The 130,069-nt window shown below is 25.5% G+C and overlaps 4 protein-coding genes across 4 annotated transcripts; 2 read left to right on the top strand and 2 right to left on the bottom strand.

Moving 5' to 3' along the window:
• Nucleotides 1–13,079: 13,079 nt before the first annotated feature.
• Nucleotides 13,080–43,375, bottom strand: LOC145836229 (kelch-like protein 23). Its single transcript, XM_082944049.1, has 6 exons — nucleotides 43,370–43,375; nucleotides 43,042–43,204; nucleotides 42,634–42,894; nucleotides 42,508–42,573; nucleotides 16,131–16,380; nucleotides 13,080–13,398 (listed from the first exon to the last, which is right to left on the bottom strand). Exons 1-6 carry the CDS (start codon nucleotides 43,373–43,375, stop codon nucleotides 13,080–13,082), a joined length of 1,065 nt encoding a protein of 354 aa, XP_082800175.1.
• A 13,387-nt stretch (nucleotides 43,376–56,762) lies between these two features.
• On the top strand, nucleotides 56,763–74,191 carry LOC145836230 (kelch-like protein 38). Its single transcript, XM_082944050.1, has 3 exons — nucleotides 56,763–57,077; nucleotides 67,421–68,020; nucleotides 73,988–74,191. Exons 1-3 carry the CDS (start codon nucleotides 56,763–56,765, stop codon nucleotides 74,189–74,191), a joined length of 1,119 nt encoding a protein of 372 aa, XP_082800176.1.
• A 2,002-nt stretch (nucleotides 74,192–76,193) lies between these two features.
• On the bottom strand, nucleotides 76,194–85,886 carry LOC145836231 (kelch-like protein 25). Its single transcript, XM_082944051.1, has 4 exons — nucleotides 85,601–85,886; nucleotides 85,469–85,540; nucleotides 83,669–83,858; nucleotides 76,194–76,599 (listed from the first exon to the last, which is right to left on the bottom strand). The coding sequence occupies exons 1-4, from the start codon at nucleotides 85,884–85,886 to the stop codon at nucleotides 76,194–76,196; spliced, it is 954 nt and encodes a 317-aa protein (XP_082800177.1).
• Nucleotides 85,887–119,761: 33,875 nt separating this feature from the next.
• LOC145836233 (protein FAM200C-like) lies at nucleotides 119,762–120,301 on the top strand. The gene has a single exon (XM_082944052.1). It carries the CDS (start codon nucleotides 119,762–119,764, stop codon nucleotides 120,299–120,301), a length of 540 nt encoding a protein of 179 aa, XP_082800178.1.
• Nucleotides 120,302–130,069: the final 9,768 nt, after the last annotated feature.

A 130,069-nucleotide genomic window follows, 5' to 3' on the forward strand; every position in this document is an offset into this window, starting at 1 on the left:
AATATAAAATATGCGTAAACTACATGTAATAAAAAAGTAAAATATAAATAGCTAATAATTTAAACAGCCTTAATAAAAGCTTTATTAAAGTTTTAAAATGGAATCAAATAAAGCAGATGAAGTGTTGCAAAAATTATAATAATTTAGTTAAATTTTTATAGTTAAAAAAGTTGCCCTTACTTTTAAGTAAGTATTTTAGATGCCGTACTGATTAAATTAATTCCCCAATTGTTTTTCTAGGGAAGTTTCAATATTTATGTTTACCTTAAATTAATGAAACACATTTTAATTTTCTTAATCTGTTTCAATAAGTTTTAGATGAAGAAGTTTATCTTTACCTATAAGTTGTATAAAATTGTTCTACATTTTATCTTTGAAATTATACATTGAGTATTAATGGTTAAAAATCCAAAGAACAACTAATTAGTTATAGCTAGTTCTACAAAACAACATATGAACGTTATGCTATAAGAAAAACACACTAATTTTCATAAGATTTTAATAATAACTGTTATAAGTAAATTATTAACAAAGTATAAACATGTACTTGTTCTTATTTAATTTTTTAAATTAAAAAAACTGAAATGAAAACAAAAAGAACACAACAACAATATGCATTTAAAACTAAGTTTGTAATTTACAAAAAGTTTAAACGAAAATCAGTACCTTACAAATTTTTTCAACATTTCGTATAAGTTATTAGACAACAAAATTGTTTTTTATTGTTAAATAACAGAAAGTTTTGAAAGACACTCAGTATATCCAAAATTAAAATAACTAACACCTTCAGATTTCCATTCATTTTCCTCAACATTATAAGTGAAAATTCGTTCTACATCTACTTTTTCACCTGAACAAAATATTAAAATTTTGTCACAAATACTGACTGCAGAAACAAATTTGAAACAACTAAGTTCTAAATGCTTGATACTAGTGAACTTCATGGAGCTGCTATTAAATACCTCGCAAGTAGCATTTTCATTTCCACCAATCACAAACAGCTTGTTGCCCATACAAACTGCTCCGTGTAAATATCTTTTGTTGATCATACAGGGCAGAAAGTCCCATTTATTCTCGTAACAACCATATGCCTCTACTGAGTTTAAATCTACTTTACTTTTACCGTCGTAACCTCCAGTTAAGACAATTTTACCTTCGAATACTGTACAAGCTGCATTTTGCCTAAACTTGTTCATGCTGGCTATGAAATTCCACTTACTCCTTTTTGTATCATATTTATAACAACTTTTTATAGCTCTTTTTTCAGCAAATCCACCAAAGACATAAATGTTTTTCATAAACGAACAAGCGCTAAAGTTGCTTCTATCATCAGGTGTTTGAGTTACATTAACCCATTGGTCAGTTTTATCAAGATAAATCCTGAAGGAATCAACAAGCTTGTATTTATCTTTTAAATTAGCTTTGCCGTTAATGGGGAATCTGGAGCAAACAACCCAAACATTGGATCTTTCACAAATTGTTAAGTCACTGTATGAATGTCTATCTGAATGATATATAGTCTCAATTATATCTAAGTTACGCGGGCTTATTCTTAATATTTTTCCTTCCTTAGAGTGTTTTAACACAGCAGTGCTTCCAGAAATGATTACATCAAAGTTTTCTTGTTCACAGAATCTATTCTGGTACAAAATTCGTTTTATTTTAGATGAAAAACTAACAGCCATTTTAAACCTGTAACTTTGGTTTATTTAAATTTACAGTAACTCATGAGGCTTTTTATATTGGATTTAGTAGAATGATTCAATTAAAAAAATATTTATTTTAGGTAGGATAATACACTTTTATGTTACTAGTGATATTTGGCTCTTTTTTAGAATGTAATGTATTTAAGTGTAAATAGTTTTAACTTATATGAGATATGAAAAATTGAATCTTAATTTTAACATTCTTAAAAAAATTTTAAACTTGTTAATTTACTTGTTTTGCAATTGCTTGATTAATTTATAAAATTTGATAGTAGTTTAGTATACCAATATTAATTATACTTTGAAATAAACGAAATAAACTTATAATATAAGTTTTTAGTGTTGTCTAACATACGTTAATATGTATTACGACTTTGTACAGCCTTAGCGTTGCAAATTTTTAAGCAGTAAACAAAATTATTTTAAACGTTTCATAAATAATTTCACCTAGTTCTCATATATAAACAAATACAGAGTAGAATATTTCAACTAAACAAATTATTTTAACTAAGTGTATTTTTAATTACTAAAACATTAAAAAACAAACAGTTGTATAAAGTCTTTATTTTTTTAGCATAGTTATGTTTATTACTTGCAATATGAATAAACACAAAAATTCCTGTTATATAAGATTTTTTATACTGATTAAAACTAACTATAGCTATTATGAGTTGAAATAGATAATTTTATGTTTATAGTATTGTTTAGATGTCTGCAAATGTAATGAAGTTAAGTTAACTGTTTTGGCTAATATGAGTAGAAATGATAATTTTGAACCTTAAACTATAAACTTTAAAAGCATCTTGTTTCATTAATTAACTTAAAATCTGATTAATTTCTTCAAACACTTTCTTAAACTCTAAAATTGAATGTAACTTAAGAATATCAAGCAATTTTTCTTGTGCTTAAATTGTTATGGTTAAACATAATAGATTAATATGAATAAGCAAATTAAACAAAATACATATTATATAAAAAAAATCCCACAGATAGAAGTAAAAAATAGTTTCAGAAACAAAAATTATATGTTTGAATATTTAACCTGAACTTAAGTCTAATAAATAAGTTATGTTAAAAATATTAAGAATTAAAAAGAAACTGATGTGTAATTGGCCTCGTTTAGAAAATTTTAATAAAGTAAAATACACTAGTATATTACTAAATAAGCAACAATAAGGCAGTTATACAGCAGTCTACTGTGCTTTTTAAACTAATCGTTTATTTACGTAACTAGAACGGGTAGCTGTCTAAATTGCACGAGGGTTCAAAACTGCACGAGTGCACAAAATTGCATGAAGATACTTTTGCACGAGGGGATAAAATTGCACAAAGATACTTTTGCACGAGCAGACAACTTTTCACGGGTTAATTATATATATTTTTTTTATTAATTTAGTTTTTTTTTTCTATCACTGTTACCCCAAACCCTTATTCTCGGCCGGTAATTTTTTAATTTCTTTTTGTTGACTTTTTTTATTTTAAATTTTTTATTTTGTTTTTTTAATTTTTTTTTTTTTAACTTTTTTTTATTCTACCACTGTTACCCCTAATCCTTACCCTCGGTCAGTAGCTTTTATTTTTTAATATTTTTTTTTAATTAATTATACTAGTTATTATTTTTTTTTTACTATCACTGTTACCCCTAAGCCTTACCCTCGGTCAGTCTTTCTTCTTTTTTTCATTAAAATATTTTCATATTTTATTTTTCTGTTTATTTTTATTTTTAATTTTTCTGTATTTTTTATATTTATTCTATCTTTATTTTTTGACTCTCGTCAAAAAATGTAATTCGTGCAAATTTGACCCGTGGTGCAAAACCGTCATCGTGTAGTTTTGTTCCCTCGTGCAATTTTGTTCCCTGGTGCAATTTTGTTCCCTCGTGCAAATTAGTAACTTCGTGCAGTTTTGTCTTCGTGCAATTTAGACCCGCTCCGAACTAGAACTTGGGTCGGCAGGTTTTTGTAGGTCGCAGTCAAATTAAAAAAAAAAATAGTTGATATGTTATTTTTTTATATTTCTCTTTTCAAACCCCGCAACGTAATCACTGAACGACAGAAAAGGCGTTTAAAAAATTTGGTCCAAAGACCCGGTGTACGAAAAAACCTTTTGCTTATCGAGTCGTACATCTGCATGAATTTTTTATACGTCTTGTCCACTTTTTATAGTTATTTGTAATAAAGATCACTTTCATTTCTGCTTCTTTTCATCTTAATTTATGTGATTTTTAATCGCTCAAAAAATAATTAAATTTGATTTTACTAAAATGTGTAATTAGTTCAATGTTTTTTACTGAAATAGTCTAGTGTTAAAATTTGCACTTTTGCCTAAAAATTGTTTACCATTTATTTTCTTGTGCTTTCTACTTTGTAAATTTTTAAATAATAGCATAACTTTCGGCTAAATACAACTTAAACAAAACCAAAAACTGCGAAAGTTCCTGTTAAAAAGTTGAAACAAAATAAAATCGGTTTAAAAATTTTTTTTTATATCAATAAGATCTATAAACCTAGTTAAGTAATAATAATATATTATTAGCTTCTAATGTAAGCGTACAGTGTATTTATATTTCAAGTTTTGTGTAATAATTTTATATCGCCTAACATGTAATAAAAATAAAAAGTATTTTACTTTTACGATTTTATTTTTTATAAAACAAGTTGGTGTCTGAAAATTAAGTTACTTATATAAAGTACTGTATATATTTCTTTCCCATATATATTTAGATAAAAAAGTACATGTCTGAGTTGGGCTCGTAAAAATGTTGTGAAGTAATTACCAACATAAACTAAAGTACTAAGTAAGTTAATATTTGTATTACATTGTCTTTTTAATATATTCTGAGTTTGCACTTACTTAAATTGTATTAAATGAAAAAATACGATTACATGTGTTTTCAAATATTTTAACCTTACGAGAGTTACAATTTGTTAAAAATTTTTAAAGGCGCACTTCTAATAGCACCTTTAGTTTATTTTAATACCTCAAGAAACTAGCAACGATACAAACTAAAAAACTGTAACTTATTAATAATAGCCTACAACAACTTTGGTTCTACAACAACAAAAAATACTAATTTTTAATTGAATGAATTAGCATACAAATAAAAAATATATTATAATATTTACAGCTCCTATTTTTCAGTGTTGTCTTTGGCTTCCTCGCTATAATAATGAATAAATTAATAAATACATTACCGTTCAGTTCAAAAAATTTTGAACATCTCAACATTCGGACTTTCTTCGAAATTAGCATTATTTTAATAATAAATTTATTTAATGTATGTACATTCTTTGTATTCATATTTCAAACTTTTATCTAATTGTTCAACTTTGAAATTTTAAATTTATTAATTTTTTAAAAATTAGCTATAAAAGTTAATTTTAAATGATGTTTTTTGAGAAAATTAAAAAACAAAATTAAAATACAATAAAAAGTTGTATAAGTAGTTTAATACAATAAATTTTCTTACTTAAAACGTATGTTTAGATTAAAAAACCAATCTGTAATCTGTATTAAAAAAAGCTGGTGTAAACTATTTTTTAATTTATATAAAACAGCGTGAATAATTTTAATGTACAAGAACACACCTTAAGTTTAATTTTTCTATATTTTTGTAACTTCCTACCTACTGGTAAACAATTACATGGCTCTTATTATTTATATTGTTTGATAGTTCTGTTAAACAAACAAAAACAATTTACTTGTTGTTTATATTTTGGCTTGAGAGATTATAGGTATGGAAGTATCAAGGTAGAGTGAGTAACTAAGTTTTTTGTGTTTATTTCTGAAACAGTTATAATTGTCAGATACTAATCTGTTGTTAGATTTTAAATGAAATGAGTTAAAACTATAAAAATCATTTACTATTAACTCTGTTTAAATTTTTTGTTTTGTTTTTAGTTTTAGAGTTAATAGTCTTACAATAATTTAAAGTATAGAAAAATTTCACGGTAACCTAATGAACTAGTTAATACTATAAAGAGGTATTACAGAAATCAAAAATCTTTAGAAAGTTATATATTGGACATATATATATATATATTTCTAATGTTGTTATTAAAAGCAACTACAAAAAATATTCTATTTTTGAACAAAAACAATTGAGCTATTACACTAAAAAAATTATAACAAGCCCTTGGTACAAACATCTTACCTACTCTTTAGTTAATAAATAAGAATTTTCTAATTTTAACAAAAAAAATTAACTATAATTAGCTCAAAGTTTATCTATATAAAGCAGGGTTTTCCAAAGTGGGCCAAATGGCCCCCTTGGGGGCCATGACAGATACTTAGGGGGCTACGAGCAGCAAAGGGGTAAGAGTGGGGCCATGAGGTCATAACTTGAAATTTACACTAGATATTTTTGAAATGCAGATGAAGAGCAAAAAAAAAGTGTTAGGTGTTTTTTATGATAGTTTATGAGTTATCTTGTTGAAGGGGGCCATGGCTTTTTTAACTTCTTTAAAGGGGGCCATGTGAAAAAAAGTGAAACGTTCAAAACAATGAATTAAACTACTGCTTGATAATATACAATGCTAAGACTATAAAACGGCGTAATACATATTAATATATAATAGACAACACTAAAAAACTTATATTAAAGGTTTTTAAAATTTAATTAAAAATAGAATTAGTATTTTTAACAAAACTAGTATAAGATTTTAAAAATAAATTAAGCAATTGCAAAACATCAACAACATTACAAGTAAATTAGTCAGTTTAAAAATCTGATGAGTGTGTTCAAATTAAGATTTAATTTTTAAAACTCAAACTGCCAAACCTCTTTGCACCTAAGTATTTTATTTATAAAAAGTCAAATATCACTAGTAACTTAAAAGTATACAATTCTTACAAATAATTAATTAAAGTTTTTGATTGAATAGTTCTACAAAGTCAAATATTTCGTAACCACACAAGTCACTGTAAATTCAAATATACCAAAGTTGCAGGTTTAAAATGGCAGTTAGTTCTTCATCTAAAGCAACACGAATTTTGTACCAGAATAGATTTTGTGAACAAGAAAACTTTGATGTTATTATTTCTGGAAGCACTAATGTGTTAGAACGAGAAAGTTTAAGGTTAAACTCGCGTAACTTTGATAAAATTGAAACAATATATAATTCAAAGACACATTCGGAAAGTGACATAACGATTTGTGAAAGATCCAATGTTTGGACTGTTTGCTCAAGATTAGAAGCTAAAGGCGTATCTGAAACACGATCTTCATTCAGGATTTATATTGATAAAACTGACCAATGGGTTAATGTAGTTCAAGTACCTGACGGTAGAGGTAACTTTAGCGCTTGTTCATTTATGAAAAACATTTATGTCTTTGGTGGATTTACTAAAAAAGATGCTTTAATAAGTTGTTATAAATATGATACAAAAAGGAGTAGGTGGATATTTATAGCCAGTATGAATAAGTTTAGGCAAAATGCAGCTTGTACAGTATTCGAAGGTAAAATTGTCTTAACTGGAGGTTACGACGGTAAAAATAAAGTAGATTTAAACTCAGTAGAGGCATATGATTGTTACGAGAATAAATGGGACTTTCTGCCTTGTATGATTAACAAAAGATGTCTACATGGGGCTGTTTGTATGGGCAACAAGCTGTTTGTGATTGGTGGAGATTACAGTGGTACTTGCGAGGTATTTGATAGCAGCTCCATGAAGTTCACTAGTATAAAGCAGTTAGAGCGCGATTGTTATTGTTCTGTTTCCGCGGTCAGTGTTGGTGGTAAAATTTTGGTTTTTGGTTCTTTTGGTTTGTTAGGAGAAGAAAATATTTGCACTTATAATGTTGACAAAAATGAATGGTACTGTAAAAGTAATTGTTTTACTAAATTCGAAGATGGTTTAGTATGTCTTTCAAAACTTTCTGTTATTTAACAGTTTAAAATTTCCATTTTGCCTGATATTTTTGATAAATATACAATGAGTATTACGTTGTTTGAAAACTTTATTTCATTTAAACTTATTTTAGTTTTCAAAATAAAAAAAATCTGTTACTGTTTGGTACTGACTTTTTTTTTGTAGTTTGAATACTTAGTTATCAATTGAAATTGTGGATATTGTTGTTTTTTTACTTGAACAATAAACAAAAAATTCAAAGATGATAGCATATTGTAACATCTAATATTAAACAAAAAAAAAATTATAGTCAAATTAATAGCATTTTTTAACTGCGTTTTAGATTTTTTTCCGTTTTGATACATCTAAAAAGAATTTTTATCGTTAAGTTGTTTTTATAAAGTATAAAACACTATATATTAAAATATTTTTGAAACGTTTATGTATTACATTGTGATATATAACCTCATTTAGTTCGACAGACTCAAAAGAAAAAAAAATTATATATTTTTGACATGTTTTACCAGAGATTAAAAGTTATATTACTTTAATCTGATAAATTATTTAGTTCTATGTTTATTAATTAACTTTTAATCATAAAATGTAATACGCTTTAAATTAAAAGTTAATGGTTACTATTTACTAAGCGAAAATGGTATTATACTTGTTTAATGACTTTTCTGATTTTTTTTTAATATTTAAAACTGATATCTAAGTTATAGATATAAACTACATATCTTTTTAGCTAAAATGTAGAAATACTTAGTTTAGCTTGATATAAACAATTGTGTAGTAGTGAAGATTATCTTAAAAATTATTATTATGGTGTTGAAGTTTTAAGAGTAAAGCTTTATTTTGTATTTCACTAAAAACTTTACAGTGAATTAAAAACAAATTTCCAGTAAAAATGTAAAAACAAGTAATTTAAAATAGGTTTTAAAAAAAACTTATCAAAGCTTGCTAAATTTTGAAAAGCGTCTACTTAAATGATCAATTATAAAATCTTTCATTATTAAGTTATTTTTGTTTTAAGAAAGTGTAAAATCGTATTTTATCGTAATCTTTGCTGTTGAGTACATCCAATGTCTGTTTATTAAAAGTAGCTATACCTCAGCGCTACAAAATGGAGGCAAACAATAAAAATATAAATTATTTTTGATTAGTTTACAACTATAGTGCTTAAAATATTGTGTAAGTTTAATCAATTATAAGAAGACTTTTATTTAATCGGCTCATTAAAAAGAAGCATTGTGTAAAAGCTAGTTCGTCAAAAACACTATAAAACTTTAACACTACAACATAACTGAAGTTTTATGTGAAATTGTTTTAAATAATATTTCTTAAAAATATATTTATAGAACTAATTCTAAAAACAAGACTTTTTCTTTAAGTGTATTTAAATGTTATCACAATTTCATTCTTTATAGTCATACCAACAAAATATTTTTATTTTAGCCAATAAAAAAGAATAAGATTGAACGAAGACATTATTTAAACATATTTTATAAAATGTACTCTTAAAAATCTAAATAAAATGTAATCTTACACCATGTCAAGGTGTTTTTAAGAATGAGTTTTTAAAAAAAATCTATAATATTTATCACAAAAATTAAACCTACGACTACTTTATACTTAATCAACTAACATTTTGTTTTTAAATAAATAATTCTGGTTAATGACGTAAACGTTTTCAACATATATGTCAACTTCAAAATCTAATTTATGAACAAAATCATTTACAGAAATATACTCAAAGACAGGTTAAGCCATTTTAAAAGATTTCAAAACATTCCACAAGAAGTACTTCAGATGATCTATTTCAATCATCTATAAATACAAACAATTTTGTTTATCATTTTTAATTGTTTATCATTTGTATATCATAGAAAAATTATTTTTTCTAAACTCGATGACTTAGAGTTTCCTTTGTAGACATAAGATCAAACTTTTTGAGCATTTTGTTATCGTTAGATAAACAATACTTCAGAATAAGGTTTTTATTTTTTTAAACTTTTATTCGTAAGGCCCCTAAAAAGAAATAAAAAAATCTATGGCCCTCTCCGAAAATATTTCTTAAAAAGAATACCATTAAATACGCCTAAGACTTTTTTTTTTTTGCATTTTATCATCAACTCCAGGATATCTAGTGCAAGTTTCAAATAATGTCCTAGTGGCTTCTTCCTTTGCAGCTTATTATAAACTAATTAACATATATAAACTTATTACTAACTAAGAGTATCGAACACCCCGCGCAAAGCGCGCTTTTAAGCTAGCAAATAAAAGAAAATAAATAATATTATAATTAAAAATATTAGAATAAAAGTAGAAGTTTTTAAATTTTTTACTAATTGTCAAACATTACTAAAAAATTCTTAAAATTTAAGAAAACAGTTATTTAAACTAAGCATAAGAACATAATAAGTTTCAAACAGAGACTAAAAAAAGAAGGAAAATAACTTAATATATCTATTTATTTTATAATAAAACGAGTTGAAATACTAATAGTTTATAATAAATTTCTTTGAGTATCGCACACCGCAAGCTAAACGTGCTTTTGTGCTAGCCGATGAAGGAAAAAAATAATATTGCAAAAGTTAGTAATTTTTTAATTATCGAATACTCTCGAAAAATCTTAAAGTTTTAGGAAACTGCTGTTTAAACTAAGCATTAAAACAGGATGATGAAAATGGTGTTTCAACTTTAAACAGATCTATATTCGTTAAGATAAATTCCTACCTTAAAAAGCTCCGCTTTCATTCGATTTTACTTCGCAAGGGGAGGCACGCTTCGCGCGCTATCGGTTTGGGCTTCCATGCCTCGAAAGCTGGGCTTTCTTCGTACTGTTAAGCCTCAGAAAGCTCCGCTTTCTTTGTACTGCTGTATTTGTTTTTACTTAACCATCCCGCCCACCTCAAAAATTATATCAAATACATATTTCAAACTATTTTATAAATTCTTTGAAATTCATGTTACGTCACTAACTCTTCCAGATGTCTGTTTTAGTCGGCACAAAATCGTTCAAAAAAGTTTATAAAATATTTGTATAAAATTATGATAAATTTATTTTCGACTTAACTATTAAATTAAATATCTTTGGAACTTTACTTGAAAATTACTGTTATAATTGAATAGCGTTAATTGTTAAAAAATAAAAGTATTTTACGTTTAAGAATTAAATAAAAAGTAACACAACTGTAATAACTAATAGATAAAGCAGAGAAAATATATGTGCTACAAAAAGAAATCACTTGAAAAACAAGCCTGTGTCCATACCAATAAGTAATAAATACTTTTTCGGTTCAGATTTAATAATTTACTTTTGTATTATGTTTTTGTTTACAAACAGGACTGGCTTAAAACTTTAAAAGAGCTTTTTGTAATTAAATAAAGTTTTTGATAAAACTTTAATCCGTTTGCAAAGTTTGGCTGTTAAGAAAAATTATGTCTGAAACATTTTGAACACATAAAGCTGTATTGTGTTCAAAATTACAATAAATTTTTAAACTAGTTCAAGCATTGCAAAAGACTAAAACCATTCAACTATGCATTCAACGATCGGCTTTGCCGAGGGATAAGTCCTACTTACCAATTGACTAATATTTCTCTCTACAATTCTTAAGTTCTTATTGGTATATGGTGAATCAATTATCGGTAAATCCAACATAGAGGACACCTACCCTATGATGGCTCTGCTTGTTTCTTTTTTACAGCCCATTTCGTTTATATTGATTGTAAAATTTATTAAAAAAAATGTTTATTTTCTACTGTTTATTATGACGTAAGAGAACGAACGATTCTAGTTTAGTAGAAATGTTATTTTTAAATTTAGTGCAGCATAATAAAGCTATAAATTCCAGAATGAGTTTTAGAAACTGCACTTATCCAATTCCTTTAAAAATCAACACAAAAAGTGTTGTATATTTTTTATTTTCAACGCAGTATAAACAACTAATCTGAGTAAAAAGTAAAATGCTGCAGTAAAATTTGTTTGCTCTAAACTTTTACACTAAAACATTTGTAGGTGTATGTAAGTAATTTTGTTATATTTTTTTAGATTTTGTCTCCTATGTAAAACTAATGCGATCTTTTTAGGCAAAAGTGCAAAGTTTAACAATAGACTATTCTAGTAAAATTAGTAACAATTTTAAAACAAATTGAATTATAACAAATTGAATTAGATTAATGTCATTTGTCAAATACAAACATAATTTAAATCTAGAACCTTCTAAAAATATATAAATTATATCTATACCTAGAAATGTATCGAAATGGAATTGATATTTGAATTTAGACCAAGAATCAACGAAACTCAAAGTCACTGTAAATTTGATAATTTATTTTGTATTAAACTAATGTAACAGCCAAAAATTAAATGGATTTAAGAACTATGAGAAAAAAGCTCTAAAGCCACGTCTTGATTGAATTTAAAAAATCTAAAAGTATATAAAATATTTTTTTTTTCTTTCATTTGTCGAAATTACGATAGCTAACAAAAAAATTAAGCAAGCAAATCAAAATCAACAATTTTATCTAAAAAACTTTAGCAATAATTTCAACACTTTTGTCGTGAATAGACTATACTGGTTTTCATTGAAATCTAGTCTTATTAGAATCCAACAAGCTAAATTTCAAGTATTTAGCTTATATTTCAGTAAGAAAAAAATGTAGATTTAATAATATGCGTAATCTACATGTAATAACAAAGTAAAATTAAAACAGCAATTAAATTAAAAGACTATAAAAAAAGCTTTATTAAAGTTTTATAATGGTTCAAAATAAGGTACGTAGAGTCTTTCAAAAAACTGTTATAAGTTTTCAAAAAATTACCCTAAAATTTCAAGTAAGTAGTTTAGATAAGATATTGTAATGATTAAATTAGCTTTTTTAACTATTTTTTCACACCTGACTTTCAATACGCAAAAATATTTTACCTTTAACTAATAAAACACATTTTAATTTTGTTAATTCTTTAAAATCCATATTAGATGAAGAAGTGTTTTTATAACTACAACAAGCTTGAAAATGTTCTACATTTTATCTTTGAATTTATACATTGAATATTAATGATTAAAAGTTCAAAGAACAACTACCTAATTATAACTAGTTATATACAACAATATATGAACATTTAGCTATAAGATAAACACTTAAACGCTAATGATGTTTTAATAACAAGAGTAATAACTAAACTATTAACAAATCATAAATATGCACTTATATTTTTATTTTCTATTACAAAATAAAGAGAAAAAAAAACGAACACAACAACAGTATGCATTTAAAACTAAGTTTGTAAATTACAAAATGTTTAAACATAAATCAGTACCTAACAACATAATTATGTACATTTCATATTATTATTAGACAACAAAAGTAATTTTTATTGTTAAATAACAGATAGTTTTGAAAGACACTCATTATATCCAAAATTAAAATAACCACTTCTTTTAGATTTCCATTCATTTTTGTCAACATTATAAGTGAAAATTCTTTCTACTCCTACATTTTCACTTGAACAAAATACTAAAATCTTTGCTCCAATACAGACTGCCATACGTATGTATAATAACTTTGATCCAACTGCTTGATACTAGTGAACTTCATGGAGCTACTATCAAATACTTCGCAAGTAGCAATCTTCTCTCCACCAATGACAAACAGCTTGTTGCCCATACAAACAGCCCCATGTAGACATCTTTTGTTGATCATGCGAGGCAGAAAGTCCCATTTATTCTCGTAACAATCATATGCCTCTACTGATCTTAAATCTACTTTATTTTTACCGTCGTAACCTCCAGTTAAGACAATTTTACCTTCGAATACTGTACAAGCTGCATTTTGCCTACATTCATTTATACTTGCTATAAATATCCAATTTTTCCTTTTTGTATCATATTTATAACAACATTTGAGGGATGAGTCAGTATATCCACCAAATACATAAATGTTTTTCATAAACGAACAAGCGCTAAAGTTTTCTCTACCATCAGGTATTTGAACTACGTTAACCCATTGGTCAGTTTTATCACTATAAATCCTGAATGAAGATCGTGTTTTAGATTCGCCTTTAACTACTAATCTTGAGCAAACAGTCCAAACATTGGATCTTTCACAAATTGTTAAGTCGTTGTATGAATGTTCCTTTGAATGATATATAGTTTTAATTATTTCTAAGTTACGTGAACTTAATCTTAATATTTTTCCTTCCACAGAGTGTTTTAACACAGCAGTGCTTTCAGAAAAAATAACATCAAAGTTTTCTTGTTCACAAAATCTATTTTGGTACAATACTCGTGTTGTTTCATATGAAAATTTAACTACCATTTTAAGCCTGTAACTTTGGTATATTTAAATTTATAGTAGATTGTCTGGTTTAGTATTGGATTTTGTAGATTGATTCAATTTAAAACTTTGTTAATTTATTTTACGAAGAATTGTATACTTTTATGCTACTAGTGATATTTGACTCTTTATGAATGTAATATAGTTAAGTGTAAATAGTTTTGGCTTATATTAATTTATACACTCTCAACAAATTTTCAACTGAATAATTTGTTTTGCAATTGCTTAATTGATTTGTTAAATTTAATATTAGTTTAGTATAACAATAAGAATTCATCTTTAAACTTTATAATTGTTGTCTATTATATGTTAATATGTATTACGATGTTGTACAGCCTTAGCAATGTATATTATTAAGCAGTAAACGAAATTGTTTTGAAAGTTTAACTCTATCTTAACTTTAAATTTGATGTAAATAAGTTCACCTAGTTTTCATATATAAATGAATACAGATTATAATATTTTAAATAAACAATTTATTTTAACCAAAACACTTATTTACTTACTAAAACATTGGAAATCAAACAGCTGTATATCTGTTTAGCATAGTTATGTTTATTAAATGTAATATGAATAAGCAGAACAATTGATTTTTGTTATATTAGATTATTTAACTGATTAGAATCAATTACAGCTGTTATTAGTAGATTTAAATACTTTTATTTTAATAGTAAAATATTAGTGTCTATAAATGTAATGAATATCAGATTTCCTACTAACAATATAATCAAGATCAAATATAATAAACACCTCAAACCTTGAACAATAATTCTTAGTCACTTTGTTTTAAGTGAAACTAGAAGTGTTGAAACCTTTAAATCAGTGATATTTTTACAATGGATAAATAAAAATCATACTATTTTTTTTTAAATCTATTAGAAACATTAAAAAAAATTAAACGTTTTATCTACTTTGAAGATTGAAGTAAAACCAAAGTAGAAAACAGTTTATAAGTCTTTGAAAAACCGATCGTATCAAAATGTTTGTATTCTTGGTTAATTCAATTTATTTAATCTCAAAAAATAATTCATAAAAATATATTAAAGTTACTGATGTGTTTTTTTTTCTGTTTATAATGAAGGCAATAAATACTATCCATGCACTTTGATAATAAATAAAAGAAAATGAAGCTCAATAAAACTATTACATTGTAGACTTTATTTTAAATCCAATTGCTGAACCATGAACAAGATTATTAAGTAGTAAAAGTAAGTAAAAGTAAAAGTAGTAAAACTAAATTGCAAATAAAATTGAGACTTACATAATTAAACACTTATTTTTTTAAGAGTAATTTTTGCAATTTATTTATTTATTTATTTTGTATTTAGCCTAAAGTTATGCTAGTTTTTAAAGATTTTAAGAAAAACATTAGCAATAGTTATTAACACTTTTGTCTTGCTTAATGGTTCAAAATAAAGCACCTAGAGCGTTGCAAAAGTTATATTTATTTAGTTAATTTTTAGTGTTGTAAAAGTTACCCTTAACTTTTAAAATAAGTACTTCAGATACTTTTATGATTAAATTAGTTATTTATTTATTCAATTATTTTTTCAAACTTGGTTTCAAATACGCAAAGATATTTTAACTTAAATTAATGAAACACATTTTAATTTTTCAAGTATTTTTAATCAATTTGAGATTAAAAAATTTATATATATCTATAACTAATTTAAAAATAATCTAAATTTGATCTTTGAAATCATACATTGAATATTAATGGTTAAAATGTAAAGAAATTAATTATTTATAAATACTTATATTCAACAATATATGAACGTAAGCTATAACATAAACATACTAACTTAAATAACATTTTAATAACAACTGTCAGAGTAAATTATTAACAAAGTATAAATATGTATTTGTCCTAATTTGATTTTTCTATTAAAAACTAAAAAGAAAAAAAAAACACAATAACAATAAGCATTTAAAACTAAGTTTGTAAATTATAATAAGATTAAACGAAAATCAGTACCTAAAAACATTTTTTCAACATTTCATATAAGTTATTAAACAACAAAAGAGCTTTTTATTGTTAAATAACAGAAAGTTTTGAAAGACAATCAAAATCTCTAAAATCAAAAAAAATTATTACCTTCAGACTTCCATTCATTTTTGTTAACATTATAAGTAAAAATTCTTTTTACTCCTACTTTTTCACTTGAACAAAATACTAATATTTTGTCACCAACGCAGATTGCAGAAACGTATGTGAAACAACTGAGTTCTAACTGCTTGATACTAGTGAACTTCATGGAACTGCTATCAAATACCTCGCAAGTAGCAATCTTCTCTCCACCAATGACAAATAGCTTGTTGCCCATACAAACTGTTCCGTGTAGAAATCTTTTGTTAATCATGCAAGGCAGAAAGTCCCATTTGTTCTCGTAACAATCATATGCCTCTACTGAGCTCAAACTTAATTCATTTTGACCATCGTAACCACCAGTTAAGACAATTTTACATTTGAATACTGTACAACCTGCAAATTGCCTATATTCATTCATTTTGGCTATAAATATCCACTTACTTCTTTTTGTATCATATTTATAACAACTTATCATAGCTTCTTGTTCAGTAAATCCACCAAAGACATAAATGTTTTTCATAAATGAACAAGCGCTAAAGTTTCTTCTATCATCAGGTGTTTGAATTACGTTAACCCATTGGTCAGTTTTATCAAGATAAATCCTGAACGAATCAACAAGCTTGTATTTATCTTTTAAATTAGTTTTGCCGTTAACGGTTAATCTGGAGCATACAACCCAAACATTGGATCTTTCACAAATTGTTAAGTCATTGTATGAACGTCTCTTTGAATGGTATATAGTTTCAATTATTTCTAAGTTACGCGAGTTTAGTCTTAATATTTTTCGTTCCTCAGAGTGTTTTAACACAGCAGTGCTTCCAGAAAAAATAATATCAAAGTTTTCTTGTTCACAAAATCTATTCTGGTACAAAATTCGTGTTGTTTTAGATGAAAAACTAACTGCCATTTTAAACCTGTAACTTTGGTATATTTGAATTTGCAGTAACTTTTGTAATTTTTTGTATTGGACTTTGTAAAATGATTTAACCAAAAACTTTATTTATCTATTTTAGCTAGAATTATTAAATTTTATGTTATTAGTGTCTTTTTTTTTTCTTTATAAATTTAATTTAGTCAAGTCTAAACAGTTTTGGCTCTTATGAATTTAAACACTCTCAACATTTTATTAACTGACTAAATTACTTGTTTTGGAATTGCTTAATTGATTTATAAAATTTTATATTAGTTTTGTATACCAATATTAATTCTACTTTGAAACAAATTTAGAAAACTTTTAATATAATTTTTAAGTGATGTACATTATATGTTAATATGTATTACGATGTTGTACAGCCAAAGCATTATATATCATTAAACTTTAAACGAAATTATTAAGCTAATACATTGTTTTGAACGTTTAACTCTATCATATCTTTGACTTTGATGTAAATATGTACACCTATTTGTTATGTATAAATGAATATGTAGTAGAACTTCTTAGTTAAACAAATTATTATGACTAAGTGTATTTTTATAATATTTAACAACATACAGCTGTATACCTTTTTTAGCAAAATTATTATTATTAATTGTAATATGAATAAGCAGAACAGATGATTTCAGTTCTTATTGTATTAGTATTTTTTACTGTTTACAACTAATAACAGCTGTTGTAAGTAGAATTAAATACTTTTATATTAATAATAAAATATGACTGTCTATAAATTTAATGAACACCTGATTTACTTTCTTATAATATAATCAAATATCAGATGTAATAAAGACCTCAAACGTTGAACAATAATTCTTAGTCAGTTTGTTTTAAGTGTAACAATAAGTGTTGAAACTTTTAAATCAGTGATATTTTTTAAATGGATAAATAAAAATCACACTAAAACTTTTTAATCTAATAGAAACATTAAAAACATATTAAACGTTTTATTAACTTTGAAGATTGAAATAAAACAAAAGTAGAAAACAGTTTATAAGTCTTTGAAAAACCGATCGTATTTAAATGTTTGTATTCTTGGTAAATTCAATTTAATTAACCTCAACAACTAATTTATAAAAATATATTTAAACTACTGATTTTTTATTTATTTATAATAAAATTAATAAATAATATACATGTATTTTATTAATAAATAAGAGAAATTTAAGGTTAATAAAACTACTACATTATAAACTAAATAATAAATCTAACTGCTAAACCGTGAATAAGATTTAAAGATTAACTTTTATCTTAAGTTTTAAAACTGCAAATATCAATACTTTATTTACATGGTAAAATCAATTACAATTATATGTAGATCAGATATCCTTTCTAAGCTGTTACACTTAACCAACCTTAAGCATAAACTAAATATTGTAATAAACTAAAAGTTTGTTACTTTTGAGAAAAAAAAACAATTACTAAGTTTCACCGCAAAGTGGATTTTTAAATTTAAATCTGTAGTTAAATAATATTAGTAAAAATGAAAAATAATTAAAAATTGGTGTGAATTATTTATTTTTACAAATAAAAATCCAAGTAAATAAATTAAGAATTATATTGATGCTAAACAACCTTTTAATTTTTAATATTTAAAAACTCTTAAATTATAGTTCAGAAACAAATACAATTAAACCATTATATACAGTGGGGTATTGATATCTAATAGATTTAAAAAGACAAACCTTCACAGAGTTAAAAATTATGGAGTAGTGAATTAATATTATTAAGTACGAAGTTCCTATAATTGATTAATAATGTAATAATGTTTGAAATAAATCAACTTGCAAAACACCTATGGGATTTAAACAGTAACTAAATAAAACACTCAGTAGAATCAGTAAAATCTAACACAAACCATACTAACATGTGCACTTATGTAACCTAGAAAGATTCTTATAGCCTATAACAGAATAACTATCCAGTTTTTATCAAATAATATCAGCACAAGAAAACAACAAACATTATCTAAATATTTTATCGAATAAACCGTGGCAGTTTTTCTTTTTGTTTTTTAAATTAACACATGTTGAAAAACATTTTTTTAACATTTTTTTTTGCGTCATGTAAGTAAAAGTAATGCGTAAAAAAAAAGCAAGTTGTTTTTTATTTTATTGTTTGTAAATTTTAAAATATAAAAACTATACATAGTATTTGTATAAGGCCTAGATAGTATCTTATTTTTCATTTAATTGCAGCAATTTAATTTCAGCAACATCTAAATACTACCCATAGTTTAAATTAAATTGCATCAAATAATGGGCATAATTGATTGAAGCAATTCTACACATAAAATAGTGCCCATAAAATAGTACACATAAGTCCAAACAACTACTTCTATAAGTTTATTAAATATAAATTACTTATATACAATTATAAATCAAACAATTGGTTTATGTGTGTTCAATTTTAATTATCTTATTTTGTATATAAAATCTTAAACAAAAAAAAATATCCAAAATATTTCTAATATGGTAAGCCATTACTTCTGTTAGTATAAAAAATATAAATTACATAAATATTAAATCAAACAATTGGTTTAAGTGTATTCGAGTTTTTTTTTTCTTTATTAAATGTTACATAAAACAAATATACATTATCTTTCAATAAGTCTAGCCACTACTATTGGTTTCAGTGTAGTCAAGTTATTTTTTATTTGTTTGTTTGAAAATTTTAGAATAAAAAGACTAATCAGGTTTGCAAATCTTTTAGATATAAAAGAATTGATAAAAGCTCTTTTTTTTAAACAGGAATTTTTGAATTTTTTGTTTTTTTTTAACTTTTATTTAGCCGAAAGTCATGCTAGTTTTTAAAGATTAACAAAGTAGGATGCACAATACAATAAATAATAAACAATTTTTAGGCAAAAGTGCAAAGTTTAAGAACAAAATATTTTACTTAAAACAAATTAATTAATTTTTAAGTTGAAAATAAGACAAATCAAGCTGTTAAGCAGAAATAAAAACGACCTTTGTTACAAAACAAAAACTGGACAAGACGTTAAAAGGTGTACGACTCGATAAGCGAAAGGTTTAGCTACAGTAAATATTTTGGGGTCTGTAAAGAGGAATATAAAAAGACCATAGTACAACTGATTTTTTTTTGATATTTGCCTGGGACTAACAAACACCTGCCGACCCCTGTTCTAGTTGTGTAAATAAAAAATTAGTTTAATAATTTAATAGTACTGTGTTAGAATGCTGTTTAATTGCCTAAAAGTGAATTATTTAGTAACAAACTAGTAACAAACCTATATTAAATTATATTAAACAAGGCAAACTACTAGTCAGTGTCTTTTTATTTTTTCTTAAACTTAAGTTAAGGTTAAATTTGTTTCAAACTGTCTGTTTAAAACAAATAGTTTTAGGTAAGTAGCTCCAACTAAAGCCTTCATTTGGACGATAAACTGTAATGTGTAGAAAGTTATTATAGAAAAATTCAAAATTATAAAATTTCAAAATGTTTATAAGTATTTACATTTATAGAAAACAAATTCAATTTGTGAACATTTTTATTATTTTTAAAATATCGAAGACAAAATTCCGTAAAATTATTTAAAGAAAAAAAGCGCTGGACAGGATTAGTTTCGGCTGCCAGTACCAAACTAAAGGACTTCGTACATTTAATCTAGTCAAATATTCTGTGAAACGTCAAAAATATTTTCTTTGAAAAATAAAAATCAAAAAAAATACAGAAAAAACTTTCCACTCAATTTATTTTATTCTATAATCAAACAAACAAAAACAATTAAAAACTAATTTTTATTTTTATCAAATAAGGAGTGCTGTTTAATTCTAAAATGAAATATAGTTTTTATGACACTTCAAAAACTTCTATCTTGGCTTATTGTTTATTCTAATCGTCGGTTCTAAACTAACACGTGCAAACGTTTTAAAGATAGCATTTACAAAACATAATTAAATTAATTTTAATACAAAATATAATATAAAATACTATAACTTAGACTCAAATAATCAAAACTATGAAATATAAAAAATGTGCTGTCATTAAAAAATTATTGTCTTGACAGCATAATAATATTGGAACGCTTTAAAATGCTCTCAAAACTAATTTATAACCGTGTTAGACATCTTTTAAACTAAATGGAACTCCTATTTACTCTAAAACACTTCAAAATTTTCTCTTATATAGGAAAAACTTATATAAAGTTTGATCTTTAAAATTTTTCATAAAATTCAAATTTTTTTTAATATCTAGTCAAAACTTGAAAGCTAGATGACTGGCAATTTTGATTGATTCATAATTTAATCTTCTATTTTAAAATTGTTACTTAATACTTACTTATTTAAAAATTAGTTTTTATTATAATATTTTTTGTTTGTAAGTACTTTTCTCTCATCCTAAGAAAAACATATTTGGAAAGAACACACAGTTCTAGACTCTGGATATTTACACTAAATGTCGTAATTATTAAATTGATTTATAGCAAGTTTAATTTTCATTTGTACACTAACAATTTCACTATAAAATGTAACTTTTTTTTCAAAAAAAAAACTACTGTTTGCAGATAAAACCCGTTAAAAAAACATTTTCTTCTTCAAAAAGCAGTAGAAAGTTTTTTTTTCATATGAATAAACTTTATTAACAATAAAAAAGTTGAAACAACAACAAGTATAAATATAAACACATATTTAATATTAACACTGACATGCACTACACAGAAAACCAAGCTTGTAAGCTATATGAGTATAAGTAAAACTAAATTACTTTCTGTTTTTGAAAAATTTGCACTTTAAATTGTAATAAAACTGCTTAGCAATTGATAACTTATATTAAAACAAAAATAGTGCTGTAAAAATATTACTTTTGCAGAACTGTAAACCTTTTTGTGATTTTTATGTTACAAGAAATGTTTATATGTAGCATACTAAATTTTAAAACCGTTTTACTAGTAATATTTACTAGTAATTTTCTTTAAATACTGCCCTTAGAACTAGAAATTTAAGGACAGTATGTAAAAAAAGTTTTAAAACCAGAGTATACTTTTTTATTTACGGATTATTTATCTATTTTATACTTTAATATTGCATTATGTAATTATTTTTTACTTATTGTTTTGGTGCTAGCAAAAAAATATTTTAAAAGAATTGTCACAAATCGGCATAAGTAATCATCAGAAAATACAAGCTTAGTTTTTTTTATAAAATAACTTGGAATATCAATAATCGAATATTTGAAATAATGAAAAAGTTCTTTTAAAGTACAATTGAAATACTAATAAGGCGAAACTTTAATTTACAAACTACACAGTATTTTATAATCGTAATGTATTTTGAACTTTTAAAGTTAATTGAAAGGTTTTTTTTAAAGGTTAGATACAGCCAATGGCAAAAGCTTTTTTGGTACCTAAAGTTTCAAATGTAACAAAGCTCTTATTAAGTGTTAGAAAACTTTACAAAAAGCTTATAACTTTTATTTATATCAACCATTTATTTCCAACAACAGTGATATCGTTGTAGCACGTCAAAAAGTTGAAATATATATCAGAAAACAAAACAAAAAAGTTATAGCGATAGATATTTTAAAGTTCCTAAACAATTTTATTCTATTAAGTCCACTGCATACAAGTAAAATTAAACTTTAAACGAAACTTTTTATACTATAAATAAATCTATATCAACTCTTCAGAAAATGTACTCGTGCAAAATTGACCATTGGTGCAAAACCGTCATCGTGCAATTTTGTTCACTCGTGCTATTTGGTAACTTCGTGCAATTTTGTCTTCGTGCAATTTAGACCCGCTCCGAACTAGAACTTGGGTCGGCAGGTTTTTGTTAGTCGCTGGCTAATTTCAAAAAAAAACATTCCTCTTTTTTATATTCCTCTTTTTAAACCCCAACGTATCTACTGAACGACAGAAAAAGCGCTTAAAATAATTGGTCCAAAGACCCGGTGTACGAAAAAACCTTTCGCTTATCGAGTCGTTAACCTGTATGAATTTTTTAAACGTCTTGTCCACGTTGTTTGTAATAAGGATCACTTTCATTTCTGCTTCTTTTCATCTTAACTTATGTTATTTTCAATCGCTCAAAAATTAGTTAAATTTGATTTTACTAAAATAGTCTGTTGTTAAACTTTGTACTTTTGCCTAAAAATTGTTTACCATTTATTTTCCTGTGCTTTCTACTTAGTAAATTTTTAAATACTAGCACAACTTTCGGCTAAATACAACTTAAACAAAATCAAAAACTGCGAAAGTTCCTGTTAAAGATTGAAACAAAATAAAATTGGTTTTAAAAAATTTTTTAATATCTATTAGTTTCATAAACCTTGTTAAGTAGTAATAATACATAGTTAGCTTTTAATGTAAGCGTACACTGTTTTTATATTTCAAGTTTTTTGAAGTAATAAAATATCGACTAACATATAATAAAAACAAAAAGAATTTTACATTAACGATTAAGATTTTTAACAAATTAAAGTCTTAAAATTAAGTTACTTATATAAAGTACTGTATAGATTTCATTCCCATATATATTTAGATAAAAAAGTACATGTCTGAGTAGTGCTCATAAAAAAGGTATAAAGTAATTACCAATATACATTAAAGTACCGGGTAAGTTTATATTTATTACGTTTTCTTTTAAATCTCTTCTGAGTTTGCACTCACTCAATATCTATTAAATGAAAAATGTAAGAATGCACGTGTTTTTAAATATTTAATCTCACTAGAATTACGATTTGTCTCCTAAACTTAAATAAACAAATAGTATAATGCAATGTTTAATTCAACAAATATTATTTAAACTATGGTAGTACGTAATCAGTATTTATTTTATGATTAATATAATATAATAAAAAATCCAGTATTTTCAAGTTGCTTAAATTATTTGTTAGATTTAATTTGTAGAAACCAACGCATACAACTTTAAATTTGTTGTTGCGTATCTAAATGATGGAAAAAAATCCTGTGACCGAAATATTTATGCTTACTAATTTTTATTTGAAGTTTTTATAACTCCTACTAAAGGATTATTATTTATCAATTTAGGATTAGACTGAAAAAATTAAAGAATGGTTGATTAAAAACTATAGATGAAAGTATATTTTTACTGAAATAGCATTTTTTAAATTTTGAATTCATTCTTTACACAAGGAACCAATTAAGCTATCTAACTTCGTAGCTTTAGATCTCAAAAACTATGTTAGATTTTTGTAACGGTAAAAGAAACTGTTAAAGGTTTAAAATCTTTAAAAAAAGGACGGCATGTAAAAAAGTTTAACAAATAAGCATAAAACAGGCAGCAAAGTTTCCTAACAAACAAAAATTGAAGTTTTTGTAAATATTCTTTTTCTGCGTTAGCTGTTTTTCAGCCAAAATCAACGTCGCGAATTTTTTTTAGTTTATCAATTGGTTGGCTGCATTTGTTGATGGTATAACCAGCAGTAATGCTTATTTTCTTCAGCAATTCTTAGAAGTTCTAAATCTGAGATAGTATTAATTCTATCCAAAATTATAAAAAATTTTATTTTTACACATAAAAAACAACTAATTCGTAAATTTTACATTTTTTCTTGTTTTTTTTAATGTTTCAATAGAAACTAATCAATTTTTACTCAATATTTACAAATCTTTATGTTACAGTTAAAGTTAAAAACTCTACTGTATAAACAAAATTGTTTTTTTTATTAACCAGATTAGTAATAATGACATAAAGTATGTACTAGTAGATTATTTGGTTTTTTTCTAGAACTAATTTTATTTTTTGAGGTTTATAAAGTTTTTTTTTTTAAACTGAAAATAACTATGCAGGGTTGCAAAAATGTCAAATTTAACAGTTCTGAGAAGTAAATTTTTATTGACTTTTGACTTAAAATTTCACGATTGAGTAATTGTATGGCGACGTTTTTATACAAATCTAGCAGTAATGAAGCTGAAAGATAAAGTAAAATGTAAATTTATAAGTACAACATTAACGACAAACCACATTTAATGTAAAATCGATAAGTATTATTAAAACAAGTAACCGGGCATTACCGGCCGGTTAAACACTCTTACATATTGTATGTAGTTCGCATTGCATCATGATAACTTTTCTAAATTACGCCTGAAAAACAGCTATGATATTTAATTTACAAAAACCAGTTTATTCTAGGTCAATTAATAATCTTATTAATGGTTTAGCAATTAGATTTAATATTTAGTTTATAAGGTAAAAGTTTTATTAACTTTATTTTTTTCTTATTTATTATTAAAGTGCATGGATAGTATTAATTGCCTTCATTATAAACAGAAAAAAAACACATCAGTAACTTTAATATATTTCTATGAATTATTTTTTGAGATTAAATAAATTTAATTTACCAAGAATACAAACATTTTGATACGATCGGTTTTTCAAAGACTTATAAACTGTTTTCTACTTTGGTTTTACTTCAATCTTCAAAGTAGATAAAACGTTAGATGTTTTTTAGTGTTTCTAATAGGTTTAAAAAAATTAGTATGATTTTTATTTATCCATTGTAAAAATATCACTGATTTAAAGGTTTCAACACTTCTAGTTTCCCTTAAAACAAAGAGACTAAGAATTATTGTTTAAGGTTTGAGGCGTTTATTATATATGATCTTGATTATATTGTAAGTAGGAAATCTGATATTCATTACATTTATAGACACTAATATTTTACTATTAAAATAAAAGTATTTAATTCTACTAACAACAGCTGTAATTGATTCTAATCAGTTAGATAATCTAATATAACAAGAATCAATTTTTCTGTTTATTCATATTACATTCAATAAACATAACTATGCTAAAAAAATATATACAGCTGTTTGATTTCCAATGTTTTAGTAAGTAAATAAGTGTTTTAGTTAAAATTAATTGTTTACTTAAAATATTCTATTTTGTATTCATTTATATATGAAAACTAGGTGAACTTATTTACATCAAATTTAAAGTTTAAATAGAGTTAAACTTTCAAAACAATTTCGTTTACTTCTTAGTAATACATTATGCTAAGGCTGTACAACATCGTAATATATATTAACATAAAATAAACAACACTTATAAAGTTTAAAGAAGAATTAATATTGTTGTACTAAACTAATATTAAATTTAACAAAACAATTAAGCAATTGCAAAACAAGTTAATTATTCAGTTGAAAATTTGTTGAGAGTGTTTAAATTCATATAAGCCAAAATTATTTACACTTAACAATATTACATTCATAAAGAGTCAAATATCACTAGTAACATAAAAGTATACAATTCTTCGTAAAATAAATTAATAAAGTTTTAAATTGAATCAATCTACAAAATCCAATACTAAACCAGACAATCTACTATAAATTTAAATATACCAAAGTTACAGGCTTAAAATGGTAGTTAAATTTTCATATGAAACAACACGAGTATTGTACCAAAATCGATTCTGTGAACAAGAAAACTTTGATGTTATTTTTTCTGAAAGCACTGCTGTGTTAAAACACTCTGTGGAAGGAAAAATTTTAAGATTAAGTTCACGTAACTTAGAAATAATTAAAACTATATATCATTCAAATGAACATTCATACAATGACTTAACAATTTGTGAAAGATCCAATGTTTGGACTGTTTGCTTAAGATTAGTAGTTAAAGGCGAATCTAAAACACGATCTTCATTCAGGATTTATAGTGATAAAACTGACCAATGGGTTAATGTAGTTCAAATACCTGATGGTAGAGAAAACTTTAGCGCTTGTTCGTTTATGAAAAACATTTATGTATTTGGTGGATATACTGACTCATCCCTCAAATGTTGTTATAAATATGATACAAAAAGGAGTAAGTGGATATTTATCGCCAAAATGAATAAATTTAGGCAATTTGCAGGTTGTACAGTATTCAAAGGTAAAGTTGTCTTAACTGGTGGTTACGATGGTAAAAATGGTGTAAATTTGAGCTCAGTAGAAGCATATGATTTTTACGAGAATAAATGGGACTCTCTGCCTCGCATGATCAACAAAAGATGTCTACATGGAGCAGTTTGTATGGGCAACAAGCTGTTTGTCATTGGTGGGGCTTACAATGTTTCTTGCGAGGTTTTTGATAGCAGTTCTATGAAGTTCACTAGTATCAAGCATTTAGAGCGCAATTGTTATCAGTTTGTTTCCGCGGTCAGTTTTGGTAGTGAAATTTTAATTTTTGGTTCAGGGTTTAGAGCAGGAAAAGAAAGAATTCGCATTTATAATGTTGACAAAAATGAATGGTACTGTAAAAGTGATTGTTTTAAGCAGTTTGAAGGAGGTTTAGTATGTCTTTCAAAGCTTTTTGTTATTTAACAGTTTAAAATCTCAATGGTGCCTGATATTTTTGTTAAATGTACAATGTGTTTGTTGTTGTTTTATATTGATATACTATTTAAACTTATTTTAGTTTTCAAAATTAAAAAGAATATGTTGCTGTTTGGTACTGACTTTTTTTTTGTAGTTGAACTACTTAGTTTTCAAAGGTAACTGTGGATATTGTTGTTTTGTTTATTTTGTCTTTTCACTTCAACAATAAACAAAAAAACATAAATTTTTTAATTTTTATAATTAAAATCATTATAATTAATAAAAAGTTAAATTTTACAGATAAATGTTACTGATGAAACTAATTTGATTACTGGTGAATTCTACGTTATTAATCTTTAAAATCTAATATAAATTTCGACAAAAAAGATTTGAAGAAAAAATTGGAAATGTGTCGATTTAAAATTATAAAATAAACAGTATAGTTTTTTTTATATTTATACTAGTAGATTTTATGAAACGAGTTAAGAGTTTATATTATCTAAAAATGTGTAACGTAAGCGTACACTGTTTATAGCTTTAGATTTAATGATAGCATATTGTAACATCTAGCATAAAACATAAAGAGAAGATTAATGTAAAATAATTAAAGTCAAATTAATACCATTTTTATTAAAAAGTTTACAAAAAATTTGCATAAAATTATCACAACTTTTTTTTGAATTAACTATTTAGTTCAATATCTTTGGAAATTTATTTTTAAATTACTGTAATAACGTTAATTCTTAATAAATAAAGGTGTTATATGTTTAAGAATTGAATATAAAATAACACAACTGTAATAACTAATTGATAAAGCAGAGAAAATTTATGTGCTACAAAAAGAAATCACTTGAAAAACAAGCTTGCGTCAATACCAATTAGTAATAAATACTTTTTCGGTTCAGATTTTATAATTTACTTTTGTATTATGTTTTTGTTTCCCAACAGGACTGGCTTAAAACTTACTAAAAGAGCTTTTTGTAATTAAATAAAGTTTTTGATAAAACTTTAATCCGTTTGCAAAGTTTGACTGTTCTTTGAAATTTGCCTGCGACTAACAAAAACCCGTCGACCCCTGTTCTAGTTCGGAACGGGACTAAATTGGACGAAGACAAAATTGCACTGAGTTACTAATTTGCACGAGGGCACAAAATTGCGAAAGGGCACAAAATTGCACGATGACGGTTTTGCACCAATGGTCAATTTTGCACGAGTTACATTTTCTGACGACAGTTAAAAATACAGAAAAATTAAAAAAAAAAATAAACAAAAAAATGAAAAATAAAATATTTATGAAAAAAAAAGAAAGACTGACCGAGGGTAAGTATTAGGGGTAACATTGATAGTAAACAACAAATAACTAATAAAATTATTTATGATAAAAAAAATATTAAAAATTAAAAACTACCGACCGAGGGTAATGGTTAGGGGTAATAGTGGTAGTAAAAAAAAAATTAAAAAAAAAAAACAATAAAAAACTAAAATAAAAAATTTAAGTAAAAAAAAAAAAAAAAACTTACCGACAGAGGATAAGGATTAGGGGAAAAAGTGATAGAAAAAAATATATACATATCAAATTAATATAAAAAATTGAAAAAAACTATAACTGATTCGTGCAAAATTGTCTACTCGTGCAAAAGTATCTTCATGCAATTTTATCCCCTCGTGCAATTTTGTACCCTCGTGCAATTTAGACAGCTACCCGTTCTAGTTACGTAAATAAACAATTAGTTTAAAAAGCACAGTAGACTGCTGTATAACTGCCTAAAAGTTTCTCATTTAATAATATACTAGTGCATTTTACTTTATTATAATTCAAACAACGCAAATTACACATCAGTGTCTTTTTAATTCTTTATATTTTTAGTATAACTTTTTTACTAGACTTCGGGTTAAATTTATTTCATTAATTAAACTTTTTATTTCTAAAACAAGTTTTAATTTTTTATTTAGAATTTTTTCTTAATTAATATTTTGTTAAACCTATTTTCACGTGTTAAACCATAAGAATTTGAGCATTAGAAAAACTGTTTAATAATTAACTAACTTTGCTGTTCTTAATTTACTTTCAGTTTTAAACTTTAATAAAGTGATTGTAGAAATTAATCAGATTTAAAATTATTTAGTCAAACAATATCTTTTTTGATTGTATAGTTAAAGGTTCAAAATTAATTATTTCTACTCATATAAGCCAAAACAGTTAACTTAACTACACTGAATTTATAGAAAGCCATATATACTTCTACTTACAATAGCTATAGTTAGACCTAATAAAATAGAAAATCTAATACATCAGGAAAGGAAATCAATTGTTGTGCTTATTCATATTACAATCAATAAACATGACTATGCTACAAAAGATATACAGCTGTCTGTTTTTAAATGTTTTAGTAAGTAAAAATACACTTAGTCAAAACAATTTGTTTAAATAAGATATTTTAATTTATATATAATAATTAGGTCAACTTATTTACAATAAATTTAGAGATACTCACAGTTGAACGTTCGAAACAATGAATTAAATTAACAATTTCGTTTACTTCTTAGTCATACATTATGCCAAGGCTGTACGACATCGTAATACGTATTAACATATGATAGACAACAATTAAAAAGTTTTCTTTTTTTAAAGCAGAATTAATATTGTTACACTAAACTAATTTAAAATCTTATAAATCAATTAAGCAATTGCAAAACAAGTTATTTAGTCAGTTGAAAATTTGTTGAGAGTGTTTCAATTCATATAAGCCAAAACTATTTACACTTAACTATATTACATTTATAAAGATTCAAATATCACTAGTAGCATAAAAGTATACAACTCTTCGTAAAATAAATAAAGTTTTTAATTGAATAAATCTACATTTCAAAAGATTTCAAAAAATTTCACCAGAAGTACTCCAGATGAACTATTTCAATAACATGTTATTAATAAATACAAATAATTTTGTTTTTCATTTTTAATTGTTTATTATTTGTATATCATAGTAAAATTTATTTTTTAGACTCGATGACTTAGAGTTTCTTTTGTAGACATAAGATCAAACTTTTTGAGCATTTTTTTATCGTTAGATAAACAGTACTTCAGAACAGGGCTTCCCAAACTTTTATTCGTAAGGCTCTTAAAAAGAAATAAAAGAATCTATGGCCCTCTCCGACAATATTTTTCAAAAAGACTACCATTAATTATACCTAAGACTTGCTCTTCATCATCAACTCCAGAATAACTAGTAAAAGTTTCAAGTAATGGCCTTGTGGCTTCCTCTTTTACAGCTTTCCTAAATTTCAAAAATTTTACCTAGTAGCTAGCACAATTTGTAAAACTACCCTTAAATACGCCAGATATACTTTCTTTTCTTTATTGCTCTTTATCATCAACTTAACAGTATCTGTGTAAGTTTTTCGAATTAGTTGTGGCCTCGTGGTCCCTGATTGGCCCACTTGTAGCTTAAGACCCCTTAAATTTCTGAAATGGCATACAAGGGTACCATTGTCAATTTGATCCTTTTATCATTACTGCATTTTTTAAACACTAATACCTAAATGCAAAAATATTAGAATAAGATGTTTTATGTTATTTTGTTGAAATTCTTGAAAACTTTTAATCACCTGTCACAAGCTTTTTTTTATTATGATTCAAATATTTTTCAGATTACTTTAATTGTCTATACAGCAATTAAAATAAATAAAAGCATTTTTTACTTTAAATAAAAAACAATTGACTTGGTAGTTACGGTCGGGTAAAAACGCAAATAAAATTGAGCATTTTTTAATATATCAAACAAATTTATTAAAAAATATTATTCAAACAGTCACGGCTGGGAAAAAAAGTCAAGCAGACCTAATCATTTATGTTACGTATTTTATGTTAAAGAATTTCTCTTAATTCTGTTAAGTTTAATGAACATCAAAAGTAAAACTTTCAAAAATTGCATACTTTTTTTTTTCAAAAAATAAATCACAAATGTAAGAACTTTATATATATCGCGAATAAAAAACCTACATATAGGACTTAAAATAATATTTCCAATGTTAGAATAAAACTATAAGTCAATATTTTACAAGTTTAATTGTAAATAAAGTGTTTGTAACAAAGTTGTTGTCATAACGTGTAATGTTCTTAAAATTCTAAAAACACAACAAGAGCTTTTACTTAATTGCTAATATCATCTAAATTTTGTTAGTTTAAGGCAGGAATAAGTTATCCTAGAAAGAGCTGTTGATCTCCGCTAATTGTGTTAAGAAAAACTGCATTGGTGAGAATTAAAACAATCAGTAGATGTTCACTACTCTGTTACAAAATGAGACAATAATGCAATAAAAAAATTGTAATTTGCAAGTATTATAATAAGAGCCTTACAATAGCTTTTACCAAAATTTTGTTTTAGTTATGTTTTTAGCTGAATGGTTTAATGTGGGCCGCAAACTTTTGTTTTCAGTGTAGAGCAGGGTTTCCCAAACTCATTTTCTAAATCGCCCCCTTTTTAGAAATTTAAAAAATAATCGCCCCCCACGATTTTACAAAGTAGTTTTTCTATTGAGTACAAATTTTTGAGCCGAAAAAATTGTGTTCGAAATGTAATTTAGTCTGGTACTTCTTATGCACGCCTTTTTGGGCTGTGTTCAAAGTAGTTTATAGGGCTTGAGAAAATAAATTACATTTGTTTTCTTATAAGCCCAATAAAGTGTATTAAAATACTTAATTATAAAAAAGCCTTGTGTATTCTGTAATTAATCTTGTTTAAATATGTAATGTTTTAAAACTAATGAAACTTTTAGGATAGTATTGGACAACTTTCGTAGTCAGCAATTCATATTTACTATAAAATCTTTTCTAGTTTTAAATTGTTAAAAAATGTAATTGCGAGCTGCATAATTTAAAAAAAAATAACGTATATGAAAATTAAAAAACTCGAGCAGAATTGTAATAAAATTATTTAGTATTATTGTGATCTAGGAAATACTATTGTGAACTGGAAACCAAATTGAAAGTGTATTTCAAAATACTAAGTATCAAAAAACTAAATTTTGTTTATTTTGCACAAGTAGTTTTCAAGTTATTTAGTGGGTCGAAATTTGACTGAATCTTAACCGTACGTTACCTATCTGAAATCTTAACTTAAACTTGACATTATAATAATCTCTCATATTTGGACAATTAGAAGTTAATACTAAGTAACTTATTTAAGCCGCACAATATACTTAAATTATTTTATAAATAGGTATATTCTAAAATTACTATACCAGAGATCAAAAAACTATAAGTGAATGAACAGTTTATTTTACATATGATAAAATAAATATTAAAATATAATTTCTAATCTAGTTTGAGGAAGTTTGACCGACTGGTTGATTATCTCACATGAAAAGTAATTTCATCAACTTTTTCAGTTAATGCAGTAAAATTATTAATTTCAATGCTAAGATATAATTATAAGTAAGTTAGTTGTAAAATTAAAAACTTAATTTAAAAGTTTTTAAACTATATGTTTTGTAGTAGAATACCATTAAACAGTATTTGACTTGGAATAACCTTTAGGAAACTAAACCTTAATTTTAACAATTTTTTTTTTTTAACTTAAATTCAAAAAAAAATCAAAAGTTTTACAGTTAATTCTGTGAACAGAAAGTAATTGATTAAAAAAATCTTTTAATTAGGTTAACATTTTTTTGTAACAGTAGCATTTTTTTTGATGGCTTATTTAATACTGTTTAAATTTATTTTTTCTCTAGTTATTAGCCAATAATAATTTACCAGAAGAAAATAGTGAAAAACTAAAAGCTAGTTTAGAACTATTAAAATAAACAACACAATCTAATTGCTAATATATTAAAAATTAAGATAAAACAAAAAACAGTTGTATTAATAGTTTAAAATTCCTTAATATATAGATTTTTCAACAAAAATAAATCAAGTAAGAAAACAAAATTGAGTTTAAGAATCTTTTAAATGAAAAATTTGAAGTCATTTCAAACAGAGACCTCAAATCTATACTCTTTTAAAACCAAAAAATAAAATTATGAAATAAAAACTTTAATAGTTATCATTTTTTTTATTTATACAGACTAAACAAGTAATAAAAAAATATGTCAAATAAATTTATTTAAAACAAATACTTTAATCACTATGCTATAAAAATTTTAGTGTAATGTTTAACGACAAATATAAACTAAAAAGTTATACAGGTCAAAATAAAACTATTAACAGATTTAAAACATAAACCATTTAATAAATACAGTAGACTTCCGCTTGAGTTCACACTTTGAACAAAATCAAAAAGTGCAAACTAAAAAATTACTACCATTTTTTTTACAAAATGATAATTTTAAATATGTTATATGCAATAATGTTATGCATAAACATGAAATCAACTAAAACATAAAACAAACATTCATTAAAAAACAGATCTATATAAGCTATTAAATATTAGGTATTTTTTGTTTTATGTAATAGACTATATTTAAGTTAAATTTTAGAAAATATAAATTTGCACTTTTTTTGGGTAAAAAGTGCGAACTCAAAAGGAACTCTACCGTAATTAATATTTATAAGGCATTATGCAAACCTGTTGTAAAATAAATAACTTAAAAAAATTTTTATTATAAATAGACTACTTAAATACAATACAAACCAAGTTAAATAAGAAGTGTTTTAAAAGATCGAATAAAACAAAATAAACTTTCCAAAAATAATGTCTGCTACTGAAGTCTAACATAATGTGAAGGATGAGTTTTAAGACTGCTTGCAAGTTTTTTTAATCTGATTCTTAATCCGTAAAATAAAGTCTCCTTTACAAATATCTAGATTAGATCTTTTGCTCAAGATGTTGATAACTGAACTGAAAGCTTTCTCAACAACATAGCTAGAAGGAAAAACTATAAACAGCAATGTAAATTCCTCTCAAATGATTGGATACTTTTGCCTTAATTTTTGTTGAGTCCAAAAGCTTTTATATCGTTATTTGGAAAAATTTACTTTAAGTTCAAGGTCAATTTGTAAGTCTGAGAAGGTTTCCTGTAAGTCGTTTACTTTAAAAAGATCTGCCTCGAAGAGATCTATATTTTTATCTATATGATAGCTTTTTTGTGTCAAATCGAAATTTTACTTCTTAATATGTTAAAATTGTTAAAGATTCCAGATTTTTTAGGTTTTTTTTTTGCCTAAACTGTCAAATTCCAGGTTTTTCCAGGTTTCTAGGTAAATAAGCAACCCTGTATAGTTTTATTTCTTAGTCTAACTTAGTGACTTTTCAAAAAGCATTTGGAAATAAAAGTATACAGGGTTGCCAGTTTACCTAGAAATTTAATAATATATAACATAGATTTTTACAAACACTTTATGATCCCAAATAGCATTTTGTCAGGTTATAAAATGGTGAGAGGGATTCCGATCGTCTATGATCTATGTAAATGTTAAATAAAAAAAACATATAAACGAAAATATGTAATTTACTTAAAAGTAGGAGTTATAAGTACCTGATTTTTTTCTCTTTATTTTACATAAACAAAATAAACTTTTTTATGTTTAAGTTTTACCTCAGGGTCAAATATTTAATAGCAAGCTAAAATTAGTAAAATAGCAATATAAAAAGTAAAAATTTTATGACAGCCCAAAACTTTAAAATCGCCCCCTTTTCGCCCCCTCACTAGTTATCGCCCGACCTTTCGCCCCCTTACTAATTATCGCCCCCCGACTTACTAAAATCGCCCCCAGGGGGGCGATATCGCCCACTTTGGGAAACCCTGGTGTAGAGGCTTCACGTTACCGACCTTTAGTTTAAGGAATTTAAAAGCTTTTTTTAAACTTAAAAATAATAATTTTTAAGTATTGTATTTTATAATGTTTCTTCACTTTCTTACGAAAATTTAAAGTTAACAAATTAAATGTAAAAATCCTGCGCGGTAAAACTTACAAATAAGTAATATTATAAAAAGGTATAACAGAAATCATAAAACTTTAGACATATATGTATTAGACATTTATCTAAATTTATAATGCGTATTATTAATAACAACTATAGAAAATACTCTGTTTTTGAACAAAAACAATTGTGCTATCCCACTGAAAAAAGTCTAGACACGCCATGGTACAAACATATTAATTTCGGAAATTTTCTTAGTTCAAATTTTTCGTACTACATCTATACAAAATAACCGCTCATAGTTGATTTAAGAAACGGTTTTTGATTCTTTTAAAATATAAGATTTTTACTGCTAAATCGTTTACCTTTTTCGCTACTTTATTTGAGCAGCGTTCAAAATTGTAATGGTAAAAACTAGTATTTTTATAGAAAGTTTTAGTTTTTTAACTACTATGTCTTGTTTTTTAGTAAGTAGATCAATAAAACGATTTTATATTAAATACACTTTACAAAAACTTCAAAAGTGATAAGTCCTTTACTAATTAGATCTTAAAAAACACAGCTTTTTTTTAGTGTAGAAAAGGATACTTTTTTAAATAGTATTTGTTGTACTTATAAACGTATCCAAATTTAATTTTGTTAGACCAGTCTTCTTATTAGTTATTCATTAAAAATTCATTACTATTACATTTAAATAAAATGCTTGAATAAAACTTCAATGAAACATTCTCTAAAATATTTTGTTGGTATGACTGTAAAGAATGAAATTGTGATAACAGTTAAAAAAAATTAAATACAGATAGAAAAAAAAGTCTTTTTCTAAGAATTAGTTCTATAAATATATTTTTAAGAAATACTATTCAGCACAATTTCACATAAAACTTCAGTTATGTTGTAGTGTTAAAATTTTATAGTGTTTTTGACGAACTAGCTTTTACACAATGAGCTTACTAAATTAATTTTTTTTTATAGTTGATTAAATTTTCACAATAGTTTAAGCACTACAGTTGTAAACTCATCAAAAATAAGTTAAATTATTATTGTTGGCCTCCATATTATTGCGAAATTTGTTTTTAACTCACAGTAGAATTTTTAGTAAAATACAAAATGAAGCTTTATTTTTACAACTTCGGCAACCATAATAATAATTTTTAAGATAATCTTCACTACTACACAATTGTTTATATCAAGCCAAACTAAGTATTTCTACATTTAACTAAAAAGATATGTAGTTTATATCTTTAATTTAGATATCAGTTTTAAATCTTAAAAAAGTATCAAAAAAGTCTTTAAACAAGTAAAATACCATTTTTGCTTAGCAAATGCTAACCATTAACATTTAATCTAAAGCGTAATACATTTTTTGCTTAAAAGTTAATTAATAAACATATAATTAAATAATTTATAAAATTAAAGTAATAGAACTTTTAATCTCTGGTAAAACATGCCAAAAATTCATAGTTTTTTTTATTTTCTTTTGAGTCTGTCGAACTAAATAAGATTATATATCACAATGTAATAAATAAACGTTTCATAAATATTTTAATATTTAATGTTTAATACTTTATAAAAACAACTTAAGCATAAAAATTCTTTTTAGATGTATGTAAATGGAAAAAAATCTAAAACGCAGTTAAAAAATGCTATTAATTTTACTTTAGTTGTTTTATTTTAATTTTTTTTGTTTTATGTTAGATGTTACAATATAATATCATTTTCGAATTTAAATCAATATCCACAATTTCAATAGAAAACTAAGTATTTAAACTACGAAAAAAAAAGTCAGTACCAAACAGCAACATATTTTTATAAACTTTGAAAACTAAAACAAGTTTAAATTAAATAAAGTTATCAAACAACGTAATAGTCATTGTACATTTAATAAAATTACTAGGTAACATGGAAATTTTAAACTGTTAAATAACAGAAAGCTTTGCAAGACATACTAAACCTCCTTCGAATTGCTTAAAACGATTACTTTTGACACCAATCTATAATAAAAACACCCTCTCCACCAATGACAAACAGCTTGTTGCCCATACAAACAGCTCCATGTAGAAATATTTTGTTGATCATGCGAGGCAGAAATTTTTGTTAAATTTTTTTAGATTTTGTCTCATATGTAAAACTAATGCGATCTTTCCTAAATGACTAGGATGTTAACAACTATCTGTAACTTTTTAACTTGTAAAAGCATAGTTTAATCTAAAATAATGATTAAACGTCTCAACTACTGTAGAGTTAGTTTAAGTCAAATTAGTTGTGACTACTTGCTAAAATAAAACTGACACAAAACTTTTATAAAAGTATTTATTACAAATACCTTCACAAACTTGATTTACATGAAGTAAAATATATTATTTTTTAAATAATATAATATTATAAAACATCCAGTATTTTTCAAGCTACTAAAATTATTTGTTACATTTAGTTTGTAGAAATCAGCACATACAACTTCAATTTTAAGAATAGAATGTTTTAAATTTGTTGTAGCTCAATTACGGAAAGGGGTCCTGTGACCGAAATATTTATGCTTACTTATTTTTACTTGAAGATTTTATAACTCATACTAAAGGATATTTATCTAAGTTTAGACTCTAAAAGTTTAAGAATGGTTGATTGAAAACTGGTGAAGAACTTATATTTTTACTGAAATAGTATTTTTTAAATTTTGAATTTATACTTTACACAAGGAAACAATTTAACTAACTAACTTCTTAGCTTTAGATCTCAAAAACTATGCTAGATTTTTGAAACGGTAAAAGAAACTGCTAGAGCTAGGTTAAAGTTCTTTAAAATAAGATGGGCATGTAAAATAGTTTAACAAATAAGTATAAAACATACAGCAAAGTTTCATAAAGAATCAAAAATTAAAGTTTTGTAAATTTTCTTTTTTGCATTAGCTGTTTTTCAACCAAAATCAACATCGCAAGTTTTTTTTTTATTTCATCAATTGGTTGGCTGCATTTGTCGATGGTAAAAGCAGCAGTAATACTTATTTTCTTCAGCAATTCTTAAAATTTCTAAAACTGAGATAATATTAATTCTATTCTAATAAATTATAGAAACTGTTAATTTTTACAAATAAAAACAATACATTTGTAAGTTTGACATTTTTTCTTATTTTTTTTAATGTTTCAACAGAAACTAATAAATTTTTACTTAATATTTAGAAATCTTTATGTTATAGTTAAAGTTAAAAACTCTACTAAATAAATAAAGTAGTTTTTTTTCTAACCGGTTTAGTAATAATGAAATAAAGTATGTACTAGTAGATTATATGGTTTTTATCTAGAACTAATTTTATTTTTTGAGCTTAATAAAGTTTTTTTATTACCGGCCGGTTTAACATTCTCTCATATTGTTTGTAGTTTGCATTGCATCATGATAACTTTTATAAATTACGCCTTTTAAACAGCTATGATCTTTTATTTACACAAACCAGTTTATTGTTGGTCAATGAATAGTTTTGATCATGTTTAAGCAATTAGATTTGATTTTTAGTTTACGATGTTATAGTTTTATTAAGCTTTATTTTCTCTTATTTATTATTAAATAACATAGAGAGATATACATTTATTGCTCTTTATTAAAAACAGAAAAATAAACTCAGTAACTCAGAAATATTTTTATAAATTATTTGTTTAAAGTTAATAAATCGAATTTACCTGGGAATACAAACGTGATAAAGTTTTGATACGATCAAATTACAAAAACTTAAAAAATTGCTTTCTACTTTAATTTTACTTTAATCTTCAAAATTAATAAAATGTTTAATATATTTTTAATGTTTTATTTAAATTTAAAAAAAGCTTTGTAATAAATTTTATTTATCCAGTGAAAAAATATCACTGATTTAAAGGTTTCACTTAAAAAAAACTGGCTAAGAATTATTATTTACGTTTTGAAGTGTTTATTATAACCGTTCTTGATTATATTGTAAGAAAAGAAATCAGTTTTTCTTCTCATATATATTGCAATCAATAAACATAAGTATGCTAAAAAAGGTGTAGAGGTTTTACAATTGTTTGTTTATAAATATTTTAGTTAGTAAAATAGACTTAGTCAAAATATATTGTTTAATTAATATATTCTACTCTTAAATTCATTTATATATGACAATTTGGACACGTTCAAAATCCACCCACGTACAAAATCCACCCGATCAAATTCGAGAACCACTTACCGATTGAGTGTAGGGGTTTGGTTAACAGTGATAGTGAAAAATAAATAAAAATAATGTAATAAAATAATATATATAACATTTTGAAGGATTTTGAACGTGGGTAAACTTTAATCAGTAGGATTTTGAACGCGGGTGGATTTTAATAGTAAACCATGACAATTAGTTGTACATATTTATATTACAGTTAAAGGACGGGTAAAAATAAGCAAGAGTTACCGCTTAAAAAAATGAGTTCAATTAAAAACTTCGTTTACTGTTTAATAACATATAACGCTAAGGCTGTAAAAGGTAGTACATATAATATACAAAACTTAAAAAGACTATATTAGAATTTTTCTAAATTTTTATCAGAGAAGAATAATTATTGTTGTACTAAACTAGTATAAAGTTTTATAAACTGATTAAGTAATTGCAAATCAAGTAAATTAGTCAGTTTTTAAATTAGTTGAGAGTATTCAAATTCAGATTCAACTTTTTTTAAATTTTTTTAAATTTATTCCAAAACTATTTAAATTTAACTACATTGCATTTATAAAGAGTCAAATATTACTAGTAACATAAAAGTATATAGTTCTACATAAACAAAACAAAAAAGTTTTTGATTAAATTATTCTACAAAATCCAATATTTCATAACCACACAAGTTACTGTAAATTCAAATATACCAGAGTTAAAGGTTTAAAATGGCAGTTAGTTTTTCATATGAAACAACACGAATTTTGTACCAGAACAGATTTTGTGAACAAGAAAACTTTGATGTTATCATTTCTGGAAGCACTAGTATGATAGAACGAGAAATGTTATGGCTAAACTCGCGTAGCTTTAATAAAATTAAAACAATATACTATTCAAAGACATATTCAGACAGTGACAGAACGATTTGTGAAAGATTTAATGTTTGGACTGTTTGCTAAAGATTATATGAGAAAGGCGAATCTAAAATACAACCTTCATTTAGGATTTATATTAATAAATCTCACAATTGGTTTAATATAGTAGAAACACCTGAAGTTAGAAAAATGTTTAGCGCTTGTTCATTTATGAAAAATATTTATGTCTTTGGTGGAATTACTGAATAAGGAGCTATAAAAAGATGTTATAAATATGATACAAAAAGGAGTAAGTGGATATTTATAGCAAGTATGAAGGAATGTAGGCAATTTGCAGGTTGTACAGTATTCGAAGGTAAAATTGTCTTGACTGGTGGTTACGACGGTCAAAAAGTTGATAATGATGTAAGTTTGAGCTCAGTAGAGGCATATGATTGTTACGAGAATGAATGGGACTTTCTGCCTCGCATGATCAACAAAAAATGTCTACATGGAGCAGTTTGTATGGGCAACAAGCTGTTTGTCATTGGTGGAGAGAAAAATTCTACTTGCGAGGTATTTGATAGCAGTTCCATGAAGTTCACTAGTATCAAGCATTTAAAGCGCGATTGTTATTATTCTGTTTCCGCGGTCAGTGTTGGTGGCGAAATTTTAATTTTTGGTTCAGGGTATATAGCAGGAAAAGAAAGAGTTCGCACTTATAATGTTGACAAAAATGAATGGTACTGTAAAAGTAATAGTTTTAAGCAATTTGAAAGAGGTTTAGTATGTCTTTCAAAACTTTCTGTTATTTAACAGTTTAAAATATCCATGTTACCTGGTAATTTCATTAAATGTACAGTAAGTATTACGTTATTTGATAATGATATTTTATTTAAACTTGTTTTAGTTTACCAAATTTAAAAAAATATGTTGCTGTTTGGTTCTGACTTTATTTTTGTAGTTTAAATATCAATTTTTTATTGAAATAGTGGATAGTGTTATTTTGTTTTTTTTTGTCTTTTTACTTTAACAATAAACAAAAATCTCGAGTTTGTTAGCTTATTTAATTGAAATCTTGTTATAACTAATCAAAAAATAGTTATTTTTGATATTTTGAGTAGTATAAGTGTTACGGTTAAAAATAGTTTGATTATCGGTGAATTCTACGTTATTTATCTTTAAAATCTAGCAAATTGCAAATGTGTCTATTAAAAACACATTCATAATATACACAGTATGGTTGTATATATATATATATATATACACTTGTAGTTTTTTTGTGTGACGTAAGCGTACACTGTTTATAGTATTTAAAATTTTATGATAGCATTTTGTAACATATTATATAAAACATAAAGAAAAAACTAAATTAAAATAATTAAAGTCAAGTTAATAGCATTTCTAACTGTTTTTTAGATTTTTTTCATTTACATCTAAAAATAATTTTTATGGTAAGTTGTTTTTATTAAGTAAATAACACAATATATTAAAATATTTTAAAATTTTTTTTGTTACACATTGTCTTTTATATCCTTATTTAGTTCGGCAGACTCAAAATGTACTAAATGAAAATAAAAATTACATGTGTTTTTGACATATCTACCAGAGATTAAAAGTTCTAATATTTTAATTTAATAAATTAATATATAGAATATATAATATGCGTAAACTACATACAATAAAAAAGTACAATAAAAATAGCTAATAATTCAAACAGCCTTGATAAAAGCTTTATTAAAGTTTTATAATGGTTTCAAATAAAACAGATGAAGTGTTGCAAAAATTATAATAATTTAGTTAAATTTATAGTTAAAAAATTTGCCCTTACTTTTAAGTAAGTATTTAAGATGCTGTACTGATTAAATTAATTTTCTCAATTGTTTTTCTAGGGAAGTTTCAAAATTTATGTTTACCTTAAATTAATAAAACACATTTTAATTTTCTTAATCAGTTACAATAAGTTTTAGATGAAGAAGTTTATCTTTACCTATAAGTTGTAAAAAGTTGTTCTACGTTTTATCTTTAAAATCATACATTGGGTATTAATGGTTAAAAATCCAAAGAACAACTAATTAGTTATAGCTAGTTATACAAAACAACATATGAACGTTATGCTATAAGATAAACACACTAACTTTAATAACATTTTAATAAAAACTGTTATAAGTAAACTATTAACAAAGTATAAACATGTACTTGTTCTTATTTAATTTTTTAAATTAAAAAAAACTGAAAAGAAAAGAAAAGAAATAAAAAGAAAAAGAACACAACAACAATATGCATTTTAAACTAAGTTTGTAAATTATAAAAAGTTTAAACGAAAATCAGTACCTTAAAACACATTTTTAACATTTTGTATAAGCTAATAGACAACAAAAGTGTTTTTTACTGTTAAATAACAGAGAGTTTTGAAAGACACTCAGTATATCCAAAATAAAAATAACTAATACCTTCAGATTTCCATTCATTTTTGTCAACATTATAAGTAAAAATTCTTTCTACTCCTACTTTTTCACCTGAACAAAATGTTAAAATTTTAACACAAATACAGACTGCAGAAACATATTTGAAACAACTTTGATCTAAATGCTTGATACTAGTGAACTTCATGGAACTGCTATCAAATACCTCGCAAGTAGCATTTTCCTCTCCACCAATGACAAACAGCTTGTTGCCCATACAAACTGCTCCATGTCGACATCTTTTGTTTATCATGCGAGGCAGAAAGTCCCATTTATTCTCGTAACAATCATATGCCTCTACTGAGCTCAAACTTATATCATTATCACCGTCGTAACCACCAGTCAAGACTATTTTACCTTTGAATACTGTACAACCTGCAAATTGCCTATATCTATTCATTTTAGTTATAACTTTCCACTTGCTCCTTTTTGTATCATATTTATAACAACATTTGAAGAAACAGTTAGTAAATCCACCAAAGACATAAATGTTTTTCATAAATGAACAAGCGCTAAAGTTACCTCTATTATCAGGTGTTTGAACTACATTAATCCATTGGGCAGTTTTATCAATATAAATCCTGAATGAAGATCGTGTTTCAGATACGCCTATAGCTTCTAATCTTGAGCAAACAGTCCAAACATTGGATCTTTCACAAATCGTTATGTCACTGTCCGAATGTGTCTTTGAATTGTATATTGTTTCAGTTTTATCAAAGTTACGCGAGTTTAACCTTAAACTTTCTCGTTCTAACACATCAGTGCTTCCAGAAATAATAACATCAAAGTTTTCTTGTTCACAAAATCTATTCTGGTACAAAATTTGTGTTGTTTTAGATGAAGAACTAACTGCCATTTTGAACCTGCAACTTTGGTAATTTGAATTTACAGTAACTTGTGTGGTTACGAAATATACGATTTTGTAGAACTATTCAATCAAAAACTTTAACTAATTATTTATAAGAATTGTATACTTTTATGTTACTAGTTATATTTGATTTTTTATAGATAAAATACTTAGGTGCAAATAGGTTTGGCAATATGAGTTTTAAAAATTGAATCTTAATTTGAACACACTCATCAGATTTTTAAACTGACTAATTTACTTGTAATGTTGTTGATGTTTTGCAATTGCTTAATTAATTTTTAAAATCTTAAACTAGTTTTGTTAAAAATACTAATTATATTTTTAATTAAATTTTGAAAACTTTTAATATAAGTTTTTAAGTATTGTCTATTATATGTTAATATGTTTTACGCCGTTTTATAGTCTTAGCATTGTTTATTATCAAGCAGTAGTTTAATTCATTGTTTTGAACGTTTCACTTTTTTTCACATGGCCCCTTTTAAAGAAGTTAAAAAGCCATGGCCCCCTTCAAAAAGATAACTCATAAACTATCATAAAAAACACCTAACACTTTTTTTTTGCTCTTCATCTGCATTTCAAAAATATCTAGTGTAAATTTCAAGTTATGACCTCATGGCCCCACTTTTACCCCTTTGCTGCTCGTAGCCCCCTAAGTATCTGTCATGGCCCCCAAGGGGGCCACTTGGCCCACTTTGGAAAACCCTGCTTTATATAGATAAAATTTGAACTAATTATAGTTAATTTTTTTTTGTTAAAGTTAGAAAATTCTTATTTATTAACTAAAGAGTAGGTAAGATGTTTGTACCAAGGGCTTGTTAGAATTTTTTTAGTGTAATAGCTCAATTGTTTTTGTTCAAAAATAGAGTATTTTCTGTAGTTGCTTTTAATAACAACATTAGAAATTTATATATAATAAATAATAATAAACTAGCAAAAATTCATATAACTTCAGTGACTCACTGAAGTTATATGAATTTTTGCTAGTTTATTGTCTGTTGGTAGATTAGTTTTTGCACAAGCCGTTTTGTACGATTTTTGATAGTTTCAAAATTACGTCATAATCTATTTATGCAAAAATTTTCTTACCTTCATTAGTGATTTTGTTTTGTGCTTTATTTTAAACTTGTTTTGAAGCTGATGAGTGAGTAATCACGAAACTCGAGTTCTTTGAGTTTTGCATCTTTAAATAAACCTTTTTATTAATGAAGCCCTCAAGGTGGGCTCAGTGTGAAAAATTTAATTTATTAAGTTAAATAACTTAATTCTATATATATATATGTCTAATATATAACTTTCTAAAGTTTTTTGATTTCTGTAATACCTTTTTATAGTATTAACTAGTTAATTAGCTTACCGTGAAAATTTTCTATACTTTAAATTATTGTAAGACTATTAACTCTAAAACTAAAAACAAAACAAAAAATTTAAACAGAGTTAATAGTAAATGATATTCATAGTTTTAACTCATTTCATTCAAAATCTAACAACAGATTAGTATCTGACAATTATGACTGTTTCAGAAATAAACACATAAAAGCTTAGTTACTCACTCTACCTTGAGACTTCCATACCTATAATCTCTCAAGCCAAAATATAAACAACAAGTAAATTGTTTTTGTTTGTTTAACAGAACTATCAAACAATATAAATAATAAGAGCCATGTAATTGTTTACCAGTAGGTAGGAAGTTATAAAAATATAGAAAAATTAAATTTAAGGTGTGTTCTTGTACATTAAAATTATTCACGCTGTTTTATATAAATTAAAAGATAGTTTACACCAGCTTTTTTTAATACAGATTAAAGATTGGTTTTTTAATCTAAACATACGTTTTAAGTTAGAAAGTTTATTGTATCAAACTACTTATATAACTTTTTTATTGTATTTTAATTTTGTTTTTTAGTTTTCTAGAAAAAAACTTTATATAAAAATAACTTTTAGAGCTGTCTTTGAAAAGAGTTATTAAATTTGAAATGTCAAAGTTGAATAGTTAGCTATAATATTATTAAAATAATGCTTATTTCAAAGAAAATCCTAATATTGAGGTGTTCAGAAATTTTGGATCTAAACGGTAATGTGGATAAATTTATTCATTTTTATAGCGTAGAAGCCAAAGACAACACTGAAAAATAGGAGCTGTAAATATTAACGTAATATATTTTTAATTTGTATGCTAATTCATTCAATTACAGATAAACTTTTTTTTTCTTGTTATTTTAGAACCAAAGTTGTTGTAGGCTGTTATTAATAATTTACAGTTTTTTAGTTTGTATCGTTGCTAGTTTCTTGATGCATTAAAATAAACTAAATGTGCTATTAGAAGAGTGCCTTTTAAAACATTTAACAAATTGTATCTCTTGTAAAGTTAAAATATTTGAAAACACATGTAATCTTATTATTTTCATTTAATAAAATTTGAGTAAGTGCAAACTCAGAATAGATTAAAAAGACAATGTAACAAATATAAACTTACCCAGTACTTTAGTGCATTTGTTAGTAATTACTTTACTACCTTTTTTATGAGCCCAACTCAGACATGTACTTTTTTTATCTAAATATATATGGGAAAGAAATATATACAGTACTTTATATAAGTAACTTAAATTTTAGACACCAACTTGTTTTATAAAAAATAAAATTGTAAATGTAAAATAGTTTTTATTTTTATTACATATTAGGCGATATAATATTATTACAAAAACCTTGATTTAAAAAACAGTGTACGCTTACATTAAAAGCTAACTATATATTATTACTTCTTAACTAGGTTTATAAATCTTATAAATATAAAAGAATTTTTAAAAACCGATTTTATTTTGTTTCAATCTTTAACAGGAACTTTCGCAGTTTTTGGTTTTGTTTAATTTGTATTTAGCTAAAAGTTATGCTAGTATTTAAAAATTTACAAACTAGAAATTAAATAAATTAATAAAAAATAAACAGAAAAATGAAAAATAAAATATTTATGAAAAAAAAAAGAAAGACTGATCGAGGGTAAGTATTAGGGGTAACATTGATAGTAAAGAACAAATAATAAAAAAAATTATTTATGATAAAAAACATATTAAAAATTAAAAGCTACCGACTGAGGGTAATGGTTAGGGGTAATAGTGGTAGTAAAAAAAAAGTTTTAAAAAAATTAAAAAAACTAAAACAAAAAATATAAGTTGAAAAAAAAACAAAAAAAAAAACTTACCGACCGAGGGTAAGGGTTAGGGGAAAAAGTGATAGAAAAAAATATATACATATAAAATTAATATAAAAACTTGAAAAAAACTATAACTAACTCGTGCAAAATTGTCTACTCGTGCAAAAGTATCTTCATGCAATTTTAAGCACCCGTGCCAAAGTATCTTCATGCAATTTCAGGAACTCGTGCAATTTTGTACCCTTGTGCAATTTAGACAGCTACCCGTTCTAGTTACGTAAATAAACAATTAGTTTAAAAAGCACAGTAGACTGCTGTATAACTGCCTAAAAGTTTCTCATTTAATAATATACTAGTGCATTTTACTTTATTATAATTCAAACAACGCAAATTACACATCAGTGTCTTTTTAATTCTTTATATTTTTAGTATAACTTTTTTATTAGACTTAAGTTCAGGTTAAATTTATTTCAAATATTAGACTTTTTATTTCTAAAACAAGTTTTATTTTTTTATGTAGAATTTTTTTTAATTAATATTTTGTTAAACCTATTTTCACGTGTTAAACCATAAGAATTTCAGCATTAGAAAAACTGTTTAATAATAAACTAACTTTGTTGTTCTTAACTTACTTTCAGTTTTAAACTTTAATAAAGTGATTGTAGAAGTTAATCAGATTTCAAATTAATTAGTCAAACAATATCTTTTTTGATTGTATAGTTAAAGGTTCAAATTAATTATTTCTACTCATATAAGCCAAAACAGTTAACTTAACTACACTGAATTTATAGACAGCCATATATACTTCTACTTACAATAGCTATAGTTAGATATAATGAAATAGAAAATCTAATACAACAGGAAAGGAAATCAATTGTTTTGCTTATTCATATTACAATCAATAAACATAACTATGCTAAAAAGATATACAGCTGTCTGTTTATAAATGTTTTAGTAAGTAAAAATACACTTAGTCAAAACAATTTGTTTAACTAAGAAATTTTAATTTATATATGACAATTAGGTCAACTTAATTACATTAAAGTTAAAGATACTCACAGTTGAACGTTCGAAACGATGAATTAAATTAACAATTTTGTTTACTTCTTAGTAATACATTATGCTAAGGCTGTACAACATCGTAATACGTGTTAACATATAATAGACAACAATTAAAAACTTTTCTTTTTTTTCAAAGCAGATTTAATATTGTTATATTAAACTAATATAAAGTTTTATAAATCAATTAAGCAATTGAAAAACAAGTGATTTAGTCTGTTGAAAATTTGTTGAGAGTGTTTAAATTCATATAAACAGAACTATTTAGACTTAACTACATTACATTTATAAAGAAACAAAAAACACAAGTAACATAAAATTATATAATTTTAGCTAAAATAAATGAATAAAGTTATTGGTTGAATCATTTTACAAATCGAATATAAAAAACTACAAAAGTTATTGTAAATTCAAGTATAACAAAGTTACAGGTTTGAAATGGCAGTTAATTTTTCATCTAAAACAACACGAATTTTGTACCAGAATAGATTTTGTGGACAAGAAAACTTTGATGTTATTTTTTCTGGAAGCACTGCTGTGTTAAAACACTCTGAGGAACGAAAAATATTAAGAATAAGCTCGCGTAATTTAGAAAAAATTGAAACTATATATCATTCAAAGAAACGTTCATACAGTGACACAACAATTTGTGAAAGATCCAATGTTTGGGTTGTATGCTCCAGATTACCCGTTCGCAGCAAAACTCATCTAAAAGATAATTACAAGCTTGTTGATTCGTTCAGGATTTATCTTGATAAAACTGACCAATGGATTAACGTAATTCAAACACCTGATGATAGAAGAAGCTTTAGCGCTTGTTCGTTTATGAAAAACATTTATGTCTTTGGTGGATTTACTGACTCACCACTTAAACGTTGTTATAAATATGATACAAAAAGGAGTAAGTGGAAATATATAGCCAAAATGAATAAATATAGACATAATGCAGCTTGTACAGTATTCAAAGGTAAAATTGTCTTGACTGGTGGTTACGATGGTAAAAATAAAGTAGATTTAAACTCAGTAGAGGCACATGATTGTTACGAGAATAAATGGGATTTTCTGCCTCGCATGATCAACAAAAGATGTCTACATGGAGCAGTTTGTATGGGCAACAAGCTGTTTGTCATTGGTGGAGAGGAAAATGCTACTTGCGAGGTATTTGATAGCAGTTCCATAAAGTTCACTAGTATCAAGCAGTTAGATCGCGATTGTTATTATTCTGTTTCCGCGGTCAGTGTTGGTGGTAAAATTTTGATTTTTGGTTCAGGGTTTAGAGTAGGAGAAGAAAGAATTCGTTCTTATAATGTTGACAAAAATGAATGGTACTATAAAAGTAATTGTTTTACGGAATTCGAAGGAGGTTTAGTATGTCTTGCAAAGCTTTCTGTTATTTAACAGTTTGAAATCTTAATGTTGCCTGATATTTTTATTAAATATACAATTAATATGTTGTTGTTTGATATTGATATACTATTTAAACTCTTTTTAGTTTTCAAATTAAAAAAAAATTGTTGCTGTTTGGTTATTACTATATATTTTGTAGTTGAAATACTTAGTTTTCAATAGAAATTGTGGATATTGTTGTTTTGTTTTTTTGTCTTTTCTCTTCAACATAAAAAAAAATCGAATTTGTTAAATTATATAATTAAATCTCGTCATAATTAATCAAAAAATAGTTTTTTTTTGATATCTTGAGTAGTACAAGTGTTACGGATAAAATTAATTTGATCGTCGGTGAATTCTACGTTATTTATCTTTAAAATCTAGCATAAATTTCAACGAAAACAATTTGATGAAAAAAGCTGCTAATTCCTTTATTTAAAATGATAGAATAAACAGTATAGTTTTTTTTTAATATAGTTATACTAGTAGTTTTTATGAAACATTATATAAACACTATTTATATTATCTAAAAATGTGTAACGTAAGCGTACGCTGTTTATTGCATTTAAAATTTAATGATAGCATTTTGTAACATATTATATAAAACATATAGAAAAAATTTAATTAAAATAATTAAAGTCAAATCAATAGCATTTAGTATAACTGTTTTTTACAAATTTTTCCATTTACATTTTTAAAGAACATAACTTAATTAGGTAACCTGAAACTCAGATTAAAAGTCATAATGTTCTAAAAAAAATCAGTGCACACTAAGCTAGACCGGTGGTTTTAAGTTTAAAAATCTGTGGCATTAAACTAAAATAAAATTTTCTGTGGACCACAAGCTCAAAACTCATCAAAAACTTTTTGACTATTTTAAACATTTTTCTTTCAAGTTTAGTGTAAGTTTTTAATTAAATATATCTATTCAGTAAACTTTAAAACAAAAGAAACTACTTTAACAAGAAAACAGTTTATAACAGATAACTAAAAGTATCGCACACCACGCGCAAAGCGCGCTTTTGTGCTAGCAAATAAATAATGTTATAAGTAAAAATATTACAAAAAAGTATAAGTTTTTTAGTTTTGTACTTCGTTTAAAATATTATTACAAAATTGTTAAAATTTAAAAAAACAGTTGTTTAAACTAAGCATAAGAACAGAAACTATAAAAAGAAGAATAAATCTTAATATATCTTATCATTTTGTTATATATGAGCTTCATACAAAATGAACTACTAACAGTTTACAATAAATAACTAAGAGTATCGCACACCGCGCGCGCTTTTGTGCTAGCCGAATAGAGGAAACAAATAATATTAAAGTAAGTATATTACAAAAAGCTAGAAATTTTTTTAAATTTTGAATATTCACGAAAATTCTTCAAGTTTTAAAAAACTGCTGTTTAAATTAAGCATTAAAACAGGATAGTTTTATAAAAACTGAAAAACAGTATTTTAACGTTACATGAATCTAAATTCTTTAACTGAATTCTTACCTCAGAAAGTTCCGCTTTCTTTCGGCTTTGCTTCTCAAAAAAAGCACAAAAGCGCGCTTTACGCGCAATTGTGCGATTTTGCCTTAAGCTTCGCTTTGCATTTACTGCTGTTTTTGTCTTTGCTTATCATCCCATTCTCCCCATAGATTATATCAAATATGTATTTCAAACTTTTATATAATTTCTTACAAATTCATGTTACGTCACTAACTCTTTCAGATGTCCATTTTTTGTCAGCACAAAATCGTTCAAAAAAGTTAGCAAAAAATTTGCATAAAACTATCATAACTTTTTTTTGACTTAACTATTTAGTTCAATATCTTTGGAACTTTATTTTTAAATTACTTTAATAACGTTAATTGTTAATAGATAAAAGTGTTATACGTTTAAGAATTAAATAAAAAATAACACAACTGTGATAACTAATATTTAAAGCAGAGAAAATTTATGTGCTACAAGAAGAAATCACTTGAAAAACAAGCTTGTGTCCATCCCAATTAGTTATAAATACTTTTTCGGTTCAGATTTTATTATTTACTTTTGTATTATGTTTTTGTTTACCAACAGGACTGGCTTAAAACTTACTAAAACTTTGAAAGAGCTTTTTGTAATTAAAAAAAGCGTTTGATAAAACTTTAATCCGTTTGCAAAGTTTGAATGTTAAGAAAAATTATGTCTTAAAGATTTTGAACACAATAAAGTTGTATTGTGTTCAAAATTACAGTAATTGTTTAAACTAGTTCAAGCATTGCAAAAGACTAAAACCATTTAACTATGCATTCAACGATCGGCTTTGCCGAGTGATAAGTCCTACTTACCAATTGACTAATATTTCTCTCTACAATTCTTCAGTTTTTATTGATATAATATAAATCAATTTTGTAAAGTTTGAACGTTATTACTCTTTTTATTAACTCTTTCTCTTTTCATAGTTGTCGCGTTTGACTAATAATATGGTAAGTGTGAATTTTTAAATATTTTTTACTGTACTAATTCCAATGAAAGTTTAATAGCATATATTCCTTACTGTAATAGCGGTTGTTGCTAACTTTATTAAGTTTGTTTTTTCATTAAGTATTAATCGAAACTTTTATTACCTAATTTAAAAACTACTTTATTCGATTTATTAAACAACCTTTTAAAACTGACTATCTTTTTATAACTGCTTAATACATAACTTTAACACTTACAATCGTTTTGACATGACAAAGTTAAAAAAAAGTTAATAATAAAAAAAAAAACTAAAAACAGGTGTTCTCTTTTTAGAAAGGTTATATAAAAAAAATTATCTAGACAGTGAATAATTATCTTGGCGAATTGTTCTTTTTACTCTTATTTTTGTCAACTTTGCGTTTTTTGTCAACTTTGTCGAAGTGATGTACTGTGCGCACCACATCACTGGGAAATTTTTCCAAATCAACAACCGCGAATTTCCTGAATGAATCCCTTGAACCTCTTGATCTGATCTGACGCTTTCCGCTTTGACATCGTTGAACTCCGTCTCGACGTGCTTTGTGACGTAATAGCAGTCGGGAGGTCAGTTTGCCGGTCGACCAGATCGTCGGCATACCTCCCCGTCGCCCAATGTGCGCGATATCCTTCCTGTCCATGGGGAACTCCCCCGTGTAGTTGCACTTCTCCTTGTCCTGTATTTCGAGCACCTGGTCCGCACCGCCTCCTGCCTGGCGTACGGGACGATTACTAGTGATTTTTGTTTCTTTATAAATGTAATGTAATTAAGTCTAAATAATTTTGGCTTATATGAATTTAAACACTCTCAACAAATTTTCAACTGACTAAATCACTTGTTTTCCAATTGCTTAACTGATTTATAAAATTTTATATTAGTTTTGTATACCAATATTAATTCTACTTAGAAACAAATTTAGAAAAGTTTTAAAATAATTTTTTAAGTGATGTACATTGTATGTTAATATGTATTACGATGTTGTACACCCAAATCATTATATATCATTAAACTGTAAACGAAATTATTAAGCTAATACACTGTTTTAAACGTTTAACTGTATCATATCTTTGACTTTGACATAAATATGTACACCTATTTGTTATATATAAATTAATATGTAGTAGAATTTCTTAGCTAAACAAATTATTAAGACTAAGTGTATTTTTATAACATTTAACAACATACAGCTGTATACCTTTTTTGGCATGGTTATGTTTATTGATTGTAATATGAATAAGCAGAACAGATGATTTCAGTTCTTATTGAATTAGATTTTTTACTGATTAGAACTTATTACAGCTGTTTTAATTAGAATTGTATACTTTTTTATTAACAGTAAATATGACTGTCTATTAATGTAATAAACATCTGATTTCCTTTTTTACATTATAATCAAGATCAGATATAATAAACACCTCAAACCTTGATACATTATTCTAAGTCAGTTTGTTTTAAGTGAAACAAGAAGTTTTGAAACCTTTAAATGAGTGATATTTTTTAATGGATAAATAAAAATCAAACTTAAATTTTTTTTAATCTAATAAAAAAATTAAAAATATAGTAAACGTTTTATAAACTTTGAGGATTGAAGTAAAACAAAAGTAGAAAATAGTTTATAAGTCTTTGAAAAAACAGATCGTATCAAAATGTATTGTTTCTTGGTATCAATTTATTCAATCTCAACAACTTTTTTATAAAAATATATTTAAATTACTGATGTTTGTTTTTGGTTATAACAAATGCAATAAATACTAACCATGTATTTTAATAATAAATAAGAGAAATTAAGGTTAATTAAACTATTAAGTTGTAAACTAAATATCAAATGTAATTGCTAAACCATGAATTAGGTTATTAATTGACCAAGAATAAACTGGTTTGTGTAAATAAAAGATCATTTGAAAATATCATTATGATGCAATGCAAACTACAAACAATATTGATTTTTTAACTGGCCGGCCATGCTCGGTTACTTATCTTAAATATACTTTTTAATTTTACTTTAAATGTGGTTTGTCGATAATGTTGTACTTACAAACCTAAATTATTTTGTCTTTCAGCTTCATAACTGCCAAATTTGTATGAGAAAATTGCCATACAATTACTCAAGCGTGAAATTTTAAGTTAAAACTAATAAAAATTTACTTCTCAGAACTCTTAAATTTGGTATTTTTGCAATCCTTGCTATTTTGGTAAGTTTGGTAATAAAAAATAGTTTAACAAATAAGCATAAGACAGGCAGCAAAGTTTCCTAACAAACAAAAATTAACATTTTTGTAAATATTCTTTTTCTGCGTTAGCTGTTTTTCAGCCAAAATCAACGTCGCGAGCTTTTTTTTATTTTATCAACTGGTTGGCTGCATTTGTTGATGGTATAAGCAGCAGTAATACTTATTTTCTTCAGCAATAGTTAAAAGTTTTAAATCTCAAATAATATTAATTCTATCCAAATAAATTATAGAAACTTTTTATTTTTACTGTAACAAATTTGTAAGTTTTACATTTTTTTCTTGGTATTTTTATTTTTTGAATATTACAACAGAAACTAAACAATTTTTTACTTAATGCTTATAAATATTTATATTTCTTTAGGTTTAGATTTAATTTTGAAGATACGAAGCGACATCTGTTCGTCAGAATTAAAGAACATACAAAACCTACAAATAGTGCAGTATATGAACAATGTAGAATCTGTCAGAATCATGATATTTTTAATTTTTTTGAGGTAATTAAACTTTGTAAAAAAAGAAACATTTTACTTACAGTAGAGGCTATTATAATTAGAAAAATTAAACCTAAAGTTAATTACTAACTAGGTCCTGATAAAGGATCTAGAATTACCCTTAACATTTTTGAATTGTCCATTTTTGTTCTAATTATCTATTTTATTTTTTATGATTAATTTGATTAGTTTTATATTGATTGCCTTTTTAGTCTACTCTTCTTTTGTTTGATTAATTAATTTTTGTGAATATTAATTTTGTTTTGACAAGAAAGTTAGTTAAATTTTGAAAGCATTGCTCAATAAACCGTTAAAATGAAAAAAAAAACTTTGTTAAGCAATTAATTGGTACATAGATAAAAGGATTTTTTAGATTTTTTTGAACCGGTTCAGTAATATTGACATAAAGTATGTACTAGTAAAGTATATGGTTTTTTATTTGAACCATTTTATTTCATATTTTCATGTTCTATAAAGGCTTTTTTGAAACACAAACTTAAAGAAACTAGCCAGGATTGAAAAACCTATCATATTTAAGAGTTCTGAAAAGTAAATTTTTATTAGTTTTAACTTAAAATTTCACGCTTGAGTAATTGTATGGCGATTTTCTCATACAAATATGGCAGTTATGAAGCTAAAAGATAAAATAAAACGAAAGTTTGTAAGTACCACATTAACAACAAACTGCATTAATATCGATAATTATCTTTATGACAAGTAACCAAGCATTACCGGCCGGTTAAACACTCTCACATATTGTATGTAGTTTACATTGCATAATGATAACTTTTTTAAATTTACGCCTGAAAAACAGCTGTTATCTTTTATGTAGACAAAACAGTTTAATCTAGGTCAATTAATAATCTTATTCATGTTTTGGCAATTAGATTTAATATTTAGTTTACAATGTGACATTTATTAACTATAGTTTTCTCTTATTTATTATTAATATACATGGATAGTGTTTATTGCTTTTTATTAAAAACAGATAATAAACATCAGTAATTTTAAAATATTTTTATAAACTAGTAGTTTAACTTAAATAAACTGTACTTACCAGAAAATACAAAGGTGATAAAATTTTGATACGATCAGTCATTCAAAGACTTAAAAATTGTTTTCTACTTTGATTTTACTTCAATCCTCAAAATTAATGAAACGTTAAATATATTTACAATGGTTTAATTAGATTAAAAAAAAGGTTTTAGTATGACTTTTATTTATCCATTGAAGAAATTCAGACTGATTAAGAACTATTATGTAAGTTTTAAGGTTTATATCATATCTGATCTTGATTATGTTGTAACAAAAGAAATCAAATGTTTATTACATTAATAGACAGTCATATTTTACTATTAATATAAAAGAATTTTATTCTACTTACAACAGCTGTAATTAGTTGTAATCAGTAAAAAATACTAATACAATAAGAACTGAAATCATCTGTTCTGCTTAATCATATTACAATCAATAAACATAACTACGCTAAAAAGATATAGACTTTATACAGCTGTTTGTTTTTCAATGTTTTAGTAATTAAAAATACACTTAGTTGAAATAAATTGTTTAATCAATACATTCTAATGTATATTTGTTTATTTATGACAACAAGGTGAACATATTTACATCGAAATTAAAGAATGGTTAAGATATGATAGAGTTGAACGTTCAAAACAATGAATTAAACTACTGCTTAATAATATACAATGCTAAGGCTATACAACGGTGTAATACATATTAACATATAATAGACAACAATTAAAAACTTAAATTAAAGGTTTTCAAATTCATTTCAAAAAAAAAATTGGAATTGTTATACAAAACCAGTAGAAATTTATAAATTAATAAAGCGATTGCAAAACATCAACAACATTACAAGTAATATAGTCAGTTTAAAAAATTTGTTGAGAGTGTTAAAATTAAGATTTAATTTTTAAAACTTATAATTTTTAAAACTATTTGCACTTAAGTATTTCATTTATAACAATTCAAATATCACTAGTAACATAAAAGTATACAATTCTAGCTAAAATAATTAATTAAAGTTTTTGATTGAATAGCTCTACAAAATCCAATATTTCATAACCACACAAGTTACTGTAAATTCAAATACACCAAATTTACAGGTTTAAAATGGCTGTTAGTTTTTCATCTAAAACAACACAAATTTTGTACCAGAATAGATTTTGTGAACAAGAAAACTTTGATGTTATTATTTCTGGAATCACTGATGTGTTAGAACGAGAAAGTTTAAGGTTAAACTTGCGTAAGTTTGATAAAACTGAAACAATATACAATTCAAAGACACATTCGGAAAGTGACATAACGATTTGTGAAAGATCCAATGTTTGGACTGTTTGCTCAAGATTAGATGTTAAAGGCGTATCTGAAACACGACCCTCTTTCAGGATTCATATTGATAAAACTGACCAATGGGTTAATGTAGTTCAAACACATGATGGTAGAGGTAACTTTAGCGCTTGTTCATTTATGAAAAACATTTATGTCTTTGGTGGATATTTTGAACAAGAAGCTATAAAAAGTTGTTATAAATATGATACAAAAAGGAGTAAGTGGAATTTTATAGCAATTATGAATGAATGGAGGCAAGTTGCAGCTTGTACAGTATTCGAAGGTAAAATTGTCTTGACTGGTGGTTATGACGGTGAAAATAGAGTATATTTAAACTCAGTAGAGGCATATGATTGTTACGAGAATAAATGGAACTCTCTGCCTCGCATGATCAACAAAAGATGTCGACATGGAGCAGTTTGTATGGGCAACAAGCTGTTTGTCATTGGTGGAAAGAAAAATGCTACTTGCGAGGTATTTGATAGCAGTTCCATGAAGTTCACTAGTATCAAGCATTTAGAGCGCGATTGTTATTATTCTGTTTCCGCGGTCAGTGTTGGTGGCAAAATTTTGATTTTTGGTTCAGGGTATATAGCAGGAAAAGAAAGAGTTCGCACTTATAATGCTGATAAAAATGAATGGTACTGTAAAAGTAATTGTTTTACGGAATTCGAAGTAGGTTTAGTATGTCTTGCAAAGCTTTCTGTTATTTAACAGTTTAAAATTTCCATGTTGCCTAATAATTTATTAAATGTACAATGAGTATTACGTTGTTCGATAACTATATTCTATTTAAACTTGTTTTAGTTTTCAAAATTTAAAAAATATGTTGCTGTTTGGTACTGACTTTTTTTTTGTAGTTTAAATACTTATTTTTTAATTGAAATTGTTGATATCGTTGTTTTGTTTTTTTTTGTCTTTTCACTTCAACAATAAACAAAAAAATCGAGTTTGTTAGCTTATCTAATTTAAATTTTGTTATAATTAATCAAAAATTTTTTTTTTGATATTATGAGTAGTATAAGTAATACGGATAAAAATAATTTGATTATCGATGAATTCTACATTATTTATTTTTAAAATCTAGCGTAAATTTCGACAGAAAAAATTTGAAGAAAAAAAATGCAAATGTGTCTATTAAAAACACAATTATGATATACACAGTATAGTTTTATATATATATATATATGTACTTGAAGTTTTTATGTGTTACGTAAGCGTACACTATTTATAGTATTCAAAATTTAGTGATAGCATTTTGTAATATAAAACATAAAGAAAAAATTAAATTAAAATAATTAAAGTCAAGTTAATAGCATTTTTTAACTGTTTTTTAGATTTTTTTCATTTACATCTAAAAAGGAATTTTATGGTTATTTATGTATTAAAATATTCTCAAAGTATTTATGTATTATATTGTGATTTATAACCTTATTTAGTTCGACAGACTCAAAATTTACTAATAGAAAATAAAAAAATTATGTATTATTGACATGTTTTACCAGAGATTGAAAGTTGTATTACATTAATTTGATAAATTAACTAATTATATCTTTATTAATTAACTTTTAATCAAAAAATGTAATACGCTTTAAATTAAAAATTAATGGTCAGCATTTACTAAGCGAAAATGGTATTTTACTTGTTTAATAACTTTTCTGATTTTTTTTTAATATTTAAAACTTATATCTAAATTATAGATATAAGCTACATATCTTTTTAGTTAAAATGTAGAAATACTTAGTTTGGCTTGATATAAAAAATTGTGTAGTAGTGAAGATTATTTAAAAATTTTTTATTATGTTTGTTGAAGTTGTAAAAATAAAGCTTTATTTTGTATTTTACTAAAAACTACACAGTGAATTAAAAACAAATTCCCATTAAAAATGTAAAAACAAGTAATTTAAGATAGGTGTAAAAAAATAAAACTTATTAAAGCTTGCTAAAGTTTGGAAAGCGTCTACTTAAATGAGTAATTATAAAAATTTTCGTTATTATTTTTTGTTTTAAGAAAATGCAAAATTGTATTTAGGCCGAAATGGCAACATTGTTGTTCAGTACATCCGATGTCTTTTTTTTTTAATTAGTTATATCTAAGCGATATGGAGGCCAACATTTATAATATAACTTATTTTTGATGAGTTTACAACTGTAGTGCTTAAAATATTGTGAAAATTTAATCAACTATAAGAAAAACTTAAATTTAATCGGCTCATTGAAAAATAGTATTGTGTAATAGCTAGATCGTCAAAAACACTATAAAATTTTAACACTACAACATAACTGAAGTTTTATGTGAAATTGTGTTGAATAATATTTCTTAAAATATATTTATAGAAATAATTCTTAAAAAAAGATTAATTTTACATTAATTTTAGATAAACAATACTTCAGAACAGGGCTTCCCAAAACTTTTATTCGTAAGGCCCTTAAAAAGAAAAAAAATCTATGGCCCTCTCCGACAATATTTCTCAAAAATGCTACCATTAATTATACCTAAGACTTCCTCTTCATCATCAACTTCAGAATAACTAGAACAAGTTTCAAATAATGGCCTTGTGGCTTCCTCTTTTACAGCTTTCCTAAATTTCTAAAATTTTACCTAGTAGCTAGCACAATTTGTAAAACTACCCTTAAATACGCCAGATATACTTTCTTTTCTTTATTGCTCTTTATCATCAACTTAAGAGTATCTGTGTAAGTTTTTCGAATTAGTTGTTGCTTCGTAGTCCCTGATTGGCCCACTTGTAGCTTAAGACTTCTTAAATTTCTGAAATAGCACACAAGGGTACCATTGTCAATCTGATCCTTTTACCATTACTGCATTTTTTAAACACTAATCCCTAAATGCAAAAATGTTAGAATAAGGTTTTTTATGTTATTTTGTTGAAATTCTTGAAAACTTTTAATCACCTGTCACAAGCTTTTTTTTTTATGGTGATTCAAATATTTTCCAGATTACTTCTATTGTCTATACAGCAATAAAAATAATTAAAAGCATTTTTATACTTAAAATAAAAAGCAATTGACTTGGTAGTTATGGTCGGGTATAAACGCAAATAAAATTGAGCTTTTATAATATATAAATCAAATTTATTAAAAAATATTATTCAAACAGTCACGGTTGTGAAAAATAGTTAAGTAGACCTAGTCATTTATGTTACGTATTTTATGTTAAAGAATTTCTCTTAATTCTGTTAAGTTTAATAAACATCAAAAGTAAAATTTTCAAAAATTGCATACTTTTTTTTTCAAAAAATAAATCACAAATTTAAGAACTTTACTATATATCGCGAATAAGTCTCTACATAAAGGACTTAAAATAATATATCTAATACTACAATAAAACTTTAAGTCAAGAATTTTACAAGTTTAATTATAAATAAAGTGTTTGTAACAAAGTTGTTGTCATAACGTGTAATGTTCTTAAAATTGTAAAAACACAACAAGAGCTTTTACTTAACTGCTAATATCATCTAATTTTGTTAGTTTGTAAGTTTAAGGCAGGAGTGAATTGTCCTAGAAAGAGCTGCTAATCTCCGCTAATTGTATTAAGAAAAACTCCATTGGTAAGAATTAAAATAGTTCACTGTTGGTGGAAAAGTTTTGATTTTTGGTTCAGGGTATATAGCAGGAAAAGAAAGAATTCGTTCTTATAATGTTGACAAAAATGAATGGTACTGTAAAAGTAATTGTTTTAAAGAATTCGAAGGAGGTTTAGTATGTCTTGCAAAACTTTCTATTCTTAATGCAATAATTTTAATGGTTTTTGTAATAGTGATTTTATCCATTTAATTTTGTATTTAAATTTGAAAATATGTTACTGACTTCAAGAACTTATAACTTAAATATTTTTAGAAAAGCTAATACAAGCTTCTTTTTTACAAACAAGCAATTGAACTTTCAAAACTAACCACAAATTAAAAATTGGAAAAAAGAACTACAAACTGATTTACAGAGTACTAAAATAAGAAAAGAAATCTAAATCAGGAACAATAATTGCAGGTTGTGCTTAAAAGAAGCTTTATAAATACTTTAATCCGATTGAATAACTTTTAGTTTGTAAACTTATTTTTGTTCACTTTAAAGTTGGTTCACAAGCTTCGTTTAACATAGACAATAAGAGAATAAGTTAACTTTCTTATATGTTTAATAACTTATATGTTTAACTTTCTTAGAGTAGTTTTTAGGTTAAGTATATCTATTCAGTATAACATAAAACGAAAAAAAAACTATATTAATTAGAAAATAGTTTATAACAGATGATAAAGGTTATTGCACATCGCGCGCAAAGCGCGCTTTTGTGCTAGCAAATAAATAATATTATAAGTATAAACATTACAAAAAAGTATAATTTTTAATTTTGTACTAATTTTTAAATATTATTAAACAATTCTTAAAACTTAAGAAAAAAGTTGTTTAAACAAAGCATAAAAACAGAATTAGTTTCAAAAAGAAAATATAAAAAGAAGAAAAAAATAACTTAATATATCTATACATTATTAATACAACAATATGAGCCACTAATAGTTTATAATAAATAACTAAAAGTATCGCACACCGCGCGCAAAGCGCGCTTTTGTGCTAGCCAAATAAAGGAAACAAATAATATTTAAGTAAGTATATTACAAAAAGTTAGAAATTTTTTAAATTTTGAATACTCACGAAAATTCTTCAAGTTTTAAAAAACTGATGTTTAAACTAAGCATTAAAACAGGATGATTTTTTAAAAATTAAAAAAAATGTTTTTCAACATAAAACAAATCTAAATTCGTTAACATAAATTTCAATTTTCGAATACTCTCAAAAACTTTTCAAGTTTCAAAAAACTGCTGTTCAAACTATGCATTAAAACAGGATGATTTTATAAAAATGAAAAATTACTGTTTCAATTTTAAACAAGTCTAAATTCCTTAACATAAAATCCTACCTCGGGAAGTTCCCTTTCTTTCGGTTTTGCTTCGCAAAAGGAAGCACGCTTCGCGCGCAATTGGTTTAGGCTTCTATGCCTCGAAAGCTTCGCTTTCTTCGTACATTACAGCCTCAGAAAGGTCCGCTTTCTTTCCGCTTTGCTTCGCAAAGAAAGCACAAAAGCGCGCTTTGCGCGCAATTGTGCGATGTTGTCTTAAACTTCCATTCCTCGAAAGCTTCGCCTTCTTCATACTGCTGTTTTCGTTTTTGCTTAACATTCCACCGACCACAAAAATTATATCAAATATATATTTCAAACTATTATTTAATTTCTTAGAAATTCATGTTACGTCACTAACTCTTTCTGATGTCCATTTTTAGTCGGCACAAAATCGTTCAAAAAAGTTTACAAAAAATTTGCATAAAATTATCATAACTTTTTTTTTGACTTAACTATTTAGTTTAATATCTTTGGAACTTTGTTTTAAAATTACTGTAAAAACGGTAATTGTTAATAGATAAAAGTGTTATACGTTTATGTATAACATTATGCTTGCAAAGTTTTATAGGTTTTTAAGCTTAATTGTAGAAGATAAATGAAAAACAAGAACAACGATTACTTCTAAAACAGTAGAAGTTAAGAAAACTGTGTTTTAAGCTAAGTTTTTTAGGTAAGCAAAGTAACATTTAAAAACGCTGTAACTTAATTTATTTTCGAGATAAAGACATAATATTTAAAGTAAAGTTTAATATATAATTCAAGATTATGCTTGCAAAGTTTTATAGGTTTTTAAGCTTAATTGAAGAAGATAAATGAAAAACAAGAACAACGATTAATTCTAAAACAGTAAAAGTTAAGAAAACTGTATTTCAAGCTAATTCTTTTAGGTAACCAAAGTTACATTTGAAAACTATGTAACATAATTTATTTTCAAGATAGAGACACAACATTTAAAATTAAATTTAATATATAATTCAAGATTAAGCTTGCAAAGTTTTATAGGTTTTTAAGCAAAATTGTAGAAGAAAAGTGAAAAACAAGAACAACGATTACTTCTAAAACAGTAAAAATTAAGAAAACTGTGTTTTAAGCTAAATTTTAAGGTAAGCAAAGTTACATTTGAAAACGCTGTAACTTAATTTATTTTTGAGATAGAGACATAATATTTAAAATAAAGTTAAATATATAATTTAAGATTATGCTTGTAAAGTTTTAGAGTTATTTAAGCAAAATTGTAGAAGATAAGTGAAAAACAAGAACAACGATTACTTCTAAAAAAGTAAAAGTTAAGAAAATTGTGTTTTAAGCAAAGTTTTTAGGTAAGCAAAGTTACATTTGAAAACACTGTAACTTAATTTGTCAGATAATTTGTAAGACTAATGTTTCCAGCAGTCTGGTTGTCTATTATCACCTTCAAGCCGGACAGATACACATTTGCCTGACCTGGCCCTGAAAAAAGAAATATTATTGTGAGTTTAGCTTAGCAAATGTTATAAAACACTATTTTGATATCCTATGAAGGCCATATGAATGTAAATTTTATCAGCTTCCAGCTGAAAAGAAATATATTTGGCTAACCTAAATCAGTTAAAGGAAAATTCTACACATATTTTGTTAACGTTTTGCATAATGGATGCTATAAAACACTGTGGAGTTTATAATATAGAAGCAACAGTTATTTTTTATTCTCCACAAAAAATAAAATCAATCATATGTAAGTTTTTCTGCAGTTTCCAAACTTTAAGATGCAAAACACTTAGTTTAATAAAAACTGCCAATTGCTATGTTTAGATTAAAAGTGTTTATTTTCACTTAAAAATACTTAATTAATATGCTATAATAGATGCTTATTTGATAAATGTTGAACATACCATATTCCTTAAAATTTTAAGTTTTTAATTAGACAATTTTTTTCTTAGTGTTAAAATTTAATATAGTTAAACTTATTTTATCATTTATCAAAAACTGTAAGTTTATTTTTTTATTGTTTTATAACCTTGTTATGATTTTTTAAAGTAAAAAAGCAACAACAATAATTTCATTCATTTTGTTTACAAAGAATTCTTACTTAAAACCAGACATAAGTTGAGCTCAAAATGGTTAATATAACTGTTAATAAAATAGTTATAATAGTTGTCTTTTGAAAAAAAATAAAATAAAATAAACACTTTTACATAAATTAAAAATAAAATAAAGTTGTTGAACTTACTTGTCATCGCTTTATTGATGTTCTCCACTTTAAACAACTTTTTATATTTTCCTTAAATTTTACTTAAATCAAAAAAGTTAGAAGACTTTGTGTTAAAGGCATAAGTTCGTTACTATTTTTTAACTGTAATAATACAGATTATAAGAATATAATGACTAAAAATGCAACTTATTATGAAATATAACAAAACTACTTACAATATTAGGATCAAGTATACAAAAACTTCCTAAGTTTAATTCTAAACACTATCTGAATTGTTCATTAAAATTTACTAACTAGTATAAACAAAAAATCCTATTTCAACCCTGTATATTTGTTTTGAACAATAAGAGTTTAAGACAATAAGCAAAGAAAAAAGTCTGAGATTTTGAAAAATATCAAACTAGCCTTATTAAGCTGAGTATTCTAATTTTAAATTTGCCTGAGTTTGGCATTTAAGTATTAGCAACCTTTGGAATTATATGACTTAAGAACATTTTTTGGTCATATTCAAAGTTTTTATTTTACAAGCTTTAACAAGCAGGAAAATCTATTTAGTATAGAAATATAATTAGTATATTCATTAGTTCATTATTATTAATTTATTAATCATTATTATCGTATAGTATATAGAAAATACATTAGTATTGAGAATTATCAACAACAAATTATTACTTGGTACAAAATTTAAGGAAGATTAAACTTAATTTGAATTGTAACTGCTGTTACATTTTGTAAAAAAAATATTTTAACTTTAAAACATAAAAAATAGAATTCACTTTAGTATAAATACTTTTTTTTGCAACAGTATACAATTTGAAACAAAAGACCTTGGACATTTTTCAACTTTGAAAAATGCATACTTGAGAACACCTTTTCTCTTTTAGCATTCATTGCAACTACTTGTATTATAATTTTACAAAAAATTAAAAATTTTATGAGCAACAAGGATGCGATTATGTTTCATTTAAATTAAGAGACTTGAAGGTCTTGAAGGTGCAGTTAATGAATATTTTTATGGAGCTTAGTACAACTAAAGACTGTCCTAGGAATAGAAGCACTCCATTGAAGTTGTTTAAGGTGAGAAAGAAAGAAAAATGTGAACGCTCAAAAAAAAGGTCAATGGATATGTGTGGATTCACACCAATCTCTTTAAGATGAGAGGGAATCTGAAGAGATCTGTGATTCTGGTTAGCTGTGTTACCTCAAAGAGAAGAGTCATCAAAAATGATTTAAAATTGCTTTTCTACTTTCATCTACAAACTTTCTACAAATGTAATAACACCTCGAACCTGTTCAAAACTAAAAGATAAAAAACAAAAACTTTTTTCTATATGATTTGAGGACTATCAGAGCAAAGTATAGTTTTTCCACAAAATAATTCACAGTTTTACCCTTTGTTTATAACTAGAATGGCAGCAGTTATTGATGAGTCTGTTAAAACAGCTTACTGCCCAAAAAATAATTTTTATTGAAGTGTTAACTGCAGCTTCTTACCTTGGAAGCTACCTCATTTTTTTGTACAATAGTGGGTTTAAATCACACAGATCTCTAGATTAATATCATTTTTTAATATTACAATTTTTACAGATGAAATAAATCTTAAAGCAGATGTATTTTTCATTATTTCTTATTTACCGTCATGTTACACTAACGGTTGGCAATGTACAACTTGCAAGCCTGATTTTATAGGCCAAGCTGCAATGACAAACACATTAAATCTAAAAAAAAAATCCTTGTATTCTTATTTTTAAGTAAAAGTATAAACACATCAGTCCCACTTTTCACAATAAATATCTTAAATATTGGATCTGAACTAAACAAGTGAGAAAAATATTGAACTTTAAAGTAAATAGTTGTTGTTCATTTAGTTATTTACCATTCAGGTTAGAACTACCATAGTAAAAATAATTGATAGTAGTCATTATAAATTAACATTTTGTTACATTTGTATATTTTTATATTTTACAGCTTGGGTAGTTTCTAAATTTCCCGCGAACAAATATGCCTTAATTGTGTTTGTCGCTAAAATAATCAAGGACGTTTGAAAACTTTTGTGGAACCGTCTTATTTATTTACAGTTACCTCTCGCAAATCTAAACTTCTTTTTTTGCCATTAAATACATATTTTATATCCATAAATTTGCTTCTTAATTAAAAATAAATCATATTAGTTGTGTTTTAAATTTATTACACTTTTCCTTACCGGTTTCTGAATTTTGAAAGTATTTTTATTATTTTGCTTAGTAGAAGTTTTCGTAAACATTTTATGTAAAATCGATAAATATCTTTATAGTAACCGGGCATTACCGGCCGGTCAAACACTCTCACATATTGTTTGTAGTTTGCATTGCATCATGATAACTTTTTTAAATTACGCCTGAAAAACAGCTATGATATTTTATTTACACAAACCAGTTCATTGTTGGTCAATTAATAATCTTATTAATGGTTTAGCAATAAGATTTAATATTTAGTTTATAAAGTAGAGGTTTTAATAACCTTATTTTTCTCTTATTTATTATTAAAATACATGGATAGTACTTATTGCTTTTTAATAAAAATATAAAAAAGCATAAGTAATTAAAAAATATTGTTATAAATTAGATTTTTAAATTATTTGAATTGTACTTACCAGGAAATACAAAGGTGATAAAATTTTCATCAGTCTTTTAAAAGCCTTAAAGATTGTTATTTACTTTGATTTTACTTAAATCTTCAAAGTGATGGAACGTTTAATATATTTTTAATGTTTTAATTAAACTAAAAAAACTTTTTATTATAAATTTTATTTATCCATTGAAAAAATATCACTGATTTAAAGGATTCCAAACTTTTAGCTTCACTTAAAACAAACTGACTTAAAATCATTATTTAAGTTTTAATGTGTTAACGTATCTGATATTTGATTATATTGTAAGAAAGGAAATCAGTTATTATGCTCATTTATGTTACAATCAATAAACGTAACTACGCTAAAAAAGATAAAAACTTTACACAGCTGTTTGTTTTTTAATGTTTTATTAATTAAAAATACACTTAGTCAAAATAAATTGTGATATCAATATATTCTACTGTATATTTGTTTATATATGACAACAAGGTGAACATATTTACATCAAAATTAAAGAAAGGTTAGAGATTTGATAGAGTTAAACGTTCAAAACAATGACTTAAACTAACAAATTCGTTTACTACTTAATAACATACAATGCTAAGACTATACGACGGCGTAATACATATTAACATATAATAGACAACACTTAAAAACTTATATTAAGGGTTTCCAAATTTAATTCAAGAAGAATTAGTAGTGTTATACAAAACTAGTATAACATTTTATAAATTAATTGAGAAATTGCTAAATATCAAAAACATTACAAGTAAATTAGTCAGTTTAAAATTTTGTTGAGAGTGTTCAAATTAAAAATTAATTTTTAATACTCATATTTGCAAAAACTATTTGCACTTAAGTTTTTCAGTTATAAAAAGTCAAACATCACTAGTAACTGAAAGTATACAACTCTAGCTAAAATAATTATTTAAAGTTTTTGATTTAACAAATCTAATATTTTATAACCATACAAGTTACTGTAAATTTATGAATATCAAAGTTACAGGTTTAAAATGGCCGTTAGTTTTTCATCTAAAACAACACAAATTTTGTACCAGAATAGATTCTGTAAACAAGAAAACTTTGATGTTATTATTTCTGGAAGCACTGATGTGTTAGAACGAGAAAGTTTAAGGTTAAACTCGCGTAACTTAGAAATAATTGAGACTATATATCTTTCAAAGAAACATTCATACAATGACTTAACAATTTGTGAAAGATCCAATGTTTGGACTGTCTGCTCAAGATTAGATGTTAAAAGCGAATCTGAAACACGATCTTCATTCAGGATTTGTAGTGATAAAACTGACCAATGGGTTAATGTAGTTCAAATACCTGACGGTAGAGGTAACTTTAGCGCTTGTTCGTTTAAGAAAATCATTTACGTCTTTGGTGGATTTACTGAAGAACCAGGTATAAAAAGTTGTTATAAATATGATACAAAAAGGAGTCAGTGGATATCTATAGCAAGTATGGATGGTGGTAGGCAAAATGCAGGTTGTACAGTATTTGAAGGTAAAATTGTCTTAACTGGTGGTTACCATTGGTTTGGTGGAAGTAGGAGCTCAGTAGAGGCATATGATTGTTACGAGAATAAATGGGACTTTCTGCCTCGCATGATCAACAGAAGATGTCTACATGGAGCTGTTTGTATGGGCAACAAGCTGTTTGTCATTGGTGGAGAAGAAAATGCTACTTGCGAGGTATTTGATAGCAGTTCCATGAAGTTCACTAGTATAAAGCATTTAGAGCGCGATTGTTACGATTCTGTTTCCGCGGTCAGTGTTAGTGGCGAAATTTTGATTTTTTGTTCAGCGTATATGGCAGGAAAAGAAAATATTTGCACTTATAATGTTGACAAAAATGAATGGTACTGTAAAAGTAATCGTTTTAAGCAATTCGAAGGAGGTTTGGTATTTCTTTCAAAACTTTCTGTTATTTAACAATTTAAAATGTCCATGTTGCCTGATAATTTTATTAAATGTACAATGTGTTTGTTGTTGTTTTATATTGATATACTATTTAAACTCATTTTAGTTTTCAAAATTTAAAAAATATGTTGCTGTTTGGTACTTACTATTTTTTGTAGTTTAAATCCTTAGTTTTCAATGAAAATTGTGGATATTATTGTTTTGTTATTTTGTTATTTCTCTTCAACAATAAACAAAAAATCGAATTTGTTAAATTATATAATTAAAATCTTGTCATAATCAAAAAATAGTTTTTTTTTGATATCTTGAGTAGTACAAGTGTTACGGGTAAAATTAATTTGGTTATCGGTGAATTCTACGTTAATTTTGTTTAAAATCTAGCATAATGTTCAACGAAAACAATTTGAAGAAAAAAGCTGCTAATTTTTCTATTTTAAATGATAAATTAAACAGTATAGTTTTTTTTTAATATAGTTATACTAGTAGTTTTTATGAAACATTATATAAACACTATTTATATTATCTAAAAATGAGTAACGTAAGCGTACACTGTTTATAGCATTTAAAATTTAATGATAGCATACAATATAAAACATAAAATAAAAATTAAATTTTAATAATTAGAGTCAAATTAATAGCATTTTAGTATAACTGTTTTTTACAAATTTTTCCATTTACATTTTTTAAGAACATAACTTAATTAGGTAACCTGAAACTAAGAATAAAAGTCATAATTTTCTAAAAAAATCAGTGCACACTAAGCTAGACCGGTGGTTTTAAGTTTAAAAATCTGTGGGCATTAAACTAAAATAAAATTTTCTGTGGACCCCAAGCTCAAAAATAATCAAAAATTTTTTGACTATTTTAAACATTTTTCTTTTAAGTTTAGTGTAAGTTTTTAATTTAATATATCTATTCAGTAAACTATAAAACAAAAGGAACTACTTTAACAAGAAAACAGTTTATAACAGATAACTAAAAGTATCGCACACCGCGCGCAAAGCGCGCTTTTGTGCTAGCAAATAAATAATGTTATAAGTAAAAATATTACAAAAAAATAGAAGTTTTTTAACTTTGTACTAAGTTTCAAATGTTATTAATAAATTCTTAAAATTTAAGAAAACAGTTATTTAAACTAAGCATAAGACCAGAAACTATAAAAAGAAGAAAAACATCTTAATATATCTATTCATTTTATTATAAATGAACTACATACAAAATGAACTACTAACAGTTTACAATAAATAATTAAGAGTATCGCACACCGCGCACAGAGCGCGCTTTTGTGCTAGCCGAATAAAGGAAACAAATAATGTTTAACTAAGTATATTACAAAAAGTTAGAAATTTTGAAAACTCACAAAAATTCTTCAAATTTTAAAAAACTGCTGTTTAAACTAAGCATTAAAACAGAATGGTTTTATAATAATGAAAAAATAGTATTTTAACGTTAATATCTAAATTTTTAAACTAAATTCTTACCTCAGAAAGCTCTGCTTTTTTTCGGTTTTGCTTCGCAAAGGGAAGCACGCTTCGCGCGCTATTGGTTTAGGGTGTCTTGCCAAACGTGAACTCTTTTCCTTTAAATATACACCAGTTTTTACTGGTTCACTAAGCTTTACTGAGCACAAAATATGCAGTTAAGTACTGTTTTTCAAAGTTCAACTCAAACTAATTAAAGACAATGTGTAAGCTAATAAGTCAATTCAGCAACAAAAAGGAAAGTGAATAATAAAAGATCGTTAATTTTTAAACAAACAAAAGAATTTATGCAAACAAAAAAAAAAAAAGCTACTTAATTAAAAAGGATAAAAACTATAAAAAAGAATTATTCTTTAGTTTAAATTTTAAATTTATTAAACGATATTGTATAGTGTAGATGTTTTACAAAATAATTAAATTACTATTTTTTACTTAGCTTTAAATAAAATTGCTTTTTTTCTTAATTAATGGAAGATTATACTGTAAATCAGGTCATGATTTTTTTTAACCTTTTTCTATATTTTATAAATTATTTTAAAATTAAAACACCTATATTCGATTTCGTTAAAAATTAAATTGATTTTTTAACTATTTATAACATTTTCACTTGGTAGTGGCAAGTAACTTGTTACAAACAACCGAATCTATAATATATTTTGTAGATAGTTACTCGAATTATTGAATACTAACTCAAATTAATTTAATTAAAAAGCAATTACATTAAGTTTTTGACGAATTTTTGTAAATAGATATCATTTAAACGAAAATTCGTGTTAAATAGTAAAGTTTGAAATTTTATTCAGTTATTAGTTAACTTATAACCTTCTTACTATTAAAACTATTAATCTAATTATACACTTAAAATTAATACTTCGAACAAAAAAAATCTTAACCATAAATACTTTAAATAATAACATATTTAGTATTTAAAAAACTAGATAGATACAAAGATTTGTTCAGACTTCAGTAGATTTTATTAAAATTGTATTTATTTTAAATATTGTTCACATTATTATTTATTGAAGGACAAAAAAAAAATCGCTCAAATTTTTTTATCCAAGGGCGTTGTGTACAAAAAATCTTTTAATTAGCTAGTCGCACACCTAAGAAGTTTAACTTTATCTTAGAAAATGTCCAGTTATAATGTTAGAATCCTCACTTCATTTAATCGATGATTATGAAAATTAGATTCTACTAGTTATTTAAAACATACAATAAGAAGTTTAGTTAAATGCTAAAAAGTTATTACTTGTGAGCACAGTATTATTATTTATTAAGTTCTACCTGTACTATAAAGATTTCAAATACGTTTAACAAATACAGTCTTACGAAAAACTTAAACATTATGTTTTAGTTTATTACATCAACGTAGTTGCATTTAGTAGAGATTTTTTATTTTAATGCCTTATATTTACTTATATAACAGAAAGTTAAGCATTCAACCCAAAAGAGTAATCAAATGTATAGTATTGTTTATTGAACGCCAAAATTAGCTCAAAAATTTTTGTCCAAGGACCTAGTGTACAAAAAAAAACCTTTCAGTTATCAAATCGTACACCAGAACAGTTTAATGTCATATCTAGGAGTCAGGACCTTTAGCTTTGTTAAGATATTAAGTTGTGTAACAAAAACAAACTTGTGGTTAATCAAACATATAATTTAATACTAATTTTTTGGTTTACTACACAGCTTCTTAATTTGCGAATGTTTAGGTTTGATGACAATAAAATGTAAAGATGTAAAAAATACACTCAATGTCTTCATCTTGTATTTATTTAAATACTAGCAGTTATTCTCAAGGAGAAAAGTCTGCTTTGCAGCATATAACCCTTACAGTTAACTTTCCTAACTAGTTGTACCAATCTCTGAAACCAGTTTTTAATAGTGAGCAACTACTAGTGAATTAATCAATTCAATAATAATTTAAATGTGACATATAATAGTATAAAATAAGAAGTAAGATGAAATTAGAAATTTTTTCAAGACTTAATACAAGTTTGAGTAGTATATCTTAGTTTTAGTTTATTATTTTAATTTACAACGACTATATACTAGTTTGCCTTAACTAAAAAAATATTTCATTACAAACAACAAATATTGATTTATCACATATTGCTTAAATAATAGTTGTGTATGAAGTATAACCGCAATAAATAATTTTGTTATCAAAAAGCAAAATTTAGTAAAATTATAAATGCAAAACTTGCCTCGCTGAACAAGTATCGATGGCCGAGTGGTCTAGTGCGTTAAGTAAATATATATCAGTTTTACTGCTTTGAGTTCGAAACCGGGCAGTAGAACATTTTTATTAAGTTTTTCACAAATCTTTAACTTTTAATTTTCACTTATTGCTACAAAATACTGTTTATTGTGTGTTTTTAACTGTATGACTGTTTGAAAATAGCTTTTTTTAATTATTTAAAAAACTATTTACAACAAATCAATTAGTTTTAACCACAGAAAATTGACACTAAAAATGAATTCAAAAAAAAAACTATTTATATTGAACTACTTTGTCTCCTCATACAGGGTTGCCACAGATCAAGCTGAGAAAATTTTCCTGATTTTTCTAAAATATATAATCAAAATAAACAAAGTAAATTTTAACTTATTCTAAAAAATTTTAAACAAAAACTAAACTAACTGCTTAAGGCCATAGGCTCAACACATTTTTTTATACAAAATATAACTTTGGTTTTTATATAAAATTTTGAATTACAGACTATAAGCCAGTTTTTAATTATTCAAAAATATTATTTAACTTATAGATACTTTATTTTTTATAAAAAACTTCCAGTACAAATGTATGGACCACATAATTTGGGTTAATTTTCTTGGAAACTTTAAAAATAACTAAAAATCTATATCCTCCTTTATTTAAGCAATTTTTTTCAAATTTTTATCAAATTTTCCTTACATTAAAAAAAAACGTTACTTATGAATTTTGATAATTTAAGAAATAAAAATATTATGACAAAAATTTAAAAATAACATAATTTTTTTCAAAAAAAAAATTTACAAAAAATTTTTAAATTTACAAGTAAAGTTTTTTGTTATTGTATAAAGATTAGACTGTAAAAGTTTGAAGAAGATTGCTTGAAAAATGTAGGAGGAAATAGATTATAAACAAAATAGTTTTTCTGCTGTTTTAGTTTTCCCTTCCCATAGGGAGCTTATTGTTTGGCCCGACTTTGACTGGTCGTATCTTAAAAAAAATTTAAAACCATGAAAAGCATCTTAAAGGTTAGAAAAAATTTTATAAAATAAGATCAACTTGTAAAAAACATGGCCTACCCCTATTGCCTTAAACTGACAAAATCTAACTTCTTTTTTTATTCTGTCAAATTTCATGACTTTTCCTGACTTTTTTTTTCAAAATATTTAATTTTGCCCCTATTTTTTCCTGACTTTTTTCAATTTTTTTAGTTTTTCCTAATTTCCTGACCTTGTGGCAAACCTGCTCATATCTCAAATTTGGACTCAACCTGTCTTGAGATTCATGAGTCTATGCCCATTATATTATAATGAACTTTGTGTCCTACCTAGCAAATGCTTTTCACAGTTTTTGAAATTCAAGAATAAAAAAGTACAATGAAAATAAATTCAAAAAGTTTTTTTTTTATATTAAAAAACCATAAAAAACTTCTGCATTACAAACCATTTTGTTGTACAGTTTTTGAACAATATTTCTTTAATTTTTTGCTTAATTATTTTTCTCAAAACAATATGGTTATGGTTAACTTTAGGCGAGCACCAATATCAAACTGAAAATATTATAAATTCAATGTCTTTTTTAATCATAATTTTAGGCTAAAAATAAGCTATATAAATACACAGAAAAAAAATAAATTAAAACATTATAAATTAAAAAAATTAATCAAGTTTATTTCACAATATCATAATCAATATAATTTATTGTATTGATATAATCACTTTATATTGTAAAACAAAAGCAATTACATATTTTAGTTTATTAGTTTATGATATATAAGCTTAATTTTATTCATGTATTTATAAAAGAGAAATATTTAGTCTAAAATTATGGTTAAATAAGACATCAAATGTCTTATAATTTTAGCTTGATATTGGTGCTTACCAAAAGTTAACCATAACCCAAAATATTGTTGATTGTGTCTTTGTAACTTTATGACTGTTGAACAACTTTTAGTTTTTCGGAATAATTAAATATTCCTTAAATATATTGATATAAATTTATTTACAAACTGTGAGGTAAAATATAAATCTATTACTTGTACATTATTACTCTAATTCTAAAACAGTATTAATTTGTGCTCAGTAAACTATTACACCTGCAATAAAAACTAGTGCATATTCAAAGGAAAAAAGTTCACGTAAAGACTGGTGCATATTTAAAGGAAATAAGTTCACGTTTGGCAAGACACCCATTGGTTTAGGCTTCCCTGCCTCGAAAGCTTCGCTTACTTCGTACATTCCAGCCTCAGAAAGCTCTGCTTTCTTTGGCTTTGCTTCGCAAAGAAAGCACAAAGGCGCGCTTTGCGCGCAATTGTCATTATTGTCTTAAGCTTCGCTTTCCTTGTGCCGCTGTTTTTGTCTTTGCTTTACATCCCATTCAATCAAAAAATTATATCAAATATATATTTCAAACTATTATATAATATCTTAGAAATTCATGTTACGTCACTAACTCTTTCAGATGACCATTTTTAGTCGGCACAAAATCGTTCAAAAAAGTTTACAAAAATTTTGCATAAAATTATCATAACTTTTTTTGACTTAACTATTTAGTTCAATATCTTTGAAACTTAATTTTTAAATTACTTTAATAACATTAATTGTTAATAAATAAGATTGTTATACGTTAAAGAATTAAATAAAAAGTAACACAACTGTAACAACTAATAGATAAAGCAGAGAATATTTATGTGCTACAAGAAGAAATCACTTGAAAAACAAGCTTGTGTCCATACCAATTAGTTATAAATACTTTTTCGGTTTAGATTTTATAATTTACTTTTGTATTATGTTTTTGTTCCCCAACAGGACTGGCTTAAAACTTTCTAAAACACTAAAAGAGATTTTTGTAATTAAATAAAGTTTTTGATAAAACTTTAATCCGTTTGCAAAGTTTGACTGTTAAAAAAATTTTTTTCGGAAACATTTTGAACAAATAAAGCTGTATTGTGTTCAAAATTACAATAAATGTTTAATCTAGTTCAAGCACTGCATATGACCAAAACCATTCAACTATGCATTTAACGATCGGCTTTGTCGAGTGATAAGTCCCACTTACAAATTGACTAATATTTCTCTCTACAATTCTTCAGTTTTTATTAATATAAGGTAAATCAATTTTGTAAAGTTTAAACGTTATTGCTCTTTTCATTAATTATATCTGTTTTCATAGTTGTCGCGTTTTACTAACAATATGGTAAGTGTAAATTTTCAAATATTTTTTACTGTAATAATTCCAATGAAAGTTTAATAGCATATATTCCTTACTGTAATAGCGGTTGTTGCTAACTTTATTGAGTTTGTTTTATCATTAAGTGTTTTATCACTTAAATCAAGAGTGATTTTCTTTGCTGCAAATTAAATGCCTTTATGTCTGTCCGGCTGATAAAAAGTGATTATATTTTTTACGACAAAAACAAGTGCAATGGGAGTTAAAAGTGCTTTCTTTGCGGCTTACATGCGCTTATTGACAGATAATATGCGATTAGCGACTTTTTAATAATAAAAGCTTCGCGTTAATATGTTGTACACATTTAGCACAAAAATAAAAACATAGATGACAAAAAAACTGCACATACATAAGAAAATTAAGCAATTCTTTATTTTTTTGCTAGCAATTAAACCACTCGAGAAATAAACATTATCATTTTAATAAAACTTAGTAGACTTTTACCACACGCTTTTACCTTTAATTTTACACTCACTGTCACCAAGACCGGTGATTTACACTACCATCTTTACTAAAATCAAATAAGCGATCATCGAAATTTATAATTAAGTTCAGTTTTACACGTAGAAAAGCATTGAAGAAAGCCGAAGTTTCAATATGCAAAAAAAAAAATACCTTAAATTAATGAAACACATTTCAATTTTAGATGAAAACAAGATATTTAAAATTGTTCTACATTTTATCTTTGATATCATGCATTGAATATTAATGGTTAAAAATCCAAAGAACAATTAGCTATAATTAGTTTTATACAACAACATATAAATATTAAACTATAAGTTATACACACTAACATAAATAACGTTTTAGTATCAACAGTATTTCAAATATGTAAGTGTTCTTATTTAATTTTTTATAATCTAAAAACGAAAAGAAAAAAAAAACACAACAACAATATGCATTTAAAACCAAGTTTGTAAATTACAAAAAGTTTAAACTAAAATCAGTACATAACAATTTTTTTTTTGTACATTTCGTATAAGTTATTAGACAACAAGGAGTTTTTATATTGTTAAATAACAGAAAGTTTTGAAAGACAATCAGAATCTCCAAAATTAAAAAAAACGTTACCTTCAAAGTACCATTCATTTTTGTTAACATTTTAAAGGAGAATTGTTCCTTTTTCTCCTTTTTCACCAGCGCAATATACTAAAATTTGGTCACAAATACTGACTGCAAAAACATATTTGAAACAACTGTGTTCTAAATGCTTTATACTAGTGAACTTCATGGAACTGCTATCAAATACCTCGCAAGTAGCATTTTTATTTCCACCAATGACAAACAGCTTGTTGCCCATACAAACTGCTCCATGTCGACATCTTTTGTTGATCATGGGAGGCAGAAAGTCCCATTTATTCTCGTAACAATCATATTTCTCTACTGATCTTAAATCAACTTTATTTTTACCGTCGTAACCACCAGTTAAGACAATTTTACCTTCGAATACTGTACAACCTGCATATTGCCTACATTCCTTCATTCCGGCTATAATTTTCCACTTACTCCTTTTTGTATCATATTTATAACAAGATTTTAGGGGTGAATCAGTAAATCCACCAAAGACATAAATGTTTTTCATAAACGAACAAGCGCTAAAGTTTCTTCTATCATCAGGTGTTTGAATTACGTTAATCCATTGGTCAGTTTTATCGAGATAAATCCTGAACGAATCTACAAGCTTGTAATTATATTTTAGATGAGTTTTGCTGCGAACGGGTAATCTGGAGCATACAACCCAAACATTGGATCTTTCACATACTGTTGTGTCACTGTATGAATGTCTCTTCGAATGATATATTGTCTCAATTATATCTGAGTTTATTTTAATTCTAAAAGCTTTTCTTTCCTCAGAGTGTTTTAACATAGCAGAGCTTTTAGAAACAATAACATCAAAGTTTTCTTGTTCACAAAATCTATTCTGGTACAAAATTCGTGTTGTTTTAGATGAAAAACTAACTGCCATTTTAAACCTGTAACTTTAGTACATTTTAACTTACAGTAACTAATGAGAATTTTTATATTGGATTTTGTAGAATGATTCAATAAAAAAATCATTTAAACTAGGTAGAACTATATACTTTTATGTTACTAGTGATATTTGGCTCTTTATAAATGTAATGTAGCCAAGTGAAATTAGTTTTGGCAAATAAGAGCTATACAAAATTGAATCTTAATTTTAATATTCTTAACAATTTTTTTAAACTGACTAATTTAATTATTTTGCAATTGCTCAATAAATTTGTAAAATTTTATATTAATTTAGTATTACAATATCAATTATACTTTGAAATAAATGTAATAAACTTTTGACTTTGTTTTCGAAGTGTTGTCTATTATACGTCAATATGTATTCCCACCTTTTACAGTCTTAGCATTGTATATTATTAAGCAGTAAACGAAATTATTAGTTTAATTTATTGTTTTGAACGTTCATTTCTATCTTATCTCTAACCTTCCTTTAATTTTGTGGTATTTATGTTCACCTTGTTGTCAATATAAATGAATATAGAGTAGGATATTTTAAATAAACAAATTATTTTAATTAAGTGTATCTTTAATTACTAAAACATAGAAAATCAAACAGCTGTATAAAGTCTATATCTTTTTTAGCGTATTTATGTTTATTAATCGTAAAAAGAATAAAAACTCTTGTTATATTAGGTTTTTTATACTGATTAGAACTAACTATAGCTATTCTAAGTTGAATTAAATACTTTTACATTTATAGTATTATATGGCTGTCAGCAAATGTAATTAAGTTAAGTTAAATGATTTAGCTTATATGAGTAGAAATAATAATTTTGAACCTTAAACTATAAACTTTAAAAACATCTTGTTTTTAACTAAGAAATGAAATAGATTTTTAACTTATAAGTTGTGCTATTTAGCATCGTAACAGTTATAAACAAAATCTTAAGATGAACGATTACACGGTACAAGATTAAAAGTTTAAGATTAGTTAAAAATTTTATAAACAGATATCTGTACAAACAAATAGAAAAATATTTTAAATAAACTTGACATAACTTAATTAGGTAACCTGAAACTAAGAATAAAAGTCATAATGTTCTAAAAAAAATCAATACACACTAAGCTAGACCGGTGGTTTTAAGTTTAAAAATCTGTGGGCATTAAACTAAAATAAAATTTTCTGTAGACCCAAAGCTCAAAACTGATCAAAAATTTTTGACTATTTTAAACATTTTTCTTTTAAGTTTAGTGTAAGTTTTTAATTAAATATATCTATTCAGTAAACTATAAAACAAAAGAAACTACTTTAACAAGAAAACAGTTTATAACATATAACTAAAAGTATCGCCCACCGCGCGTAAAGCGCGCTTTTGTGCTAGCAAATAAATGATGTTAAAAGTAAAAATATTACAAAAAAGTACAAGTTTTTTAATTTTGTACTAAGTTTCAAATGTTATAAATAAATTCTTGAAATTTAAGAAAACAGTTATTTAAACTAAGCATAAGAACAGAAACTATAAAAAGAAGAAAAACATCTTAATATATCTATCCATTTTGTTATAAATGAACTACATACAAAATGAACTACTAACAGTTTACAACAAATAACTAAGAATATAGCACACTGCGCGCAGAGCGCGCTTTTGTGCTAGCCGAATAAAGGAAACAAATAATATTTAAGTAAGTATATTACAAAAAGTCAGAAATTAAAACATTTGGTTTCTTTTAAGCTAGGCTTCGCTATCTTCGTACTTCTGTTTTGGAATTTCTTTTCTAACCAATCCTTTAAAACGTTTTTTTAACGACATTACTATTTCCTTCTTTGCCATCAAGATTAAAATTTTGATTTAAAGGGTATTTGTTTGCAACATATTTAAACAGGAGGTGAAGTATATCATTCTGGTTGTCATAGCTAAAAAAAGAAATGTTTGGCTGGTATGGCTTGTTAAAGCTAATTTGGAGAAATCTTCTGGTAAGTGCGTCTTTGTTTGAGGTTATTTTGTCAAATGGATCACAAACATTTGTAGTGATAAAAAATGCTGTGGACCCTTTTGGCATACTTGATCCCGGTTCTGTTACAAGTTTTGAAAACCTGGAAAATTTTTTGAAAAAACGAGTGGCAACCCTGTACTTATTCAATTATTTAACATATTTTTACGTCACAGAGCGAGTTTGACGTTATGCTGATGTCATCATCTTCAAAGTTCATAGGCCCTACCGCAACTTACCCGTACCAGGTATATAAAATAAAATTTATTTGAATAATTTTAATTTTTAACATACCCCTACCAGGTATACAAAAAGTTTATACACATAATATATAACACACCAGATATATATTTTTATATAATACATATATACATTTGTTATAATTATTTTCCTGGTATACAAAGGGCTGACTGCTAGTCAAAGGTATACAAAGGGGTTCTACAAAGGGCTGACTGCAAACTTATTGAGAATTATTCCTGTCAGCTGTATAACTTTCATCACATTTGAAACTGTAAAATACTACCTCTAGTAGTTCCATGTCATTTAGTTTGAATTAGAGAAATACTTAATTTTTTGCCAATTGTCATTTTAGATTTAAATAAAATTTTTTATTAATAATTTAGTAATTTACTTCAAAGTTTAAAATTTCTTTTATTGTAATTGATTCTTAAAATTTTTTAAAGAAGCAAATTTTTGGAAATTATTATTTTAATAATTTTCCTAAGTTTTTATTTTTATTTTACTTTTTGGTCGTGTTCAATTTGCGTACTTAAGCGGTAGTCTACTGTACTTTACCAATTATTTACGTAGATGTAGAAGTACAAGAATAAAAAATATCTTCAGACAAACATTCTTATATAAAAATTTTAGATTAATCTACCTAAAGTTTATATTCAGCTGTTTTTCAAGTGATATTTTTTTATAGCACATTGACTTTCTTTGTTTTATTTATTAGCTATTACAGTTGTGTATACTTTATTTATTTCTTAAACGTATAACACTGTTATTTATTAAGTAATTTTAAAGTAAAGTTCCAAAGATATTAAATTTGATAATGAATTCAAAAAGAAAATTATGCTAATTTTATGCAAATTTTTATACAGATTTTTGAACGATTTTATGTCGACTAAAACAGGACATCTGGAAGAGTTAGTGACGTAACATAAAATTTCTGAAATTAAAAAAATAGTTTAAAATATATATTTGATATAATTTTTTGAGTTGGTGGGATGGAAAACAAAACCAAAAACAGCAGTACGAACAGGGCTGAAAGCAAGATCGCACAATCGCTCGCAAAGCGCGCAGTTGTGCTTTTTTTGCGAAGCAAAACCGAAAGAAAGCGGAGCTTTCTGAGGTTGGGACGTAACAAGAAAGCGAAGCTTTCGATGCATGGAAGTTAAAGCAAGATTGCGCGCGAAGCGTGCTTTTTTTGCAAAGCAAAACCGAAAGAAAGCGAGCTTTCTGAGGCAGAAATTTAGGTCAAAGAACTCGGATTTGTTAAAGTAAAAATTCCATATTTTCTTTCTAGTAGAGTAATTGTCTTTTAATGCTTAGTTAAATCGGCAGTTTTTAAGGCAGGAGTTTTGGTTCAACGAATTTAGATTTGTTTGAAGTTAAAATTAGTTAAGATAGTATGTTTTAATACTTAGTTTAAACGGTAGTTTTTAAAAACTTTAAGTATTTTATAAGAGAATTTGAAAAATAATACAAAATTTAAAAACTTTTATTATTTTTAACACTTTAATTTTAATTTTATTTACTTTCTTATTTATTATTTTTTAGTATTTGCTTTATTTGGCTAGCACAAAAGCGCGCTCTGCGCGCGGTGTGCGATACTTTTAGCTACTTATTACAAACTATTTTCTTACTTATGTAGTTCTTTTTGTTTTATATTTAAGTGAATAGATATATTAATTTTTTTCTTCTCTTTACATTATCTGTTCAAACTAATTTGTTCTAATCCTTAGTTTAAACATAAGTTGTCTAAAGTTTTAATAGTATTTCAAAATTCTCATAAATTTGAAAAAATTCTAATTAATATTTTTTTTTTACTTATCATATTATTTATCTGCCTTATTCGGCTAGCACAAAAACGCGCTTTGCGCGCGGTGTGCGATGCTCTGGGCTATTTGTTAATATCTGTTTTCAATTTAAAGTACCTCTTTATTGTTTTGTAGTTTACTTCATAGAAATATTTAATCTAAAAACCACCACTCCAAGAAAACATATAACTTGCTATCTCAATACATTTGTTTAACTTTAATAGTCTTTTACTTTACAGCTAATTCTAAACTAATATACAGTGAAAACATATTTTATTTCTAAATGACAAATAGAATGATAAATTTGAATATGAATAAGGTGTATAAAACTTTACAAATAGTTATGTACAGACTTTTACTTTATAAAATATCAAAATTGTTGATAAACTGACATTTAATATTCCATCTCAGCTTCAACCAGTTGGCCCGATGAAAAAAAATCTGTTGATTTTTCAGCAGCAAGTTCCTGTTTGATATTGTTTTTTCAAAATCTTCCATTTTGTTGCTTTTAGTTTAGTCTATAGTAAAACTAAAATAATAATTTCAAACATACTTTTAAAACTTTTAATGATGCATATTATTAACTTATTTTGATATTAAACAAATTATATACTCCTAGCTTTGTAAAAATAAACAAAACACGAAAAGTTAAAACAATTTAAAAATCTAGCTTTAAGATAAATAATGTTCTGTTTTTAAAAATTAAAGTCCATAGGTGGTCAGCCTTGCTTTTACATACTTATAATAGAAGTGCAACTGAAAGTGATTAAAAAAGTACCAAAATAGTTTTAACTTTGGAAAAAGTTTGGAGAATTGTTACAGAATGTTAAATTTAAAGTTTTAAACAAAAATACTTTATAAAAATTGGACTAAATGTTAAAAATAAAACAGTAAATTGTTTTATTTTACCACAAACTCAACTATTTATGAATGTTTTGTTTAAAATAAAATATAAATTACATTATATACTAACAAAAGCTTACCTTTCATACTTGAACCAGGCTTTTTCGAGTTTTGTGGCAACTGATTGGTTTGAGATGCATTTTGTTGGGGTTTATCAGAAATATTGTTGTTATTAGGCTCAACTTTTATTAATTTAAAACTACTTTGGCTTAAACCATCACCATGAACTATTGTAGAATACACTGTACCATCTAGTTAAAAAAAAAGAATAACTACAATTTTTATTAAATTAAATTTTTCAGGAAAATTTATTAAAATGAATGTCTTTTATTTTAAATTTTTATTACAAATCAAAATTCTAACTTACTGATAAAACTAAAAACGTGATAAAGTTTAACGTTGATAAAATAGCTTTATGCAATAAGTTTTAAACCTTAAAACTTATTATTTTATTTTATAAAAAGGTCTTGAAACTTAAATCAACATATAAATTCATTAAAAAAATCAATATATAAATACATTTAAAAAATCAATATATAAATACATATACAAAATCAATATACAAATATATTTAAAAAACAACTTTGAATAAACTATATGAATTAACAATTTTTACCTCTCAAAGCGTGATTAGAAGCTTTTCTTATCTTATTAATTGTTTCATCTCTTTCAATTAACCTTTAATTTTTTTTGAACATAGTTACAAATATAAATATAGTTCAAATAAATATATAAGTCTATTTGTAATATAAAAAAAATCTGTATTATAAGCAAAAAAGATTAAACATAGGTGGTGTTTATACAAAACGTTTATGGTTTGGATTTTAACCTATTAAAAGATTTGGTGATAATAAAAGTTTTTTATCACTAATATAAACTAATTTATTTAAAACTTTACCTGAACAAAAAACAACTTTTAGCTTGTTTATTAATGTTAAAAATAAGACTAGCTTTTGGAAATAGTAAAGTTTTACCCCTTTTGGCCTTAATAATCTAGCTTGTGCTAGAAATAGGCACAACATTAGATTTTTAATGAAGAGTAACAAAAAGCTAAAATTTCTTAAAATTTCTAACCCACAACTTTCAGCTTAAGAACAGCATATGCAAAACAAATAAAATTGACCTTTTTATAACATATATCTTCATATATGTGCTCTTTTTCATAAACTTTAAAAATAAATTAGTGCCTATTAAATGGTTATCACATTCAACTATACTTTTAAAGAGATTAAAGTTTTTTTTTTATTAATTACAACCCCTGATAAAAATTTTTTAACATATCTAGGCAGCAAAATACTTTTTTCTGGTAAATCTGGCTTACTGAGTTAAAAAGTTGACCACTTTTAGTTTAAACTCTCAAGTTTACACTATTTTGAAGGAAAATATAAAAAAGCTCAAAAAAATTAAACAACTTATAACCCATTATCTGTTTTAAAATAAAATAAACGGTTTAGTTCTCTAATAAAAAAGTCAAATAAAAAAAAAATTAAAACTACTTTTCACAGATCCTTTATAGATCAGATATCTTATATATCCAGATATCTTATAGATAAATCACTAGTTTTATAAATTAAATTAATTTTCACCCAGTTTAAATAACTCATAACTTTTTATTATAAAATACATGGTATAGTACTATAACAAAAAATGTTAAAAAAATAAAACTAACTTTAACCCTCTTTTCTTCAGGTCCTTTTCAACTGTGTCGAGTATGTTCAAAAGGTTCACAACGGTTTGGTGCAGCGGTTTTTTCTCTTGCTCCAGCTCGCCTATCTTCTTCTCCAGATTTCTGTTTTCATCTGTCTGGTTGTCTATTATCACCTTCAAGCTGGACAGATAAACATTTGCCTGACCTGGACCTGAAAAAAATCATTTTTGTGAGTTTAGCTTTTAAATGTTATAAAACACTATTTTTGATATCCTATGAAGGCCATATGAGTTTCAATGTTTTTTTGTCAAGCCAGGTTTTTTAAATTTTTATATGTAGCAAAATTTTTGTGCCTTTAGGAAACTACAAAATATAAGGAAGGTGTTTCAATTTCTTATTTTCAAGTAATTAGTTTTTTTATTAAAAAATTATATAATATTTTTTTAACTGTGTTGTTGTTATGGAAAATTTAAGCTATGATACTAAAATATTAATAAGCTCCCTTGAAAGTGATCATAAATTACATTAAATGTTTTTAGAAGTTTTTCACTACATTGAAAGTTTTATTAAGTCAAAAACTAAAATAAGCTGCATTATGATTTAGAGATAAAAATTTAATAATTTTTTTAAACTAGAAAACTAGAAGTTTTTGAACTACTTTATTTTTCAAATTATTTTTATTTAGACTTAGTTAACCTAAATAGGGTGAAAACCTTTAATATATATATGCATTTTTGAATATAAATTTTATATATTTTAAACTAATTTTGAGTATCCATCTTAGTTTTGAGTTAACCAAAACATGTAGACAAGTAAAAACTTTACCACACGACCATCAACAACAGTATCCGAAATAACCTACGACTGGTTTTTGTCCTTGTTTGGACTCATCAGTCAGGTATAGTTGCGAGAAACCGCTGCTAAGATTTAAACTAAGATCGTTTGTCGGTTAGTTATTAGTAACACTTTTGTCATGCTTGGATTAAACTGATTTTCATTTAAATTTAGTAATTAGAACCCAACAACCTATATTGCATGTATTTAGCTTATATTTCAAAAACAACAAAAACAGAATTTATAATATGCGTAAACTACACGTATTAACAAAGTAAAATAAAAACAGCTAGTATTTTAAACAGCCTTAATAAAAGCTTTCTTCATGTTTTATAATAGTTCAAAATAAAGCATCTAGAGTGTTGCAAAAGATATAATAATTTAGTTAATTTTTTAGTTTTAAAAAAGTTGCACTTAACATTTAAGTGAGTGTTTTAGATGCTGTACTGATTAATTTTTACAATTGTTAATTTACACCGAAGTTTCAATATGCAAAACAAATTACCTTAATTTAATGAAACACATTTTAATTTAAGATGAAAATGTTTATCTATACCTATAAGTTATTTAAAATTGTTCTACATTTTACCTTTGAAATCATGCATTGAATATTAATGGTTAAAAATCCAAAAAACAATTAACTATAATTAGTTATATACAACAATATATGAATATTAAACTATAAGATAAACACACTAACATTAATAACGTTTTAGTATCAACAGTATATCAAATATGTACATGATCTTATTTAATTTTTTATATTCTAAAAACGAAAAGAAAAAAAAAGAACACAACAAAAATATGCATATAAAACCAAGTTTGTAAACTACAAAAAGTTTAAACTTAAATTAGTACCTAACAAAAATTTATTTGTATATTTCGTATAAGTTATTAGACAACAAAATTTATTATAAAAATTGTTTTTATATTGTTAAATAACAGAGAGTTTTGAAAGACAATCAGAATCTCCAAAATAAAAAAAACCGTTACCTTCAGAGTACCATTCATTTTTGTCAACATTATAAAGGAGAATTGTTCCTTTTTCTCCTTTTTCACCTGAACAATATACTAATATTTGGTCACAAATACTGACTGCAAAAACAAATTTGAAACAACTGAGTTCTAAATGCTTGATACTAGTGAACTTCATGGAACTGCTATCAAATACTTCGCAAGTAGCATTTTTATTTCCACCAATGACAAACAGCTTGTTGCCCATAGAAACAGCTCCATGTCGACATCTTTTATTGATCATGGGAGGCAGAAAGTCCCATTTATTCTCGTAACAATCATATGCCTCTACTGAGCTTAAATCTACTTTATTTTTACCGTCGTAACCTCCAGTTAAGACAATTTTACCTTCGAATACTGTACAACCTGCAAATTGCCTACATTCATTCATTTTGGCTATAAATTTCCACTTACTCCTTTTTGTATCATATTTATAACAAGATTTTAGGGGTGAGTCAGTATATCCACCAAATACATAAATGTTTTTCATAACCGAACAAGCGCTAAAGTTTTCTCTACCATCAGGTATTCGAACTAAGTTAACCCATTGGTCAGTTTTATCACTATAAATCCTGAATGAAGATCGTGTTTTAGATTCGCCTTTAACTACTAATCTTGAGCAAACAGTCCAAACATTGGATCTTTCACAAATTGTTAAGTCATTGTATGAATGTCTCTTTGAATGATATATAGTCTCAATTATATCTGAGTTACGCGAGCTTAGTCTTAGTAGTTTTCCTTCCTCACAGTGTTTTAACACAGCAGTGCTTTCAGAAAAAATAACATCAAAGTTTTCTTGTTCACAGAATCTATTTTGGTACAATACTCGTGTTGTTTCATATGAAAATTTAACTACCATTTTAAGCCTGTAACTTTGGTATATTTAAATTTATAGTAGATTGTCTGGTTTAGTATTGGATTTTGTAGATTGATTTAATTTAAAACTTTATTAATTTATTTTACGAAGAGTTGTATACTTTTATGTTACTAGTGATTTTTGACTCTTTATGAATGTAATATAGTTAAGTGTAAATAGTTTTGGCTTTTATGAATTTAAACACTCTCAACAAATTTTCAACTGAATAATTTACTTGTTTTGCAATTGCTTAATTGTTTTGTTAAATTTAATATTAGTTTAGTATAACAATATTAATTCTTCTTTAAATTTTATAAGTGTTGTTTATTATATGTTAATATGTATTATGATGTTGTACAGCCTTAGCAATGTATATTATTAAGCAGTAAACGAAATTGTTTTGAAAGTTTAACTCTATTTTAACTTTAAGTTTGATGTAAATAAGTTCACCTAGTTTTCATATATAAATAAATACAAAATAGAATATTTTAAATAAACAATTAATTTTAACTAAAACACTTATTTACTTACTAAAACATTGGAAATCAAACAGCTTTATATGTTTTTTTAGCATAGTTATGTTTATTGAATGTAATATGAATAAACAGAACAATTGATTCTTGTTATATTAGATTATCTAATTGAATAGAATCAATTATAGCTGTTGTAAGTAGAATTAAATACTTTTATTTTAATAGTAAAATATTAGTGTCTATAAATGTAATGAATATCAGATGTCCTACTTACAATATAATCAAGATCAAATATTATAAACACCTCAAACCTTAAACAATAATTCTTAGTCACTTTGTTTTAAGTGAAACTAGAAGTTTTGAAACCTTTAAATCAGTGATATTTTTACAATGGATAAATAAAAATCATACTAATTTTTTTAAAATCTATTAAAAACATTAAAAAAAAATTGAACGTTTTATCTACTTTGAAGATTGAAGTAAAACCAAAGTAGAAAACAGTTTAAAAGTCTTTGAAAAACCGATCGTATCAAAATGTTTGTATTCTTGGTAAATCAATTAATTTAATCTCAAAAAATAATTCATAGAAATATATTAAAGTTACTGATGTGGTTTTTTTCTGTTTATAATGAAGGCAATAAATACTATCCATGCACTTTAATAATAAATAAGAAAAAAATAAGGTTAATAAAACTTTTACCTTATAAACTAAATATTAAATCTAATTGCTAAACCATTAATAAGATTATTAATTGACCAAGAATAAACTGGTTTGTGTAAATAAAAAATCATAGCTGTTTTTCAGGCGTAATTTAAAAATGTTATTATGATGCAATGCAAACTACATAAAATATATGAGATTGTTTAACCGGCCGGTAATGCCCGGTTACTTGTCTTAAAGATATTTGTCGATTTTACATTGAATGCAGTTTGTCGTTAATATTGTATTTACAAACTTACATTTTACTTTATCTTTTAACATCATAACTGCCAGATTTCTGTAAAAAAATTGCCATACAATTACTGAAGCGTGAAATTTTAAGTTTTACTAATAAAAATTTATTAACATTTCAGAACTTTTAAATTTGATATTTTTGCAATCTTGGCTAGTTTTTTTTAAGTATGTGTTTCAAAACAGCTTTTATAGAACATGAAAATATGAAACAAAATGGTTCAAAAAAAAACCATATACTTTCTTAGTACATACTTTATGTCAATATTATTAAACCGGTTTAAAAAATTCTAAAAAAACCTTTTATCTATGAAGTAAAGCTTTTAACTTTCACTTTAACATAAAGAAGTATAAATATTTGTAAGCATTAAAAGTAAAAAATTGATTAGTTTCTGCTGAAACATTAAAACAAATACTGAAAAAAATGTAAAACTTACAAATGTATTGTTTTTGTTTGTAAAAATAAACTGTTCTATAATTTATTTGGGAAGAACTAATACTATCTTAGGTTTGGAAATTTTAAGAATTGCTGAAGAAAATAAGTATTACTGCTGCTTATACCATCAACGAATGTAGCCTACCAATTGATAAAATAAAAAAAACTCGCGACGTTGATTTTCGATAAAAAAAAACCAATGCAAAAAAAAGAGATTTTACAAATACTTTAACTTTTGTTTGTTAGGAAACTTTGCTGCTTGTTTTATTCTTATTTATTAAACAATTTTTTTTTTATGCCGATATTATTTTAAAGATCTTTAACCTAGCTCTAACAGTTTCTTTTACCGCTTCAAAAATTTAGCTTAGTTTTTGAAATCTAAAGCTACAAAGTTAGATAGTTTAAACTGGTTTCTTATGCAAAGAATGAATTTTAAACTTAAAAATACTAGTTCATTAAAAATATACTTTCTTCTGTAGTTTTTAATCAACCGTTCTTAGATTTTCTAAGTCTTATCCTAAATTGATAAATAATAATTCTTTTAGTATGAGTTATAAAAACTTCAAATAATCTAAAAAGCATAAATGTTTTGCTCAAAGAGCCTTTTTCCGTTATTCAGGTATACAGCAAGAATTTTAAAACATTCATTTTAAAAATTGAAGGTGGATTGTCTAATTTCTACAAATTAAGTGTAACAAATAATTCTAGCAACTTGAAAATACTGCATGTTTAGCATAACTTAAAGTAAGTTCTTATTAATTGAAAGATAAAGTAAAATGTAAGTTTGTAAGTACAACATTAACGACAAACCACATTTAATGAAAAATCGATAAATATCTTTATGACAAGTAAGCGGGCATTACCGGCCGGTTAAACAATCTCGCATATTGTATGTAGTTTTGATTGCATCATAATAACACTTTTAATTATTAATGTAATTTTATAAATTTTTTTAACGGTTTGTTCTTGGTCAATTAATAATGTTGTTCGTGTTTTAGCAATTACATTTGATACTTAGTTTACAATGTAATAGTTTTATTGTGCTTCATTTTCTTTTAAAAACCTTAAAATACATGGATAGTATTTATAGCTTTTTATTAGAAACAGATAAAAAAACATCAGTAATTTAAATACATTTTTATAAATTAGTAATTTAAATTAAATATAGTGAACTTACCACGAAATACAAAGGTGATTACTCCGATTTTACTCCGATTTTAATTCAATCTTCAAAGTTGATGGAACGTTTAATATGTTTTTTATGTTTTATTAAGATTGAAAAAAAATTATAGGATAATTTTTATTTATCCGTTGAAAAAATATCACTGATTTAAAGGTTTCAAAACTTATTTTTTCACGTAAAACAAACTGAATAAGAATTGTTATCTAAGTTTTGAGATGTTTAACATATCTGATATTTGATTATATTGTAACAATAGAATTCATTTTTTTGCTCATTCATATTACAATCAATAAACATAACTATGCTAAAAAAGTAGTAGACGTTTTTCAGTTGTTTGTTTTTTATGTTTTAGTAATTAAAAATACACTTAGTCAAAATAAATTGTTAAATCAATATATTCTACTGTATTTTTATTTATATATGATAACAATTTGTTAACATGTTTACATCTAAATTAAAGAAAGATTAGAGATAAGATAGAGTTGAACGTTCAAAACAATGAATTAAATTAACAATTTCGTCTAATGCTTCATAATATACAATGCTAAGACTATACAACGATGTAATACGTATTAACATATAATAGACAACACTTAAAACTTATATTAAAGGTTTTCAAAATTTAATTCAAAAAAGAATTAATATTTTATACATAACTAGTATAAGATTTTATAAGTTAATTGAGAAATTGCAAAACATCAACAACATTACAAGTAAATTAGTCAGTTTGAAAATTTGTTGAGAGTGTTTAAATTAAGATTTAATTTTAAAACTCATATTTGCCAAAACTATTTGCACTTAAGTATTTTAACTATAAAATGTCAAGTATCACTAGTAACATAAAAGTATACAATTCTAGCTAAAATATTTAATTAAAGTTTTTGATTTCTCAAACCCAATATTCCCAACCACACAAGTTACTGTAAATTATAAACACTAAATTTTAACAGGGTTAAAATGGCAGTTAGTTTTTCATTTAAAACAACACAAATTTTGTACCAGAATAGATTCTGTGAACAAGAAAACTTTGATGTTATTGTTTCTGGAAGCACTGATGTGTTAGAACAAGAAAGTTTAAGGTTTAACTTTGGTAAAATTGAATCATTACTTAAATCAAAGTCACATTCGGACAATGACATAACGATTTGTGAAAGATCCAATGTTTGGATTGTTTGCTCAAGATTAGATGTTAAAGGCGGATCTGAAACACGATCTTCATTTAGGATTTATATTGATAAAACTGACCAATGGTTTAATGTTCAAATACCTGATGGTAGAGGTATCTTTAGCGCTTGTTCATTTTATGAAAAACATTTATGTCTTTGGTGGATTTACTGAAAAAAAAGGTATAAAAAGTTGTTATAAATATGATACAAAAAGGAGTAATGGATATTTATAGCCATTTTGAATAAGTTTAGGCAAAATGCAGCTTGTACAGTACTCGAAGGTAAAATTGTCTTGACTGGTGGTTATGATGGTAATAATGATGTAGATTTAAGCTCAGTAGAGGCATATGATTGTTACGAGAATAAATGGGACTCTCTGCCTTGTATGATTAACAAAAGATGTCTACATGGGGCTGTTTGTATGGGCAACAAGCTGTTTGTCATTGGTGGAGAAGAAAATGCTACTTGCGAGGTATTTGATAGCAGTTCCATGAAGTTCACTAGTATCAAGCATTTAGAGCGCGATTGTTATTTTTCTGTTTCCGCGGTCCAAGTTGGTGGCGAAATTTTGATTTTTGGATCAGGGTATATGGCAGGAAAAGAAAATGTTTGCACTTTTAATGTTGTCAAAAACGAATGGTACTGTAAAAGTAATTGTTTTAAGCAATTCGAAGGAGGTTTGGTATGTCTTGCAAAGCTTTCTGTTATTTAACAGTTTAAAATTTCCATGTTACCTAGTAATTTTAATAAAATGTACAATGTGTTTTTTGTTGTTTGATATTGATATACTATTTAAACTCTTTTTAGTTTTCAAATTAAAAAAAAAAGTTGTTCCTGTTTGCCAATTATTATATATTTTGTAGTTGAAATACTTAGTTTTCAATGGAAATTTCGGATATTATTGTTTTGATTTTTTGTCTTTTCTCTTCAACAAAAAACAAAAAATCAAATTTGTTAAATTATATAATTAAATCTCGTCATAATTAATCAAAAAATAGTTTTTTTTGATATCTTGAGTAGTACAAGTGTTACGGATAGAATTAATTTGATTATCGGTGAATTCTGCGTTATTTATTTTTAAAATCTAGCATAAATTTCAACGAAAACAATTTGATGAAAAATGCTGCTAATTTTTCTATTTAAAATGATAAAATAAACAGTATAGTTTTTTTAATATAGTTATACTTGTAGTTTTTATGAAACAACTTAAGTATTTATATTATCTAAAAATGTGTAACGTAAGCTTACACTGTTTATAGCATTTAAATTTTAATGATAGCATTTTGTAACATCTATTATAAAACAAAAAATAAAAATTAAATTAAAATAATTAAAGTCAAGTTAATAGCATTATAATATAACTGCTATTAAAAAATTTTTCCGTTTAAATTTTAAAAGAATTTTTATGGTTATGTTTTTTTTTATAAAGAATAAAGCACAAGATGTTAAAATATTTTTATAATTTTTATGTATTACATTTTCATTTACATTTTATTTAGGGCGACAGACTCAAAATGTACTAAAAAAAGATAAAATTTACATGTGTTTTTGACATATTTTACCAAATATTAAAAATTCTATTAGTTTATTTAATAAATTAATTAAATATAGGTTTATTAATTAATTTTTAATCAAAAAATTTAATACGCTTTAAATGAAAGTTAATAGTTAGCACCAAAAATGATATTTTACCTGTTTAATGATTTTGTTTAATTTTTTTTTTTTTTTAAAAACTGGTATCTAAATTATAGATATAAACTATATATCTTTTTCGTTAAAATGTAGAAACACTTAGTTTGGCTTGATATAAACAAATTTGTAGTGGTGAAGTTTATATTTAAACGTTTACTATAGTTGCTGAAGTTGTAAAATTGAAGCTTTATTTTGTATTTAACTAAAAACTTTACAGGTGAATTAAAAAATTTAAATTTCCATCAAAAATTTAAAATAAGTTATATATGATAGGTGTACAAAAAATAAAAACTATAAAAGCTTGCTAAATTTTAAAAAGCGTCTACTTAACTGAGTAATTATCAAAACTTTCATTATTAAATTAATTTTTGTTTTAAGAAAGTGCAACATCTTATTTAGGCCGAAATAGTAACGTTGTCGTTTAGTACATCCAACGTCTCTTTTTTTAAAATTAGTTATATCTGAGCGACATAAATTGGAGGCTAACACTAAATATATAACTTATTTTTGATGAGTTTACAACTGTAGTGCTTAAAATATTGTGAAAGTTAAATCATTTATAGAAAAACTTAAATGTAATCAGCTCATTTAAAAAAGCATTGTGTAAAAGCTAGTTCGTCAAAAAGATATTAAGATATTTAAAACTACAACATAACTGAAGTTTTATGTGAAATTGTGTTGAATAGTATTTGTTAAAAATTTTTTTATAGAACTAATTTAAAAAAAAGACTAATTTTTTTCTTTAACTGTATTTAATTTTTTTTTAACTGTTATCACAATTTCATTCTTTACAGTCATACCAACAAATTTTTTTATTTTAGCCAATAAAAAAGAATTAGATAGAACAAAGACATTATATAAACATATATTATAAAATGTAATAAAACCTTACACCATGTCAAGTTTAACGAATGAGTTTTTAAAAAAATCTATAATATTTATCAAAAAATTAAACCTACGACTACTTTAAACTTAATCAACTAACATTTTGTTTTTAAATAAATAATTCTGGTTAATGACGTAAACGTTTTCAACACATATGTCAATTTCAAAATCTAATATATGATCAATATCATTTACAGAAATATACTCAAAGACAGGTTAAGCCATTTCAAAAGACTTCAAAACATTCCACAAGAAGTAATCCAGATGAACTATTTCAATAACATGTTATTGATAAATACAAATAATTTTGTTTTTCATTTTTAATTGTTTATCATTTGAATATCATAGTAAAATTTATTTTTTAGACTGATGACTTAGAGTTTCCTTTATAGACATAAGATCAAACTTTTTGAGTATTTTTTTATCGTTAGATAAACAATACTTCAGAACAGGGCTTCCCAAAATTTTATTCGTAAGGCCCTTAAAAAGAAAAAAAATCTATGGCCGACAATATTTCTCAAAAAGACTACCATTAATTATACCTAAGACTTGCTCTTTATCATCAACTCCAGAATAACTAGTACAAGTTTCAAATAATGGCCTTGTGGCTTCCTCTTTTACAGCTTTCCTAAATTTCTAAAATTTTACCTAGTAGCTAGCACAATTTGTAAAACTACCCTTAAACACGCCAGATATACTTTCTTTTCTTTATTGCTCTTTATCATCAACTTAAGAGTATCTGTGTAAGTTTTTCGAATTAGTTGTGGCCTCGTGGTCCCTGATTGGCCCACTTGTAGCTTAAGACCCCTTAAACTTCTGAAATGGCACACAAGGGTGCCATTGTCAATTTGATCCTTTTACCATTACTGCATTTTTTAAACACTAATCCCTAAATGGAAAAATGTTAGAATAAGGTTTTTTATGTTATTTTGTTGAAATTCTTAAAAACTTCTAATCACTTGTCACAAGCTTTTTTTTATGGTGATTCAAATACTTTCCAGATTACTTCAACTGTATATACAGCAATAAAAATAATTAAAAGCATTTTTATACTTAAAATAAAAAGCAATTGACTTGGTAGTTATGGTCGGGTATAAACGCAAATAAAATTGAGCATTTTTAATATATCAAACAAATTTATTAAAAAATATTTTTTAAACAGTTACGGTTGTGAAAAATAGTTAAGCAGACCTAGTCATTTATGTTACGTATTTTATGTTATAGAATTTCTCTTAATTCTGTTAAGTTTAATGAACATCAAAAGTAAAATTTTAAAAAATAGCATACTTTTTTTTTCAGAAAATAAATCACAAATGTAAGAACTTTACTATATATCGCGAATAAAATATCTACATATAGGACTTAAAATAATATTTCCAATGTTACAATAAAACTTTAAGTCAAGAATTTTACAAGTTTAATTATAAATAAAGTGTTTGTAACAAAGTTGCTGTCATAACGTGTAATGTTCTTAAAATCGTAAAAACACAACAATAGCTTTTACTTAACTGCTAATATCATCTAAATTTTGTTAGTTTGTAAGTTTAAGGCAGGAATAAGTTATCCTAGAAAGAGCTGCTGACCTCCGCTAATTGTATTAAGAAAAACTCCATTGATAAGAATTGAAATTATCAGTAGATGTGTACTGCTCTGTTACAAAATGAGACAATAATGCAATAAAAAAATTGTAATTTTCAAGTATTAAAATAAGAGCCTTACAATAGCTTTTACTAAACTTTTGTGTCAGTTGTGTTTTTAGCTGAATGGTTCATTGTGGGCCGCCAACTTTTGTTTTGTTTTGTTATAGTATTTAAAATAAGCTTTTTCAATATACCTATGAACAAAAAGAATTAACAATATGAGTTCCTTTTTGTTTATAAGCTTAAAATATTTTAATCTGGTTTAAAAAAGTTAGAAAAAAGTTACAGCATAGTTGTCTAAAAATTAAAAAAGTGTTATTATATACAGAAGGGATTATTATATTACAGAGGGATATATTGATTTTATATAATTATAGTACTATTAATATATAAGACCACATAGAATGTTTACTTATAAATTTTAATAGAATTGTTTTTTTTTAGTTTTAGTTCAGCTTTTATTTAACTAGTATGGTTGCCACACAATCAGACCACCTCAAATGTTTTGAAATTAAAAAATTAATTCAAGCTGGTTTGAACTTGAAAGTTTTATTTTAAATTTTATTATTTGTCACATTTTTTCTTATTTTTATACTTTTTATCATTTCTTTTTCAAATTTTGGCTGTTAGTTTTTTTTTTCAAATAATGACCAGGTCAGTTTTTTATCAGTCGTGATGATTTTACTTTATTTTCAAGAGTGGCAACCCTGACTTAATTAACACCAGTTTTTTTCTTGTTAAGTTATCTTAATTAGGTATTTAAAATAGCTATATTTATTAACTAAGTACAATTTCAACAGTCTTTAGCAACCGAACTAGCCACATCAACCAGTTTACAGCAACGTAACTAGACAATCCAGCAATCAACACCCTAACAAGCAGTTTGTCTATCCAGAAAATTGTGTCATCTAATTTTATAACTCGATTATGTTTTATGTTTGTTAAATAAACTAATCATTTCATTGTCCTGGACAAGACGTTAAACTGTATCCAAGTAGTGTACAACGAGATTACCGAAAGGTTTTTTCAAATAGTAGGTCATTGGACAAAGTATTTTTGAGTTCTTTTTTTTTCATTCCATAGAATATTAATTTCTTTGCAATTTTTATTCTTTTATTTTTATTCTTTTATTCTTTGCAATTTTTATTCAATAATTAACTTTGCAAGTTAATTATTCACTGTCTAGATAACTTTTTCATATAAGTTTCTAAAAAGAGAACACCTGTTTTTACTTTTATTTTTGTTGTTATTAACTTTTTTTAAAATTTGTCCTGTCAAAACGATTGTAAGTGTTAAAGTTATGTATTAAGCAGTTTTAAAAAGATAGTCAGTTTTAAAAGGTTGTTTGATAAATCGAATAAAGTAATTTTAAAATTAGCCAATAAAAGTTTCGATAAATACTTAATGAAAAAACAAACTTAATAAAGTTAGCAACAACCGCTATTACAGTAAGTAATATATGCTATTAAACTTTCATTGGAACTAGTACAGTAGAAATTATTTAAAAATTCACACTTACCATATTATTAGTCAAACGCGACAACTATGAAAATATAAAGAATTAACCACAAGAGTAATAATGTTCAAACATTACAAAATTGGTTTAACCAAATTAGGTTAATTTATTGCTTTTTATGTTTATGTCTTAACTACGTGGTCTCCAGTAACTTACTAACTGCTATACTTACGAGAAGTAAATAATATACAAACAGTATAAGTTACAAAACTATTTCCTAAGTTATGAATAAAACACACTTTGAATAAATGCAATTTACTTTATTTTCAATAATAATTCTTAGTTCTGAAGAAAGAAACTATTAAATCACGACACAAATAAAATCTATAAAAAGTATCAACAAAGTTACATAAATACTAACATCAACTCCGCAATGTAGACGTTTTCTCGAAACAAGTTAATGAAAAGTCTTTCAGTAAGTAACAACTAACTTTAACGCGTATTTGAAAGACAAACGCCGATATATACTCGTCGGAATGAAATTAACTCCTTGAAATAATAAAAATGTTTGTTTTTTTATAAAAATATGTTTGTTTTTTTAATACTAGAAGCACGTCACAAATATCTGCGCAAAACACTCCACAACATTCGCTTTAAAATACGAAAATGAGATGTTAATATCATTACATTGGTTTACCTTATACCAATAAGAACTCAAGAATTGTAGAGAGAAATATTAGTCGATTGGTAAGTGGGGCTTATCACCCGGCAAAGCCGATCGTTGAATGCATAGTTGAATGGTTTTAGTCTTTTGCAATGCTTGAACTAGTTTAAACATTTATTGTAATTTTGAACACAATGCAGCTTTATGTGTTAGAAATGTTCAAGACATAATTTTTCTTAACATTCAAACTTTGCAAACGGATTAGAGTTTTATCAAAAACTTTTTTTAATTACAAAAAGCTCTTTCAAAGTTTTAGTAAGTTTTAAGCCAGTCCTGTTGGTAAACAAAAACATAATACATAAGTAAATTATAAAATCAGAACCGAAAAAGTATTTATTACTAAATGGTTTGGAAACAAGCTTGTTTTTCAAATAGTTTCTTATTGTAGCACATAAATTTTCTCTGCTTCATCTATTAGTTATTACAGTTGTGTTAATTTTTATTCAATTCGTAAACGTATAACACTTTTATATATTAACAATTAACGTTATTATAGTAATTTAAAAATAAAGTTTCAAAGATATTGAACTAAATAGTTAAGTCAAAAAAAAGTTATGATAATTTTATGCAAATTTTTTGAAAACTTTTTTGAACGATTTTTTGCCGACTAAAAATGGACATCTGAAAGAGTTAGTGACGTAACATGAATTTTCTAAGAATTTATAAAATAGTTTGAAGTACATATTTGATATAATTTTTTGGGATGGTGGGATGGTAACGCAAAGACGAAAACAGCAGTACGAGGAATGCAAAGCATCAGACAATATCGCACAATTGCGCGCAAAGCGCGCCTCTGTGCCCTTTTTGCGAAGCAAAGCCGAAAGAAAGCGTAGCTTTCTGAGGCTGGAATGCACGAAGAAAGCGAAGCGGAGCGAAGCTTTCGAGGCAAGGAAGCCCAAACCAATAGCGCGCGAAGCGTGCTTCTCTTTGCGAAGCAAAACCGAAAGAAAGCGGAGTTTTCTGAGGTAGGAATTTAGTTAAAGAATTTATATTTATTTAACGTTAAAATATTGTTTTTTTTGTTTTTATAAAACCATCCTGCTTTAATGCCTAGTTTAAACAGCAGTTTTTTAAAATTTGAAGAATTTTTGAGAGTGTTAAAAAATTTCCTACTATTTGTAATATACTTACTTATAAAATTATTTATTTCCTTTATTCGGCTAGCACAAAAGCGCGCTCTGCACGCGGTGTGCGATATTCTTAGTTATTTATTATAAACTATTAGCAGTTTATTTTGTTTTATAATAAAATCAAAAGATATATTAAGCTGTTTTTCTTCTTTTTATAGTTTCTGTTTGAAACTAATTATGTTGTTATGCTTAGTTTAAACAACTGTTTTCTTAAATTTTTAGAATTTTTGAATGATATTTGAAAATTAGTAAAAAATTAAAAAACTTCTACTTTTTTGTAATATTTTTACTTATAATAAATTTATTTACTTTTTTTTTAGCACAAAAGCGCGCTTTGCGCGCGGTGTGCGATACTAATAGTTTTCTGTTATAAACTATTTTCTTATTAAAGTATTTCTTTATGTTTTGTAGTTTACTGAATAGATGTATTTAACATGAAAACCAGTCTAAGAAAGTTATACGTATAAATTATTAAACTTGTTCTGTTATTGTCTATGTTAAACGAAGTTTGTGAACAAACTTTAAAATGCACAAAAATAAGTTTACAAACTAAAACTATTTTTCTAAAAGTATCGTTAAGTTTCGAATTAAAATCGATTTCGAACTTGTCACGCTTCATTAAAAGTTATAGCCGAATTAAATAAATATGGGCAATTTACAGGTTGTACAGTATTCGAAGCTAAAATTATTTTAACTGTTAATTGTTATTTATTATAAACTGTTATTAGTTCATTTTGTATGTAGTCCATTTAGAATAAAATGAATTGATAGTTTTTCTTCTTTTTATAGTTTTTGTTTGAAACTCATTCTGTTCTTATGCTTAATTTAAACAACTGTTTTCTTAAATTTTAATAATTTATTAGTAATGTTTGAAACTTAGTACAAAATTAAATAACTTCTACTTTTTTGTAATATTTTTACTTATAACATTATTTATTTGCTAGCACAAAAGCGCGCTTTGCGCGCGGTTTGCGATACTATTAGTTATCTGTTATAAATTTTTTTCTTATTAAAGTAGTATCTTTTTAATTTATAGTTTACTGAATACATATATTTAATTAAAAACTTACACTAAACTTAAAAGAAAAATGTTTAAAATAGTCAAAAATTTTTTAATGAGTTTTGAGCTTGTGGTCAACAGAAAATTTTATTTTAGTTTAATGCCCACAGATTTTTAAACTTAAAACCACCAGTCTAGCTTAGTGTGCACTGATTTTATTTAGAACATTATGACTTTTATTCTGAGTTTCAGGTTACCTAATTAAGTTATGTCAAGTATATTAAAAATATTATTTATTTCTTTGTACAAATATCTGTTTACAAAAGTTTCAACTAATCTTAAACTTTCAATTTTGTACCGTGTAATCGTTCATCTTAAATTTTTTTTTTTAAGATCTAATTAGTAAAAGACTTATCACTTTTGAAGTTTTAGTACAGTATATTTATTATAAAATCGTTTAATTGATATGCTAATAAACAAAGACTTTTTTCTATGATTTGAGGACTATCAGAGCAAGGTATAGTTTTTCAACAAAATAATTCACAGTTTTACCCTTTGTTTATAACTAGAATGGCAGCAGTTATTGAAGAGTCTGTTAAAACAGCTTACTGCTCAAAAAGTAATTTTTATTGAAGTGTTAACTGCAGTCTCTTACCTTGGAAGCTACCTCATTTTTTTGTACAATAGTAGGTTTAAATAACACAGATCGATAGATTAATATTATTTATTAATATTATAATTTTTATAGATGAAATAAATCTTAAAGCAGATGTACTTTCCATTATTTAATATTTACCGTCATATTACACTAACGGTGGGCAATGTACAACTTGCAAGCCTGATTTTATAGGCCAAGCTGCAATGACAAACACATTAAATCTAAAAAAAAATCCTTGTATTCTTATTTTTTAATACAAGTATAAACACATCAGTCCCTCTTTTCACAACACATATCTTAAATATTGGAACTAAACAAGTAAAAAAAATATTGAACTATAAGTAAATAGTTCTTGTTCATTTAGTTATTTACCATTCAGGTTAGAACTACCATAGTAAAAATATTTGATAGTAGTCTATATAATTTAACATTTTCTTACATTTGTATATTTTTATATTTTACAGCTTGGGTAGTTTCTAATTTTCCCGCGAACAAATATGATTTAATTGTGTTTGTCACTAAAATTATCAAGGACCTTTGAAAACTTTTGTGGAACCGTCTTATTTATTTACAGTTACTTCTCGCAAATCTAAACTTCTTTTTTTTAATTAAATAAAAAATTTTATCCATAAATTTGCTTCTTAATTAAAAATAAATCATATTAGTTGTGTTTTAAACTTATTACACTTTTCCTCACCGACTTCTGAATTTTGAAAGTATATTTATTATTTTGCTTAGTAGAAGTTACCGTAAACATTTTATGTAAAATCGATAAATATCTTTATAGTAACCGGGAGTAACCGGCCGGTTAAACAATCACATATTGTTTGTAGTTTGCATTTAATCATAATAATATCCTAACGCAATAACTCCTAACTAACGTTTTTTTTTATTTTTGTTGCTCGTCTTTTATTTTACAACTAATATTTTTTAATGCAATATTTTTATTGCAGATTAAGAATTTTCAAATATTATCAAACAACTCTTAAAATTTAAGAAAAACGTTGTTTGAACAAAGCATAAGAACAGAATTAGTTTCAAACAGAAAATATAAAAAGAAGAAAAAAAACTTAATATATCTATACATTTTTTTATAAAACAATATGAACCACCAATAGTTTATAATAAATAACTAATAGTATCGCACACCGCGCGCAGAGCGCGTTTTTGTGCTAGCCGAATAAAAGAAATAAATAATATTATAGGTAGGTATATTACAAAAAGTTAGGAATGTTTAAACTTTCAAATACTGTCGAATATTCTTCTAATTTTAAAAAACTGCTGTTTAATCTAAGCATTAAAACAGGATGATTTTACAAAACTTAAAAAAATTGTTCTTCAACATAAAACAAATCTAAATTCGTTAACATAAATTTTAGTTTTCGAATACTCTCAAAAACTCTTCAAGTTTTAAAAAACTGCTGTCTAAACTAAGCATCAAAACAGGATGATTTTTTAAAAATGAAAAAATGCTGTGGACCCTATTGGCATACTTGATCCCGTTTCTGTTACAAGTTTTGAAAACCTGGAAAAATATTTGAAAAAACGAGTGGCAACCCTGTACTTATTCAATTATTTAACATATTATTACGTCACAGAGCGAGTTTAACGTTATGCTGATGTCATTATCTTCAAAGTTCATAGCCCCCACCACAACTTACCCGTACCAGGTATATAAAATAAAATTTATTTGAATAATTTTAATTTTAACATACTCCTACCAGGTATACAAAAAGTTTATACACATAATAGATAACACACTACATATATATTTTTATATAATACATATATACACTTGTTATAATTATTGTCCTGGTATACAAAGGGCTGACTGCTAGTCAAAGGTATACAAAGGGGTTCTACAAAGGGCTGACTGCAAACTTATTGAGAGTTATTCCTGCCAGCTGTATAACTTTCATCACATTTGAAACTGTAAAATACTACCTCTAGTAGTTCCATGTCATTTAGTTTGAATTAGAGAAATCCTTAATTTTTTGCCAATTGTCATTTTAGATTTAAAGTTAAAGTTAAAGAAAAGTTAAACAAAAGTATTGAGACAGCAAGTTATATATTTTCTTGGAGTGGTGGTTTTTAGGTTAAATATTTCTATGAAGTAAACTACAAAACAATAAAGAGGTACTTTAAATTGAAAATAGATATTAACAAATAGCCAAGAGCATCGCACACCGCGCGCAAAGCGCGCTTTTGTGCTAGCCGAATAAGGCAGATAAATAATATGATGAGTGAAAAAAAATTTTTAATTAGAATTTTTTCAAATTTATATTAATTTTGAAATACTATTAAAATTTTAGACAACTTATGTTTAAACTAAGGATTAGAACAAATTAGTTTGAACAGATAATGTAAAAAGAAGAAAAAAAAATAACATATCTATTCACTTAAATATAAAACAAAAAGAACTACATAAGAAGAAAATATTTTGTAAAAAGTAACTAAAAGTATCGCATAGACAATAACAGAACAAGTTTAATAATTTATACGTATAACTTTCTTAGACTGGTTTTCATGTTAAATACATCTATTCAGTAAACTACAAAACATAAAGAAATACTTTAATAAGAAAATAGTTTATAACAGAAAACTATTAGTATCGCACACCGCGCGCAAAGCGCGCTTTTGTGCTAAAAAAAAAGTAAATAAATTTATTATAAGTAAAAATATTACAAAAAAGTAGAAGTTTATTAATTTTTTACTAATTTTCAAATATCATTCAAAAATTCTAAAAATTTAAGAAAACAGTTGTTTAAACTAAGCATAACAACATAATTAGTTTCAAACAGAAACTATAAAAAGAAGAAAAACAGCTTAATATATCTTTTGATTTTATTATAAAACAAAATAAACTACTAATAGTTTATAATAAATAACTAAGAATATCGCACACCGCGTGCAGAGCGCGCTTTTGTGCTAGCCGAATAAAGGAAATAAATAATTTTATAAGTAAGTATATTACAAATAGTAGGAAATTTTTAAACACTCTCAAAAATTCTTCAAATTTTAAAAAACTGCTGTTTAAACTAGGCATCAAAGCAGGATGGTTTTATAAAAACAAAAAAAACAATATTTTAACGTTAAATAAATATAAATTCTTTAACTAAATTCCTACCTCAGAAAACTCCGCTTTCTTTCGGTTTTGCTTCGCAAAGAGAAGCACGCTTCGCGCGCTATTGGTTTGGGCTTCCTTGCCTCGAAAGCTTCGCTCCGCTTCGCTTTCTTCGTGCATTCCAGCCTCAGAAAGCTACGCTTTCTTTCGGCTTTGCTTCGCAAAAAGGGCACAGAGGCGCGCTTTGCGCGCAATTGTGCGATATTGTCTGATGCTTTGCATTCCTCGTACTGCTGTTTTCGTCTTTGCGTTACCATCCCACCCACTCCAAAAATTATATCAAATAAGTACTTCAAACTATTTTATAAATTCTTAGAAAATTCATGTTACGTCACTAACTCTTTCAGATGTCCATTTTTAGTCGGCAAAAAATCGTTCAAAAAAGTTTTCAAAAAATTTGCATAAAATTATCATAACTTTTTTTTGACTTAACTATTTAGTTCAATATCTTTGAAACTTTATTTTTAAATTACTATAATAACGTTAATTGTTAATATATAAAAGTGTTATACGTTTACGAATTGAATAAAAATTAACACAACTGTAATAACTAATAGATGAAGCAGAGAAAATTTATGTGCTACAATAAGAAACTATTTGAAAAACAAGCTTGTTTCCAAACCATTTAGTAATAAATACTTTTTCGGTTCTGATTTTATAATTTACTTATGTATTATGTTTTTGTTTACCAACAGGACTGGCTTAAAACTTACTAAAACTTTGAAAGAGCTTTTTGTAATTAAAAAAAGTTTTTGATAAAACTCTAATCCGTTTGCAAAGTTTGAATGTTAAGAAAAATTATGTCTTGAACATTTCTAACACATAAAGCTGCATTGTGTTCAAAATTACAATAAATGTTTAAACTAGTTCAAGCATTGCAAAAGACTAAAACCATTCAACTATGCATTCAACGATCGGCTTTGCCGGGTGATAAGCCCCACTTACCAATCGACTAATATTTCTCTCTACAATTCTTGAGTTCTTATTGGTATAAGGTAAACCAATGTAATGATATTAACATCTCATTTTTGTATTTTAAAGCGAATGTTGTGGAGTGTTTTGCGCAGATATTTGTGACGTGCTTCTAGTATTAAAAAAACAAACATATTTTTATAAAAAAACAAACATTTTTATTATTTCAAGGAGTTAATTTCATTCCGACGAGTATATATCGGCGTTTGTCTTTCAAATACGCGTTAAAGTTAGTTGTTACTTACTGAAAGACTTTTCATTAACTTGTTTCGAGAAAACGTCTACATCGCGGAGTTGATGTTATTATTTATGTAACTTTGTTGATACTTTTTATAGATTTTATTTGTGTCGTGATTTAATAGTTTCTTTCTTCAGAACTAAGAATTATTATTGAAAATAAAGTAAATTGCATTTATTCAAAGTGTGTTTTATTCATAACTTAGGAAATAGTTTTGTAACTTATACTGTTTGTATATTATTTACTTCTCGTAAGTATAGCAGTTATTAAGTTACTGGAGACCACGTAGTTAAGACATAAACATAAAAAGCAATAAATTAACCTAATTTGGTTAAACCAATTTTGTAATGTTTGAACATTATTACTCTTGTGGTTAATTCTTTATATTTTCATAGTTGTCGCGTTTGACTAATAATATGGTAAGTGTGAATTTTTAAATAATTTCTACTGTACTAGTTCCAATGAAAGTTTAATAGCATATATTACTTACTGTAATAGCGGTTGTTGCTAACTTTATTAAGTTTGTTTTTTCATTAAGTATTTATCGAAACTTTTATTGGCTAATTTTAAAATTACTTTATTCGATTTATCAAACAACCTTTTAAAACTGACTATCTTTTTAAAACTGCTTAATACATAACTTTAACACTTACAATCGTTTTGACAGGACAAATTTTAAAAAAAGTTAATAACAACAAAAATAAAAGTAAAAACAGGTGTTCTCTTTTTAGAAACTTATATGAAAAAGTTATCTAGACAGTGAATAATTAACTTGCAAAGTTAATTATTGAATAAAAATTGCAAAGAATAAAAGAATAAAAATAAAAGAATAAAAATTGCAAAGAAATTAATATTCTATGGAATGAAAAAAAAAGAACTCAAAAATACTTTGTCCAATGACCTACTATTTGAAAAAACCTTTCGGTAATCTCGTTGTACACTACTTGGATACAGTTTAACGTCTTGTCCAGGACAATGAAATGATTAGTTTATTTAACAAACATAAAACATAATCGAGTTATAAAATTAGATGACACAATTTTCTGGATAGACAAACTGCTTGTTAGGGTGTTGATTGCTGGATTGTCTAGTTACGTTGCTGTAAACTGGTTGATGTGGCTAGTTCGGTTGCTAAAGACTGTTGAAATTGTACTTAGCTAATAAATATAGCTATTTTAAATACCTAATTAAGATAACTTAACAAGAAAAAAACTGGTGTTAATTAAGTCAGGGTTGCCACTCTTGAAAATAAAGTAAAATCATCACGACTGATAAAAAACTGACCTGGTCATTATTTGAAAAAAAAAACTAACAGCCAAAATTTGAAAAAGAAATGATAAAAAGTATAAAAATAAAAAAAAATGTGACAAATAATAAAATTTAAAATAAAACTTTCAAGTTCAAACCAGCTTGAATTAATTTTTTAATTTCAAAACATTTGAGGTGGTCTGATTGTGTGGCAACCATACTAGTTAAATAAAAGCTGAACTAAAACTAAAAAAAAACAATTCTATTAAAATTTATAAGTAAACATTCTATGTGGTCTTATATATTAATAGTACTATAATTATATAAAATCAATATATCCCTCTGTAATATAATAATCCCTCTGTATATAATAACACTTTTTTAATTTTAAGACAACTATGCTGTAACTTTTTTCTAACTTTTTTAAACCAGATTAAAATATTTTAAGCTTATAAACAAAAAGGAACTCATATTGTTAATTCTTTTTGTTCATAGGTATATTGAAAAAGCTTATTTTAAATACTATAACAAAACAAAACAAAAGTTGGCGGCCCACAATGAACCATTCAGCTAAAAACACAACTGACACAAAAGTTTAGTAAAAGCTATTGTAAGGCTCTTATTTTAATACTTGAAAATTACAATTTTTTTATTGCATTATTGTCTCATTTTGTAACAGAGCAGTACACATCTACTGATAATTTCAATTCTTACCAATGGAGTTTTTCTTAATACAATTAGCGGAGGTCAGCAGCTCTTTCTAGGATAACTTATTCCTGCCTTAAACTTACAAACTAACAAAATTTAGATGATATTAGCAGTTAAGTAAAAGCTCTTGTTGTGTTTTTACGATTTTAAGAACATTACACGTTATGACAGCAACTTTGTTACAATCACTTTATTTATAATTATACTTGTAAAATTCTTGACTTAAAGTTTTATTGTAACATTGGAAATATTATTTTAAGTCCTATATGTAGATATTTTATTCGCGATATATAGTAAAGTTCTTACATTTGTGATTTATTTTCTGAAAAAAAAAGTATGCTATTTTTTAAAATTTTACTTTTGATGTTCATTAAACTTAACAGAATTAAGAGAAATTCTATAACATAAAATACGTAACATAAATTACTAGGTCTGCTTAACTATTTTTCACAACCGTGACTGTTTAAAAATATTTTTTAATAAATTTGTTTGATATATTAAAAATGCTCAATTTTATTTGCGTTTATACCCGACCATAACTACCAAGTCAATTGCTTTTTATTTTAAGTATAAAAATGCTTTTAATTATTTTTATTGCTGTATATACAGTTGAAGTAATCTGGAAAGTATTTGAATCACCATAAAAAAAAGCTTGTGACAAGTGATTAAAAGTTTTTAAGAATTTCAACAAAATAACATAAAAAACCTTATTCTAACATTTTTCCATTTAGGGATTAGTGTTTAAAAAATGCAGTAATGGTAAAAGGATCAAATTGACAATGGCACCCTTGTGTGCCATTTCAGAAATTTAAGGGGTCTTAAGCTACAAGTGGGCCAATCAGGGACTTAGAGGCCACAACTAATTCGAAAAACTTACACAGATACTCTTAAGTTTACTAGTTCTTTACTAGTTATTCTGGAGTTGATGATAAAGAGCAAGTCTTAGGTATAATAAATGGTAGTCTTTTTGAGAAATATTGTCGGAGAGGGGCCATAGATTTTTTTATTTCTTTTTAAGAGCCTTACGAATAAAATTTTAAAAGAATAAAAGCCCTGTTCTGAAGTATTATTTATCTAACGATAAAAAAATGCTCAAAAAGTTTGTTCTTATGTCTACAAAGGAAACTCTAAGTCATCGAGTTTAAAAAATAAATTTTACTATGATATACAAATGATAAATAATTAAAAACGAAAAACAAAATTATTTGTATTTATTAATAACATGTTGTTGAAATAGTTCATCTGGAGTATTTCTTGTGGAATCTTTTGAAATCTTTTGAAATGGGTTAACCTGTCTTTGAGTATATTTCTGTAAATGATTTTGTTCATATATTAGATTTTGAAGTATGTGTTGAAAACGTTTACGTCATTAACCAGAAATATTTATATAAAAACAAAATGTAAGTTGATTAAGTATAAAGTAGTCGTAGGTTTAAGTTTTTTGATAAATATTACAGATTTAAAAAAAACTCATTCGTTAAACTTGACGTGGTGTAAGGTTTTATTACATTTTATAATATATGTTTATATAATGTCTTTGTTCTATCTAATTCTTTTATATTGGCTAAAATAAAAATATTTTATTGGTATAACTGTGACCAGTGAAATTGTAATAACAGTTTAAAAAAACATTAAACACAGTTAAAGGAAAAAAAATCTATTTTTATGTTCTATAAATATATTTTTAACAAATATAACTCAACACAATTTCACATAAAACTACAGTTATGTTGTAGTGTTTAAATCTTAAAGTGTTTTTGACGAACTAGCTTTTACACCAGGGTTTCCCAAACTCATTTACTAAATCGTCCCCTTTTCAGTAAGTTGAAAAAAAATCGCCCCCCCCCTGATTTCACAAAGTAGTTTTCTTTTGAGTACAAACGTTTGAGCTAAAAAAAGTTGTGTTCGAAATGTAATTTAGTCTGGTACTTCTTATGCACGCACTTTTGTGTTCAAAGTAGTTTACAGGGCTTGAAAAATAATTTACAGTTATTTTCTTAGAAGCCCAGTAAAGTGTATTAAAATACTTAATTATTTAAAAGCCTTGTGTTATCTGTAATCATATCCTGTTGAAAAATGAACTGTTTTGAAACTAATGAAACTTTTAGGTCAGTAGTGGACAAATTTTGTAGTCAGCAATTCATATTTACAAAAAAAAAATTTTCTAGTTTCAACTTGTTAAAAATATGTAATAGCGGGCTGCATGATTAAAAAAAATAACAAATAAGAAAACTAAAAATTCGAGCAAAATTGTAATAAACTCATGTACTATTATTGTGATCTAGGAAATAATATTGTGAACTGAAAACGAAATAAAAGCGCATTTCAAAATATTAAGTATCAAAAAACTAAATTTTATTAATTATGCACAAGTAGTTTTCAATTCACTTAGCGGGTCGAAATTCAATTGGACCTGCGACTGGATCTGAGCCTTACGTTACCTATCTGAAATCTTAACTGGAAGCTGACATTATAATAATATCTCATATAACAAATTTTGGACATTTAGAAGTTAATACTAAATATAAATAGGCATATTCTAAAATAACTATACCAGAGATTAAAAAAACTAAAAAATGAACAGTTTATTATACACATAATAAAATAAAAACTATAAATAATTTCTGATCTAGTTTGAGGAAATTTGACCGACTGGTTGATTTTCTCACATGAAAAGTGGTTTCATCAACAGCTTCAGTTAACGCAGTAGATTTATTAATTTCAATACTAAGATATATTGTAAGGAAGTTAGTTGTAATAAAAAAAATGTTATTTCAAACTTTTTAAACTATTTGTATCGTAGTAGAATACCATGAAATAGTACTTGACTTGGAATAATCATTAGGGAACTAAACCTTAAATCTAACAATTTTTTTTCTTTATTTAATTAAAAAAAAAATTCAAAGTTCTAAAATTCTGTGAACAGAAAGTAATCAATTAAAAAAAACTTTTAACTTGGTTAAAATTTTGTTTTGTAACTGTAGCAGTCTTTTTAATGGTTTATTAAGTTTTGTTTAAAAAGTTTTATTTTTTTTTGAGACATAAAGAGTTTTTGAGAGTATTCGAAAATTAAAATTTATCTTAACGAATTTAGATTTGTTTTATGTTGAAAAACATTTTTTTAGTTCTATAAAATCATCCTGTTTGAATACTTAGTTTAAACAGCAGTTTTTTAAAACTTGAAGAATATTCGATAGTATTTGAAAATTTAAAAATTTCTAACTTTTTGTAATATACTTACCTATAATATTATTTATTTCCTTTATTCTGCTAGCACAAAAGCGCGCTCTGCGTTCGGTGTGCGATACTACTAGTTATTTATTATAAACTATTAGTGGTTCATATTGTTGTATAAAAAATGTATAGACATAATAAGTTTTTTTTTTCTTCTTTTTATATTTTCTGTTTGAAACTAATTCTGTTCTTATGCTTTGTTTAAAAAACTTTTTTCTTAAGTTTTAAGAGTTGTTAAATAATATTTAATAATTAGTACAAAATTAAAAATTCTTCTCTTTTGTAATATTTATACTTATAATATTATTTATTTGCTTTTATTTGCTAGCACAAAAGCGCGCTTTGCGCGCGGTTTGCGATAACCTTTACCATCTGTTATGAACTATTTTCTTATAAAAGTAGATTTTTTTCGTTTTATAGTATACTGAATAGATATATTTAACCTAAAAACTACTCTAAGAAAGTTAAACATATAAGTTATTAAACTTATTTTGTTATTGTCTATGTTAAACGAAGCTTGTGAACCAACTTTGAAGTGAACAAAAATAAGTTTACAAACTAAAAGTTATTCTATCGGATTAAAGTATTTATAAAGCTTCTTTTAAGCACAACGTGCAATTATTGTTCCTGATTTAGATTTATTTTCTTATTTTAGTACTTTGTAAGTCAGTTTGTAGTTCTTTTTTCCAATTTTTAATTTGTGGTTTTAATTAGGTTCTTACATTTGTGATTTATTTTTTGAAAAAAAAGTATGCAATTTTTGAAAATTTTACTTTTGATGTTCATTAAACTTAACAGAATTAAGAGAAATTCTTTAACATAAAATACGTAACATAAAAGACTAGGTCTGTTTAACTAGTTTCACAATCGTGACTGTTCAAAAAATATTTTTTAATATATTTGTTTGATATATTAAAAAAGCTCAATTTTATTTGCGTTAATACCAGACCATAACTACCAAGTCAATTGTTTTTTATTTTAAGTAAAAAATACTTATTATTTTTATTGCTGTATAGACAATTGAAGTAATCTGAAAAATATTTGAATCACAATAAAAAAAAAAGCTTGTGACAGGTGATTAAAAGTTTTTAAGAATTTCAACAAAATAACATAAAACACCTTATTCTAACATTTTTGCATTTAGGGATTAGTGTTTAAAAAATGCAGTAATGGTAAAAGGATCAAATTGACAATGGTACCCTTGTGTGCCATTTCAGAAGTTTAAGGGGTCTTAAGCTACAAGTGGGCCAATCAGGGACTACGAGGCCACAACTAATTCGAAAACTTACACAGATACTCTTAAGTTGATGATAAAGAGCAATAAAGAAAAGAAAGTATATCTGGCGTATTTAAGGGTAGTTTTACAAATTGTGCTAGCTACTAGGTAACATTTTAGAAGTTTAGGAAAGCTGTAAAAGAGGAAGCCACGAGGCCATTATTTGAAACTTGTGCTAGTTATTCTGGAGTTGATGATGAAGAGCAAGTCTTAGGTATAATTAATGGTAGTTTTTTTGAGAAATATTGTCGGAGAGGGCCATAGATTTTTTTATTTCTTTTTAAGAGCCTTACGAATAAAAGTATAAAAGAATAAAAGCCCTGTTCTGATTATTGTTTATTTAACGATAAAAAAATGCTCAAAAATTTTGATTTTATGTCTACAAAGGAAACTCTAAGTCATCGAGTTTGAAGAATAAATTTTACTATGATATACAAATGATAAACAGTTGATAATGAAAAACAAAAATATTTGATTTATTAATAACATATTTATTGAAATAGTTCATCTGGAGTGCTTCTTGTGTAATCTTTTGAAATCTTTTTAAATGGGTTAACCTGTCTTTGAGTATACTTCTGTGAATGATTTTGTTCATATATTAGATTTTGAAGTTGACATATGTGTTGAAAACGTTTACGTCATTAACCAGAATTATGTTTTCAAAAACAAAATGTTAGTTGATTAAGTATAAAGTAGTCGTAGGTTTAATTTTTTTTGATAATATTACAATATAATAATTTAATAAAATAGTTGTTGAGATTAAATAAATTGATTTTACCAAGAATACATACATTTTGATACGATTGGTTTTTTCAAAGACTGATAAACTGTTATCTACTTTTGTTTTACTTCACTCTTCAAAGTTTATAAAATTTTTAATATAATTTTAATGTTTCTATTATATTCAAAAAAGGTTTTAGTATGATTTTTATTTATCCACTTAAAAATATTACTAATTTAAAGGTTTCAACACTTCTTGCTTCACCTAAAACAAACTGACTAAGAATAATTTTTTGATGAGTTTTGAGCTTGGGGTCCACAGAAAGTTTTATTTTAGTTTAATGCCCACAGATTTTTAAACTTAAAACCAACGATCTAGATTAGTGTGCACTGATTGTTCTTAGAACATTATGACTTTTATTCTAAGTTTCAGGTTACCTTATTAAGTTATGTCAAGTTTATTAAAAATATTTTTTATTTGTTTGAACAAATATCTGTTTATAAAATTTTTAACTAATGTTAAACTATCAATTTTGATGCTGTAATGATTAAATTATTTTTTCAATTATTTTTTCCACTTAGTTTTAGCACGCAAAAATATTTTACCTTAAATTAGTGAAACACATTTTAATTTTCTAATTCGCACCTTTTAGAAAAAGGTCGTCTATACCTATAAGTTGTATATAATTGTTTTTTTCATTTCATATTTGAATTTATACATTGAGTATAAATGGTTGAAAATCCAAAGAACAAGTAATTAGTTATTACTTGTTATACAAAACAACAAACGAACGTTAAGCTATACGATAAACACACTAACATTAATAACGTATTAATAACAACTGTTATAACTAAATTAGTAACAAATTACAAGTATGTACTTGTACTAGTTTAATTTTTTTATCAAAAAAATGACAATAAAAATAAAAAGAACACAACAACGATATGCATTTAAAACTAAGTTTGTGAATTACAAATAATTTAAACAAAAATCAGTACCTAACAACAAATTTTATGTACATTTCATATTATTATTAAACAACAAAAGTGTATTTTATTGTTAAACAAAAGAAAGTTTTGAAATACATTCAAAACCTCTAAAATCATAAAAATTACTTCTTTCAAATTTCCATTCATTTTTGTTAACATTATAAGTGAGAATTCTTCCTTCTCCTCCTATTTCACCTGAGCAATATACTAAAATTTCGCCACCAACACTGACCGCGGAAACAGAATAGTAACAATCGCGCTCTAAATGCTTGATACTGGTGAACCTCATGGAACTGCTATCAAATACCTCGCAAGTAACATTTTTATTTCCACCAATCACAAACAGCTTGTTGCCCATAGAAACAGAGCCATGTCGACATCTTTTGTTGATCATGCGAGGCAGAAAGTCCCATTGATTCTCGTAACAATCATATGCTTCTACTGAGCTCAAACTTACATCATTATCACCATCGTAACCTCCAGTTAAGACAATTTTACCTTTGAATACTGTACAACATGCAGCTTGCCTATATTCATTCATTTTGGCTATAAGTATCCACTTACTTCTTTTTATGTCATATTTGTAACAACATTTGAGTGGTGAGTCAGTAAATCCACAAAAGACATAAATGTTTTTCATAAATGAACAAGCGCTAAAGTTTTCTCTACCATCAGGTATTTGAACTACGTTAACCCATTGGTCAGTTTTATCACTATAAATTCTGAACGAATCAACAAGCTTGTAATTATATTTTAGATGAGTTTTGCTGCGAACGGGTAATCTGGAGCATACAACCCAAACATTGGATCTTTCACATACTGTTGTGTCACTGTATGAATGTCTCTTTGAATGGTATATTGTCTCAATTATTTCCAAGTTACGCGAGCTTATTCTTAATATTTTACCTTCCACAGACTGTTTTAACACAGCAGTACTTCCAGAAAAAATAACATCAAAGTTTTCTTGTTCACAAAATCTATTTTGGTACAAAATGCTTGTTATTTTAGAAGAAAAACTAACTGCCATTTTAAACCTGTAACTTTGGTATATTTGAATTTGCCGTAACTTTTGTAATTTTTTATATTTGATTTTGTAAAATGATTTAACCAAAAACTTTATTTAATTATTTTAGCTAGAATTATTTAATTTTATGATATTATTGATTTTTTTTCTTTATAAATGTAATTTAGTTAAGTCTAAATAGTTTTGGCTCTTATGAATTTAAACACTCTCAACATTTTATTAACTGACTAAAATACTTGTTTTGCAATTGCTTAATTGATTAATAAAATTTTATATTAATTTTGTATACCATTATTAATTCTACTTTGAAACAAATTTAGAAAACTTTTAATATAATTTTTAAGTGATGTACATTATATGTTAATATGTATTACGATGTTGTACAGCCAAAGCATTATATATCATTAAACTTTAAACGAAATTATTAAGCTAATACATTGTTTTGAACGTTTAACTCTATCATATCTTTGACTTTGATGTAAATATGTACACCTATTTGTTATGTATAAATAAATATGTAGTAGAATTTCTTAGTTAAACAATTTATTTTAACCAAGTGTATTTTAACTTACTATAACATTTAACAACATACAGCTGTATACCTTTTTTAGCATGGTTATGTTTATTGATTGTGATATGATTAAGCAGAACAGATGATTTTAGTTCTTATTGTATTAGATTCTTTACTGATTAAAACTAATAACAGCTGTTGTAAGTAGAATTAAATACTTTTATATTAATAGTAAAATATGAAAGTCTATTAAAGTAATTAACACCTGATTTCCTTTCTTACAATATAATCAAAATCAAATATAATAAACACCTCAAACCTTGAACAATAATTCTTAGTCATTTTGTGTTTTAAGTGTAACAATAAGTGTTGAAACCTTTAAATCAGTGATATTTTTTAAATGGATAAATAAAAATCATACTAAAACTTTTTAATCTAATAGAAACATTAAAAACATATTAAACGTTTTATTAACTTTGAAGATTGAAGTAAAACAAAAGAAGAAAACAGTTTATAAGTCTTTGAAAAACCGCTCGTATCAAAATGTTTGTATTCTTGGTAAATTCAATTTAATTAACCTCAACAACTAATTTATAAAAATATATTTAAATTATTGATTTTTTATTTCTTCCTAATAAAATCAATAAATAATATCCATGTATTTTAAAAATAAATAAGAGAAAATTAGGGTCAATAAAACTACTACATTATAAACTAAATAATAAATCTAATTGCTAAACCGTGAATAGGATTTAAAGATTAACTTTTTTCTTAAGTTTGAAACTGCAAGTATCAACACTTTAATTACATGCCAAAATCAAGTACAATTATATGTAGATCAAATATCATTTCTATGCTGTTACACTTAACCAACCTTAAGCATAAACAGTTTGTTACTAAAAATTTGTTACTTTTGAAAAAAAAAACAATTACTAATTTTCACTGCAGAGCGGATTTTTAAATTGTAAATCTGTAATAAAAAAACATTATTAAAAATGACAAATAGTTTAAAATTGATGTGAATTAGTTATCTTTACTAATAAAAAACCAAGTAAATAAATTAAGAATTATATTGATTCTAAACAACCTTTTAATTTTGAATATTTAAAAACTCTTAAATTATAGATCCGAAACAAATACAATTAATCAATTACATACAGTGGGGTATTGATATCTAATAGATTTAAAAAGACAAACCTTTACCGAGTTAGAAATTATGGAGTAGTGAATTAATATTATTAAGTACGAAGTTCCTATAGTTGATTAATAATGTAATAACGTTTGAAATAAATCAACTTGCAAAACACCTATGGGATTTAAACAGTAACTAAATAAAATACTCAGTAGAACAGAAAATAGTTAAATCAGTAAAATGTAACACAAATCATACTAAAATGTGCACTTTATGTAACCTAGAAAGATTCATATATCCTATAACAGAATAACTGTTCAGTTTTTATCAAATAACATCAGCACAAGAAAACAACAAACATTACTTAAATATTTCAACCAATAAACCTTGGCAGTTTTTCTTTTTGTTTTTTAAATTAACACATGTTGAGAAACATTTATTTAATAACTTTTTTTTTTTTGCGTAATGTAAGTAAGAGTAATGCGTAAAAAGCAAGTTGTTTTTTATTTGTTTGTTTATAAATTTTAAAATATAAAATACATTCATAGTATTTATATAAGGCCTAGATAGTATTTTATTTTTCATTTAATTGCAGCAATTTAATTTCAGCAACAGCTAAATACTACCCATAATTTAAACGAAATTACATCAAATTATGGGCTTATTGTATCCACCAGTCAAGATAATTTTACCTTTGAATACTGTACAACTTTCAAATTGCCTATATTCATTTAATTCGGCTATAACTTTCCGTGAAGCGTATCAAGTTCTAAATCGATCTTAAATCAAAACTTAAAGATACTTTTAGCTTTCTTGATAACTTTCTTAGAGTGATTTTCAAGTTAAATATATCTATTCAGTAAACTAAAAAACATAAGGAACTACTTTAATAAGAAAATAGTTTATAACAGATAACTAAAAGTATCGCACATCGCGCGCAAAGCGCGCTTTTGTGCTAGCAAATAAATAATGTTATAAGTAAAAATATTACAAAAAAGTAAAAGTTTTTTAATTTTGTAGTAATTTTTAAATATTATTAATAAATTCCTAAAATTTAAGAAAACATTTGTTTAACTAAGCATAATGACATAATAAGTTTTAAACAGAAACTATATAAATAAGAAAAACATCTTAATATATCTATTCACCTTATTATAAATGAACTACATACAAATTGAACTACTAATAGTTTATAATAAATAACTAAGAGTATCGAACATCGCGCGCTTTTGTGCTAGCCGAAAGAAGGAAATAAATAATATTAAAGTAAGTATATTACTAAAAGTTAGAAATTTTTTAAATTTTGAATACTCCCGAAAACTCTTCAAGTTTAAAAAACTGCAGTTTAAACTAAGCATTAAAACAGGATGGTCTTATAAAAACGAAAAAATAGTATTTTAACGTTAAATAAATCTAAATTCTTTAACTCAATTCCTACTTAAAAAGCTCAGCTTTCTTTAGGTTTTGCTTTGCAAAAGGAAGCACGCTTCGCGCGCTATTGGTTAAGGCTTCCATGCCTCGAAAGCTTCGCTCCGCTTTCTTCGTACGTTCCAGCCTCAGAAAGCTCCGCATTCTTTCGGCTTTGCTTCGTAAAGAAAGCACAAAAGCGCGTTTTGCGCGCAATTGTGCGATATTGTCTTAAGCTTCTCTTGGCTCGTAATGCTGTTTTTGACTTTGCTTTCCATCCCACCTTCCCCAAAAATTATATCAGTTATATATTTCAAACTATTTTATAAATTCTTAGAAATTCATGTTACGTCACTAACTTTTTCAGATGTCCATTTTTAGTTGGCACAAAATCGTTCAAAAAAGTTTTCAAAAATTTGCATAAAATTATCATAACTTTTTTTTGACTTAACTACAGTAGACTACCGCTTAAGTACGCACTTTTTTTGGTACGCATCACGCCTTAAGTACGCACTTATCAAGAAAGGTAGAATGTCCAACCTGCTGAGTTAGCCTAAGACTTTCACAAATTTTAAACTAGGTAGTCTAAGTGGCATGAAATTGTGACAGTCCTATTATTAAATGTTAATAAACTAAATACTTAAGTAGTGGTTGCAGAAAAATGAAAAGAATAATGATATTTGAGCTGTAATGCTAACAAATAAATAAATCTACATGACAAAACTAAAAACCTACAAATACAACATAGTTAAGTCATATCTTAATTTAGATGTACACACATTGATGTTTTCAAAATGTTTGGTAAACATAATGTAGTTTGGTACTTTGCCTATAACAAAACAAAATATGGCTTAATATTCTTTTCTATACCATTGACTGACATTGACTTTCTATTTTAATGGTATGTATTAATTATGTAGAAACGTTTTAGAGACAAAATAAATCATTTTAAAATCTAATAAAAAGTTTTGCAGACTAGAATTATGTATTAAATGTTATTTAAAATAAAAAGACTAGTTTATTTGGTTTAATTATTTAATGGCTAGTTGTAAGAAAGAAAACAAAGAACTTGAGTTCATATTATACTATGTCTTCAAAAAGTACGCACTACCCATGCTAAGAACGCACTTTTTGGTCGGGTTCAATTTGCGTACTTAAGCGGTAGTGTACTGTATTAAGTTCAATATCTTTGGAACTTTAGTTTAAAATTACTGCAATAACATTAATTGTTAATAAATAGAAGTATTATACGTTTAAGAATTAAATAAAAAATAATACAACTGCAATAACTAATAGATAAAGCAGAGAAAATTTATGTGCGACAATAAGAAATCACTTGAAAAACAAGCTTGTGTCCATACCAATTATTAATAAATAATTTTTCGGTTCTCATTTTATAATTTACTTTTGTATTATGTTTTTGTTTTCCAACAGGATTGGCTAATACTTACTAAAACTTTAAAAGACCTTTTTGTAATTAAATAAAGATTTTGATAAAACTCTAATCCGTTTGCAAAGTTTGACTGTTAAAAAAATTATGTCTGAAACATTTTGAACACATAAAGCTGTATTGTGTTCAAAATTACAATAAATGTTTAAACTAGTTCAAGCACTGTAAAAGACTAAAACCATTAAACTACGCATTCAACAATCGGCTTTGCCGAGTGATTAGTCCCACTTACCATTTGAATAATATTTCTGTCTACATTCTTGAGTTCTTATTGATATAAGGTAAATCAATTTTGTAAAGTTTGGACATTATTACTTTTTTTATTAATTCTTTCTATTTTCATAGTTTTGCGTTTGACTAATAATATTGTACGAGTGAATTATTAAATATTTTTTACTGACTAATTCTAAAAAAAGTTTAATAGCATATATTCCTTACTGCAATAGCGGTTGTTGCTAACTTTATTAAGTTTGTTTTTCCATTAAGCATGAATCAAAACATTTATTAACTAATTTAAAGATTACTTTATTCAATTTATTAAACAATCTTTTTAAAATGACTATCTTTTTAAATTGCTTAAAACATAACTTTAGCACTTAAAATCGTTTTGACAATTTCTAAAATAGCACACAAGGGTACCGTTGTTAATTTGATTCTTTTATCATTACTGCATTTTTTAAACACTAATCCCGAAATTGAAAAATGTTAGAATGAGGTTTTTTATGTTATTTTGTTGAAATTCTTGAAAACTTTTAATCAACTGTCACAAGCTTTTGTTTTTATGGTTATTCAAATATTTTTCAGATTACTTCAATTGTCTATACAGCAATAAAAATAATTAAAAGCATTTTTTACTTAAAATAAAAAACAACTGAATTTGTAGTTATGGTCGGGTACAAACGCAAATAAAATTGAGCTTTTTTAATATATCAAACAAATTTATTAAAAAATATTTTTTAAGCAGTCACGGTTGTAAAAGATACTTAAGTAGACCTAGTCATTTCAGTTATTGTATTTTATATTAAACAATTTCTCTAATTCTGTTAGTTTTAATGATCTTCTAAAGCAGGGGTTCCCAACCAGGGGTGCTCGCACCCCTTGGGGGTGCGAGGCAGCATTCCAGGGGGTGCGAGATGGCTTTTCATTTTTGTATGATAAATAAAAAGATTTTGACTCTCTGATGAAATTTATAAAGTTAAGAAGTACATTTTGTTATAAAAAGAAGTTGGTACTAATTTTCTAAATAAATTAATTTTATTAATACGTCATAGAGCAAGAGCGCTTTTCTAGAAGTAAATTAATTTTACTAACTTCATTTAATAGCTGTTGGTTTAGAATTAACATTTCAGTAAAGCTTTCTTAGAGTTTTACACCTGTGGATTTTAATCATCTATTCTTTAAATATTTTATTTTCTTAACTGGCCATTAATTGTTTGAAACAGTTTATGAACTAGCATCTATTTTAATTGAAATACTTAGATAAAATTTAGTATCTTCAGCAGGTTTTTTATTAGCTGTTAAGAAAAGGTTTTGTTAAGTCTATTACATTTATAATGTAACCTTTTATTAAGCTTAGTTGTGCAGAAAGTGGTGCTTAAAAATTTAACATTAGTAAACTTTAATGTTAACAGCAATTACTGTATGTAATACCATTTAAGATATAGTTTAAGATAGATAATAACATCTTTTAACTTATAAATTCTTAACTCTAACCTTTATTATTTTTAAACCTGCTAGCTGCTAATAGTTTTGAAAATTAAACATTACATAAGCTTAAGTTAGAACAGCTGATTTTAATTTTTAAAATATTTTTTTTCTAACACTTTTTCCTCACTTCTAATATTTTTTCAAACCTTAGAAAACTAGATGACAAAGTCATAGGCTAAAGCATTGTTTTTGTATAAATTTTATGAAAAAAAATGTCTTAGTAATTGACTTTTTTATTTTTCTTAGAACACATTTATTTAATTAGTACTCAATCATGTCAAAGATAAGGAAGTGGAATGATAGTTATGTTCAGTTTGGTTTTACTTGCACTGAAACAGCTGGAGGCCTGCAAAAACCGCAATGCATGTTATGTAATATTGTATTTTCGAACTCAATTTTGAAGCCATCTAAGTTGAAAGAATATTTTAACAAACGACATGGTGGAGCAGATATTTCAGGTCATGATTTTGAGTCATTGAAATTTAAAAGGATTCGCTATGTATCACAAGGAACACTTCCAAAGTTCGGTTTTGTATCTGCTGGCAAACCTCTTTTATTGGTTTCTTACCATGTGGCGTATAACGTAGCTAAATTCAAAAAGCCTCATACAATTGCTGAAGAGTTGATAAAGTCATGTGAGTTACAAATGACGGAAGATGTTCTGGGAAAAGAAGCCTCAAAAAAGCTTGAATTAGTGCCGCTATCTAATAATATTATTCAAAGTCGAATTAAAGATTTAAATTCGGATGTTTTGGATCAGGTCATTGCTGAAACCAAAGCTAGTTCTTTAAAAGTCTCTCTCCAGTTGAGATAAAAAATAGATAAGCTTATTCGAATATAGTTTGTTATGTTTTTAAATTTCCAAGTATTTTATTTTTGTTAATATAGTACACTATCATAAAAATTAAAATACAAACTGTTAATTAATGAAATCAATGATTTTATAATCAAATTATTGATAAATAGTTATAGCATATAGTGTTAGGGGTGCGAGATCAAATTAAGAGACTTTAGGGGTGCGGGGCATCAAAAAGGTTGGGAACCACTGTTCTAAAGTAAAATTTTCAAAAATTGCATATTTTTTTTTTCAAAATATAAATCACAAATGTAAGAACTTTACTATATATCGCGAATAAAAATCTACATATAGGACTTTAAATAATATTACCAATCTTACAATAAAACTAAAAGTCAAGAATTTTACAAGTTTAATTATAAATAAAGTGTTTGTAACAAAGTTGTTGTCATAATGTGTAATGTTCTTAAAATTGTGAAAACACAATAAGAGCTTCATTTTTAATTGCTAATATCATCTAAGTTTTGTTAGTTTGTAAGTTTAAGGCAGGAATAAGTTATCCTAGAAAGAGCTGCTGATCTAAGCTAATAGTATTAAGAAAAAACTCCATTGGTAAGAATTAAAATAATCAGTAGATGTGTATTACTCTGTTACAAAATGAGACAATAATGCAGTGAAAAAACTGTAATTTTCAAGTATTAAAATAAGAGCCTTACAATAGCTTTTACCAAAATTTTGTTTTAGTTATGTTTTTAGCTGAATGGTTCATTGTGGGCCGCCAACTTTTGTTTTCAGCGTAGAGGCTTCACGTTACCGACCTTTAGTTTAAGGCATTTAAAAGTTTTTTTTAAACTTAAAAATAATAATTTTTAAGTATTGTTTTTTATAATGTTTCTTCACTTTCTTACGAAAATTTAAAGTTAACAAATTAAATGTAAAAATCCTGCGCGGTAAAACTTACAAATAGCTAATACTATAAAAAGGTATAACAGAAATCATAAAACTTTAGACAGTTATGTATTAGACATTTATCTAAATTTATAATGTGTATTATTATTAACAACTACAGAAAGTACTCTGTTTTGAACAAAAACAATTGTGCTATCCCACTGAAAAAAGTCTAGACACGCCCGGGTACAAACGTCTTACTTACTCTTAAGTAAATAAATAAGCGTTTTTTCAAATGAGCAAACGAATTAATTTCGAAAATTTTTTTAGTTCAAATTTTTCGTATTACATCCATACAAAACAACCGCTCATAGTTGATCTAAGAAATATTTTTTGACTCCTTTAAAATATTAGATTTTTACTGCTAAAACGTTTACCTTTTTCGCTACTTTATTTAAGCAGCGTTCAAAATTTTAATGGAAAAAACTAATATTTTTATAGAAAGTTTTAATTTTTTAATTACTATGTCTCGTTTTTTAATAAGCATATCAGTTAAACGATTTTATATTAAATATACTTTACTAAAACTTCAAAAGTGATAAGTCCTTTACTAATTAGATATTTAAAAACAAAATTTTAAGATGAACGATTACACGGTACAAAATAGAAAGTTTAAGATTAGTTAAGAGTTTTATAAACAGATATTTGTACAAACAAATAAATAATATTTTTAATTAACTTGACATAACTTAATTAGGTAACCTGAAACTAAGATTAAAAGTCATAATGTTCTAAAAAAAATCAGTGCACACTAAGCTAGACCGGTGGTTTTAAGTTTAAAAATCTGTGGGCATTAAACTAAAATAAAGTTTTCTGTGGACCACAAGCTCAAGACTCATCAAAATTTTTTTGACTATTTTAAACATTTTTCTTTCAAGTTTAGTGTAAGTTTTAATTAAATATATCTATTCAGTAAACTATAACACAAAAAGAACTACTTCAACAACAAAACAATTTATAACAGATAACTAAAAGTATCGCACACCGCGCGCAAAGCGCGCTTTTTTGCTAGCATAATAATGTTATAAGTAAAAATAATACAAAAAAGTAGAATTTTTAATTTTGTACTAAGTTTCAAATGTTATTAATAAATTCTTAAAATTTAAGAAAACAGTTGTTTAAACTAAGCATAGGAACAGAATGAGTTTCAGCAAAAACTAAAAAAAGAAGAAAAACATCTTAATTTATCTACTCATTTTATTATAAATGAATTACATAGAAAATAAACTACATACAAAATAAACTACTTACAGTTTACAATAAAAAACTAAGAGTATCGCACACCGCGCGCAGAGCGCGCTTTTGTGCTAGCCAAATAAAGAAAACAAATAATATTTAAGTAAGTATATTACAAAAAGTTAGAAATTTTGAATACTCACGAAAATTCTTCAAGTTTTCAAAAACTGCTGTTTAAACTAAGCATTAAAACAGGATGGTTTTATAAAAATGAAAAAATAGTATTTCAACGTTAAATAAATCTAAATTCTTTAACTAAATTTCTACCTCAGAAAGCTCCGCTTTCTTTCGGTTTTGCTTCGCAAAGAAGCACGAAAGCGCGCTTTGCGCGCAATTGTGCGATATTGTCTTAAGCTACGCTTTCCTCGTACTGCTGTTTTCGTCTTTGCTTACCATACCACCTACCCCAAAAATTATATCAAATATATATTTCAAAATATTATATAATTTCTTACAAATTCATGTTACGTCACTAACTCTTTCAGATTTTTATTTTTTGTCGGCACAAAATCGTTCAAAAAAGTTTAAAAAAAAATTGCATAAAATTATAATAACTTTTTTTTTTAATTAGTTATTAAGATCAATATGTTTTGAACTTTATTTTTAAATTACTTTAATAACGTTAATTGTTTAATAAATAAAAGTGTTATACGGTTAAGAATTAAATAAAACATAACACGACTGTAACAATTAATAGATAAAGCAGAGAAAACTTATGTGCTACAAAAAGAAATCACTTGAAAAGCTTGTGTCCATACCAATTATTAATAAATACTTTTTCGGTTCAAATTTTATAATTTACTTATGTATTATGTTTTTGTTTCCCGACAAGACTGGCTTAAAACTTACTAAAACTTTAAAAGAGCTTTTTGTAATTAAAAAAAGTTTTTGATAAAACTTTAATCCTTTTGCAAAGTTTGACTGTTAAAAATATTATTTCTTAAACATTTCTAACACATAAAGTGTATTGTGTTCAAAATTACAATAAGTGTTGAAACAAGTTCAACCACTGCAAAAGACCAAAACCATTCAACTATGCATTCAACGATCGGCTTTGCCGAGTGATTAGTCCCACTTACCAATTGACTAATATTTTTCTCTACAGTTCTTCAGTTTTTATTGATATAAGGTAAATCATGTTTGTAAAGTTTGAACGTTATTACTCTTTTTATTAATCCTTTCTATTTTTATAGTTGTTGCGTTTGACTAATAATATGGTAAATATGAACTTTTAAATAATTTCTACTGTACTAGTTCCAATGAAAGTTTAATAGCATATATTCCTTACTGTAATAGCGGTTGTTGCTAACTTTATTAAGTTTGTTTTTTCATTAAATATAAATCATAACTTTTACTAACTTATTTATAAGTTACCTTAACTAATTTAATAGTCGCCGCAGGACGCGATATCCTCTTCCTGTCCTTGGGGAACTCCCCCTTGTAGTTGCAGTTCTCCTTGTCCTGTATTTCGAGCACATGGTCCGCGGATGGCGCCGCCTCCTGCGTGGCGTACGATCCAAAAAACGAGGACCAAAGTGAACGATAAAAAATATAGAGGACACTATGATGGCTCTGCTTGTTTCTTCTTTTTATTTCGTTTAAATTGGTTGTAAAATTTATTAAAAAATAATGTGTTAGTTTTATACTGTATATTATGACGTAAGAGAATGAACGATTCTGGTTTAGTAGAAATGTAATTTTTAAATTTAGTGCATCATAATAAAGCTAAAGCTATAAATTCCAGAATGAGTTTTAGAAACTGCACTTATCTAATTCATTTAAAAATCAACACAAAAAGTGTATTTTTTAGTTTCAGCACAGTATAAAAAACTAATCTTGGTAAAAAGCAAAATGCTGCAGTAAAATTTGTTTACTTTAAACTTTTACACTAAAACATTTGTAGGTGTATGTAAGTACAATTTTTTAGATTTTGTCTCATATATAAAACTTATTCGATCATTCAAAACTGACTAGGATGTTAACAACTATCTGTAACTTTTGAACTTGTAAAAGCATAGTTTAATCTAAAACAATTACTATTTATTATACCTGATATTTGATTATATTGTAAGAAAGGAAATCAGTTGTTCTGCTCAGCTATATTACAATCAATAAACATAACTATGCTAAAAAAGTTGTAGACGTTTTACAGTTGTTTGTTTTTTATGTTTTGGTAATGAAAAATACACTTAGTCAAAATAAAATGTTAAATCAATATATTTTACTGTATAGTTATTTATATATGACAACAATGACATATTTACATCAAAATTAAAGAGAGGTTAGAGAAATGATAGAGTTAAACGTTCAAAACAATGACTTGCTTAATTATATACAATGCTAAGACTATACAACGATGTAACTTATATTAACATATAATAGACAACACTTAAAACTTAAATGAAAACAATGTTAAATTTTCATATGTGAACAAGAAAACTTTAATGTTATTATTTCTGGAAGCACTGATGTGTTAGAACGAGAAAGTTTAAGGTTAAACTTGCGTAACTTTGATAAAATTAAAACAATATATAATTCAAAAACACATTCGGAAAGTGACATAACAATTTGTGAAAGATCCAATGTTTGGACTGTTTGCTCAAGATTAGATGTTAAAGGCGAATCTGAAACACGATCTTTATTTAGGAATTATATTGATAAAACTGACCAATGGGTTAATGTAGTTCAAGTACCTGATGGTAGAGGTAACTTTAGTGCTTGTTCATTTATGAAAAACATTTATGTCTTTGGTGGATTTACTGAAAAAGGAGCTATAAAAAGTTGTTATAAGTATGATACAAAAAGGAAAAAGTGGATATTTATAGCCAGTATGAATGAATGTAGGCAAAATGCAGCTTGTACAGTATTCAAAGGTAAAATTGTTATGACTGGTGGTTACGATGGTAAAATGATATAAGTTTGAGCTCAGTAGAGGCATATGATTGTTACGTGAATAAATGGGACTTTCTGCCTCGCATGATTAATTGAAAAAATGATTAATACTTTTGCTCTAAAAATCTACTAATACTCCCATACTTAAACTTTCAGAACATTATGTAAAAAAACAAAACTATTATTTTCCACAACGCACATCTAACTTACAGAGACAACCTACAACCCTTTTCGTTCTTATTAGGAGTCATCAGTCAAGCATAGTCGCGAGAAACCGATGCTATTTGTTGTAGGTTGTCTTAGATGTTGTTGATGGTCGTAGGCTGTCTCGGATACTGTTGTTGATGGTCGTAGGTTGTCTCGGATACTGTTGTTGATGGTCGTAAGTTGTCTCGGATACCTTTGTTGATGTCGTGTGGTAGAATTCATTATTTGTTATTGATGGCACGAAGCATCTTATGATGACCTTGATATTACAATATAAAAAGCTGGTAAACTTATATAGTTATTTAATTTTTAGAAAATTATTATTTATTTTATTTTTAAATATTGCAATAAAAAGTAAACACGACTTTACAACTTTTATAACTGCAAAGAAGCTTCATAAAACCTTTTTTACTTTAGTATGCAACCCTTTAAAACATTTAATCATAATTGGTTTTTGGGTGACAGTATTAGTTTTGGTTGATTATTTATGACGTATAAATAATTATTATAACTATTTTTATATTTATATACTTTTTAGTTGTTTTGATCATCAAGTTTTTAAGTTAAGGTTAGATTAAAACATAATTTTATTGTTTATGTAAAACTGATTGTTTCCATTTGATTTTGTCTTTAAATATAAAAATATGTTATTGAATTCAACAACTTCAAACCTATTTTTTTTTGAAAAGCTAATACAAGTAACTTACAGTACACACAAGCAACTGAGCTTTCGAAACTAACCATAAATTAAAAAATAAAAACAAAACTGCAAATTAACTTTAAAATTTAATAGAAAACATATAAACCCGGAACAATAACATGCAGGTAGTGCTTAAAAGAAGCTTTATTAATACTTTTATCCGATACAAACTGCATCAATGAAAGAACAGAATTGATGGCAGTTTGTATCGAATTTAATTGTAGGGCTATAATGTACACTATATACATAATTATAATTTGTACTTTAGTTAAACTACATGCTGATAATAAATAATACTTAGGGCTACTCTATATAAAACTATGCATGACTGATCAATGCACATGTTGTATTAAAGAAAATTTGCAAACAGTAACAAGTATATAAAATACATCAACTTTATAAATCACTTTACATGTGGTCAAAACTATTACAAAAGAATTAAATCTAACAGGAATATACTTTAGGAATGTATAAAATAATACAACACTTAACTACTTAGAACTTAAATCAAAATCAACAACCTTATTCGAAAAACGTCAACAATAGTTATTAGAAACACTTTTGTCATGCTTGGACTAAACTGGTTTTTCATTTAATTCTAGTGTTATTAGAATCCAACAAACTATATTTCATGTATTTAGCTTATATTTCAATTACAACAAAAATATAGAATTTATAATATGCGTAAACTACATGTAAAAACAAAGTAAAATCAAAACAGCTAGTAATTTAAATTGCCTTAATAAAAGCTTTATTAATGTTTTATAATGGTTTAATTCAGCACCTAGAGTGTTGCAAAAGTTATAATTTAGTTAGTATTTTATTTTTAAAAAAATTGCCCTTATATTTTAAGTAAATAATTTAAATACTGTACTGATTAATTAATTTTTTCAATTGTTTATTGACACCGAAGTTTCAATATGCAAAAAAATATACCTTAAATTAATGAAACACATTTTAAATTAAGATGAAATTGTTTGTCTATACCTATAATTTATTTAAAATTTTTCTACATTTAATCTTTGAATTCATACAATAAGTATTAATGGTTAAAAATCCAAAGAAAAATTAGCTATACTAGTTGTATACAACAATATATGAATATTAAACTATAAGTTATACACACTGACATTAATACCGTTTTAGTATTAACAGTATATAATATATGTACGTGTTCTTATTTATTAAAACGAAAAGAAAAAAAAAGAACACAACAACAATATACATTTAAAACCAAGTTTGTAAATTACAAAAAGTTTAAACTAAAATTAGAACCTAACAATTTTTTTTTGTACATTTCGTATAAGTTATTAGACAACAAAAGAGTTTTTATGTTGTTAAATAACAGATAGTTTTGAAAGACAATCAGAATCTCCAAAATTAGAAAAACCGTTACCTTCAGAGTACCATTCGTTTTTGTTAACATTATAAAGGAAAATTGTTCCTTTTTCTCCTTTTTCACCTGAGCAATATACTAAAATTTGGTCACTAATACTGACTGCAGAAACATATTTAAAACTACTTTGATCTAAATGCTTGATACTAGTAAACTTAATGGAACTGCTATCAAATACCTCGCAAGTAGCATTTTTTACCCCACCAATGACAAACAGTTTGTTGCCCAAACAAACTGCTCCATGTCGACATCTTTTGTTGATCATACAAGGCAGAAAGTCCCATTTATTCTCGTAACAATCATATGCCTCTACTGAACTTAATTCTACTTTATTTTTACCATCCCAACCACCAGTCAAGACAACTTTACCTTCGAAAACTGTACAACCTGCAAATTGCCTACATTCATACATTTTGGCAATAAATTTCCCCTTACTCCTTTTTGTATCATAATTATAAGAACATTTAAGGGGGGTGTCAGTAAATCCACCAAAGACATAAATGTTTTTCATAAACGAACAAGCACTAAAGTTTTTTCTATCATCAGGTGTTTGAATTACGTTAATCCATTGGTCAGTTTTATCAAGATAAATCCTGAAAGAATCAACAAGCTTGTAATTATCTTTTAGATGAGTTTTGCTGCGAACGGGTAATCTAGAGCATACAACCCAAACATTGGATCTTTCACAAATTGTTGTGTCACTGTATGAATGTCTCTTTGAATGATATATAGTTTCAATTATATCTGAGTTTATTTTAGTTCTAAAAGCTTTTCTTTCCTCAGAGTGTTTTAACATAGCAGTGCTTTTAGAAAAAATAACATCAAAGTTTTCTTGTTCACAAAATCTATTCTGGTACAAAATTCGTGTTGTTTTAGATGAAAAACTAACTGCCATTTTAAACCTGTAACTTTAGTACATTTTAACTTACAGTAACTAATGCGAATTTTTATATTGGATTTTGTAGAATGATTCAATAAAAAAAAATCATTTAAACTAGTTAGAATTATATACTTTTATGTTACTGGTGATATTTGGCTCTTTATAAATGTAATGTAGCCAAGTGAAATTAGTTTTGTCAAATATGAGTTATAAAAAATTAAATCTTAATTTTAATATTATTAACAATTCTTTCAAACTGACTCATTTACTTATTTTGCAATTGCTCAATAAATTTGTAAAACTTTATATTAGTTTAATATTACAATATCAATCACACTTTAAAAGAAATGTAATAAACTTTTGACATAGTTTTCAAAGTGTTGTCTAATATACGTCAATATGTTGTCCGACCTTGTACAGTCTTAGCATTGTATATTACTAAGCAGTAGACGAAATTGTTAGTTTAATTAATTGTTTAGAACGTTCAACTCCATCTTATCTTTATTATTTCTTTAACTTTGAGGTAAATATGTTCACCTTGTTGTCATATATAAACAAATATACAGTAGAATACATTGATTTAACAATTTTTTTTAACTAAGTGTATTTTTAATTACTAAAACATAGAAAATCAAACAGCTGTATAAAGTCTATATCTTTTTTAGCATATTTATGTTTATTAATCGTAATAAGCATAAAAATTCTTGTTATATTAGGTTTTTTATACTGATTAAAACTAACTTTAGCTATTATAAGTTGAAATGGATACTTTTATGTTTATAGTATTGTATGGATGTCTGCAAATGTAATGAAGTTAAGTTAACTGTTTTGGCTTATATAAGTAGAAATATTAATTTTGAACCTTAAACTATAAACTTTGAAAACATCCTGTTTCGTTAATTAACTTAAAATCTGATTAATTTCTTCAAACACATTTTTAAACTCTAAAATTGAAATTAACTTAAGAATAACAGATCTAATTTGCTATCAAGTAGTTTTTCTTGTGCTTTAATTGTTATGGTTAAACATAATAGATTAATATGAATAAGGAAATTAAACAAAATATATCATAAAAAAATATCCATATAGAAAAGTAAAAAGTTATTTCAGAAATAAAAAAATATATATATTTGAATACTTAACCTGAACTTAAGTTTAATAAATAAGTTATGTTAAAAATATTAAGAATTAAAAAGACACTGATGTGTAATTTGCCTCGTTTAGAAAATTATAGTAAAGTAAAATGCACTAGTTTATTAATAAATAGGAAACTTTTAGGCAGTTATACAGCAGTCTACTGTTCTGTTAATTACTTAAACTAATCGTTTACTTACGTAACTAGAACGGTTAGCTACTAAATTGCACGAATGCACAAAATTCCATGAAGATACTTTTGCACGAGGGGACAAAATTGCACGAAGATACTTTTGCACGAAGGGTCACTTTTGCATGAGCAGACAATTTTGCACGGGTTAATTATATTTTTTTTTTATTAATTTAGTATATATTTTTTTCTATCACTGTTAC

The sequence above is a fragment of the Thalia democratica genome, chromosome 5, assembly GCF_965202585.1.
Source record: "Thalia democratica chromosome 5, ktThaDemo2.hap1.1, whole genome shotgun sequence".
Lineage (NCBI taxonomy): Eukaryota > Metazoa > Chordata > Thaliacea > Salpida > Salpidae > Thalia > Thalia democratica.

What these genes read in the sequence shown, in the direction of transcription:
- LOC145836233 (XM_082944052.1), top strand. Translation starts at nt 119,762, where the DNA reads ATGTCAAAGATAAGGAAGTGGAATGATAGTTATGTTCAGTTTGGTTTT.
- LOC145836230 (XM_082944050.1), top strand. Translation starts at nt 56,763, where the DNA reads ATGAATGAATGGAGGCAAGTTGCAGCTTGTACAGTATTCGAAGGTAAA. An exon ending in ATTCTGTTTCCGCGGTCAGT is followed by an intron (nt 57,078 to 67,420) that starts GTTGGTGGCAAA and finishes TATCTTTCAAAG; the next exon opens with AAACATTCATACAATGACTT. An exon ending in ATTCTGTTTCCGCGGTCAGT is followed by an intron (nt 68,021 to 73,987) that starts GTTAGTGGCGAA and finishes GCATATTCAAAG; the next exon opens with GAAAAAAGTTCACGTAAAGA.
- LOC145836231 (XM_082944051.1), bottom strand. Translation starts at nt 85,886, where the DNA reads ATGAATGAATGTAGGCAATTTGCAGGTTGTACAGTATTCGAAGGTAAA. An exon ending in TATCAAGCATTTAGAACTCA is followed by an intron (nt 85,541 to 85,600) that starts GTTGTTTCAAAT and finishes TATATTGTTCAG; the next exon opens with GTGAAAAAGGAGAAAAAGGA. An exon ending in ATGGTACTCTGAAGGTAACG is followed by an intron (nt 83,859 to 85,468) that starts GTTTTTTTTATT and finishes GATTTTTTTCAG; the next exon opens with GTCCAGGTCAGGCAAATGTT.
- LOC145836229 (XM_082944049.1), bottom strand. An exon ending in TCAAACACCTGATAATAGAG is followed by an intron (nt 42,895 to 43,041) that starts GTAACTTTAGCG and finishes GGCAATTTGCAG; the next exon opens with GTTGTACAGTATTCAAAGGT. An exon ending in AAGTTCACTAGTATCAAGCA is followed by an intron (nt 13,399 to 16,130) that starts GTTAGAACTCAG and finishes AAATGAATGTAG; the next exon opens with GCAAAATGCAGCTTGTACAG.